General features: G+C 41.2%; 1 protein-coding gene across 2 annotated transcripts; it reads right to left on the bottom strand.

The window, feature by feature from the left end:
• Positions 1 to 28,101: 28,101 nt before the first annotated feature.
• On the bottom strand, positions 28,102 to 129,854 carry BMP7 (bone morphogenetic protein 7). Of its 2 annotated transcripts, none has more exons than XM_083357434.1 (7): positions 128,759 to 129,854; positions 52,846 to 53,038; positions 40,196 to 40,344; positions 37,362 to 37,574; positions 35,238 to 35,314; positions 32,861 to 32,971; positions 28,102 to 30,501 (listed from the first exon to the last, which is right to left on the bottom strand). In XM_083357434.1, exons 1-7 carry the CDS (start codon positions 129,183 to 129,185, stop codon positions 30,352 to 30,354), a joined length of 1,320 nt encoding a protein of 439 aa, XP_083213560.1. In that variant the 5' UTR covers positions 129,186 to 129,854; the 3' UTR covers positions 28,102 to 30,351. The 2 variants fall into 2 exon arrangements, with proteins under 2 accessions (XP_083213560.1, XP_083213561.1); XM_083357435.1 differs by having other exon boundaries at positions 37,377 to 37,574.
• Positions 129,855 to 144,179: the final 14,325 nt, after the last annotated feature.

Raw genomic sequence — 144,179 nt, 5'->3', positions numbered from 1 at the left:
GAAGCAGGGAGAAAGAAACCCCAACTGGCCAAGTGTCTCTTATAAAATAACCGAGTCACATGTTAAAGAGCTTGCTCTATTATGTCAGCCGGCATGAAAGATTCCAAATTTTGACATGTGTGTTTACAGGCAAGGGATGAATCTGTCGATTTGACTGCTGATCCATGGACAGAATGCCATTTCCCAGAGCGGTTCTGCTTCACAGCACTTCCATTTCCAAAACAGCTCTGCTCCATCAATGTAAAAAAAATAAAAATGAGGCACCAAGAAGGTCTGCTGAAGACAATTTGTTGCCTGAAGAGAAGGTTAAAAGAGAGGGGGAGGGAGGGATAGGACACCACTTATCTCCTGTTTACAACAGTCCTTTCAGCAGTTCCAAGAAGGCTCCACACGCATCTGCATTATTTAGGTGACCCAGAGAGCACAGATAATCCTCCAAGTGGCCTCAACGATTCTCAGAAAGAGTTCTGACAACCAGATGACTGCAAGGAATATAACTCCTTCCATCCTCCACCATTCAGTCAGAAATGGAGAAGCTTCTTGGATGAGAAGTACAAAGTTTTCAAGGAAAAACAAAGTCCAGCTGCCTTTTGAAAAAGCACCTTTGAGACAACCATGACCCGGATGACTGAGAATCTCCATAGACAAGGTTAAAATGATACTCTCTCTTTTTTTTTTAATTCCATTTATATCCCGCCCTTCTCCGAAGGCTCAGGGCGGCTTACAAGCTTAGCAGTAGCCTTCATTCTATGTATATGCCTGCTCATTAGGGCTTTCGCCCCCCCCCCCAAAGCGGCATTATTACAAAGTCAGCTTAATTGCCCCCAACAATCTGGGTCCTCATTTTGCCTACCTCGGAAGGATGGAAGGCTGAGTCAACCTTGAGCCTGGTGGGACTCGAACCTGCACTAATTGCAGGCAGCTGGTGTTACTTAAGGAGGCATTAGCCCACTGCTCCACCAAGGCTGGGGCAGTCCTGGAATCTTGTTCCAAGTGAAAATGGAAGTATTTATCACTAGCCTTGATGAAAGCAAACTAGGTGAGGGCAGTCTGTGCAGATTTCACAACCCTACCTCACCTTCTCATTATATTGGAATTTCGTCCATCTTAGGACATGCCACTTGAGGTGGCCTTCTTATTCTACTGACAAAGTCAATCCTGAGTATAAAGCCTAGCTAAAGAACAGCTAGACCTTCCTATGGGATTGAAATTTTCAGTCAATACCTTAGATATAAAACATCTTTCTTTTAAGGACTTTTCAGAAGATGGAGTGGGGAGTTACTGGCTCCCTCTTGGAGTTACAAACCAAAAGAGAAAAGAAAAAGAAAGGGATAACCCAAGTTGCTTGCATTCACTCAGACTTACACATCATATTGACAGTACCGATGGCTGTAACTGGGGTAACATAAAGTTAAATGAATTTCTTTTCATCTTATGGGCTTTGAAGATGGTAGTAGGAATCTTGACAATTGAAATTCTGCCATCTGTGGGCTGAATCCCTGCCCTTCCTAACTCCTTTGAGTAGCTTCAGAAGATAGTAAATGCTTCTTTGAAGGATAAAGTGGTACCTGATACCTTGAAAGTAGTGGTGTAACCTTTCTTGAAGAAGCCATTTCTTGTCTCCCCAATGTTAGATAACTCCTTCACGGTCTCTAACTTTCCATTTTTAGGGGAAATGTTAGAAAAAGTGGGAGAACATCAGCTGCAAAGGATTCTGGATGAAGTGAACTATCTGGATCCCTTTCGGCAAGGATTGAGATCCAAGTACGTAACAGGAAAGCATTGGTCATTCTTGTGGATGACCTTTAATGGGTCCTGGTTGCTGAGAGAGCAACTTTCCTTGATCTGTTACATTTCTCAGCTACTTCTGATACTATCAATAAAATATCCCCCTAATTCATAGGTCCTCAATCTTTTGGGCACTAGGGACTGATTCCATGGAGAAAGGCTTTTCCACAGACTAGAGAGTGCATGGTTTCGTATGCTGCTTGCATCCTGCAAATGGGGCTTTGCTTGTTTGTGCAAATTGGTTGCTGGCATGCTATGGCCCGGTACCAGTCCATGGACCGGGGGTTGGGGACCCCTGTCCTAGATCACCTACTAGGGTTGTGGGCACTGTTTTGAATGGTTCCAGTCCTTTGAGTGTGGGAAGTTTGGTTGTTAGTGGTGGAAATATGTAGTTAGTGATGGAGGATATGTAATTGACAGTGGAGGTTATGGAAACTTTTCATGTAATTTACTGAATTCCCTGAATGGACAGACAGGGAGGAAACTAACCACCAGACAGTGGGAACATGAGAGAGTGATTAGATGAGGAGACCCAAACTTATTGGTAACCTCACACTGCAATGAAGAAGGACAGGCATCCAATTTACAGCTACTACAATTGTTGGCAGAGCAGGGACACAAATAGCCAGAAAAATGATTGAAGCCTGGGAAACATACCACTTTTCAGTCAATAGGAGTGCTGATTTACTGCCAGATTATCAAGTACGAAGGAACTGAGGGTGCAAGGAAACAACACTCAACAACTTCATAGCCAGCCATCAACCCCCTAATTAACAACTAAAAGCTACACACAACCAGGCACCACATAAATACAGTGCATAGAACGGTTCAGTGCACATATTCTGGAGAGAAAGAGAAGTTCCCTGAGGATGGGCTCTAACACAAGCCCAAAAGCTTGAAAGAATAAAACCTTTGGTTCTGGAGACCAACTCAGATTGAATCCTGAAACATTATTCTGGGATACGTATATTTTCCTTGACTCTCGATATATTGTTAAGCTTATGGCCTCTTTCATATACAGTATGGTGCCTTAGGTCTTAGTGTTTTACTGAGTACAATATATATCTACATGAAGCTACTGTTATCTGTTGGTTTGGCTGAGGTACTAACTATATGCTGATGATACACAGCTATACATCTATATTTGAGGTTGAAGTGGAGACCCTATGGAGGTCCTTATGTAATGTCCATAAGCTGTAAATTTTAGATAGGAGTTCCAGCAAGATAGAATGGCTATACATGGGTGACTTTTCCCAGGTGTGGATAGGATAGTAATATCCTTAAGGAAACAGATCCACAATTAAGTGTTTTTATGGATTCACCATGCCAGCTAGTTGCAGGTATTTGGCCACTTCCTCATTTGAGGACTGGATTGTTTCTCTATGCTTTATGTGGGCTGCCCTTGAAGACTACCTAAAAATGGATACTTGTATAAAACACTGTGTAGAATTCAGCATCCCGTCCACTGACTGGTGAGAACCAGTACAGTAATAAAATACATACTGTACATTATGAATGCTGCACCAACTTCCAGTGCATTTCTATGAAAAGAATTTAAGCTATAAAGGGTTTAAGATGCCTTCAGGATTATCTCCCCCGAGTTGAGTCTAATCATTGTTCATTCTATTCACAAGATGATGCTCCAGCTATCTGGAGTTTGGGAAGTAAGTTGGGGATAGGGGGGCATGGAAGAATTGCTTTTTCATTGCTTCCACAATCTTTCACCCCATCCCCAAGATCCAACTGCCCTTCACTTTAGTCATCTTCTATAAAGGTGTTAAAACATGGCTGTTCTGACAAGCCTTTGGAGATTAGTATTTAGGCTTTACCTTGGTAGGATCATTTGACAATCTTAATATTGAATTGCTTTCAATAGAAAGGGTGATATGATTTTTATGGATTTGTTGTTTTATTATGTAGCTTTCTGAATTGCCTAGAGCAGGCATGTCAAACTCGCAACGTCACGTGACATCGCACGACGTATCACGACTTTTCCCCCATTGCCGGCAATGGGGTGGGCACGGTTTTGCCATGATGCATCTGGCCCATGTGCTGGCAGTTTGACATGCCTGGCTTAGAGATATACAAGTGTGGTAGTATCCAAATGATGGGAAATCTCACACCCAAGGTTTCGATCAGAATACAGTATATGAATTAGCAGCACTTGCATGAAGGACCATCTATAGCATCTTCCTGGACCAACAATGATCCCTGGATCATAGACTGAGAACAGATGGAGCACAACCAATTCAGGGGGATGATGATGACATTTGTGTGACTGCCAAGTTTTTTTTAAAAAAATCAATTGAATATTTAATTCAATGTGCAATAACTTAGAAAAAATAATTAAGAATTCATATAATTAAAATGTTATGATGCTCCAATTTCTTCACTTACACAAGGGTTTCACTGCTAGCTAGAAAATCATTTTCAGATGAAAGAACGGTGGAATTCCTCCAAAATCTAAACAGAAACACTTCAGAACAATCAAACATACCCTTCATAGTCAATCTGCTAGATTTTAATACATTTTGAAATAATTCCATCCATACTTAATCCAATCATTTATTTGTTCTACTATAATCTCTAATTTCTCTTTTTGTTTTGGGTTACTTTATGTTGGATAGGATCATATTCAGCAGCAAGGAAGCATTTGGTTAACTAGAACAGAGGTCCCCAACCTTTTGGGCACCAGGGACCGGTGCCATGGAGAAAGGTTTTTCCGCGGACTGGAGGGGGTGTGGTTTTGAAGACCGCCTGCATCCTGAGGATGGAGCTTTGCTTGTTTGTGCGGCCCACTTGCTGACATGCTGCGGGCTAGTGCTGGTCCACAGACTGGGGATTGGGGGACCCCTGAGCTAGAAGACCCTAGAAAGTTATCTAGGCCATGATAACATATAAATTTATAGCACTGCCGTTGATCCATTTAGTCTGAAAGGCAGATTTCAATTTACAATGTCCTTCCAAACCAAGATTAGGCTAGTATTTCTAATTAACTAATGTGCATGGCTTGAACATTAACCTCCGTGTGAATGCAAAACATCCGAGACAGATGGCTCTCAACATTACACCAGATGTCTTGCAGACTGGTGCAAGGAAGGACAGACTGATGACAGCAGTGTGGTATCAGGCTGCAACCTTCACGCAATCAATCAGAACAGAGCTGGAAGGGACCTTGGAAGTCTTCTAGTCCACCCTTCTTAAACGTGATGATTAATTAAGATCCTGTCTTTTTTCTAAGATGTAAATAGCATTCACATTCACAACTGGCAAAGGATAAAAAAATAGTCTTCTTCAAATCAAGTTGAACTCTAGTGACTAATCAGAATCAGAATAGAGCTGGAAGGGACCTTGGAGGTCTTCTAGTCCAGCCTCCTGCTCAAGCAGGAGACCCTACACCACAGGTTTGCAACCCGCGGCTCCAGAGCCGCATGTGGCTCTTTCAGCCATCTACTGCGGCTCCCAGTCCTCTGCCATGTGCAGTCCAAAAAAAAAAAGTGGGACTAAAAAAGTTCAACCAATCAATTCAAATATGCAGGGTAGGTCCATATCTCGCCTTGGCTCCACTCTTCAGTCAAATCTTGTTCTGCGCATTTGCGCACGTACGCGCATGTGCACACATTTTTTGTGGCTCCCAGTTTTTCCTTTTGTGAGGGAACCAGTTCCGAGTGGCTCTTTCACTGTTTCAGGTTGCTGACCCCTGCCCTATACCATTTTAGACAAGTGACTGTCCAGTCTCTTCTTAAAAACCTCCAGTAATGAAGCACCCACAACTTCTGATGGTAAGCAGTTCCACTGCTTAATTGTCCTCACTGTTAGGAAATTTCTCCTTAATTCCAGGTTGCTTCTCTCCTTGATTAGTTTCCATCCGTTGCTTCTTGTCCTGCCCTCTGGTGCTTTGGAAAATAAGTTGACCCCCTCTTCTTTGTGGAACTGCTTGAGGAATATACAGTATGGGGTGTTGCAGTGCATATAGAAAAAGCACAGGACTTTCAGAACAACACTACAACTCTGCTTTTGTCAGCGTGACTCTCCTTGCCCTCCCCTGCAGACATCACTACAAACCATCCAAAATTCATTTTCCTAAATTGAAGACACAATTTAGAATTATTTTTGCCTAAGACGTTGTTCCTGCAAAGAAGCTTTTATCAGCCTGCTGCCTTTCAGGTGGCCTGAGACCGTAATTATTTTATACAGACAGTCCTCAACTTACAACCGTTCATTTAGTGAACGTTCAAAGTTACAACAGCACTGGAAAAAGTGACTTATGACCATTTTTCACACTTATGACCATTGCAGCATTCCCATGGTCTTGTGATTTACATTTCAATGCTTGACAATTGACTCACATTTATGACGGTTGCAGTGTCCCGGGGTCATGTGATCACTCTTTTATGACCTTCTGACAAGCAAACTCAATGGGGAAACCAGATTCATTTAACAACCATGTTACTAATTTAAGAGCTGCAGGGATTCACTTAACAAATGTGGCAAGAAAAGTCATAAAATGGGGCAAAACTCACTTAACAGATTTCTCACTTAGCAACATAAATTTTGGGCTCAGTTGTGGTTATAAATTGAGGACTACCTGTGCAATGTTTTATATATCACTTACCTTGGGCTCAAGGCAGATTACAACCTTAACTTGTTAAGAATTCTCAAAATTGAAGACACAACCCATTTGGACTTCCAAATGGTGACACTGCTTCAAAACATCTATTTCATTCATTCATTCATTCATTCATTCATTCATCCATCCATCCATCCATTCATCCATTCTATGTGGCAGACCATCTCAAACATGTGACTGTGGATAGCAAACAATGATAAAATCAAGTAAAACCAATTTACAAACACAATTCAAAAGAAAATTAAATATACACAGCAGCTGAGGAAATTATAATCTGTAGATGTTCTGATAGACATGCTACTATCATTAAACAACATAAAATAATAGGGTTAGAAGGGACCTCAGAGGTCTTCTAGTGCCCTCTGCTCCAGCAGGAGACCGTGTATCGTGTCAAACAAATGAAATGTCCAGTCTCTTCTTAAAAGCCTCCAGTGATGGAGCACCCACAACGTCTGAAGGCAAGCTATTCCATTAGTTGATTGCTCTCACCATTATGAAATTTCTCCTTAGTTCTAGGTTGCTTCTCTCCTTGGTTAGTTTCCATCCATTGTTTCTTGCCTTGCCTTTTGGTGCTTTGGAAAATAGTTTGATAGGAAATTGTATCATTGGAAACTTGGTTTGGCTTTTATTGTTGTTCTCAGTTGGTTTTATGTGGAAACTTTGTGCCTTAGTTTTGCTCTCTTAGCGCTTATGCTTGCCAACCCAGCACTAAAAATAATGAGGATAATTAATAGTATTACAATTTTCACATCTGGTTAATTTTGTACCCAGAACAAGGAAAGGGCAAAGTGGTGTTCTGCAACAAGACAAAGGCACAGTGGGACGTCTATTAGCAAACAATCTATTCAGTAATCCTGCCCTAGGATAACACCGGCTTTATAACCCTCATCCAGATCATCACCAAGCACATCATTTGTAAATGTGGGATCCAGATGGGAAAAATAACAAGGACCACATCAAAGTTTCTCAAAAAGCATGAGCTGAAGATTTGGAAGCACATGAGGAAATGTGTGGTAAAGAGGTAGGTGAAAGTTAGTGTCCTTGTCTTTTTGAGGGAATGCTCAAAGAAAAGACTTCAAGGTTAGCTTTTATAGGCATCAGTCCAAGTACACTTAATTTGGTTTATTCCTTCATCCCCAGTGGGGCTGATAAGAAGTTGCCCGAATGTTCTGTGCATAAATTACATCCAGATCCCAAGGGCAACATTTCAATTTTAAAAGTAGACTTAGGATATGGATGTTATTTCAAACTGCAAGTGTAAGTACTCTAGCTTTCTAAGCTTCTTTTCATTGCTTGGATTTCTGCAGGACAAGGAAAGCCAAATTGTCAATATCAATATAAGATAATGAGATAACATGATTCCAGGGTGGAGCTAGCAGTTTATGTGAAACTGATGCAATTTGTGGAACTGATATTCCTGGACCACCCTGTTTGCTCACTGTACCAGGGCATCCAAGGTGTGTATGTGTGTGTGTGTAGAAAAAAGTCAAAATGATGATCCAGACTGTGCAATTAAATCCCCACCAGTTTTGTGCATGAATCAATGCCAGATGCATATAAAAGAGACTGGACTTCAACTGGCTAACTGAATTAATTAATTAAATGTGGAAGATTCTCTTGTTTATAGTAGTTTTAAATGTTATCAGCAGAAATACACAACTTTAATATTATATGTTCTGATAACACAGTGCCTGCAACCAAAACCAATCGTCCTCCCCTCCAAGAAATCAGAACAACAAATATGTTAAACAATGTTGTTTGCGGTTTCCACCCACAGATCCTCATTTGTTAAAACAGTAAAGAAATGTTAGGTTTATTCTGAAGTACATTCCTCCTCCTCCTCCTCTACATAGGACCTGGATATCTGAGAGACTACTTGCCTCCAAGTATGTCTGCCCACCCAGTATGTTCTAGCAGAGCGGGGGCACTCCAGATCCTTTAAGCCTTGTCATCTTGTGGAACATAGGAAGCATGCCTTCTCTGACACAGCCTCTACTCTCTAGAATAGCATCCCTCGAGAAATAAGGACAGTGGCCTCTCTCCTAGAGTTCCATAAAGCTTTCAAAACCTGGCATTCCTGGAAAATTTGAGATTGATGTTATTATTTGTCGATGTTTTGTTTTGTGGATGTTGTTCTCTATTAGATCATTTTAGTCTGGGCTGTCCAACTGATGTAATGTTTTAATGTTTAATTGGTTTTTTTTTCTAGTTTTGTATACTGTCCAGTGTTCATAGGACAGGAAGGAAGGAAGGAAGGAAGGAAGGAAGGAAGGAAGGAAGGAAGGAAGGAAGGAAGGAAGGAAGGAAGGAAGGAAGGAAGGAAGGCATAGGTGAGGAATAGATGTACAAATATCCTTTTATTGCTCCAACTATACAGTATGTAGCATCTTTGGCTTCATGAGTGTCCACAAGGAGGAGAAATGGAAGAGAAGTGATGTCACATTTGTGACAGATGTGACTGATACAAATTAAATAATTCATTTCAACATTAAATAATTCATTTCAATTAAATAATTCATTCATATGATATCATCAGAACTGATACTGAGCACCCATGCTTGACTTTGTTTATTTCCAAGAATATTCAAAGTATCTCAGAATGTTCAGATCAGACCGTTCCAGAGGAAAGTGAAACGTACAGATAATTGCAGGACAGGTTTCAGCAGTATTACAGAAGAAATTGATACAAAAGGTGAAATAGACAATGTGTAATTGATGGAAACGGGAAAAGCTTGGATAGCAATCATAGAGATATGAATTAAGGCCTGGGAAGCATGTCTTACTCCCACTATAAAATGCTAGAGGCTTGCATAATACACTCCCAGGACATGGATCATCTGAATGATTTTGTGAAGGACTTCATATCATCCCAGGGTTTACTACATCAGAGGGACTGACATACACAGTGTTTTATAAGCTGTGTGTGTTTAGTGTTTTAAGCCAGAAAACTAAAGCCCTGCTTTCTTCTAACTAAAGCAGGAACCAGCAGAACTAATTTTCGCTGGCAACTGAAGCCCAGCTCTATTTGCATCTGGCCTTCAAAGTGGGAAAACTTTAAAATCAAATCATGCACCATGGAACTAAGGAGAGGCTAAATACTTCTCTTGAGCAGCTTTTCTAAAAGCTAAAGTAGATGGAAGATAAGCTCCTTTGCCTCAGGCCACTATTGTAATACAGTATAGAAAAAGTTTACAAGAAATAAAACATTTCTAGACATTTTCCTATGGACAAAGGCAAAGAATCTCAGATGATAAACTCAACCTTCTGACTCTATCAGGATAGGTTTTGGCTTGTCATAACTTGACATAGGTCAGGGGATCTCCAACAGATCTAGGAGGAGATATTACAGATTATGGGATCCTGTTCATAGCACATTTTTATTTGTGACTTGGTTGTTAGGAAGATTGTATTTTACTCATGTCTTGGAGTTTGGATTCATCACAGTTTCAGAGAGCAGAGTGTTTTAGTCCTATCTGGAGATGCTGGGATTGATCTCCAGATCTTCCACTTTTAAGGAAGAGATGAGCATCCTTTTTAAAAAAACAACAACAAACTTCTGTCATCCTGTCCAAATCAAGCCTGCATATTTCTAGTTTTGGTTTTCTTGATGTTGATGGTTTTACTCACAGAATCTTGGGAAATGCAGCTTTGTGAAGAGATTAAGAATTCGAGCAGTGATTTCTGGTGTTTGGGAAGTGCCCTATTCAAACATTTTTCAGGTAAATAAAAAGTACAAATAAATAAGGATAATGGATTAACATCATTTTCCCCAGAAGACAGAAATGTTAGAAAGAAGAGAATTGTCTATAATGATGGTTACCGACAATCCAAGTCAAGATGATTGTAAGTAAGAACCTTGAATTTCTCCAGCCCCTGAAGACCACATCTCCCATCATTTCTGTCTGCTGACCAGTTCAGGCACCAATTATGGAAAATATCTGCACAGAGCCAAAATACCCCAAGTAGTTACTATCATGTCTTAATTACTTTCAGTATGTTTTGTGCATCCACAGAGACATGGCTTTGGACACAGAAAAACAGATGTATTTTTCAGACTCTTCAATAACTAAACAACTGGATATAACAGCTGTTTTATCTCTTCCTTGCATTTTCCCTCACTGGAGATCCTTTAATTCAGTTACTTCAGCCCTGTCTTTAGATGAAGCCTTTATGTTTATTTCGTTGGTATGCTCCCTACTTATTACCAACCAGGCAGTAGTATTTTTTTAATCCTATATCTTCCAATTTCTCTGTTGTGGGTACTATAAAATTTACTGGAAAACCCTTGTTCTTGTTCTTTCATCTCAGAGAAGAAATCCACAACAGCTGCAAATTTCATGTTTGTAAAAGATAAGGCAAAGCTTGCAGGTCATCAGTTGTCAGAAGATTGCACAAGAGAGAGAACGGTGCCATAAAATTAAGCAAAGTAGAGTCCATGTTGGATTAATGAACATTAGACTGCCATATTAAATCATATCCAGAGACCACATGTCATCTCTAAACTATAAGGAACACTCTCAAGTTTTCAAAAGCCAACACAAAGACATACAGAAAAGCAACAATGTGAAATGGAGAAGCTGATATGATCCCCAGTTTGCCTGTATCAAAAGTCTTGGTGCTCTGTTGACCTCCTTAATTGCTGTAGAAGCAAGCTCTGTGCCTCCCACTCCTCCACCAGATATTAGGGAAGAAGAAGAGAAACCATAGCAATGTAATATGCCCTTCTCTAGCTCACACTTTTGCAAATCTGTCTAGCAGTAGAACATAAAATATTGCATGATAAATAGTACACCATCAGTTCTGTTCTGGTATACTGTGAACATCATCTGATGCATGTTGTTGAATCAGTTAAGCATATACATTGCTACACTATTCAGTGAATATTTTGTATGAACATGTGTATGCAAACAACAGTATCTGAAAGATTTTAAATCTATTAGAGGAATGCCTGATTGTTCAACTAAATGTGTCCTCATCTAACCATCCTTTTCCATGACCATCTTTCCTTTTCTTGATCCTGCTACTCCTTTATAAATTTTAGTTTTTTCGTTTTGTGACTTCTCACAATGATCTGATTGTATATCTCTTGCTATCAAGCACAGAAAATCAAGAGTCCAGGCAGTTCAAATGAATATAGGTTTATTGTATTCTAATGTTCTCTACAAGAATCTGAACTACTAACTGTCAAAGCAAAATGGTGGTAGATAAGAGTCAATGGAATTCAAGGTGGGCTGGACTTAGATCTCTTGTGGGAACAAAGGAAATTGAGACTTATGATGTGTTTGACCGCTCCTTCAGGTTCAGTCTGGTTATCTCCTACACTTGCTTTGTTTCTAACCTTTCACAACCTTTTGGGTCATTTTTCAATAGCTTGGCAAAAAGAAACATGATGAATCAAGGGTGATGGGTTTATAGATGGCCTTTTTTACCTGAGTTGGATAGCTAGGGGAAAAGGTATCTGGAAAGACTGAGCAGTTATTTTTTAAAAAAATACATTTTCTTTTAAAGTGCTCAGTGCTCGTCTGATTAGCAGCTCCTCAGTATAGTAGTCCTCGTCCTGCCTTGTTCTGATAAACCACCTCACTTAATGACCGTTTCAAGCTATGAGAGTGATGAAAAGAAAGCTAAAGGAAGGCCATAAAAAACAGCCATAGTTTCAATTAATGACCAAGTTGCCATCCCAATTGTAACCAAATGAAGACAACCTGTTTTAAAAAAAATCAAGTTGGCAACTGCAAGCAAAGTTTCAAAGCCACACCCTTTTTATATGCCTCAGTCAGGTGACACACATCAAAATGGAGAAGAGTTTTAACTGAATGATTGCAACAATTATCTTAATGCTTTTTTAAAACTTCTTCCTGCTGCACCTTTATGACCAGCTTTCACTTTGAAGCAGAAGCTGTAACTTGGCCCTTCAAGAAAGCAAAGTGCTAAGCTAGGCAAGAACTTCAGCAAGAAAGAACAGATGCAGCCAAACAGTGATTGTACCCAGATACATGAAAATCATGTGTTACCAAGCATGGCCCTCAAGCTGCTACAAGACTTCAGCTGCAGGGACTGATGCTGTGTGCTTTTCATTTCCAGGGGCTGCTCCATTTAAACATTTTCATATAATTACAGTTAAATTGACAGTCCCAGTGTGCAGGCATATTATATAGTTTTTGGGATGTTTCTCGTGCAGCTAGCAATTTTGGAAATGACAGTAATTCATACCGTCTATCTTAATGGCATCATGGCTTTAAAAAATGAAACTAGCTCATTCATTCATTTGGCTGTGCCTAAATATAGCTCTTCAGTTCTTAAAATTACACTCCTATCACCATATTTGATCTCTCTCTCTTCTTCCCTCCACCTTCTATATAAGAAGATGGTCAGCTAAATGCATTAATAAGATCCAAGGATCAGTTTCATGGCAAATTTCAGGAAAGGAACTTATTATTTGTTCCTCCATAGAGAGAAATCATCTGTCATAAGGTCAAATGGGACAGTGAGTAGTTATTTTCTCAGCATTATCAATCACTTTTCAGAGAAGCCTCAAACAAATAGGGACAACAGGAGAAATGGGAGGAAGCAATTTTGATTCGAAAATGATGATACAATTATTATTTATCTGGTTCCCATCAAGTTCAGGTCTTTTCTATGTCTCTTTTTTCAATAAACAAAAGTGACAGTTGTATAGTTTCCAAAGAGGACCACTGGGCTGTTCCTGGACACTTCAGATTTTCATCTTCATCCATGGAGGCCCTCTTGTTCAGCAATATTATAGAGTTTTATTCTGGATCAATTTTGTTTTAGTGGTGAATAAAACACTAGATTCTTTGGAGGGTGCATTTCAGAAGCATGTTGCAGGTACGCAAAAGTCTACAAGAAGCGTGACAGGCTTACAAACAGGATCAGAAATTATGTAACTGAAAAAGCACAGGTTCAATGTCCTGTGTGAATGCAGCTACAGTTTAGCTGTCTGAGAACAACTGGGAATTGAGAAAGCCCTGAAAAATCACAGTCTTAGCTGGTCTGCTCAGCTAAGAATATTACAAAGTGCTGGCTAAAGAACTTCAAGAACTCAATTATTCTCTTCAAGGTAAAGGTAAAGGTTCCCCCGCACATGCGTGCTAGTCGTTTCTGACTCTAGGGGCCGGTGCTCCTCTCCATTTCAAAGCCGAAGAGCCAGCGCTTGTCCGAGGACATCTCCTTGGTCATGTGGCCGGCATGACTAGATGCCAAAGGCAAACAGAACACTGTTACCTTCCCACCGTAGTGGTCCCTATTTTTCTACTTGCATTTTTACGTGCTTTCGAACTGCTAGGTTGGCAGAAGCTGGGATGAGTAACAGGTGCTCACTCTGTTACGCAGCACTCGGGATTCAACCCGCCAAACTGCTGACCATCTGATCGACAAGCTCAATGTCCTAACCCATTGAGCCACCTATCTATCTATCTATCTATCTATCTATCTATCTATCTATCTATCTATCTATCTATCTATCTATCTATCTATCTATCTATCTATCTTACAAATAGTCCTCGGCTTATGACCACAATTGAGCCCAAAATATATGTTGGTAAGCAAGAAATTTGTTAAGCGAGTTTTGCCCCATTTTACTACTTTTCTTGCCACATTTGTTAAGCGAATCACTGCAATTGTACCATGGTTGTTAAGTGAATCTGGCTTCTCCATTGTCTTTGCTTGTCAGAAGGTCACAAAAGGGGATCACATGACCCCAGGACCCTGGGACACTGCAATCATGATAAATAAGAACTAGTTGTCAAGCATCCGATTGTTAATCACATGACCATGGGGATGCTACAACGGTGTGAAGTGTGAAAAATGGTGTCACTCCAACTTCGAACGGTTCCTAGACAAACTATTGTTATGTTGAGGACTACTGTACTCTCCACCATTTAGTCTATTCACCAAGGACTAAATGTGTGTGGCTAGAGAAGCCAACGCATCAAAACAAATGATGCTGTTCAAAAGTAGACTGGACTGGCTGGGAACTACAGAGGAAAAAAAATCCTCCAATGCATAGCAGCTGGGCTGCTGTTCAGGGTGCTACTGACTCCTCCATGCTAAGCCTCCCTCTGGCTTTCCTTCTGGTCATGTGGCCCAGAATTGAGCCTAAACAACCCATTTGTATACATAGACATATCTAGACACAAACTAGGGGACAGCAAAGCAATGCAACACATATGAATCCATCTTGATTAGTCCCTGGGGAGAAAGTGCACAGAGGCACAAAGATGCAACACATTACCTCATGACACAGCTGGTAAGCAGATGGCAATAATTGCAGAAGCCAGGTTCTCTGTGATTTCCTTTCCTTTCCCGTCCAGCGGTATGTAGAAATAAATTATGTAAAGAGGTATTAAATCTTGGTATGTAACTCTTTGCTCCATGATAAGCCTTTTCTCTCCTCCCTCCTGGTCAGACTTGGGATAGAATATATACAGTGCCATGTTCTTCCCAATACAGAGGTACAAATACAAGGGTTGAGAAAGATGCATCACACATTGTTATGCAGAAGAAAACACACACTTCCTATGGTCCTTGCTGGCAAAGAGATTGGAAAGAATTTCAGGAATTATAAGCAGCTTATTTCAGCTTTCCTTAAAATATGTTGAATTAACTCAGCTTGTTTGCAGTTCCCAAGAATTGACACTGACAGAATGGAGGAAAGGCTAACTAAAAATGTGTGGTCTAATTTTGTGTGTGTGGGGGGGGAAATAAATCAAGGTTAGTGGAACTTCTTTCATAATAGCATAGGTTTTTATTGGAACCTCCATTAGCATGAAGGGACGCGGTGGCTCAGTGGGTTAGGACGCTGAGCTTGTCGATCAGAAGGTCGGCAGTTTGGCGGGTCGAATCCCGAGTGCCGCGTAACAGAGTGAGCACCTGTTACTCGTCCCAGCTTCTGCCAACCTAGCAGTTCGAAAGCACATAAAAATGCAATTAGAAAAATAGGGACCACTACGGTGGGAAGATAACAGCGTTCTGTGCGCCTTTGGTGTCTAGTCATGCCAGCCACATGACCATGGAGTTGTCCTCGGACAAGCGCTGTCTCTTCAGCTTTGAAACGGAGATGAGCACTGGCCCCTAGAGTTGGAAACAACTAGCATGCATGTGCGGGGGAACCTTTACCTTTACCATTAGCATGAAGGAGTTTTTATCTAAGTTAATTGTGATACCTAGTGAATGGGAGTAATGTACATAATATAGTATTGCATATTAATCCAGATTGAAATCCCCCTTCAGCCTAGAAGTTCATCCACTTCCTACATGTCAGAAGAATTTGTTCTGATGATAAAGTTCTGATGATAAAATAGGATAAACTGCCATTGATCAGTCCTGACATCTTTAGAGAAAGATGCTTGTCATTTTTCTGCCTAAAATGGCACAATCTTAGAAATTGTGTTAGAACAGTTGAGTTAGCTTTTCTGTTCAAGAGTTTAATGACAGAAAAGTTACATGCATGTGTGTGTTAATCTCACAGGGATGTCTACCACATCCCAAGAAGTGCATATTTCCAATTGCCAATCAGGGTTGATGGGGGGGGAGTTAATACTGTGTGTTTTTGTCATTCCTAGAAAGCCTGTAAAAACTAAGCGTGGGTGAGATTTTCATCTAACCAGTGCTTTTTTTGTAAAATAAAAAGGTGCCGGAACTCACACATGTCATACAACCCGCCTTGCCTACCCTACAAGGTTCCTTCCAAAAAAGGTGCCGGAACTCCGTTCTGAGCGTACTATGAGAAAAAAAGCCCTGCATCTAACATATTGTTTTTATACTGTCAGATCAATGCATCAGCTCATGTAAGGTGGTTATAGCTATATGTCTTAGCATCATCCTGAAGGACTGAAGAGAGGCCCTACTGCAACACCCTCATCTATTTGCAGTCATGATTTGGTAAGATTTGAATTTTGTGGTCTAGTGTTTCCACAGGACATTCCACATGTTTTGGCAGCCTCCATCTCTCCATCTCCCAGCATCCCGGGAGGATATTATCAGTGGTTTGGTGGTTTCGCCAAAGAAAGCTGAAGGTTTCATTCCCCAGTTTCTTGGCTAAGTGGTCAAACCACGACATTTTCAGAAAGCAGCATGGCTTACAAGCATTCTGTTAACCACAGTGGTGTTTTCTATTTTTCACAATGTGCAAATATATGAAATTTGCATCTAGACATGGGGCTTTCTACCATAAATTAGAAGCAGGTTTCTTTGAAAAATCCCTTCTGTGTCCTTTCATCTAATTGACTGAGTATCAAAATTCAAACAGGCAACGTATGATGCAGTTTTACTAGCTATGCCTTCCTTCTTCAGTTGCCTTGATTGGTGCTGTCCCAAATAGGATTTGGAAGAAAAGAAGTTTCCTTAAAGTTCTTTTGCCTGGCCAATTCGGCACCGCTTTCTTTTCAGTCTTTCATGGGCCATCAAAGAAAGCATGTTTACATTTTGCTGCACTTATTAGCTGTGTACTACACTCCACCCCCCCAAAGAAGGTACAAATTTCAGTGGGCAGAGCAGTTATACAAACAGGACAGGGTTATGACTTGCTGTTTTGTGTAGTAATTTCTGGAGTTCTTTTAATTATATGAACTGCATTTTAAGGCTTAGAAAAAAGTGGCCCTAGTTTGGGGCAATTTTCAGGAATCTCCTGAGGAACCACAGAGACCCCAGGACACTAGACTGACTATTACTATAACAGAGATCAAGGTTTGAAATCATATTAATTATTATGATTTTTCTACAATTAGGATCCAGAAGCATGATGGTTATCAGCCTATAGCTGCCCTCAGCTGGTACAAATAGTCCTTGACTTACAAGCAGTCATTCAACATTATCACTTGTTACTTGTACGTTATGCACAAGAGACAAATTCCTTGTGTGCCCAATCACACTTGGTCAATAAAGAATATTCTATTCTATTCTATTCTATTCTATTCTATTCTATTCTATTCTATTCTATTCTATTCTATTCTATTCTATTCTATTCTATTCTATTCTATTCTATTCTATTCTATTCTATTCTATTCTATTCTCAGACCTACCATGGGGCTACTTATGATCCAGATTCAAAGTTCCAATGGTTGGTCCCCACCAGTCATGTGACCAAACTTCAGGCACTCAGCAACAAGGCTGCTTTTACAGCTGCTTCCAGCATTCGGTGCCCACATTTTACAGCATGCTGACTTCCAGTTTTCAGCAAAACCATGCCCATAGCAAACAATTGCTTCAGCTCTGACATTTGCTAAATGACCAATGAAAAAAAAAGGTTGTAAAATTGGGTCTGGCACATGAATGGACTAATTTACAACTGTCGCAACTTTATGAATGTGATGGGTAGGCTCCATTATGGTCATCATTGGAAGATTTCCTGTATTCCCTGTATTTGAAGCAGAACGCATGAGTATAACACACTCTCTCTCTCTCTCTCTCTCTCTCTCTCTCTCTCTCTCTCTCTCTCTCTCTCTCTCTCTCTCTCTCTCTCTCTCTCTCTCTCTCCCTCCCTCCCTCCCTCCCTCCCTCCCTCTCCCTCTCAATGAACCCAGTGAAGTATGTATATAGGACTACAGGTTATATGATCCACTGAATTCATTCTGAATTGAGCCTAATCCTAGCCACAGGCAATTTAAACCTCCAAAAGAAATGTTTGATTGCTAAGTGCATGGTCCAAGGGAACCCACTCACTTCTTCTACAACCATTTTCCTCCTCTTCCAAAATGGAGATATAAACCTGAGAAAATAAAGGTCTCTGATGGCAGTGCTGACAAAAAGCTACCTACACCTTCTTAAACCAGATGCCTTGACAATATTTATGCTTAGAAGTTCTGTATATACACACATGTGTTACCTTGCCTGCTTTACAAGTGACTTCTTGACAGTAATGTGAAATGAAAGTAAAGACAGGATTTTCTCTGTGTGTGTTTCAACGAAGCATTCTGTCACCTGCAATTTTATATTTTAGTTCACTTTTTGTTGTTCTAAAAACATTGTGCAAATTGTTATTGAGTAATAATAAAGTATTCATTCCTTTCCCAGAAAATGAGCTGCCTGAGTTGAGAAACTGGATTACAAAATATACTCATGGTTCGTATTTTAACAGAAAGCTTCAATATTCTGTAAATGTGGATGTTAACTAAAACATGGCATTGGTCAGGCTGATCAGGCCTTGGAAGCATTAATGTGCAAAGGGCCAAATTAAGGCCAACTGATGCCTTAAGCAAAACCCAACAATGTTGTCCCTTGCCAGAAGAAAAACTCTCACACTATGAGATGGAAATAAATGTGATATCTGATAATACCTTTATAAAATTTAGTTGCTCATCATGGAAAAGAAAACTTTTTTTAACTATGCAGATTTAACAGATTGAACATTGTTTTAACAACGCAGATTTAACAATCCAAGTCAAACACGGCAGCTAAGAACAATAAAAAAAAATTTGCCTAAAGTTGAGCACTTTAACATGGCAGTGAAAGAGTTAAAGGCATGATAGCCAGGGGGGGGGGGGAAATCTCCCACTTCTTTTGGTATTCTGATTATGTTTATTTGGCTTAAAGGTTAATCCAGAAGTGGTGGGCAGGGACACCTGTCATGTTTATGGTTGTTTTTTTATATACAATTTGAGTAAGAACATCTGCAGAGCAGGAGTCTCCATATGTGCAAAGCTTGCAAAAACAAGGTACGACTGCCACCTTGCTTGTTTTAATCTTCCTTCCCACGGTAGCCCTCATCAGAGCCAACTTTATCACCCCACCCATTCCAGTGGGGCACCCCCTTAGAATGCCTTACAAATGTAGAATAACAGAATAACAGAGTTGGAAGTTACCTTGGAAGTCTTCTAGTTCAACCCCCTGGTCAGGCAGGAAATCTTATACCATTTCAGACAAATGATTTGTCTAATCTCTTCTTAAAAACGTCCAGTCATGAAGCACCCACAACTTCTGAAGGCAAGCTGTTCCACTGATTAATTATTTCTGTTAGGACATTTCTCCTTAGTTCTAGGTTGGTTCTCTCCTTAGTTTCCATCCTTTGCTGCTTGTCCTACCTTTAGGTGCTTTTGAAAACAGGTTGACCCCTTCTTCTTTGTGGCAGCCCCTTAGATATTGAGACACTGCTGTTCTAATGGATCTTCATATGGGGGGCCTTCCAAGAGCAACTGGCATATTGGACAAGGATTAATGTTGGTCTGATAGCCCCTTGTTCCCATAATATATTTCTCCAAGGCAAATTGGTGTCAATGGGAAGGAAAGAATAGAGAGTAAACAATCTTTTCAATTTACCTTCTGAAAAACACAGCATCAAATTTATGGTTTTGCTGATAGATTATAGAAAGAAGAGAGTCATCATGACGTATCTTTAGAGGGAGAGGGAGAGATTGATGTATAAATATAACTGCGGTACAGAAGATCAGAAACCACTTGTTAAAATCTTTTCTATTTTTTCTGCTCCTTTCTTTTGCACCTTTATTTCTTTTTTTCCTTTTTCACTCTATTTTCATTTGTATTAGTCTTATACTTGTTTTTAAAAGTTTCCATAACGTTACATGAAAAAAAAACCCAGCACCAGACATTGGTGGGGTGTTTGGAGAAGGTTTCATATCTCCAGTTTTATTTTCTGAAGGTTCTGATTTTAGAGGAGAGACATCTGTTGTCTCTTAAACTCACTCCTGCAAATATCTCACCAGTGGCTACAGAACTGCAACTTTCAACATTTCAGCTCCAAATGGAAATGTTTAACTGCTGAAGAAAGTGACAGACATTGGATACCATCCTTCTCGATTCAGCATAGTTCCTGCCCTCATCAAGGGAAATTGGGTCTTAATATTTTATTATATATCTATATATTGGATTGGTAAGGGACGCAGTGGCTCAGTGGGTTAGGATGCTGAGCTTGTTGATCAGAAGGTTGGCAGTTTGGCGGGTCGAATCCCGAGTGCCGCGTAACAGAGTGAGCGCCTGTTACTCGTCTCAGCTTCTGCCAACCTAGCAGTTCGAAAGCACGTAAAAATGCAAGTAGAAAAATAGGGACCACTACGGTGGGAAGGTAACAGCGTTCCATGCGCCTTTGGCGTCTAGTCATGCCAGCCACATGGCCACAGAGACGTCATCGGACAAGTGCTGGCTCTTCAGCTTTGAAACAGAGATGACCACCAGCCCCTAGAGTTGGAAACGACTAGCACGCATGTGCGGGGGAACCTTTACCTTTACCTATATCGGATTGGGGTCAGGCTTGGGAAATCAATGAGGTTTCACTGTTCATGTGTTCTCATTTATTCTAGGGTTTTATTCTAGGGTCCCTAATTTTGTTTGCAGAATCAACTGTAGATAGCTCTCAACTTACAGCCATTCATTTAGTGACCGTTTGAACTCACAACAGCACTGAAAAAGTGACTTATGACCGTTTTTCACATTTACAACCATTGCAACATCCCTGCGGTCATGTGATCCAAATTAGGATGCTTGGCAACTGGCATGTACACATGATGGTTGCAGTGTCCTGGGATCATGTGATCCCCTTTTGAGACCTTCTGAAAAGCAAAGTCCATGGGCAAGCCAGATTCACTTAACAATCATATTACTAACTTAGCAACTTCACAAGTGTGGCAAGTAAGGTCTAAAATGGAGCAAAACTCACTTTTTTAAAAAAAATTCCATTTATATCCCGCCCTTCTCCGAAGACTCAGGGCGGCTTACAAACTTAGCAGTAGCCTTCATTCTATGTATATGCCTGCTTATTAGGGCTTTTTCACACACACCCAAGCGGCATTATTACAAAGTCAGCTTAATTGCCCCCAACAATCTGGGTCCTCATTTGACCTACCTCGGAAGGATGGAAGGCTGAGTCAACCTTGAGCCTGGTGGGATGCGAACCTGCACTAATTGCAGGCAGCTGGTGTTACTTAAGGAGGCATTAGCCCACTGCTCCACCAAGGCTCTTAACCACTTCCTTGCATAGCAGTGGAAAATTTGGGCTCAATTGTGGCTGTAAGGTGAGGACTGCCTGTATCCATATAGGACTGGATCCAGGCTTGGAATAGGTTCGGTGAAATCATTGAGGCTACATTATTCACGTGTTCTCATTTATTACAGCAATTTTGGATAACTCATCATTATCTTGTAATTAAGAAAAACCAGGAGTTGGCTGGAAAGGATATAGAGGCTCTACATATTGTATCACCTTCCAATTCTTTTTGAAAGCAAAAAGAATTTAAACAAATTCAGTAGCGAATTTATTCTGCCTTGCCAATGTCTTAATTTGTTCACCTAAATAAAAGTAATAATAATAAAAATAATACTGCTGATCCCAATGGAGTTATTTTCCAAATTAAATGGTTTTTAAGATTAAGGTTAACTGTTAAATAAAATTCCCAAATACTGCTGGGGGGTGCTGGGAGAGACATGGTTTCAGTTGCAAGAGGTCCCTGAGACAACATAGCTGCACTTTGACCTTTAGTAACTCATTCCAGATTTGGAATCTTTCCACATTCACATAGTTTATGTTAAGTCATCCAAGGAACTTGACACATCAATAGCACAATTACATTGGAGAAAATCCACTGAGATTGACTCTCTTTGCTGGGTCAAAGTTTGTATCGAAACCAGAAACAGTTCAGGTTGGAGATGTTAGAGTAGACAAAAGTTCCCTAAAATATGGTATATTTCAGGGATCAGGGTGATAGCAGATTAAGTTTCTTTTCCTCACCAGGTTTTTGCAGCTCAAACTTTGACACTTTGTGATTTGGCCATTATAAATCACTGACATGGACACATATACATACACCTTCGTTATCTCATTCCTAAGTCTGTATCATTTCTATGCCAGGCCAAAGCTTGAGAGAAATGGCTTTTTCTGATGCTGACATTTTAATACTGAAAATATACCTGCATAATTTTGGTGATTCTCACTTATTTATTCCATATTAAAAGTTCTCTCTGCAAAAAAACAAAAAAAACAAAAACAAAACAAAAAGGAGGGATAGGGCTATAGTGGAGTAAATAGGGAAAATTAATTCTTCATCCCTTGGATAATCTTCTTGGTCAATAAATGAGCCTCCATGCTCTGAGCCAAAATGCAGGAGCAAAATTGTGATCTGGGAAACTTTTCTTACTCTTTTTAACAAGTTTTAAAAAGATGAGCTATGTTTATGAGGAGATTAAGGCAACCAATCAAAAAGAAACTCACTGGTGCCACCAAAATGGACTTACAAAAATAAATAACCACATAATAAGAGTGAGAAAGGATTTTGGGGGTCTTGTAATCCAATCCGCTGCTCAAGCAGGAGATCCTATACCAGGGGTAGGCAACCTTGGCTCTTTTATGACTCGTGGACTTCAACTCCCAGAATTCCTGAGCCAGCCTGGCTGGCTCAGGAATTCTGGGAGTTGAAGTCCACGAGTCATAAAAGAGCCACAGTTGCCTACCCCTGCCCTATACCATTTCAGACAAATGGTTTTTAAATTTCTTCTTAAAAACATTGTGTTGGAGCACTCACAACTTTTGGAGGCAAGTCATTCCACTGATTAATTATTAGAACAATTTAACTGACAGCAAACAGCACTCCTTACTAGCACTGAGGATGTTACCTACTTTGTGTAATGAAACGTCTGGAAGAAAACAAGCAAGCTCAGAGAATACCAAGGACCCCTCTGTTCTCACTATCAGGAAATTCCTCCTTAGTTCTAGGTAGCTTCTCTCCATGATTAGTTTCCATCCATTGCTTCTTGTCCTGCCCTCTGGTGCTTTGGAAAAAGATATTCTCAATCATCACAATTTGGGACATGCAGAGTTTCAGCCTGATCAAAGGTAAGTCTTCTTAATCCCTTGTATCTTTATAAGATGTGCTTGTTCCTCTGCGATACAGGACACTCTTTTGAACCTGGAACCCACCAGATGTGCTTTGCATCTAAACCACAGATGCCTGAAGTTGAAGCCAAGCACATCTCACTTAGGGAACAATTGATGTAGCTGAAATCAGGAGCAGCAGTGGTAGCTTAAGACAATAGGAGCAGAGGAAAGGAAAAGGCAATCATTTTAACCCCAGGAGCCCAGGATGTATACTATCCTGTTTCTTTTTTCTTTTGTAGAGGCATCTTAACAACTGCTGTGCAAAACTATTTCTAGTATGATGAACAACTAGTCAGCTGATAATCGGCTGTATTCCATGTAGGCAGGCAAATAGCAATGGCACATGCGTGCTAGTCATTTCCGACTCTAGGGGCCGGTGCTCATCTCCGTTTCAAAGCTGAAGAGACAGCGCTTGTCTGAGGACGTCTCCGTGGTCATGTGGCCGGCATGACTAGATGCCAAAGGCTCACAGAACGCTGTTACCTTCCCACCATAGTGATCCCTATTTTTCTACTTGCATTTTTATGTGCTTTCGAACTGCTAGGTTGGCAGAAGCTGGGATGAGTAACAGGCGCTCACTCTGTTACGTGGCACTCGGGATTCGACCCGCCAAACTGCCGATCTTCTGATCGACAAGCTCAGCGTCCTAACCCACTGAGCCACCACGTCCCTAGCAATGGCTACTAATGGTTATTTTTTCCAATATATCTCCACCCTGCTCCTCCAGAACAATATGTTTGATGCTGACAACATCTGCAAAACTGCATTATATCCACCTAATTTGCAAAAAAAAGCACCAACGTCTTAGCTAAGGGTTCTTTAGTTTCTAACTACTGCCCACCCCCACCCCCACCCCCTCCCCCGCCTCTTCTTGTGCTTCCGATTTTACTGGGATGACTAAATTTCTAAGCTATGTCAGCAGTAAACAGAATTAATTTACCTCCTGCTTCTTCGAAACAGCTGCTGACAGCTGTGCTATAATCAACTGGGCATCTTTGCTGGGCTTCCAGAAATGAGTTCACTTCTCTCCCCCCTCCCCACTCTTGTAGCTCTCTCTATATCCCAATAATTTAGATTTATGCCGTTGCAGTGAATGTTGACAAGTAACCAAGACACAGAAACTGAGCAACTTGGAAGAGCTGTGTTATGTAGTCAAAAAGCATAGACTGAGGTGCTATCAATACATGAATGATACCTAGATCTCTGGAAAAGGCTCTTAAGCTGGGAAAGGTAGAAGGAAAAAGAGTATAGCAACCAACAAGGTGAACGGACTCAGTTACTGGCAATGAATGCATTGTTGGGAGACCCGAAAGACAGATCATCGTAGAGAAAATCTGTATGGTTGCCAGAAGTAAAAAAAAAACAACAGCATATCAATTTTTAAAAAATCTTTACCTCTCCTTTTCATCTAATACAGATTGAATCAGTTAATGTTCTGGACAGGGTGATAGGCTGAATGAGGGCCAATAAACTGAAACTCAAACCAGACAAGATATTGATACTACTGTATTACTGGTTGATGCATTTCTGTCCTGGAGGGATCCACGCTTACCCTAACGCACAGGTGTCAAACTCGCCACGTCACATGATGTGTCGTGACTCTTTTTGCATTGCTGACAATGGGATGGGCGCAGCTTCTGTATGATGAAACTGGCCCACGGGGCCGGCAGTTTGACACCACTGCCCTAAAGGAACAGGTTTGCAAGTTGAGAGATGCTCCCACATCCATCACTGTCATTAAGCCCAGGTGTGACCTGGGTTGCACAGAGTATTTTTTTATCAGTTTCAGTTGATTTACCAACTGCGACCTTATCTGGATAGATAGCCTTGGAATAGTTATTCATGGTCTGGTAATTTTCCAGTTAGATTATTGCAATGTGCTGTATATTGGGTTGTCTTTGAAAATGCTCCAGGAACTTCAGTTAGTTCAAAACAGAGTAGCTAGACTGTTCACTGCAACTGGATGATGTGAACATTTCACCATTTATACTGGCTGTCGGTCCATTTCCAGACTCAGTTCACAGTGTTAGTTTTGACTTTTAAAGCTCTAATTGGCTTAGGACTAAGTTACTTGAAGAAATACCTTTTCCAATACTGGACTTGTGTTAGTTTTAACCTTTAAAGTTCTAAACCAGGAGTGGGCAATCACTTTTCCCAAGACGCCTGATGAGAAACTAAGACTGTTGAGGAGAGCTGACCCAATAGGGCTGTGAAGGTGTGTAGGCATGCAGTCACCTTCAAAATAAACATGTGGGCTAGACCGGGACAGCCAAAGGGCCAGATGTCATCCGCAGGCCGTAAAATGCCCAGATCTGTCCTAAACAGCTTAGGACCAAATGACTTGAAGGAGCACCTTCTTCCATACTGTATGTGCCTAACTGGACTTTAAATTTGTCTAATGAAGGCCTCCTCCAGGTCCCTTCACCAAAGGAGGTGAGATGTACCTCTACAAGGGGAAGACCTTTTTGTGTAGTGATAGCACCTCATTTGTGGAATTCCCTCCTCAGAGTGGCTTGTGATTCACATTAGCATCATTTTGTTGCAGGATCAAGTTCTATTTGCCCTGGCTTCTTAACTGATTTTTATTTGTATTTTAATTCATATTATTTTAGCTTTTGAATAATTGTCTTTCAGTTGCCTAGTTTTCAAGTTTTTATTTGGTGTTTTATTGTACATATTTTTATTCTGAAAATGTATCTTTTAATGTATTTATTATAAACCATCCAGAAAGCTTTGGCTATTGGGCAATTTAAACATTTTCCTCCATAAAATAAATAAACCCAGCTTTAGGGGAAATTTTTCTGTCCTTCTTTGTATCTGATTCTTTCCTCCCTCTCATCGTTATTTACAATTTTGTATCTTTCTTGTTGTGGACTGTGTTTATTGATTTGTCTTGTCATAAGCCATCTGGAAAACCTGGGAGTCAAAGTGAAACAGATGTATTTTTCAAATAAATACAGAGCTTAATTCTGGATAAAACTGGGTCCCAAAACCTTTCAACCTTTCTAGAGCATCCACATGCAAATATATTCAAAGGAAAAATCTCCTTATGTTACACGGAGCTTATACTGAGGTACAAAAATGAGGAATTGTAGCCTTCATTCATTTGTGCCTCTTTGAATTGGATTGCATTGTCCCGACAATGAAAACCATTGAACTCAAAGGAACATTTACAGGATGGGGCTGCGAAGAAGAAAAGGAAGCACAATAATCACACAAAAACATCACAAGAGAGACTTCATTTTAAAACCACATAAAATGGCAATGATTTATTTGATTAATTTTTACAAACAACCATCTAAAAACAACTGCTGTAAGGAAATAAAAAGTCCCCAAACATTTATTTGTTTTCACCAGCAGCTGTTAATAAATATTTTATTAAATAAAGAAACAACAATGTTTTCAAATGAGAGACGATTTTTTTTTTGTCGGTTGCTTGGTTGGTTTTGTTTTTCTCAAATGTAACTGAGAAAAGAAATACAGAGGCTGAAATAAATAATATTTTTTTGGCTTTTGTGAAAACTATTTACAAAAACATGTACAAAGAATGGAACTTAAACAGAAATTAACCCCCCAAAAAAGGCCATTTATTTATAAAGGTTGGGAAGGGAAACGACCCTAGGAATATTATTCCCCTAATACACATAAAGAGGCTGAACTCATTTGTGAAGGTTTTCTTCCAGAATATTTACCAACATAATCTGGAAAAGAAGGCACTACAGATCACCCATATATTATATTCATACTCATTCATAAGGCATGAGTGTCATCTTTATATACCAGGACTACAATGCTCAGAATTCACATGATGGACAGGAATCCTGCTTTTGTTGTCCCAACACAGCCTGAAAAGGCTCAGGAAGACCATATTTTCCTTTTACCTAGTATAGCATTAAATAGAGTTCCCTGAACGAGGTTCACCAAACCCTAGAAAGACATATGAACCTGGTGTAAGCATCTATATAAAAATATGCTAGGATTATGACTTCCTGGCTTCATCAACAGGTGAAAGGGCAGTTAAAATAAATTCACTGGGAGAAAAGGTAAGAATCACCTCTAATTTGAGGGATGCTTGAAAATCATTCTGGTCGCTTTACTATCCTGTTGGGCTCTATCTCCACAATCTACCTATATGAAACAAGCTGGCTGACCAGTAAGAAAGTCCACTTGTGGCCTTTTCCATGTAACAGCCACCCAGTCTAAAACATTCCCAAGCATGATTTCACAGACAGCAAGGCAATGTGGTTTGTTCCTAACATCCTATATATATGATCATGTAGAAGTTATCTTCCATCGTTCAGAGTCTTTGGTAGACCCATCCTCCTCTATTTTAAAAACCACCAATTCATCATGTGGTAACAAATCCTAGAAATCTTACTTAGGCACTGTGTGATAAAATGCTTTCTGTGTACTATTGCAGCAAATTAACTTCATTAGGCAGCCTTATTAGCAGTAAGAAGGGAAGAAATATCTCTCTAATATTCAGGAAGACCAGAAACAAAAATACAGCTAGTCCTCAACTTATGACTGCTCACTCAGCAACCATTGGAAGTTATGACAGATTCCAAAAAAGCTATGCCAGCTGGAGAATTCTGGGAGTTGAAGTCCACACATCTTCAAGTTGCCAAGACTGAGGATCACTGGTATAAGGCATGCACAGGTTGCACTGGTTTCTATTCTTTGGGCAGTGTATAATGAGGTAAAATTTAAGGTTGATAAATTACCACCATAATTTTATGAGAGATATATAAGATTTTAAAACCAAGTAAAGACCCAGAAAATGTGGACACCAAGATCTTAACTACCCTATTGGTTGGATGCTTGCAAAAGATCTTACTAGATATAATTCATCCTTCCCAGTTGGGGCTTATCAAAAAATTTTCAGGCATCAAATAATTTGCATATATTAAGTAGCGTACTGCACATAGCCGAGGATAAAATGGATTCTGCTGCCTTAATATCTTTAGATCAGACATGTCAAACTCGTGACGTCACGTGATGTTGCGAGACGTATCAGGACTGTTTTGCCATTGCTGGCAAAGGGCTGGGCGCAGCTTCTGGACGATGCATCCGGCCCATGGGCCAGAAGTTTGACACCCCTGCTTTAGATGCAGAAAAAGCCTTTGAATTTTGTTTAAAGCAAGTGATGATTAGATATGGCTTTCCATGGGACTTTGTTGAGTGATTGAGAGTTATTATCTGCAACCTTGCAGTTATAACAAATTGAATGGCTTCAATCACTTTTCAGCCGCAACATCCTTTTTGGGCTACCACCCAGTGTTCATGAAGCCTTAGCTGACGGCATATATTACACTTGCTGCTTGAAATTCAATACTTTTTTTTAGCTCAGCTCCTTTAGCCTGACTATCTTGGTATCTTCTCCTATGAAATTTTCCTGAACGGTCAAAATTCTTTTTGAGACAACATACAACCCAACTGCAAATCATATCGCCGTACCTGGACAACTTCAAGCTAATTGGAAGAGCAGTAACATTCTCAGGTTTTGGAAACAATTCTGCTTGATGACAGAACCTGGATTGTTTACCTTGCTATCAAGTTATTGATTAATGTTTGTTCTACATAACAGACCCAATCTCTATCCTTGTACTTTTCTCCCAACGGCTCTCTCCAGTGAATAATTTCGTGTGCACAATCTATGCAGAAATAGGTAACACATGGATCTACAGATGTTGAATTCCAGCTTCTGAGCCACAATGACTAATAATGAAACATGAGACTTACAATTCAGTAGCATCTGGAAGTCACAAACTGCTTACCACTGTTCAACAGAGTAGCAATTCCATGTCATTTAGCATTGTGGAAATATTGACAAGCTGTCCACCTCTTCATCCAGATTAGTCTGGCCAATCTGGTTTAGGAATGTAGCCTTTTAATTCAACAGTTATTATTGCATTAGCTTTTTACACTTTTCTGCTCCCTTCCAATTTCAGATTAGAGGAAGATTTAAATTAGCATTGCCAAAACAGAAAAGGGAGAAGGCACTTTTCAGAAACAAAAGATCTCTATGTTGGCTGAATGCATTGTTCCTGCACATTAAGAAATTCACTCTTCTGAATATTTAGACTTTTTCTCTTGCCCATCAAATTGGATTAAAGCATAGGAAAAGAAGAAATCTTGTCAGAAAAAAAGTGATTAAAAAATTATTAGAGTAAATCTGCATTATTTGCTACTCTGACTTGGGAAACAGATTGGCAAATTTTATTGTCAGTATTCTAGTTAATGTTATTTATTGTCAGCCCTGTTTTCTCAAATAGTGGAAGCTTAATTGTGCAGTTCCATGAATTACATTAAATACAGCCAACTGCAACTCAAATCTGTATGCCGTTTATCTTGCTGTCTCTGTGCTTGTATGGAACACTATGCATGGCCATACAAGGATATTATGTACAGCCCTGATTCTTGGATTTGTAATACTGTCTGCTCGCTTTGAAAGGGAAACAGGAGATCCAGCTGCAGAAATTACAGTATATACATAATGCTCAGTGACTGGAATCACTGCAAAGGTTTATAGCTGCCTTGGCAGGGAATATCTCAAACATGTAAGGCCATGGATTTTTTGTTTTTAAAAAAGTCAGAATTCACATCTTCCTAGTAGTATGGTCAAGATAGCCAGTGGATTCACTTAAATTCATTCGTATGTTTTAATTCATATGGTGCATTTCTTTAGGAAGAAGTTCTATAAACCTGCACGTAGCGCTCATGGACATATTCCACATTCATATACACCTCAAATAGCTTTCTTATTTAAAAAAAAAAGAAAGAAAAGTAAGGAAGAAAAGAGGTCTGTTTTCTTGACAAGGCACTTGCAATGGGAAAAAAAAATCTGTTCCTAAACTTCATCCTTATCTTCATCATAAGAACAAGATGCTTTCATGCAATCTAAAGCCAACTTTACTCAAAGCAGCACTTGCCTCTCAAAAAATCATTCCTGAACCTTTGGCCCGTTTAGAAATGTTCTTCCTATGATAGTTTTCTCTTTTTCCCCCCTCTTTTTTTTTAAACTCTCTATTTTATAAAAACAAATCAGTCTGCACATTTTGAAATAGCTGATATAGCTTTCCTCACTAGGCTGTTAATGGCAGCCACAGGCTCGTACCACCATGTTTCTGTATTTCTTCAAAATGACATTGGAGCTGTCATCGAAGTAGAGAACGGAAATGGCGTTGAGTTGTGTTGGGGCACAGCAAGGTTTCGGCACGGTATCCGGGTTTATAAAGTGAACCTGGAGGCAAATAAGTTATGAGACATCAGGATGCTTACAAGAATTGAAGCTGAATATTAACTACAAATACAACACAACAGCATCAGTTGGGCTACCAGAGAGACTGAAGGAATCCAAGAAACCATTTGATGGCAGGAAAGACTCTGAAAATGATTCACTCCTTGCTGCCATCTAGTGATCATTGGAATTTTTCAGACTGGAATATGGCTCGCAAGAAATGGACTATGGCAGAGGTGCCCAACCTTTTGGGCACCAGGGACCGGTTCTGTGGAGAGAGGTTTTTCCACGGACCGGAGGGTGCGTGGTTTTGTGTGCTACCCACATCTTGTGGATGGGGCTTTGCTTGTTTGTGCAGCCCGGTTGCTGGCATGCCACGGACCGGTACTGGTCCACAGACCGGGGCTTGGGGACCCTGGATTATGGTTCTTTTCCCCTCCATATCTGCTTCCTGTTTCTGCCACAGTGAGATTACAACCAATGCCACTTATACCAATTTCTTGAAAGACCTGCTTTTCTACAAGTTTGGTGATCACTGTGCAAGAATTAAACAAGGCATTTTTGAACTATGAATTGAACAAGCTCTGTGGTTACTAGACATTGAAAGGAACAGGGCTTGCAAACAAAGTTACCACCAAGTTCTATCAGAAGTAGAGCCAGGAGATATGACACCTTGACTTCTGTACTGAGAAGACTATAATTCCTAGGTTTAGAAGAAACAGGTCTTACAGAAGATCAACAAGAGTTGTTACATGAGGAAGTCATGAAAGGGCAGTGAGCAAGAATAAAGTCTGGGTAAATAAAAGGATAAACAGCCTTGGTGGAGTAGTGGGCTAATGCCTCCTTAAGTAACACCAGCTGCCTGCAATTAGTGCAGGTTCGAGTCCCACCAGGCTCAAGGTTGACTCAGCCTTCCATCCTTCCGAGGTAGGTAAAATGAGGACCCAGATTGTTGGGGGCAATTAAGCTGACTTTGTAATAATGCCGCTTGGGGTGTGTGTGAAAGCCCTAACAAGCAGGCATATACATAGAATGAAGGCTACTGCTAAGCTTGTAAGCCGCCCTGAGTCTTCGGAGAAGGGCGGGATATAAATGGAATTTTTAAAAAAATAAAAAAATAAAATAAAGGGTGAATTATTTGCAATACTATGTGTGTGTGTGTGTGTGTGTGTGTGTGTGTGTGTGTGTGTGTGTGTGTGCTGTGGGTATGTGGTGCATGCATACAACTCATTTTCCCCCCCCACACACACACTATCATTAATGCAGCTCTTACAGCCACAGAAAGCACTTTTCTCAGTGGATTTGACTGTTATTTAGATATTCTTCCTATCCTCGGGAACTGGTGATATGAAGAAATTATTTGAATGAATACAATAATATTTCTCTTCCCCTTTTTCCTCCTCCTCTCTCCTCCTCTTTTTTTGGATTTCTCAAATATCTGAATTATTTTCTTAGTAGTTTTCAAATTCTCATTCTTGGTGAAAATATAGTTTAAAAGGTAAAAGTGCAGTTAATTCACTTTTATTCACTTCCATTTTTATACTGATTTATAAATACACACAGACACAGGTCAATTGGTTAAATGCCATACTCTTGCACCCTGTCAATGCTTCCTCCCATTATGCAACTAGAACATCCAGTTTTGACACCTATTATTACCAACACTTGATTTCCTCTGATTGCATGGCAACTTTGGGTGTTGCCCAAAGAAAACAGGTTACCACCATCAAAGTAGCTGAACTAGCTATTCCTGAACTGTCAGTGTAGCTGCAAGTTCTTTACTCATAGTGTCAATTAATAATTAGATCTAGTTTATAATCTTGGAGTAACCCAATATCCTCTCCCACGTATGGAATTTCAGCTCCTGATAATCTGTGATGATGGAAAATATCGCTCAAAATGTTCTTATGTGAGGTTTTTTTGAGGAAACATGAGAAGTATATTGCTATGAAAAAATGTGTCTACTGGATATGTTTGCTTAGCATGATTATAAACTGTGGTCTTACATGTTAACAGGATGGGGGGGGGGAAAGAGAGGACAGAAACTTCCAAAGTATCTAAAAATGGTAAATTGTGGATACATGATTTAAACTTGATGATGTTACCTAGTTTGGTAATGAAAGGTCTGCAAGCAAACATTAAGCTCAGAGACCACCAAGGACTCCAGAGAGTTCACCAAATACCATCTACCCTGGTATCAGACAAATTACCAGATTGAAGATACAAGAAATGTAGTGTGCAATTAATGATTATTTTACTTTCCTGAAATCCATGTAGTTCAACTCTCTTGTCATTTTTTTTAAATGGAATGACACTGATCAGGCTATAGAACTGTTGCAAAAGACTTTTAAGAGAAACTTACCAGTGTCTGTACAATAGCATGATTTGTTGCATTCATGTAAGAGTTCAATGGAAAAGCACATTCTCCTTCGCAGTAATAAGCAGCATAACCTTCTGGAGCAATGATCCAGTCCTGGGTAGGTGAGCAGAGATATGGAGAGAACTTAATAAAGCATCTGTATACATTTATAAACGTAAAGGTTCCCCCGCACATGCGTGCTAGTCGTTTCCGACTCTAGGGGCCAGTGCTCATCTCCGTTTCAAAGCCAAAGAGCCAGCGCTTGTCCGAGGACATCTCCGTGGTCATGTGGCTGGTATGACTAGATGCCAAAGGCGCACAAAACGCTGTTACCTTCCCACCGTAGTGGTCCCTATTTTTCTACTTGCATTTTTACGTGCTTTCAAACTGCTAGGTTGGCAGAAGCTGGGATGAGTAACAGGCGCTCACTCTGCTACGCGGCACTTGGGATTTGACCCGCCAAACTGCTGACCTTCTGATCGACAAGCTCAGCGTCCTAACCCACTGAGCCACCGTGTCCCTGTATACATATAGGACATTCACTAAAATGGGGGTTTAAAACTGAATTGGTTAGATATTGTTTTTACTTTAATTTCTTTCTGTAGATATTTTTCCCCTTATGTTTCTTTTTTAAAAGTTGCAATAAAAGAATGATGACAAAAAGGATGGGGGTTAGGAGAGGTTTACTTTAGCACAAAACAGTTTAGGGATTATCAAGGCCTAAATTAATGTCTCTGGTCTGTGCTATCATCTAAAGATCAAAGAGAGAGTTAACAAAGTTTAACCTTCATTTCCTGCCACAGGCACATTAATTTATCCCTAGACCCAGTTCATGTGTATCAACTCCAATGAGGTTGCTGTGGATTTTTTTTTTCATTTCCCCTAAAGCAGTGTTTCTCAGTTGCTGTAACTTTAATTGCTTCCCCTAATGCTGAACAGGGAATTACTTATATATATGTTTTCTGAGGTTTTCGCGGGTGTTTGTATGTAGATCTTTGGTCATTCGGGTTTTTTCCCACGTAGAATTGCAGGTATCAGGGCAACGTTTCAACGAAATCTCATCCGTCATCCTCAGGCTGGTGACTTCAGCTTCATTGTGTGTGATAGTGTGTGATAGTCTTCTGGGAGAAGTGTGTGAAGAACGAAGCTGAATGACCAAAGATCTACATATATGTGTGTGTGTGTGTTTGTGTGTATGTGTGTGTATAAATTGGATTTGTACTCACTCCTTATAGTAGTTAAGGTACCAGGCTGGAAACTGGGAGACTGTGAGTTCTAGTTCCCTCTTAGGCATGAGAGCCAGCTGGTTGTCTGTGAGCCAATCCTTCTCTCTCAGCCTTACCCATTAAAGATGGCTTTAAAAATACTGATTCTTTTGGTTTATATAGAAATTAAATATTTTGACGGGCATGGTTCAGGAAGAGAGCCTTCTCTGCCATCACCCCTACCCTTGGGAATACTCTCAACCCCCCCCCCCCAGGAGCAAGGCATTTCAAAAGAATTTGAAGACTGGGCTCTGCTGACTCGCCTGGGGCTCCCAGAGGAACACGCAACTTTGGTGTTCTTCAAAGACACCAACTGAGAATCTCCGCAGACACACAACTTTGGTGTTGAACAGTGCCTTGAAGGCCCTTCCTCTGCCTTTCTAACTTTAATTATTTTACTCGTGTTTAAACTGCCTCCTTTTGGAATATAACACGCATGGTTTTTAATGTTTTCATTGTACACCGCTCACAGTGGCTCTGCGAGTGAGATGGGTGATCTTCAAATTTGATATAGAATATCAATATAGAATAGATCTGAATATTCTATAGCAGAGGTGTCAAACTCAATTTCATTGAGGGCCACATCAGCATTGCGGTTGCCCTCAGGGGGCCGGGTGGGTATGGCCAGGGTGGGCGTGGCCTACTGGGTTGGCATGGCTAGAGTGCTTATGGCCTACTGGGTGGGCGTGGCCAGCTCTACATCGTTCGCCTCAAGGGTGCCTATGGGGGCCTGGGCAGAAGTGGGAGAGATCTGAGGGTCTCTGGCAGAAGGAGGGTCTCTGGGCCAGGGCCAAGGCAGTGGGGGCCATTCCCTGATTGTTTCCAGGATGGCTTCGTGGGCCACATGAAACCACTTTGCGGGCCGGATCCGGCCCCCGGGCCTTGTGTTTGACATGTCTGTTCTATAGGCAAAGAACACCTGCTCTTGAATTATTTGCAAGTAACCTGGAGATCTCCATGATCTTACCTGCTGAAACAGGGTTTTTTTTTTTTTGCTTTTTTTACAAGCGGACATAATAAGAAAATGAGGTCACAGTATTCACATTACCCACTTGAGAATAAGTAGACTAAAGCGCACCGTGGATCTCTAATTCCAAGTATAAAAGTAGAATTACCTGCCAGCCAAGATCTCTGAAACTGACATAGAGTTCATGTTTCTTGCAAGCTTGCCTTTGGTCACTGCTGCTGTTTTCTGAGTTGGAGAGCATTGGACAGAAAAAGAAGGGAAAGCAAAGTGAGACCAACTGTCTCACAGCAACCAGTCTGGCAATTATATTAATAAGGCACAGGCTAGCTGAGGTGATGTAGTTACATTCATACATGACGTTTTAAAAAATATTATTTTTTTTCTAAAATAATGACAATATCTATAAACAGTGCAATAAAATTCCATGCTATCCTATAAGGGTATATGTATCTCTCAGCCTAACCCACCTCCCAGGATTGTTGTTTATAGGGAAAACAGAAGGAGGAAGGAGTATTAGGTATGTTCACCATCTTGAGTTGTTTACAAAAATAATAAAGGTGGGATATATAAAGAATACAGACTCTTTACACTGCAGCATAAGTGCAAATCCTAAATCCAATAACCTCTTTCTTCCTTTCCTCCCTCCCAAAGCACAAAATGGTGGCCAATCATGAAGCAGCCATGCACTAAAAGCCAAAACTGGTATGGCTCCTCTCCGGAAGTAAGACTGGGTACATATTCCATAGATTTTCCCCATAATACAGAGATTGTCTACATTATGATTGCAACTACTGTGTGACAATAAAAATTCAGTCCGTTGGTGTATTCTTCCAAGTGTCATGCCTGAGGAGCCCAACAGTATGTACTGCTTAGCATGGATTGTTACTCCACCTAGGAGAGTAGCTTTCAGATGAAATGTTGGGAGTAAGATACCTTTTTCTTTTCTAGTAAAACACTCAAAGCAACATCTCTATTTTGTCCTGAAGTCAGATTTGGAATGATCAAAATGGCCGTTCTGAGCTAAGAATGGACTACATACTCCAATTGTGCTCTGCAATCCATTAAGTTTTTAATTTTAATTTAATTTAATTTATTGAGATTTTTATACCGCCCTTCTCCCAAGGGGACTCAGGGCGGTTCACAGGGCATAAATATAAATAACAATACAAACATTAAAAAACAATTAAATCAATGCCCAAGTTAAAACCAATAATAAAACAAGCCTATATAAAAAACCCATGTACCCCCATCAGGCCAGACCCGCTAGTTCAAATAAATGGGTCTTCAACCCGCGACGGAAGGATCGGAGGTCTGATGCCATCCGGAGCTCTACCGGCAGTTGGTTCCATAACGCCGGAGCACCCACAGAGAAGGCCCTCCCCCTGGGGGCCACCAGTCGACTGGGAAACTCCCAAGACAACTCTCGCGGCCGCATTCTGTACCAGTTGGAGCCTCCGAGTAGTCTTCAAGGGAAGTCCCATGTAGAGAGCGTTACAGTAGTCTAGGCGAGAGGTCACGAGCGCATGAGTGACCGTACATAAGGCCTTCCGGTCCAGATAGGGTCGCAACTGGCGCACCAGGCGAACCTGGGCGAAAGCCCCCCTAGTCACGGCCACTATGTGATCCTCCAGAGTGAGTCGTGAATCTAGGAGGACTACCAAGTTGTGAGCCCTATCCACAGGGGGTAAAAGCTCACCCCCCATAGAAAGAGGTGGAACATCCCAAGTGTCCCGGGAAGCCGGAATGTACAGCCACTCAGTCTTGTCAGGGTTGAGTTGAAGTCTGTTCCTCCCCATCCAGACCCGAACCGCCTCCAGGCAACGGGACATCACAGCGAGGGCATCACTGGGGTGGTTTGGGGTCGAAATAAAAAGTTGGGTATCATCAGCATATTGATGATACCCAACTCCAAAACCACGAATGATCTCACCCAGCGGTTTCATATAGATGTTGAACAGGAGAGGCGAGAGGACCGACCCCTGAGGAACTCCACAAGTGAGAGTCCTAGGGGTCGACCTCTGCCCCCCTGCCAACACCGACTGCGAGCGTCCCAGGAGATAGGAGGAGAACCACTGGAAAACCAGTTGGTTGCAGAGAAGCATTCTTGAAGACTTCTCAACCACTAAGCATCTTGACAGCAGAGAAAGCAAGGCTCAGATTTCTTTTCTTCTCAACTCAGATGCAAAACAATTAAGGAAGGAGAGAAAACCACCGGAAAGAGCTTCATTTTCTTAACTTAATCCCCAATGTTAATTTTATAGAAATCACACACCTAATGTTTGCGTACCTCCAAGATTCGACACTCGAAAAGCTTCTTGATTTTTAGGTGCCTTTGAACGGTTTTGATTCCGCTGTTTACCTCCTGTAGAACGGATACTTCGAAAGTGTACTTCGGTAGCTTTGAAAAAGGCCACTGTAAATGGCTGCTTGTTTTGTGGGCCATGCCTTCCAATAAGACCAGCAAACTTTGGATTGATGCTTTGTCCTAAGTGGAAAGAGAAAGAAGAGGAAAGAGGCAAATGAGTTTTGTGGATTAATGTTGCATATTTTCCAGTTATGCCAGCAATAATGGAAGCCTCCAAGGTGCAGGAAGATAGTCCATGCATGATGGCACAGTGGTTAGAATACAATACTACAAGCTAACTCTACACACAGCCAGGATGGGGCTCAAGTCCTTCCATCCTTCCAAGGTTGGTAAAATGAGGACCCAGTAAAATGAGGACCCAGATTGTTCGGGGGCAATATGCTGACACTGTAAACCGCTGAGAGTCTGCTTTAACGCACTATGCAGGATTATGTAAGTGTACGTGCTATTGCTATTAAACATGTAAATTAATACAAGACATTTCATACGAGAAATGGCTCAATTTTTTTTTTAAAAAAAACATTTGCTATTTTGAAATTTGTCATTCCTGAAGGAATTACCTCTATTGAAAGCTATGTTATTCCAGATCAACTTCAATATTAATTTCTCCTATTCTTTGGTTTGGAACTGGGCCGCATGAGTGGTGGACTAGCACACATGCATGCATGCCAGCTCATCACTTGTGTGAGTGTAGCTGCATGCACACACGCGCACTGGCCTGCCTCTCAGGCAGCCCGTTTCCAAATAGGCCACGGCCCGGTTGTGAGCTGTTGGTTGGGGATCCCTGTTTTAAATAAATAAAAAAAGCTCTCATTCCTAACTACAGTAACTCCCTATCTTGGGTTCTAATCTCATTATAGTGAAAGTTCCTTCACTATCACTCTGATGGGTTTTCATGAAGACTTTAAAGAAGAATATAGCTGTATTAATTCTAAAGCAATACCCTTCATTCAGATGAAATGATGCAAATATGTTTTAGACACTATGGCTCTAAGTTTACATTCACTGAACATTTCCTTAGCTCTGGAGGCCAATAAATTGAAAGGGATTTACTGCCAAGCATGTATGTCTAGAGTCAAGCTGCAAAAGAGTTTTCTTCAACTTGCCACTATAATAAGACAAACAGGATATGAACTAGTATTTAAGAAATCAAGTTAACTTTACAAAGTCAGCTGTTGCTGCAATATGTCAGGAAGGAAAGCATTCACAGACTTAGAAGATAACAGAATGCCCGAGGCTAATGAATTACTTTAGCCTTTTTAACATTGCTTCACTTCAGCCAAACTTTCTAAGAGTAAAAAAACCCCCTCTAAAATTCCCTCCTTCTTTTATCTTTTATCTTTTATCTTTCTTTCTTTCTTTCTTTCTTTCTTTCTTTCTCTTTCTTTCTTTCTTTCTTTCTTTCTTTCTTTCTTTCTTTCTTTCTTTCTTTCTTTCTTTCTTTCCTTCCTTCCTTCCTTTCTTTCTTTCTTCTACCTTTGTTGGATTTAACTATCAAAGAATAGAAACTATCATCTATATACTACTAAAACTTTCATGTCTATAACCTAACCTGGGTGAAACAGTGCATCATAGGGCAATAATTTTTGAACCAATTTACCTCAATTGGGCTAACTTAAGAATGTGTCCAAAATCCAGGACACGTGACTCCCATGGAATTGAAATTTGGAAAAATTATGGTAGCTTCAGTGCTGAGGTATTGCCATCCAGAGGTTCAATAGACCAGTTCCATCCTAGCTTTCTGGAGCCTGTGTAGATCAGGGGTGTCAAACTGCCGGCCCATGGGCCAGATGTGTCATGCCAAAATTGCGCCTACCCCATTGCCGGCAAAGGGAAAAAAGTCATGATATGTCATGACACGTCACATGATGTCGTGACTTTTGACACCCATGGTGTAGATCAATCCCACCAATGGCTGTCAGAAGTCATTCTCACTCTCACTGATTTTTCTGCCCTTGGTCATTCTGTTTCTCGGTTTAAGTAAGGAAATATCTCTGAAATGATAACCAAATAGGTTACGGGTTGTAACCTGAGAACCTTAAGGGTTCTCAGTCTTGGCACCTTTAAGACTTGTGGACTTCGACTCCCAGAATTCCTCAGCCGAGTTGAAGTCCACAAGTCTTCAAGTTGCCAAGGTTGAGGACCTCTGGTCTACTTGCTATTGAATATGAGCTTATGTTTCAGTTAGAACTTCAAAATGTCTTCAAAACCATCCCACCTAGACTCAAATTTCCATGGGGTAAATGAAATGGTCATAAGACTAAAGCCAATGCCCACATATACTTTTCTTACATTAACAAATTTAGCTTGTTCTTCTTAGTCTTCATTCAGTAAGGAGGAAGATGTCTGATTCTGGTAGTTTCTTTGTATTGCCAGAGGCAAAAACAAAACAAGAAAGTACTTGATCTAAAGGCAAAATGACTTCCAGGTGCACATAATAAACTGTGCCAATAAAAGCCAATGGAAAGCCTAAACTAGCACTTGAAAAGCTTTTTGGGAGAGGTGAAGGAGAATAACCTGAAGCTAAATCAGTGAAGAAGAAAATAACCAATCAAGGAGCTTGTCTTCCTTTTTATGAATGCTAATCCAGATATTGGTTGGACAGAGGATACCTTTGAATAAAGGACCACCTTCCCTACCAAGGGGACACATGAAAGTGACACCATCTCTAAATACAACTGGTCATTATCCCAAGCACAAATTGTAAAAGATTTGCTAAAATGTTATTTTCTGATACTCACCATCTATACTCTCCACTGATAGCTGCAGGCCAAGATTATGCTGTGGGTTTACCACCCAAAGATTACTAGTTGCTGTAATATCAAATACCAGCCAACCTTCTTCTTCAGCCCAAATTATACGCGTATCAAGTAAGAACAAATCTGAATCCCTAGACACAAAATAAAAGGAACATGGGAGAGAAGATCTTTCAAAATTGCTAGAATTAAAATTAAGATTGTGTGTGTGTGTGTGTGTGTGTGTGTGTGTGTGTGTGTGTGTGAGAGAGAGAGAGAGAGAGAGAGAGAGAGAGAGAGAGAGAGAGAGAGAGAGAGAGAGAGAGAGAGAGAGAGAGAGAGAGAGAGAGTCATGATAGCTCAGTGGTTAAAGACACTAAACTTGTCAGCTGAAGAGCTGACAGTCCAAGTTTGAGACTTGAGCACCATGCAACAGGTGAGCTCTTGTTCCTTGCTCCAGCTCCTGCCCACCTAGCAGTTCGAAAGCATGCAAATGCAGGTAGATTAACAGGTACCACTTTGGTGGGATAGTAACAGCTTCCTCTGCACCTTTGGTATATAGCTATGCTGGCCACATGACCACGGAAATAGACTCTCTCGGTTAAGACACGAAGATGAGCACTGTGTCCAAGAGTTGAACACGACAGGGAAACCTGTACATACAGTCACACATACATACATACATACCCATATTTTAAACAGCAAACATGTTTAGATCACAATATGTGGTGCCGTGTAAAGAATTTTGCTTAAAAATACCATTTTCAATGAACTGGAGCCATAATGCAGGAAATACAATTAACAATTTGTCTAAATGTAACGCTAAGAACAATTTATTGATTCTAGTTAGTATGAGTTCCTCCCCTCCAATATTTTCAGTTTTTATTTTGGCTGTTGAACAAATATTTTATACATTTATAGAATAAGCACAAGTAGTCCTTGTTTAGTTTTATTCTACTAAATATGTTCAAAGTTCTGAAAGCCAGGTTGGAATAATGATTAAAAGCACAAATCTAGAAACCGGGAGATTGTGAGTGCTAGTCCTGCCTTAGGCCCAACACTAGTCCAGATAGTTACCAGGAATCGAGGGAAAGCACCACCCAAAAATAAAAAAGAAAGCTCTACCAATCTAGGGCAGTGGCAATTCTTTTTCAATTCAACGTTTTCCAGAAAATCATTTCATGTCCTGCGAGGACTTGAAAAATAGAGAGTGAATTATAGGCAGGCATCCAACCTGCAAAGCAATCCACAACCTGTTGGCTGGAATGTTCTTTGCAATTCCCAGAAGACCTGCTGAAAGTGCCTCTAAAATCTGGCAAATTCCCACCAAGTATTTGTAGCATACTTTTCTGCTCTTTTTAGATTGGAACAAGGATAAATATTATCAATTAAGCCTTAACTATGATTGTATTTTTTTAAAAAAAAAACCCAAGTCCCAAAGAAAAGAAATGGAACATCTCAGCCTCGTCCACTGCAGTCCTTAGTACCCCAAAACTAAAAGTAAATAACAAATACCTTCTAGAATTCTAGAATTCCACGTAGAAGCTGCTAAAGCTATTATTTCACCATAAACTCCGGTGACCATCTTCTATAACAGAAGAAGCCTCCAGTAGTTTTGAGATGCAGTTCTCCTTAAGGCAGTTATATACGATGAAAGTTTCACTAAAACCTCGTACAGGTAATCCTTGACTTACAACCACTCGAAGCGACAACCGCATGAAAAAGTGACTTATGACCAGTCCTCACACTTATGACCACTGCATCATACCGACAGTCACGTGACCAATTTCTTGTCACTTGTCAACTGGCATGCCTCTTTGCCAGTTGCAGCAATCCGGGGTTGTGTGATCATCCCTTGCAACCTTCCCAGCTGACTTCCAGCAAGCAAAGTCAGTGCGGGAAGCCAGATTTGTTTCACTATCACACAAGTCACTTAACAGCAGTGATTTGTTTACAACTGTGGTAAAAAGCTTGTAAAATTGGGCATGATTCACTTAACAGCCTTGCTAGCAACAGAACGTCTGGTCCCAACTGTGGTCCTAAGGTGAGGTCTACTCGTAGACTGCATCACATGTGGTACATGGACAATGCTTTAGTCTACCCTACCATTTTGACACAACTGAGGAAGCTGGAGCCGAATTAGGTGTTCCAGCAGCAAACTCGTGTTCTCCATGTGAAAACAGAAAAACTTCTCTTCTCTTCTATGGAGACATTCTCTACTGCATGAAGAAGGAGTCTGAGGGAGATCAGCCTCAATGTCATCCAACTTTCCTTTCCTAGAATCTGGGGAATATTGACTAAGATTCTCAAGCCATTATGAGTAGAACTTTCTTTGGGTTTGCCTGTGTTTCAGATGGATGGATGGATGGATGGATGGATGGATGGATGGATGGATGGACCGACAGATATTAGATCTCCCATGTCATTCTTTGTTCATTGAAGCCATTGGCCAATAGTGTGGAGAAACCCACAAATCCTAAAATAAATACTGGATTATACTTCAATTGTTTTGAATGAGGATATCATCCCATCAATCCTCTCTCACTATATGGATGGTATTATATAGCATGCCATATTATGTTATGTCATATCATATCATACTTCTATCTCCTTGTCCATGCTCATTTTTCAACTTGTGTGACCCACATGCTATTCTAAATAGTGTCCTTAATTCCCACCCCAGCCACTGTACATTCCTGATACAATCCATTTATAGTTAATATAAGCCACTTGGAAGTTGCAACTGTTTGTGCAAACTTGATAATTGGATACGCCAACATGCCAGCTTCATTTACAAGCCCGTTTTGCTGACTTGCATGTGTCATCTTGCCAAGCATACTGTGAACACTTTTGCATAGATATTTGCATAACTAATTACTTTGTGTGGGTTCCAACTGAAGCAAAGATAAGCCCATCTGTGTGGTTATGAAAATCTTAGGGTGCTCTATAAATTCTTGAACTACTACTTCTACTATCAATGATAGTACAGGGTTTTATAGATAAAAGAAGCACCAAGCCACAAAGCATACTCATTTTTTAAAAAAGCAGAGGTATGGAATTTAACATTCAACAAAGGACTAGAGCAACTTCAAGAGTAAGCACAAAGATCAAGCAAGAAAATCATGAGGTCTGAGACAGAAGCAATATCTATTTTATTTCTTTGTAATCTGGACAGTTATTTATGCAAGTTCAAGCAACTTTTGGACCATCTACAACAAATCTAGTCTCACATGTGGGACTGCCTGGGACACAACATGACGGTAAGCACTTTCTCTTGCAAGTTTTCAACAACAGGAATATATTAAGTGAATTCAGCTGTGATCAACAGTTTTGCTCATTTGAAATTAAGTCTGGTTGAAGTGTTACTAAATTCAATTGGATTTTCCTAAACTGGCTGCTAAGCTTTCTTGTTTCAGCCTTTTAAATGAAAACTAATGAGGCAATTATTATCAAGGTTTTCTAGGTGGCACACCAAAACTGAACCATCTGGTAGAACAGAGGTATTTATATTTTTTTTTTGTGCTGGTAAGTTCTGAAAGCCACTTTATGAGCATTTTCAGAAATTACCAGGCATTGTAGATTGGATTTATCAGAAGGCAAACAAATGAGAACATTCCCAATCACCTGCTTTCGTTTTCTTGCAGGCTCCTTACCACTTCTGCTGACCTTGTCCTATATGTTTCCACAGCATAGGATATGAAGGGTCAAGAAGCACTCTTGAGACTATAGTCTTTAAAAATGGGCTAAAGAGTTGGGCTTGGCTTTACCGCATGGTACTTTTACATGTGATTTTTAATTAAAAGTAATTCAGCTAAGCATGGAATCTGCCAAACACCAAGCACAGACACTCTGACATACCGGAAGTTCAAAATGCAGGAATAAAGTTTTCATCTCATCAATTCCGTCATAGTTTCATGCTGGCTCATCAGAAACACATCTTAATATTTAGGTTTCTAGCAGTGGTGGGATTCAAATATGTGAATAACTGGTTCTTTGTGTGGATGCCGCTTCTGGAAGTCCATTCTGGGCCTGGGCAACAAAAAATTAGCTACCGGTTCTGCCGAAGTGATGCGAACCAGCTGAATCTCACCACTGTTTCTAAGTGTAATAGAAAGTCCCTAGGACTCTTTAGGAATTGGCAGAATATTGGGAAATGTATGGAAGAGATACACAATAATGCCCTACTGAGTATTGCTTTTAAAAAATGCACAATAAATTATGAAAATATAGAATCAGAGGGTGGAACCTTATGTCTACCATAATGAGGTTATTTAGACCTGAATTAAGGACCTATTCTGACAACATCTTCCTGCTTTAACAAATTAACCCAACAACATCAGGCATTTTCAACACCAATTCATCTTCCAACAGCTTCTTAGATTACGAAGAAAAAGAAATAATTGTAGTGTCTTCCTTATTCCGTACTGGTATCACAATGCATCACTCAATTTGGCAGGAAAGTAGCCACTTGATGAGAAAGCTAAAAGAAAGATACTGCTAGAGTAGTTTCACTTGCTGTGCTAGCTGCTAAAGCACACCTGACCTTAATCTTGGGGGAATAATTATTTCAACTTAATTTGACTTCTGGACAGGTTGTAATAATATAAACACATGCAATGATAGTCTGATGGCCTCTTTAAAACAAATAAAGGCCAATTACAGCTGTGTTGCAAGGCAATATATTTAAAAAAATATATATAAGAGCTATTCTGGATCAGACTAACAATCAGACAAGCTTTCCATACCCTGTGAAGCCTCCAGATACCAAGGCATTAATTCCCAAACTTTTCAACTAGTCTAATTATTGTTGATTTCTGCAGGCTGGATGATTACTCTAAATATTTTATAATATCTAAAGCCCACTGTCTTCTACGAATGACAGGAGGTAGAGCTTAGGGGAATTTGGACTGAAAATGACGATTTGATTTTTTAAAAAAAAAAAACCCTCTGTCTGGTGGGCTGTAATCTCTAAAATCAGCTAAAAAAATTTCTGAATAGGATCAGGTCCTCTGCTTCAAAACCCCAGGAAAATGGAATCAATAAATTTAAGAGGGAAAGTATAGACACAAGCATCAGGTTTTTTAAAATTAATTTCAGTGCCATCTTTTTGACTCCCTGCATTGTTGTGAGTATGGTACTCTGTGTAGAGCAGGGGTGTCAAACTCATGACGTATCATGACTTTTCCCCCCATTGCCGGAGCTGGGGTGGGCACGGTTTCAGCATGACACATCCGGCCCATGGGCCGGCAGTTTGGTACCCCTGGTGTAGAGGTTACTAGCACCATGCACTAGTTGGGCCTGAGTAAAAGAGATTTATTTTAGAACTGAGAAATAGGTCTCCTGTTCTACTTAATTCAGGTTCCAGCTGACCGAGGGAGCATCTCTAGGGCTACCATAGATGGGCAAAAAATTCTGGACAGTCACAAGATGGCAGCAGACAGAGATGCTTTTGTGTGCTTCTGGTGCATGTCATATATGTAGTTCAGACCAAGAACAGGAGATGATAATTTAGGTACCTGCTTTCATACCCGGGCAGCTTAGGAATTAGAGCTGTCTTGTCTACTCTTGTTTTCCCGAAAATAAGACCTATCCCAAAAATAATCCCTAACTTGATTTTAACATGTGCTCCTAATATAAGCCCTAGGTAAAGGTAAAGGTAAAGGTAAAGGTTCCCCCGCACATGCGTGCTAGTCATTTCCAACTCTAGGGGCCGGTGCTCATCTCCGTTTCAAAGCCGAAGAGCCAGCGCTTGTCTGAGGACGTCTCCGTGGTCATGTGGCCGGCATGACTATACGCCAAAGGCGCACGGAACGCTGTTACCTTCCCACTGTAGTGGTCCCTATTTTTCTACTTGCATTTTTACGTGCTTTCGAATTGCTAGTTTGGCAGAAGCTGGGACGAGTAACATGCGCCCACTCTGCTACGCGGCACTCGGGATTCAACCTGCCAAACTGCCGATCTTCTGATTGACAAGCTCAGCGTCCTAACTCACTGCGTCCCTATCTAAGCCCTATCTAAGCCCTAATTAAGACCCTGTTCACCCTCTTCACTTATGTTCAGGGAAACACAATATTTATCTGTCTACCCATCTTTAGAACTGCTCATCTCCCTCACAACTCTGGACGATCAGGGCAGAGATGCCAAGCTGACCTTTTGTTATGTTTTGTGACATTTATCCTGCTATAACACTATAACAGCCAGCCACTAGAGGGTTGTTTTTTTTTAAGGAGCTGGGAAAATGTTCCAACTCCTCAGATGAAAGATCTTTCTCTAGCTATTGAAGCACGAGATCATCTAATGTAATGTGATGTAGTGTAATGTAATCAATTTCATCAGAAAATCTGATAAAGGTGAAAATATTTAACAATTTAAAAAGTACTTTTCCTAATACACTTCTTACCTTCAGAGAACTTTTTTTTGCATCTGACAGTTACTTCTTCTATATTTTCAAAAGAATCCTACCGTACTGTAGAGAAGTTACGTACTCTGTATAATGCATACCCGGGTAAACTGGATGACAAGGACTAACTCTTTAATTGCAATCTTGATTTAACAAAAAGCATATCTTAAGATCGTAAAAACATAATCTTGTGGGGCTTGTGGACAAATCTGAAATGATGAAAGAAACATTCTTATAAATGGCTGCAACTGTTTCAGTGCTTTATAATAATTTTACGGTATGTATGGGGCTCAGCAGGGACGCGGTGGCTCAGTGGGTTAGGACGCTGAGCTTGTCGATCAGAAGGTCGGCAGTTTGGCGGGTCGAATCCCGAGTGCCGCGTAACAGAGTGAGCGCCTGTTACTCGTCCCAGCTTCTGCCAACCTAGCAGTTCGAAAGCACATAAAAATGCAAGTAGAAAAATAGGGACCGCTCCGGTGGGAAGGTAACAGCGTTCCGTGTGCCTTTGGCGTCTAGTCATGCCGGCCACATGACCACGGAGACGTCCTCGGACAAGCGCTGGCTCTTCGGCTTTGAAACGGAGATGAGCACCGGCCCCTAGAGTCGGAAACGACTAGCACGCATGTGCGGGGGAACCTTTACCTTTACCTTATGGGGCTCAGCAAATTCCTGGAAATGAATTGCACTTCAGGCTGGCAATCTGCTTTACGATGTGCCATCGTTTCACTCTCCTTTTAAATTAAAATCATATTTTAGAAAAATCAAATAGCATAGGGGGCATAGGGAGCCCCAAGGTCTATAAGCACCATGAGGGGGGAACAAACCCAGGTACAGCTTACTAGAAAGAAAGCCTTCGTTGTAGTACATTAGCCAGGTACTTTTCAAGAAAATGTGGCAACTATTTCTGATCAGGGTATCCCCTACTAAAAGTGTAATTAGCTAGAGTTTTTCTGAAGATTTACGATTTTGAGAATATTTTACAATGCAAATGGAACAAAAGTGCCATGTAGATTCTTAAAATAAATACACATACTACCCAGGACGTGGTGGCTCAGTGGGTTAGGACGCTGAGTTTGTCGATCAGAAGATGGGCAGTTTGGCGGGTTGAATCCCGAGTGCCGCGTAACATAGTGAGCGCCTGTTACTTGTCCCAGCTTCTGCCAACCTAGCAGTTCAAAAGCACGTAAAAATGCAAGTAGAAAAATAGGGACCACTACGGTGGGAAGGTAACAGCATTCCGTGCGCCTTTGGCGTCTAGTCATACCGGCCACATGACCACAGAGACATCCTCAGACAAGCGCTTGCTCTTCGGCTTTGAAACGGAGATGAGCACCGGCCCCTAGAGTCGGAAATGACTAGCACGCATGTGCGGGGAAACTTTTACCTTTACCTTTACTACCCAGGAACCTCATGTCTACCCTTCAATGTAGACCAGGCTAAGAAACAGACACCACAAGAAATATTAGAATTTTATTTTATTATAGCAACAGGATCTTGAAAGTCTGGCAGCCTTCTCCTTCCCCCCCCCACCTTTTATATAAAGACTATCAAGATTTTCTTTCTCACGCTTCCTTGTTTTCCTGAGCTAAGCTTACATTTTATTAATGGTTGCTGCAAATCTTCTCCAAGATCATCTATGTGCTTCTCTACACCCCCAGATTTAAGAGCAACAGTAATTAGCGATAAAGGTAAAAAAACCCAAATTCTACCCAATCTCATCTGGCCTCTTCATAAATTACCTGTGGGTGTAAAATAACAAGAAAGGTCTCTTCATTAATTCTGCTGCCAGACAGAGCAGTTGGTGTCCTACTAATTGACCAAGGTCCTAGGACACTCTCCCGTACTCCTCGGGTGGCCCTTTGAAAATTGGGACATCAAACTCTCCCCTTCCTTTTGACAGTCAATGTAGAAACAGAGAAAGCTTTGTAGCTTCTCTGCCAGTTTGTTAGATCTCATTGCTACTCAGCCAGGCTCTAAAAAAGAGGAGGGGGTCAACTTATTTTCCAAAGCACCAGCGGGCAGGACAAGAAACAATGGATGGAAAGTAATCAAAGAGAGAAGCAACCTAGAACTAAGGAGAAACTTCCTAACAGTGAGGATAATTAATCAGTGGAACAGCTTTGCCTTCAGAAGCTGTGGGTGCTTCATCACTGGAGGTTTTTAAGAAGAGACTGGATGGTCACTTGTCTGAAATGGTATAGGGTGTTCTGCATGAGCAGGGGGTTGGACTAGAACAGGGCTTTTCAACCAGTGGTACGGGTACCACCTGTGGTACATTGGCACCTGGCAGGTGGTACGCCACCATCCTAGAAAAGTGGTAGCAGGGGAGGGGACTGAGCTGAACCGGTGGTAGCACTGCACAAGCCTGAGCGAGAGATGGCTGGAGCTACAGGACTGTCAGGGCTCAGCGGAAGCACCAGGATCAGCGCTTCTTTGGGGCTGACAGGGCTCAGTGAAAGCACCAGGATCAACACCAGGCTCCAGCTGGAGTTCGGCGCTGATCCTGGTGCTTCTGCTGAGCCCAGAAGAAGCACCGATCAGCTGGAATGTTGCAGCATCTCCAGGGTCTTGTGATTTCCATTCAGATGCTTGGCAACTGATTCATATTTATGACAGTCACAGTGTCCCAGGGTCATGTGAAGTGACCAAAACCTGCTGCAACCATCCAGAAGATGGGGGGAATAAAAACAAACACCCCCCCCCCACCCCACAACCACTGACAATCCTCAACAGAAATGCTCACAATGAAGACCTCGGACAGGAGGAAGAGTGCTGCCGGGCAGGCAGGCGTCTTGCTCGGCTGTGGCTTGGGGGGCAATTTTTTCAGTGCCATTGTAACTTCGAACAGTACACTAAGCAAACTGTTGTAAGTCGAGGACTACCTGTACTTCATCACTTTTTTCCTCTTTTTTTTGGTCAAGTTTTTGACACCTTGCTAGGAGACTGGTGGTACTCAGATGTTGCTATATCCTAAAAGTGGTACAGTGGGTGAAAAGGTTGAAAAGCCCTGGACTAGAAGACCTCCAAGGTCCCTTCCAGCTCTATTCTGATTGATTGAACACTGAAATTCATTTGGGAGCTTTCAAATTAAGGAGCACTAACAGGAAGCATGGATGACAAAGCACTACACTCAGCCTTAAATGTTGAGAGCTGCTGTGGGATTTCCATGGTTTCCCTTGATTTGATTTGCTTGGTTCAATCATCTTCTATTACTCACAAATCTATTCCATGAAAGTTTACTTTGGGGGGAAATGGGGCAAACAGATACTTCTTGAAAATTACTGCTTGGGTTATAACCTTATGTGGGGAAAAAGCCACCCCTCCCCGTCTTCTCCTTTCAGTTCCCTGGCTGAAATGAAGGCATGGCATGGCTCAGTGCAGGCTGTGAGTCAGCTGGGAAGCTGTACAGTGCATCTGTTTTCCTGCAGTTATTTGGAATCCTGTGTACGCAGCAGGCCTGGAGGGAAACCCCCTCAGGAAGAGAAATCAAAGGGAATCATCTTTCCCACACTTATTTGGAACTTTTCTGTCCTGGTATCTCATAATATACTGAGCAGCAATAATGGATTAGCAGTCTTGTAAGAAGAGCATCCATTTTATGGAAGTCATTCCAAACTAAATAATTTGTTTGCTTCGTGTCCTATTTTTAACACAAAGATTAGACTTGGTTTGTTATTTATTCAGGAGAGATAAAACAAAGTAAAATTACAAAGGCATGCCAATTAATAAATTGAATATCTATCTATCTATCTATCTATCTATCTATCTATCTATCTATCTATCTACCTACCTACCTACCTACCTACCTACCATGGTGGCACAGTAGATAGAATGCAGTATTACAGACTAATTCTGCCAACTGCCAGCAGTTCAATTCTCACCTGGTGAAGATTGACTCAGCCTTCCATCGTCAGTAAAATGAGGATCTAGATTGTTGGGGATGATAGGCTGACTCTGTAAACTGCTTAGAGAGGGTTGTAAAGCACTACGGAGTGGTATATAAGTCTAAGTGCTATTGCTATCTATTTACTGATTGATAGAAGAAAGCATATGTCTTGTTCAGGAGTAAACAGTAGCAAGGCTTGAGCAGCGTACTCTACTCTGACCCCAAAGGATTTCTGTTTGGAAGAAGATTAGAAGCTCCTGAGATACATTCACTATGACCCCTAAATGGAACAGGTGACTCCTATTTATTTAGAGGAGATCCTTCATCTTTGTTTCCTGAGATAGAGATCTCTTGTTGGGATAAAATCACTAGGATGATGGGCAGCAAAAGAGGTGGTAATAGCTAGGCAAAGGAATGCTCTGTGTTGTTACCTAGTTTGGTAATGAAACATCTGAAAGAAAACCACCAATGAGGGCAAATATACATGTCCCAGGATAATGTTGCATGATCTAATCTGAGTCAGTCACAGGGACCAGAAATTTAGTCTTCTGTGCTTTCGGATTTGTGCTGGAGCCAGATGAGGATGGGCTCCAGCACAAGTCCAAAAGCTTGGAAGATTAAGCCTCTGGTTCCAGTGACCAACCCCAATTGGAGCCTGCAAAACCACCAAGCTCAGAGAGTACCAAGGATTTCAAAAGAATGCTCTCTTGAGAAAAAGATTGGCATGTGAATAAAGGCTTACTCATCAGTGGGAACGCTACAAAAGCTTCTCTTCTGATCGTCAGTTGAGCATCCTAGTTGCTTATACACTGATGTTGACCTTTGGCCTAGCTTTAGAGTCTGCTTATGGCTGGACCCCTTTTCTGAACTCCTGAATGAACTTTAGATTGCAAAACTTGACGTGGTTACAGAACAGAAACAACAAATAGCTAAAGTTTCCATCCATATTTTACATGCCACCAGTCACATCATTATTAAAAAGTCTTACAGGCATTGCAACACTTCAACTAACAAAATCATAGAATCAGAGGGGACTTCAGCCAGTCTAGAGAAAAGAAGGACTAGGGGTGACATGATAGCAGTATTCCAGTATTTGAGGGGCTGCTACAAAGAAGAGGGGGGGTCAACTTATTTTCCAAAGCACCAGAAGGCAAGACATGAAACAATGGGTGGAAATTAATCAAGGAGAGAAGCAACCTGAAATTAAGGAGAAACTTTCTAACAGTGAGAACAATTAACCAGTGGAACAGATTTCCACAATGGAATCTGGGTGCTTTATCAATGGAGGTTCTTAAGAAAAGACTGGACAGCCACCTATATGAAATGATATAGGGTGCTCTTGCTAGAGCAAGGGGTTGGACTAGAAGACCTCCAAGTCCCTTCCAGCTCTCTTCTGACTGACTCCTCAGTGACAGATCCTCTGCTTAAGCAGTGTGACAGGAAGTCTACTACCTATCTCAGGGGTAGGCAAACTTGGTTCTTTTATGACTCGTGGACTTCAACTCCCAGAATTCCTGAGTCAGCATGGCTCAGCTTGGAACCTCTCTCTTTCCCTTCAGCATGGCTGGCTCAGGAATTCTGGGAGTTGAAGTCCACAAGTCACAAAAGAGCCAAGGTTGCCTACCCCTGACCTATCTGGATAACTATTTCACTATCCAATAGCTATTGCTCCGTTGCTCTTTTCTAACTTTCAATTGGAATTTGCTCTCCTATTATTTAAATCTGTCTTTGGAGTCCCAGTGTGAAGTCTGCCATATTAAGCCATTCTCAAGCAGTGTGAAGGCTTTCAACATGATTCAGATAGGAGGAGATCCTGCAACTCTGACCATTCGAAGGACTGAAAATAAAACCATTTTGAAAGTTTAGCAAAATGAGTCCTGTTTGGCCAGCCATGGAGGAACTCAGTGCAGTTGAGCAACAGAGCCACCAAGCAATCTTCTAGTCCTCGTGGAACTGTCCTAATCTTACTACCTGTTTCATAAGCAAGTTCTACATTAATTAAACCAACTGCTCTTCAAAGGCTTACACCTCAATTCTTGATTATTACATCAAAGCTAAATACATTAAGTGCACAAGTATAGTTGCATTTTAAGGGGGATAATTAAGCTGAACAGAAACAGCCTCTGGAGGTCAAGTGCTAAAAACAGAGTTTCCATATCATCTCAACAAAATAAGTTTTAGAAGATCACTTCACACATTCAGCCCTGAGTCTTTAGAGGAGGAGATACTAAATAACAAGCAAGCATCACACGTGTACACACACACACACACACACATATCATGTTACAGGCACTACAGAATTACATTTCATTCTTAACAGTCTCTTAGGTTTCCGGCGAACAACTCAAATGGGGTTTTTTAGTCACTCACCTTCCTGGATGTTCTTGGAGAACCTGGTAGACACTGATTTGGAATGTTTCATTATCAAAACGTTCTCTAATGTAGTCCTTGTAAATTCGAAACTCAGCTGCAGTTACTGCTTCACCCTCGGGGATCCTAGAGAGGTCAAATCGGAACTCACGACGATGGCTGCGCTGATGATAGAACTCCTTGTCATGTTCCACTGCAAAAAGAAAAAAGGAAATGATTGGCTCAAATAATTCTTTAGTGACCCGTAAAATATCCAATGGCAGAATTAACATGTATGCATTAGATCAGGGGTCTGCAACCTTGACAACTTTAAGACTTGTGGACTTCAGTTCCTAGAATTCCTCAGCCAGCTATGCTGGCTGAGGAATTCTAGGAGTTGAAGTCCACAAGTCTTAAAAGTTGTCAAGGTTGAAGACCCCTGAATTAGATGTTATGCATATTCTCTTCTCTGGTAGAGAAGAGAATGTATCCAAGGGATGGGAGGATATTATTACTGCAACTTATTTTAAACCTTTGCAGAGTTAAGTGTCTGCTGTGTTATTCAAACTAGATGGACGTGCCAGATGCTGGGAAGGATCTGTGCACTCTTCCTTCCTGAGCAACCCAGCCAATCCAGTCTGAATTTCACAATCACAAACCCAGACTACCTAAAAATTACACAGTATATAATATGAAGTACAATATTAGAGGATGATAAAACAGATATACATTACTGATCATCTCTGGATCTCCTCTAGACTTTAGAGTATTGTTAAGTCCCATATAGTGAACTGGCAGAAGTGGGTTTATTGGTCCATCTTAGAAAGCTGTTAGTATCCTCTGTCACTGAAGTTTCTGGGAGGGCATATAGGGCAGGGGCCCCCAACCCCAAGTCCATGGACCAGCACTGGTCCGCAGCATGCCAGAAACTGGTCCATGCAAACAAGCAAAGCCCCATCCGCAGGATGCAGGCAGTACATGAAACCATACCCCCTCTGGTCCGTGGGAAATCTCTCTTCATGGAGCCACTCCCTGGTGCCCAAAAGGTTGGAGACCTCCGATATAGGGTATACTAGGCTTTCTAACTAGATTTTTTTTCTTTCAACCACCAGACAGAATGCAAAGGAATTCTGGAAATTTTTTTATCAACATTGGGAGAGCACTAAAATGGGGCAGAATCACCACAGATGATGGTACCTAACTAGATGTGGCTGATCTCAACAAAACTAACTAGGGTCAAGCCCTGATTAGTACTTGGAGAGGAGGACATGAGAAATTGCAAGATTAGAGTGGGAATTGCAAAAAAAACCCATACAAATGGAGGGGAGGGAACATGTCACTTCACTCTTTTTGCCAAGAAATATTTCTTCAGAGAACTCATGCTTAAACAATGGAATTTGCTTCTAGAAGATATATAGACCATGGCCATTAGCACAGATGGCTTTAAAATGTGGTATCACTCCATAAACACTCTTATGTTATTCTCCATAAATTTGTCTCTCAACAGTTGTCTGATGACAGATGAGTCATAAGTATTGAAAAAAGTAATAGAAACAATAACTAAAGAATTTCAATAATTGCTGTGATTCAAAAAAAAAACAACCTTTCTATAAGAACAGTATTCAAACTCTCTTGCATGTTCTTCTCCTTCTTGTCCATCTCTTTTGAGCAAGCCAGGTTGTTTCTATCTGTCCTTTATTTTTACAATCACTGGATTGGTTATCATAGTTTATTTTTCTGACCGGGTGAGAACTAACTTTCCTATTAGCTACTAATCACAAGAGCTATGCATTACCTCTAATTATCACTTTCCTCAATCTGAACTCAACTTCTGATGACTTCATGGATATCTCCATAAAGTTTTCTTAGCAACAGTTAGGAAATAGTTACCCTCTGCCTTCTTCTGGGATTACTCAAGATAGTTTTTGTATTCCCAGGATGTTTTCTATCCAGGTCTAATCAGGCCTGATCCTGCTAATATTTTTAGCTCAGACAATATCAACCAGGTGCTGCCACCTACTGAGACAATGGAGACAGTATATGGCTCTCCATATAGTTGGTGAGGAGATACTTGAGTTAATTTCCCTTGTGAATTCCACATCAATATTTGTTACTATGGTTGGTGGCACCCATAGTAACCCATAGGTATGGATGGAAAGATATGGATTTGGATTTGGCATTTTTTATCCACTAATCGGGTTCTTCCCAAAGACTTGGGATAGATAGGCCGATGTTGTGGTTTGATAGTGTTAAAGATATAAACTGCAGAATATAAGCTGTTCCAAGTAAAGTTTGCAATTGACTGGTGGTGATTTTTTTAGAATACAGTAGAATAGAGCTGGAAGGGGACCTTGGAGATCTTCTAGACCAGCCCCCTGCTCAAGCAGGACAAGTAACTGTCTAGTCTCTTCTTAAAAACCTCCAGTGATGGAGTGCCCACAATTTCTGAAGGTGATTTCTGGTTAATTGTCCATTTTGTCAGTGCTGATGGTATTCAAGTAGTGCTCCACGTGTTTTGAGGATTGCACCCAAGGCACCTATGACTATTGGTACTATCTTTGCTTTCTTTTGCCCCCATTGTTCTACTTCTATTTGCCGGTCCTTGTATTTTGTATTTTTCCAGTTCTTTCTCAATGATGATGATGATTAGCAGAATATAAACAACTGCAATACAATGAAAAAATACAGTAGTGGTTATACAGTGAGAAAAGAATCTACAAACATTCCCATCATTAACAGGCAGACCACTCTTAAAAACCAAGATACTTGACTACACTGGCCTTTAAACTAATCCACCAGACTTGCATAAAAGCACTCCGAGGCACAGAAGCTACTCCACATTCAGGAATGCATTTACCAACAATCTCTATGCTTACAGTAGACATAAAGACGGATCTCAGTCCCATCAGTAGGAGGCTGAACAGCCCTATCATCAAGAAAAGATTGAAATAAGTTTTAAACTGTTAGCTTCATCTACCATACTAGTAATTCCAGGTTACTTGTAAGTAAGAATCACTTAGCGATTTAGGCAAACCTGTGTTTTTCCTAACCTCTTTTTTACAGAAATCACTGATGAGGAACAAACGAGTTAATCAAGTATGGTTGGCTAGACAGTGTACCGATGTAAGGAAAGTATAAAACCAGACATATTTAACAGACATATTTCAATCAGCAATGGGACTACAGCTAACTCTATGAATGGTGTGACTCATATAACATTGTCCATTGCTTCCCATGATCTTATATTGCTTGAATCAGAACTGAATAGTGGTAAACCTGAAGGTCATATTGATTTTAATATTTTTGTTTCATTTGAAGTTCTCTGTGGTTCTTTACTTCCTACTTTACACAAAGGATAGTTATCTTAAAAAATGCATTTTATGACCACTGAACTCTCTCTTCAAAAACGTAATCCATTTATCAACGTTAAATAGGATACATAGGATGTAGTCCATGACAATTCATTGCAGTTGCCAATCTGTAATGGTTTTTTATTGTTCTGTGTCAATCTTGCCCAACTTGGTGCCCTCCAACATTTTGGAAAATATCACCCTAGTTAGTATAAAAATTGCAGGAGATGGTAGATTTGGACTTCAATGCATTTACATGGTAAAAGGTAAAGGTAAAGGTTCCCCCGCACATGCATGCTAGTCGTTTCCGACTCTAGGGGCCGGTGCTCATCTCCGTTTCAAAGCCGAAGAGCCAGCGCTTGTCCGAGGACGTCTCCGTGGTCATGTGGCCGGCATGACTAGACGCCAAAGGCGCACGGAACGCTGTTACCTTCCCACCGCAGTGGTCCCTATTTTTCTACTTGCATTTTTACGTGCTTTCGAACTGCTAGGTTGGCAGAAGCTGGGACCAGTAACAGGCGCTCACTCTGCTACACGGCACTCGGGATTCGACCCGCCAAACTGCCGACCTTCCGATCGACAAGCTCAGCGTCCTAACCCACTGAGCCACCGCGTCCCTTATTTACATGGTACTTGTTTGTAAAAAACCCAAAACCCTGCTATTTACCAACAACCTTCCTTAAATACAGTACATATAAATTCCTCTGCACTGCAATAACTGATTATGCTTTCCACAATAATCATCTTTATCCCTTCTGTATGTTCCAGATTTAAATACAATTATTATCAATTAGTTTTATTATCTATTAAACTTGACTGCTATGGAGTTATTCCTACTCCCAATGCTTAACAACAAAATACAATCCAATACAATCTGTTTTTTACAATATTCTACCCAAGCGCTTAACTGCAGAAAGAGATTCTCAATGTTTAACTAACTTGCCAATCAGAATGTCACAGGTCACTTTCAGATCTACCACTTAATGATCTGACCCATAACCTTCTCAGGTATTGATATCACACTGTTTGGTCCGTAGTTACCTGAGTTCTCCGTTTAGAAGGTAGAGACAAAAATCACCTAAAACTTTCTTCATTCATTAGGATTTCTTAAAGATAATTGGGAAAGTCTGTTTCTGGGTCCTATTCGAAGTGTTGACTATATAAATTAAAGGTATGGGGTCCAGGTTACCTATAGAACTATCTTTGTTCTATTACATCAGTCCATCCTACAAGGCTAGGTAGGCAACATACGTTGTGGATCTCATCAGCATCAGAATTCCAACTGGTGGCGTCCAGGAAGACAGCATTCTCGCCCCAGAGATAAGATGGACCCCCCCACACACACACACACTCTACTGGCCTTTCAGAAAAATGTGAAATCATGATATTATACTATATATTATAGTATACTATATTTTATATACTATAGCTGTAGCCTTGCTTGGGGTGCACAGATGGATATGCAAGGTCAGTATCCTGAAAGCCCTCTCCTGGCCTTTTAATTAATTTCTAACATTAAATTTTAATCATCCTTGCCTCTTTTCAAATTTTATATAGTGTTTTATTTGTACACCACCAAGAGTCTCTCTGAGAGGGAGATGGGCAGATTCAAAATTTGATAAATAAAATAAAAGTTTCAGACAAACTTAGCAAGTCCTTTCAATATCTTAGAATAAAATCCTGGTGTTCTGAATCCAGGTCACCATGATGTATTCTGCAAGGATGTCAACCTTAAGCTTGAAAGTTGCTTTTTCCTATTTGCCAGGGAAACGACATGTGCATGTTTTGGAGAAAATGTGAGTTTTAATGGGATTAAAGTAGTTCTTTCTTTTCTTAATGTTCTAGCTTTTTTCCATTTCCATTTAATAACTGGCATATTGTTGCTTTTCTTTTCATTTATTTAGAAAAGGACTTTTTGGTTAAGTTTTATCATTGGTCACCAACCTCAGTCTCTTTAAGAGTTAATCCTCCTGGTATTTGTACAATCCAGAAATTTGAATTCCTTTTGTACGCTTCCTCTACTGACCCATTTTTACACCATATTTTTGTAACTATTTTAATGGCTCCTTTTTAAAGAACTCCTACCCACCTGGCCTTCTTTCCCCATTATTTTCTCTTGCCATGGAATTCTTACTATTCTTTTCAGTTTATTAAAAGTGGTTTCTCGAAACCCAAAACATGAATTTGATTACACTCAGCTTGTTTCCCATCATACTAAGAATTCCAACAGGATCACTTTCTCCCCAGCTTTCCCTTTGTCCATTAAATCATCTTTCCCGGAAACTTTGACCAACTGTTCCTATTCTCACTATTTTTTTAAAAAACAACCCCAGCAAAAACAGCATTCAATTCACAAGCACCTCCATATTGCAGCAAAGTAAGATGGTCAATATGTGGTTTCTTGTACACAAGACACACACGTTGAGTCAAATCTCATCCTGAGCTTTTCAAAGCAATCCATTTTATATAGTATAGCTGCCTGTTAGTCATTTGTTCTGGAGGGTATATCCAGATGTTCTTTGTCTGAGTTGTATTTGATCACATTTTTCCAAACTCACCACAATGTTTTGTCACTGAGATGATACAGCTTTTTTCCCATGCCAGCATCCAGGCACTATGACCATGTTTGGAATGTAGTTACATGTCTTAGGCACCAAGTGGATCTTGTCTGTGCATTATCCCACTCTCACATGCTTGTCTGTGTAATTTCCTAACTACATTATGTTCTAATTGTACTGTTTGAAGTACATCAGGAAAAAGCATCAAAACTTACAAGAGAAAAGATACTATTAGATTGATTATCGAAGAGAACTGATTGATTGAATTTATATACTCCCATCTCATTTGCATGTGACCCTGACCAAAATTCAAATTCAAATTAACAATCACAAAATTTAACCATTAATACCGAGAGGGGAGAGTATAATTTAAACTTATACACAGTTAACATTCTTCCAAGATCATAATTCTATTCTAAAATTACTCATATACCTTAAATCTCCTCTGCTCTCTTCATCATTTGGAAAATTCTAGGTTTTAAACTAAAGATCTGGATATTATGCCACCCAACTAGGTGCCACAATTAGAAATATTATTTCCTGTATCATAATAGCCCTTGTACTTCATGCTTATGCTTTGATTTCACACATTTTAGTTCTTTGTTGATTTGTTTTAATTCATTAAAGTCTATAGCCATTAAAATGGAAGAGCTCAAATAACAATAATTTTACTTGTAAAAAGGCTAGGATCAAGAAAAGCCAAATGGTCACAAAGTAAGCAGAGAAAACACCAGCAAATTACCGATTCCAGCAATGACATGTGTCCTTGGAATTCAAAACACAAACAGTGGCATTTGTTTTATGAAATTTAGCTAACACCTAATGTCTTGAGGAATCAAGAAAATAATAAAGTTGTCAACTTCTGCCCTTTCCTCAAGCTGAGCATACTTCAGAGTAGAATTCTGACACCTTTTATTTTATCAAATGTGTTGAACCCCTTAACTCAACTGACTGCAACTCACAATAAAACCAGAGAATATCTATTTTTTTGAAAGCTATGATCCAGTATCACCACAACTGCAGCAACATACATGGACAATTCCCAGTCTGTTCAATAAAGTCTAGTTGCCCATTCCCACCACTCTTATACAATAATAATAATAATAATAAAGTGGAAAGGGAACATGATTAGTTGTCTGTATGGAAAAGGTATAATAAATGAAAGAATGGAATTTCATTTATTCCTACAAATGATTATTAGACTAGCTGTCTTCTTGTTCAAGCAAGGTGAGCAAGGTTATACATTGTCCTAAAAGAATCCTGATGTAATTCACTAAGGATATGTTCACAGGTTTGTTTGTTTTTCAGAATATCTGCCCTCAGAGTAGAATTTACATTACTGTCCAAGTGGTAGTTTCAGTTTAGTTAATGAGGCCACAGCAGGTGGCAGCAACTGGTCAATTGTTTCTGTCTGGATTGAGAAGCTAAGCAGGATCTCTGACTACTTGGTCCTGGATGGGTGACGTGAAATACAAAGGCTGGGTGACGTGAAATACAAAGGCTGTTGACTAGAACCTGAATTAAAAATCCTGAAAAAGTTAGTTGCAAACTATTTCTTTATTGTTGCCAAGAAAACGGCACAGCGTCAAATTGAACCTGAAGGACATGACTTTTACAAAGATGCAGTGTGACGCACATGACACCAACACAGCTTTAAATAAGCCAATCATTTTTTGAAATGATATTCTGCCTGAATATGATGGTGCAAATAGCATTAGGAGGAAAGATAGTTTAGACTTGAGAAAATATTTTCAATAACATTTCTGTTCCTCCCTTCCTCAACTGAAGACTTACTGTTCCAAGAAAGTCCATGATCCAGCCCTGACTGCAACACTCAGAGGTATCTATGGGAAATCTCTATCAACCTTGCCAGCTTTCTCATCTGCTAAGGCCGCAGTCCCTCTTTATGGGCTGGGCTGGAAGAATTCATTATTAAACCCTTTGAAGATTAAATGAGCTGTGTATTATGCAAAAGCATATTCAAAGTGAAATGGCCTAACAAGGAAAAATAAATGAATGTCCCAGAACTAAATCGACATGGAATCTGCCTTATATCAGGTCAGGCTGTTGGTCTGCGAAGCTGAGTGTTGTCTAATCTGATTGGGGGAGACATTCTGGGGACTTAATAGAGATTTCAGCCCTATCCTTGTACCTGAATTGAACTCCAAGACATTCCCTTTGCAAAGAATTACTCTACCATTGAATTGTGCTCTTAACAAATTAAATTGGACTGAAGAGCCAACCAAGTTGCTTATGGATCAACCACATGGAAAAAGGAGAGAAGAAAAGAGTTCTAGAATCTAAAATATCTAATGCTTCACTAACTCTTTCAAATTAGATAATTACTATGCATGCCATAGTTCTGAACCTCTCTCTGTTTTCCAATACCTCTCCCTCTGGGAATAGCCAAGAATCCACAAAGATTGGCTTAGCTTGCTAACTTTTGAAAGAGAAACGGAACTGGTTCAGAATACTTTGGAAGCAGGGATATTGCTTGGGGCCAATTAGCAGGAACTTGCTATTAACAACAGTTTCACCACCTACTGTATTATGCCACCATTCAAATGCTGGATGTGACCAATAAAATTCTACAGGACTCAAGATCAGGCATTTTGAAAGAAAGCAACTTCTTTGTGAGTTTCTAAGATCTTCAAGGGAGGCCCTTCTCTTTAACTCATTCATTCGTCTGGCAAAAATACAAAAAGGCAGCTTTCTAAGCAACTGGCACTTAATCGCAACAATTGTCCTCTTGTTTGCGGATTTCCTATCTTGGCTTGTGTTCTAGCCCTACTTGTTACTACCTTGAGTCTCAACTGCAAATTATACATCTGCTTTTGACTCCCTTGGACTTGGTCTGCTTTCCACTGTGGTCTGGATCCTGATCCACTTCACCTAACAGCCAGCTTCTCATACTCACCCTAAAAGAAGCTGCTTTCCTGAAATATATAGTAAGCCTGAGTGAAGTTTGTGATGAGTTTTAGTTTCCTAATATTAACCCAAAGAAATACATTTTTTTAGGCTGGTCTTAGAATGATAGACCGAGGGCTGCGCATAAAGAAAAAAAGCACAAGACCAGATCAAATTAATTTAAAAGTGAAGGAGGGGAGCAAATTTAAATTAAGTAAATAATATAATCTTTTAGAAGTTAACATACAAACATGCTTACAGGTAATTTCCAATTTATAGCCATTTCGTTAGTAACTGTTCAGAGTTACAATAGCACTCAAACAGAGCTTATAATCAGTCACTGCATTTATAACTCTTGCAGCTTCCTCAATCACGGGACCAAAAATTGGGGCACTTGGCAACCGGCATGTATTTACAATAGTTGCAGCATCCCAGGGTCGTGTGATTGCTATTTGCAACCTTCAGAGCCAAAGTCTGACAAGCAAAGTCGATGAGGGAAGCTGGACTTGCCTCATGACCATGTGATTCACTTAACATCTGCAGTGATTTGTTTAACAGCCATGGGGAAAAGATCATAAAGTTGGCTGCAACCAACTTCACAACCACCTTGCTTAACCATAAAAATTCTGATCCCAATTAAGTTGAGGGCTACCTGTGTCCCTATGCCCTTGTGCCAACTAATTCCTGGGTTTAAAATAAATCTAAAAATTAAATACTCCCATAATCATATTGGATGGTAAGAGAGACAGAGATAATAATAATAATAATAATAATAATAATAATAATAATAATAATAATAATAATAATAATAATAACAACAACAACAACAACAACAACAACAAATTTGGAAGGGACCTTGGAGGTCTTCTAGTCCAACCTCCTGCTCAAGCAGGAAACCCTATACCATTTCAGACAAATGGCTGTCCAGTCTCTTCTTAAAAACTTCCAGTACCGGAGCATTCACAGCTTCTAGAGGGAGGTTGTTTTACTGATCAATTGTTTTAACAGTCAGGAAATTTCTCCTTAGTTCTAGCTTGCTTCTCTCTTTGGTTAGTTTCCATCCATTGCTTCTTGTCTCACCTTCAGGTGCTTTGGAGAATAGCTTGACTCCCTCTTCTTTGTGGCAGCTCCTGAGATATTGGAACACTGCTATCATGTCAACCCTAGTCCTTCTCTTCATTAAACTTACTAGACATAGCAACCGTTCCTTATGCTTTAGCCTCCAGTCGCCTAATCATCTTTGTTACTCTTATCTGTACTCTTTCTAGAGTCTCAACATCTTTTTTACATCGTGGTGACCAAAACTAGATGTAGTGTTTCAAGTGTGGCCTTACCAAGGCACTGTAAAGTGGTATTAACCAGTGGTGGGATTAAAATACCTGAACAACCGGTTCTCTTATTGGATGCATACACGGGCCTCTGAGGCCTAGAATGAACTTCCAGAAATGACATCCATGCACTTCCGGTAGGCCGTTCTAGACCTGGGAGGCCTCCTCCAGGCCTCCCAAGCCTAGAATGGACTTCCGGAAGTGGCATCCATGCACTTCTGGTGGGCCATTCTACAGTAGGTCTGGGAGGCCTCCTCCAGGCCTCCCAGGCCTAGAACGGACTTCCGGAAGCAGCATGCATTCAGCTGGTTCTGTCAGACCGGTGTGCACCGGCTGAATCCCACTGGTATTAACACTTCATGTGATCTTGATTCTGTCCCTCTGTTAATGAAGCCTAGCATTGTGTTGGCTTTTTTGGTAGCTGCAGCACACTGTTGGCTCATATTTAAGTGATTGTCCACTAGGACTCCGAGATTCTTCTCACAGTTACTACTATTGAGCAAGGTACCACTTATACTGTACCTGTGCATTTGGTAACAGCAGTGTTGTGGAAATTACTAGTAGGTAGTCAAATCTGTGGGAATACAAAGGTTTCTCTGGACCCCCAAGTCAGTTATGGCGAACCTTTTAGAGACCGAGTGCCCAAACCGCAACCCAAAACCCACTTATTTATTGCAAAGTGCCAGGGCTGCATCAGTATTGGCCCGCATGGGAGGGGTATGGCCCACTGGGTGGGCATGCCTGGGGTGGATGTGGCTACAGTAGTCACAGCAGACTGGGCGTGGCTGGGGTGGGCGTGTCCACCTCAATGTTACTTGGAGGGACACCTGTGGGGGCCAGGCAGGATTGGGGGAGATCCAGGGGGTCTCTGGCAGGTTGGGCCTGTTCCCTTCACACACCTGATGCACTTTGGCCCCGCCTCAGGCTGCCACTGCCAGCAACTTGCGCAGGTCCATTAGGCCGCCCCCTTAACCAGAGCGGCAGCTCCGCTCAGCAAGCCAAAGGCCACCCTGAGCGGGGAAAGCCAGATCCCCATCGGCACCATGGTGAAGTAGCCGAAGGACCACTCGGGACGACAGGCTATTTAACTAAAGGTTTATTTAGGGCAAAAGCAACACAGAATAACTCGTCCGGCTTTTATAGCCGGCAGCTGTCAGTGAGGGCCAATCAGGAACGTTCGTTTTGGCGCCGCATCTATTCGGACCAATCCGCGCCGTCTGTTCTTGACAGTTCTTGCTTCCGCATGGCTTGGTGTTTTGACAGCCGCGAGCTGTCAGTGGCTGCGCTTGCGCTGTGCTGGGAACTTTGACAGCTGTCAAAGTTCCCGCGTGTTCTCCTGTCAGATTTGTTTTCCCTCATCGTATAACCGGAATAACTTGTTAACTTACATATATTAATACTGTTTACAGATATAATACACCCCTTACCCCTCCCCTGGAGTGTTCCCTCCCCCTTGGTCGTTGGAACCTGCCCACTGGTAGTCTTTTAAGTATGGGGGGGCTCTTCTGTTCCTGTTGGAGCGTCTTGGAAGTGGGGCGATGTCTGGTTCAGGTGGCAGTACGTTTTCTTGCCCTTCTTCCTCTTGGTTTGGTATCGGCAGTATTTCTGCGGGGGCTTGCAGCTCGTGTTGGGGTTCAGGGTTGTGTGGTGGTTGTCTTGGTCTGAGTTGATCGATGTGGCGGCGTAGATTGCCATGAGTTTGGGTGGATATTAGGTAAGAAATGGGCCCTGTTTGTTTTAGCACTGTCCCTTGGACCCATTTGTTTTTGTCTGTGTATGACCGTGCCCATATCATTTGCCCAGGGTTGAGGGTGCGGTTTGGCTGGGGGTGATCTTTTTCTTCTGGGTATGTGTCAGGATGTAGTCTGTCGAGCCGTGTTATTAGTCTCCTCCCCCATCTTAGTTCCACGGGAGATTTGCCCGTTGTTGTACATGGGGTTGCGTGTTGTGACATTAAGAACTGGCTGAGTCGCCGCTGCCAATTCCCCTTGGCGAATTTTTTTAAAGCTTCTTTTGTGGAACGCACCATAATTTCAGCCATCCCGTTCGTCGAAGGGTGGAACGGTGCAGACGTGACCAGCCTAATACAATTCTTCATAGCGAACATCTGAAATTCACGAGAGGTGAATTGAGGTCCATTGTCTGAAACCATGGTGTCTGGGAGGCCATGTGTGGCGAATATTTTCCTTAGGGCCTGTATAGTGGCTCCTGACGTTGTTTTTCTAAGGGGAGTGACTTCTAACCATTTAGAATAGCTGTCCACTACAATTAGGAAACTCTGTCCCTGGATAGGTCCTGCGAAATCTAAATGTATGCGTGACCATGGGTTTTTTGTAGTTTCCCATTTGTGAATTGGTGCTTGGGGAGGCTCGCTTCGTGTTGCTTGACAGGTGTAGCACCCTCCTACATATTTTTCAATCTCCTTATCTATGCCAGGCCACCAGACATAACTTCTTGCCATAGCTTTCATCTTGACAATGCCAGGATGTCCTTCGTGTAAGATGTCTAATGTTTGATTTATGTTCCTATTTGGTATTATGACTCGATTTCCCCATAGAAGGCATCCCCTATGTGAAGATATTTCATTTCTCCTGTTATAGTATGGCTGGAATTGTGGGTGTGGGTTTTGTGCTGGCCAACCTGTTGTTGCCCACCTAAGAATTCTGCTGAGTATTTTGTCTTTAGTAGAATTGTTAGCTAAAATCTTTGCAGAGAGGGGGCAGTCTGGAAGTTGAGAGATTGCTAGAATCAGTCCAGCTGGGTCTGGGTCTGGGTCCTTGCTTTGAATTGGCAGTCTGCTGAGGCAGTCTGCGTGTCCTAATTCCTTCCCTGGTTTATGTATTAATTGATAAGAATAGGCAGATAAGAAGGTGGACCACCGTAGTATTCTCGGTGAGAGAATCTGTGGTGTTGCTTTATTCCACGTGAATGTTCCTAGTAGGGGTTTGTGATCTGTGAATATGGTAAAGGGTCTCCCATAGAGGTAGTCATGGAATTTTTTAACCCCTGCGACTATTGCTAGGGCTTCTCTGTCTATTTGTGCGTAATTCCTTTCTGCTTTTGACAGAGTGCGTGAATAAAAGGCTATGGGTCTTTGGGTGCCGTCCTTGTATAAATGACTTAACACTGCCCCAATGCCATAGGGAGATGCATCGCAAGCGATGCATATTGGTGTGTCTTCTCGGAAAAGGGTGATCGTTGAACTGTTACAAATAATCTTTTTTAATGATTGAAAGCTATTTTCATGTGTTTTGGTCCAGGACCAGGCAGTTCCCTTGTCCAGGAATCTATGCAGAGGCTCTGCTATGGTGGCTTTGTGGGGAAGGAACGCGTGATAAAAGTTTAATAATCCTAAAAAGGCTTGGAGTTCTTGTTTATTCTTTGGGCTTGGTGCTGTTTGAATAGCCCTTAGTTTTTCTGTGGTGGGGTGGATGCCTTGGCCGTCTATTTTGTACCCTAGGAATTCCGTGGAGGTGACTCCGATGGAGCACTTTTCCCGTTTAAGTTTGAGACCGGCTTCTCTGAGCCGGCTCAGCACAGCTGACAGTCTGTCAGCTAAGTTTGCTTCGTTTTCTCCGGCGATGAGAACATCATCGAAGTAGGGGCAGACCCCGGGTATTCCCTTCAGGGTTTTCTCCATGATACCCTGGAAGATACCCGGGGCTGCCAATATGCCAAATTGGAGCCTTTTTACTTTAAAGGCACCGCGGTGGGTGACAATTGTCTGGGCTTCCGCGGTGTCATTAGTGACAGGCAGTTGCAAATACGCCTGCGTCAGATCGAGTTTTGCAAAAATGGCGCCGGAGCGGATGGAAGCAAATACGTCCCTTACCACTGGCACCGGGTAAGCATGGGGGCTGAGAGCTAGGTTGAGGGTCGCCTTATAGTCCGCACATAATCTTATTTCACCGTTAGGTTTAACTGGGGTGACTATTGGGGTCTCCCAGCTTCCCCCTTCCGTTGGTTCTAGCACCCCAAGTCCTACGAGGCGTTCTAGTTCATTTTCTATTTTTTCTTTAAGGGCAAAAGGTACTCTCCTAGCTCTTATCTTTATGGGTTGGATTGCTGGGTTTAATTGTAAAGAGATGGGGGGACCGGTGTATTTCCCTAACGTGCCATCGAAGACGTCTGCATACTTGTGGCAAACGGCTTCGAGGCTAGAGGCTTGGACTGTATTTACCCCAGTAATGGCGATCCCTAGAGGCCCGAACCAGTTCAGCCCTATCAGGTTGGTGCGGTTCCCTGGCATCACTAGAACTTCTAGGGGTCCCTTGAATTTTTTGTACTCCACAGCCCCCCTAGCCCTTCCTTCTAGAGGAATAGGGGTTTTTTGGAAATCTGCTAGGTGGACCTGGGTTTGCCTCAGAGGAATTTTCCCCTTGCTTAGTTGGCAGATCTCCTGATACGTTTTGAATGAAATTAAGGAGACTGCTGACCCGGAATCCACCTCCATGGGGCAGGGGACTCCCTGAATTTTTACCCTGATCCTCACCTTTGAGCTTAGGCCGTGTACCTTATCAATGGTTTCTACTAGGGCCCCTAGCGTTTTTTCTATGTTGGGCCGGTTAGCTGGCCTACCTGGGGAATTGGCCTCCAGATCATTCACATTGTCGCGGCCCTGGCTTCGGCACACCGGTTTGATGTGGCCGGTCTTTCCACAATTGTGGCACTTAGCATTCCTGAACCGGCAGCTCCCTCGGGCATGATTTCCCCCGCAGCTGGCGCAGGCGGCCCGTTGCTCGTAACGTGGTGGTGGTGGAGGGGGGTTCCTGGTTCTTCTGCGATCCGACGTGTCGCTTCTTCTCTGTTGTCTGCGTTCCATCCTGCGCTGAAGGGCTTCCCCGTCAGTGAAGTCCACCGATTCGTCGCTGTCACTGAGAGTTGCGCTCTCTTGGTATACGGTCGCTGGGCTCTCTGAGGTCGTGGTAGTCGATTTCTTCTTGTGGTTATACTCGTAGGCCATAATTTCTCGGGTCAATTCTGCCAGGCTCATGTCGGGTTTAGACGTCAGTTTCTTCTGTAGTCGCTCGTCCCTCAACCCGATCACCACCTGGTCTTTGATGCGGTCTTCCAGGTCGGGGAAGCAGCAGTTCCGCGCAGCGTGCCTGACCCCGGCGATGAAATCGTTTGCAGGTTCATCTGGCCGCTGTTTCTTCTGGGCGAATTGTACCCGCCAGTACAGTTCCGAACGGGCTGGCATATAATGCTTGTTCAGCTGGTCCACCAGGTCCGCGTAGGAGACTTCAGTGATGGGTACCGGGGTAAACAGCCCGACGGCAGCGTCGTATACTGGGGGTCCGCTAATGTATAGGAGAGCGGCGGCTTTTGCTCTGTCGTCGGTGATTTTGCTGACGAGGAGAAATCCCTCAACTTGCCCCAGGTGTGATTGCCATCTCTCGGGATGGCGGGTATCGAATTCCCTCACGCGCCCGAAGTTTGCCATGTCGTCCGGTCCTAGGTCTCGCTCCGTTGGAAGTTAAAACTTCCAGTGACAGCTCTGGCCGGGAACTCTCTTCCTCGGCTGTGACTTCAGCTCAGGAGCGATCTCATCCTCGTCGCCAGTGAAGTAGCCGAAGGACCACTCGGGACGACAGGCTATTTAACTAAAGGTTTATTTAGAGCAAAAGCAACACAGAATAACTCGTCCAGCTTTTATAGCCGGCAGCTGTCAGTGAGGGCCAATCAGGAACGTTCGTTTTGGCGCCACGTCTATTCGGACCAATCCGCGCCGTCTGTTCTTGACAGTTCTTGCTTCCGCATGGCTTGGTGTTTTGACAGCCGCGAGCTGTCAGTGGCTGCGCTTGCGCTGTGCTGGGAACTTTGACAGCTGTCAAAGTTCCCGCGTGTTCTCCTGTCAGATTTGTTTTCCCTCATCGTATAACCGGAATATCTTGTTAACTTACATATATTAATACTGTTTACAGATATAATACACATGGCCCCCCGGTCCCAGCTAGGATTGTGTACCTCCCCCCCATCTCTGCTAGGCCTGGGTGGCCTTTGGCTTGCTGGGCATCGGCGTGCTCTACCACCTCTAGTTGAGCTTTCTAGCCAGCTGCAAAGCCAACTGCTTTTCCTCCTTTGTGCTAGATGGGGCCTAATGGACCTGCATGAGCTGCTGGCGGCGATGCATGTGCCCCAGAGAGGGCTCTGAGTGCCGCCCCTGGCACGCGTGCCATAGGTTCGCCAACACTGCCTTAAGTCATAGTTTTTGACATCTGGCTTAAAGGTTGACATCACAGCAATCCAGCATGATAAAGTTTGCATGGTGATTAATGTACACATCCTCAGAATTCTCTCATTTCCCCCAGAAGAATCTGCCATAAAACCTTACTTCTTGAGAACAAAATCAAGCTTTGTTAAGATGCAAAATATTGTGCAACCCTAGAATGAATATATATATATTCATTCTAGGGTTGCACAATATTTTGCATCTTAACAAAGCTGACACCATACAGACTGCGGTGATCAGCTGAGTTATCCGCTTTTTGTTAGCTACTAAAAGTAATCATTACAACATTGGAAAAATAATCTATACCTTACCTTAGATCAATTGGCATTCAAAAGTGTAGCTGATAGTCTTAATTCTGAGAGCTTATAGAAATGAATTTTTCATTAGCCTGTAAGGTTGGGCTTGGACATACGTAGGTACTATTGATTACAAGCTCTATGATTAAGTAGTAACTTGAGATCTAAGTCTTCCCAATGTTAGTGCAACACTCTGCCACCCTAGTTTATTCATTCTTCTTCCTCCTAAATCTCCTGAACCTAATATCCCAGCATACATGGTTCAGTATTTGGAGCCAACTCTAACAAAATGAGTCAATGGTGTGCTAGCTAGTATGAACCACTAACTTCACACTAATGCTACCATTGATATCCTCTCTCCACAAATTTATTAATTAAAATGAAAGTAGGATACAATTAAATGTTTCCAAAATTATTTTACTGAAACAAAGGTTTGCTGTAATGATGGGCCAACCCCATAGTCCTTTGAAACTGTTTGTTCCTATGGAGACTCACTACACAATACAGTTGGATTTTATTTAAATGGGGGTGAGGCATGCATGGAATGCTTACATGGCCACCACCATATCTATTTTGGTCTCAGACTTGAAAGCTAAGAAGAGAGAAGAGAGATCCTGATTGCTGTTGAGTGCTTTCATAAATCTCCCAATAATTAATCACCCATTTGTGGCTACACTGTGTACTTAACTCACTCTGTGTGTTTGCTTGGCTTAAGCTTGTATCTGTTGATCTCATTTACACTTCCTGTGCTACCCAATTAACAATTAACTCTGGGAAGTTACACATACATTATCAACAAATCCCCACTTGACCTTCTTGTTTGATTACTTAAAACAAAAAACAGCCACATGGGTTTACACCGATTTCTGAGAATGTGGTCACAGTTTGCATCTTCTCTAGTCAAAACCCCATCTTTTTTATTAACAGGAAGTATCAAGAGGAAGTAATCACACACACTTTCTTGCAAAATTTCAGTGATCGTGACCAAGCTCAAAATTATGACCAGGATTAGCATGGAAATTGCTACTGGAGAGTATTATCACAAGGAATTTTCTTAATTAAGTTGCAAATATACAATGGAGGATAATTGCATGGAGAAATTCCAACAAAAATGTGACACATACAAATAAGCTCCTGATCCTCCGATGTCTTTTGTAACATCTGCCAATTTTACTGTGATTTTGCGAAAGGAAGGAAGGAAGGAAGGAAGGGAGGGAGGGAGGGAGGGAGGGAGGGAGGGAGGGAGGGAGAGAGAGAGAGAGAGAGAGAGAGAGAAAGAAAGAAAGAAAGAAAGAAAGAAAGAAAGAAAGAAAGAAAGAAAGAAAGAAAGAAAGAAAGAAAGAAAGAAAACCACGAATTTATCAGACCCAAATGCTATCTTGTTATATTCCAGTGACAGCCAGACAGATTTAACAATAATAGCATCAAACCACTATTCTGGAAATCTATGTTCAAGCCCCTGTTTTGAAATAGTCAATTGCCATGACACTGAGAACTGAAAACATTACAGAGGGCACCACTGAGGCACCAGGTGGGATTCGTTCTTCTGAAATCAGACCATTTTAGGCTTAGCACTAACTTGAAACAGTACATAATCTGCATCTTTATTTCTTACAGTTACTGATATTATTCTATTACTTTCTATAATATTATAAACTGACATGGATATAACATCTGGGGAGGGGTAATACATATATTTAATCACACCAACAATATCTTTTGGCCTCTGACTTCAAGATTCAAAGCCTATGGAGATAGTCCTCTATTTATGACCACCAGTGAGCCCAAAATTTCTGTTGCTAAGGGAGCCATTTGTTAAGTGAGTTTTGCCCCATTTTACAACCTTCCTTGCCACATGTGTTAAGCGATTCACTACAGTTTTTAAGTTAGTAACCTGGTTGTTAAGTGAATCTGGATTCCCCGTCGACATTTTTTTGGCAGAAAGTTGCAAAAGGTGATCGCAAAGACCCTGGGAAACTCTGTGTCATAAATATGAGTCAGTTGCCAAGCATCTGAATTTTGATCATATGACCAGGGGATGCTGCAATGGTCATAAGTGTGAAAAACATAAGTCACTTTTTCAGTGCGTTGCAACTTTGAATGGTCACTAAACGAACTGTTGTAAGACAAGGACTACTTGTATAAGGCTTTATTTCAACATTAAGAGTTGGATCCCAATAATCTACAGATTAACATTTCTCCACTAACATTTGCACCAGCGCTCAATTAATTGCATTAGTATGACTTTCAAACTATTTAATAAGATATAGTAAATGTTCATCGTGACCTAACCAGTCTGACTGCACCTTCATACTGTAAGATTTTTGTCACTTCTCATGCCAATAATGCAATAATGAAATAACAACAATAAAAGATTCCTGTTTAGCATGAGCAGTCATGTGATACATGGGAATGATGCAGAAATAGGATTCCCATGCCAGTTGTTTACTGAACCGAGTCACTGCAAGTTTAATATTTGGAATATAACCACTACAGTCATTGGAATACTATCTTTGTTAGAATTTAGACAATGTTATTTTACTTTATGTTTTTAATGTACTTATTTAAACTTAAAGCAGTGGACGTTTTATTGTAGATATTTAATTTTAGAAATATCTAGTAATAGGTGTGTGGAATTGCTATTGTGATGCATTATGTTTTATTTAGAGTAGGGGTCTTCAAACTTGGCCCTTTTATGACTTGTGGACTTTAACTCCCAGAATTCCTGAGCTGGCTGGCTGAGGAATTCTGGGAGTTGAAGTCCACAAGTCATAAAAGGGCCAAGTTTGAAGACCCCCTGATTTAGAGTAAGTGAATATAATATTACATAGTATTGTTATTATTTGATAGTTTGATATGTACATCTTTTATATATTATTTTTTTTATCCCATTTATATCCCGCCCTTCTCCGAAGACTCAGGGCGGCTTACAATCTAAGAAGCACAAATCAATGTGCTTAGCAATAGCCTTCATTCTACGTATATGCCTGCTTATTAGTGCTTTCGCCCCCCCCCCAAGCAGCATTATTACAAAGTCAGCTTATTGCCCCCAACAATCTGGGTCATTTTACCTACCTCGGAAGGATGGAAGGCTGAGTCAACCTTGAGCCTGGTGGGACTCGAACCTGCACTAATTGCAGGCAGCTGGTGTTACTTAAGGAGGCATTAGCCCACCCTTCCATAGGGACGCGGTGGCTCAGTGGGTTAAGACGTTGAGCTTGTCGGTCAGAAGGTCGGCAGTTTGGCAGCTCGAATCCCGAGTGCCACGTAACAGTGCCTGTTACTCGTCTCAGCTTCTGCCAACCTAGCAGTTTGAAAGCACGTAAAAATGCAAGTAGAAAAATAGGGACCACTACGGTGGGAAGGTAACAGCGTTCCATGCATCTTTGGCACCTAGTCATGCTGGCCACATGACCACGGAGACGTCCTTGGACAAGCGCTGGCTCTTCGGCTTTGAAATGGAGATGAGCACCGGCCCCTAGAGTCGGAAACAACTAGCACGCATGTTACCGTTACCTTTTTATTGTTAGAACTTTCAGAAGGACAACAGAGCTGAGGAAGCCCATTGTGAAGGAGATGAGACATTGAGGTCATCAGCTGATAGAGGATAAAACAGTTGGGGCTTCTCTAGGTTGCAATTTCCTTGTAAGGACAGCCTTTGGGCGCTATACTGTGAGATAGAATTCTTGATAGGATTGAGGTGGGGGCTTTGTCTAGAACAGGGAGGGCCAATTTGGATCTGATGGGATTAGGAAAAAGAGATGAACTATGTTTAACTATTGTCATTTCCAAAGGACAGGGGGAAAAAAGGGATGCAGCTTCCCTTTTGTTTGCTAGGTTTATTTTCCCCATTACACCCCTTTTCTCCTGGACAATATTTCACACAAATACACACCCACCCACACACAGGCAGGTGTGATTTGCATTGTCTTGCACTAAGCACCATGTCTTTGTAGACTTGCTCTGCTGTCAGCTTTTTTAAAAAGGCATTTATTTAGTCATTCGCTAACTCTATGGTTTGATACCCTTGCAAAGAATTCCTGCCTTTAATAAATTCACATGTGCAGTAATGTTAATGAAGGCCTTTTTTGGGGGGAGGGGGGGAGTGGATGTCATAATTAAATTTCCAGTTTCATTTACAGCCTTCTGTCTTCCCTGTATACCATGGGGTTATTGCAGAAGATATTATGATACCATAAAATTGGACATGAAGTGATATCTTCAGCCAATTATTTTTTTAAAAAAAATGGCATTGACCAGTGGTTGTTTTCAGGGACAAAACAGGTATCTTAATAGCAATAACACTTAGACTTATATACTGCTTCACAGTACTTTACAGCCTTCTCCAAGGTTTACAGAGTCAGCATAAGGCCCCCAACAATCTGGGTCCTTGGATGGATGGAAGGCTGAGTCAACCTTGAGCCGGTGAAAACTGAACTGCTGGCAGTCGGCAGAATTAGCCTGCAATACTGCATTCTAACCACTACACCACCATGCCTCTTAATTCTTGTCGTTCAAATTTTCTCCCAATAAGTAAAGGTAAAGGTTCCCCCGCACATGCGTGCTAGTCGTTTCCGACTCTAGGGGCCGGTGCTCATCTCCGTTTCAAAGCCGAAGAGCCAGCGCTTGTCCAAGGACGTCTCCGTGGTCACGTGGCCGGCATGATGAGACGCCAAAGGCGCACGGAACGCTGTTACCTTCCCACCGTAGTGGTCCCTATTTTTCTACTTGCATTTTTACGTGCTTTTGAACTGCTAGGTTGGCAGAACCTGGGACGAGTAACAGGCGCTCACTCTGTTACGCGGCACTCGGGATTCAACCCGCCAAACTGCTGACCTTCTGATCGACAAGCTCAGTGTCCTAACCCACTGAGCCACCGCATCCCTTTTCTCCCAATACTCCAGCATAAAAAGAATCCTGTATATTTCATTCCTGTTTATTCTACCATTTAGCACCAAACAGAAAGCCTTACTGACAGCTCCTAGTCAGGTGGACTACATAATACCTCTAGGATTTAGTGGCAATATATCACTAAGAACTATCTTCAGCTTCAACAGGAAAGTGATGTCACCCACACAACAAAAATCTGTGAGATTTGGAATAGCAATGCCAAGATCTTGGGAGATGCCACAATCTTGTGAGATTTTGGCACCTGCATTAGAAACTATATAATATTCTAACAGATTTCAGGTTGGAAAGTATGTGCTAAATTTAAATGGCTTGGATAAATATTCCCTCCTTCCTGTTTTCTTGCATTTCAAAAATGGCCTGGATCTGACAGCCAGGTGGTTTCATTTAAAGATGAGCCTGTCCAGACATCATGGTTTGCATGTTCTGCTCCGCAGCCTGACAACCTTAACTTAGTAATATAAAACTTGCCTGTAGGCCAAAGACCCCAGGGTAATTTTCTAAACAGCTGCCTCCCACCTGATTGTTCTCAATCCATGATTCTTTGTTGGAGGTGACTTGATTTATGGAAACTGTATTCTACATATGATGCTTCTGATCTAGCTAAAGATTGAGCTAGATTTCACTCAATGCAAGGTAGTTTCCCATAATGTCCAGATTCTGAAATTCCCTTTCATCAATAAATGGTATTCCTGGTGTGTGTGTGTGTGTGTGTGTGTGTGTGTGTGTGTGTTTAAAACCCAACTACATTCATTCTAGTTAGCAGTTGAGTAGTTTTCACTGTATGTTCTACTATTAAAGATTATAATAAGGTTAATAAGATTAAAAAGAATAAGATTAGTGTACACACTCTCACTAAAGATCTGAGTGCTATTTTACAGGGTACTAAGGATTCTTTAATATGGTTTCACTGTGTTTTGACAAATGTATTTTCATGTTTAGCTCCTCAAGAAATCTTTGGTTGGTATGTCAGGTTGTAAATATTCCTAACAGTGGCTCTCTTTCCATTCCTATGGAAAAGTGGGTCCTGATAGCTTTGCCTTGAGGATGAAAAAGCATACATGAAAGACACACCATCAGGAATGCATATTTAAATATCTGTGACCGATCTCCTCCCCAGAAAAGGCCATGGGGGATTTGCAGAAGATTTTAATCTCCTTGAGTGAGGGGGGGGGGGGGAGAGAGAGAGAGAGAGAGAGAGAGAGAGAGAGAGAGAGAGAGAGAGAGAGAGAGAGACCATGTATTTTTCAATGCTGTTGTAACTTTGAATGGTCACTAAATGGACTGTTGTAAGTCTGTATCACTAGACAAGTACTGAAGCCCAACACTCTGTCCGAGGCTAAGTTTGTGAGTCTCTCTTTTCCCTGATGCTTTTTCCCAAAGTGTAATGCCCACAAAGACTAGGCCCCCGTGTTATGCAAATCACAATAAGAGCGAGAAGAGACAAACCAAGAGACAAGAACTTTTCATTGAGTTTTCTCTCTAGGATTAGACTCAAGACAAGAGTCAATTGGATAGGCAGTTGGGAGAGGGAAGATGAGATAAGATTATAGTAACCAAAATCCTAACAAAATCCCCTAGATTCGTCACTGACTGCAACTTCAGATATCTTTTAAACAATTTGATGCAGAAAAGAATCACCATCATCATCATCATCTCTGTGGGCGCGCCAGACCTGTGGAACCGCTTGCTGGTTGAGCTCCGGATGGCCCCCGACCTTCGCTCCTTCCGGCGCGATCTAAAAACCTGTTTATTTGAGCAATCTGACCTGGTCTGATGGGTTTGGGGTTGGGTTTTAATATGGTTTTTAACTATTGTGTATATCGGGCATAAATTATTTAATTGTTTTTTAACTTTTGTATTTTGTTTTTATATTTATTGCCCTGTACACCGCCCTGAGTCCTTCGGGAGAAGGGGGGTATAAAAATATAATAAATAAATAAATAAAAATAAATAAATCATCATTTTAGTCATTGTCTATTTATTGCAGGATGAAGGCCTCTTTCGCATGTTTCCAACCAATATGGTCCTGAGCTTTCTTTTGCCAACTGGACCTGCAATATTTGCTGATGTTGTTGATCCATCTTGTTTTAGGTCTCTTTCATGGACGCTTTTTCTCCAGTGGGATCCATTCTATGATAGCCTTGGTCCACCTGCCATCAGTCCTTCTTGCTATGTGACCAGCCTGTTTCCATTTCAATTCTTTTAGTCTCTTGATGATATTCTATACTTTCGTTTGTTCTCTAATCCATGTGCAGGTCTTTCTGTCTTGTCTTGTAATGCTGAGCATGTATCTTGCCATGGCTCTTTACGCCACTCATATTTTTTGTATCGATTGTGAGGTTAGTGTCCATGTTTCACTGGCATATGTTAAGAGAAGGTAGCACACACTGATCGAAAACTTTTCTCCTCAGGTATAGGGGGAGGTTGTTCTTGAAAAATATGCTTAGCTTGCCAAATGCCTGCCAAGCACATTTAACACACCGTTCAATTTCCTTTATTGTATCACCTTCCATTGAGATCTGTTGGCCAAGGTATATGTTGTGGTCTACTACGTCTAGTTCTTCTCCAGATGCAAAAAAAATGTTGTTTGGTGAAATTTTTAAGCATAATAAGGCTCTTTTTCAGGTTTACTTTTAAGCCAAATAGTTCTCCTGCTTTGTGCAGCTTTTGTATGTGTCTTTGTAGCTCTTCTGGGCCTTGTGATAGGAGAACAACATCGTCTGCAAATCTTAAGTTATATAAAAAGGCACCGTTGATTTTTTTATTCCATCTTTTGCCCAGTCTACTTTGCTAAATACTTCTTCAAGGTAGGCTGAGAAAAGGATAGGTGATATTGTACTGCCTTGTTTTACACCTCATTCTATGTTGAATACAACAGTTAATTTCTAAATTCTCCCCAGACTAATAACTTTGCAAAGTGAATTCTCTGTGATCACAACTTGGATAAGCTGGCATGTATTTTTAGCTCAGTTATGTCCTTGATATATGTTCTGTGGATCTGCTGCAAGAAAATTAAAATGGGCAACATAACACTGTTATGCAACTTTGCTTTTCTTTATCCCAGCTCTCTTGAGTAAAAGAATTAATGTACATGACCACAGAGCTGAATCAGCATTTGTATCTTTTTAGTTTTATTTTATTTTTCTAATGCTATAAATAAGGGGTTCTGGAAGGAGAGCACAGCGAATGCTCCACACTGTGCAACCAACACGAAGATGTTTCTTTAATACTGTTAAAACAGAATTTGCCTGACACTGTCAAAATTTATAGGCCTCAACTCCCTTGCCTGATTAGATTATTTTGGAACATGCTGAAAGGAAAGCAAATTGATTTTTTTAAAGAAAGAAAAAGCCTTTGCACTAGGAAAACAACATACAGTACAGCTTTCCTGGTTTCCAGTAAATTAATCTGACTATTGGTTCACTGCTTGCAGGCCACGTGGCTCTTTTGGAAACACTGACCTCTTTGAACAGTATCACACACATGCCAATAGCACCTTTTCCTATTGGAACTGCAAAGGTACAGATAGTCCTCGACCTACAACAATTCATTTAGTGACCATTTGAAGTTACAACCACATTGAAAAAAGTGACTGATGAGCAATTTTCACACTTATGACTCACTGCATCATCATGTAGTCACATGATCAAAATTTGGATGCTTGGCAAGTGACTCGTATTTATGACCGTTGTAGTGTCCCAGGGTCATGTGATCACTTTCTGCAACCTTCCAACAAGCAAATATCAATGGGGAAGCCAGGTTCACTTAACAACCCTGTTACTACTAACTTAACGATTCCAGTGATTCACTAAACAACTGTGGCAAGGAAGGTCATAAAATGGGGCAAAACTCACTTAACAACTGTCCTGCTTAAGAATGGAAATGTTGGGCTTAATTGTGGTTGCAAGTTAAAGACTTCCTGTACACTCACTTTCAAAATAAAATCATGCTACTTTTAAGCCAAGCAATATTCCTCTAGGGACAATTAGATTTGAAGCTGCTAGTTGCTGACTCATGGAATTCTCTTTTGTGTGGCATTCAGGTTTTGCATTAGCAGAAAGCAATTCTGCTTCCACAAGTATCTGATTTATTCACCCATCTCCCTTGCTCACTGCACCTTCCCTAATATTCTAGCTTCAAAGGAAATTGGGTCTCCTGCTTTTGCAAATAGGGACGTGTTCTGCCTTATGCTGGTAGCAATAGCAATAGCGCTTAAACTTATATACTGCTTTATAGTGCTTTATAGCCTCCTCCATGGGGTCAGCATATTGCCCCACCCCAGCAATCTGGATCCTCATTTTACCGACCTTGGACGGATGTAAGGCTGAGTCAACCTTAAACCCCATCAGGATCGAACTGCTGGCGGTCGGCAGAATTAGCCTGCAATACTGCATTCTAACCACTGTGCCATCCCAGTAGTTGTAAAAAGTTACCTTTCTTATGAAAAATCACATTCAGTCTGAAATAATACATATAGCAACAGAGAAACCAGAGCATCTAAGGTTTCTAAACATTTCTGTTTGAAAGCACACAGTAGCATCCTTTGCACTTTTTATAGGACTAAAATCATCAGTGCAGAAATGGAAAGAGTGTCGCAAAATTACTGTCATTTCTGCCTGGATGTTTTGATGTACATGACAGCATCCTATATAACACGAGCATAAAGCAACTGAAGCTTTCAATTGTCATTTACAGAAAAGGCTAATGTGTCATTTTAAAAAAATACAGCCAATCCTAATGAAAGAAGTGGGAAGGAAGGAAGCCATTGTGTACATGTCAATCAAAAACAGCAGAAAGTAGCCTGCAAAAATAATTGTGTGTAACCTGGATATTGGCTTATTAAAGATGTTTTTAAAAATGAATGTATCTGGATTCTGTTGTCCCTAAAAACTAATGACATATTAAAATACTTTACGATTTCTATACGATTTCTTACCAGCAATGTCGTAAGATTGGAAGTACTATTGCTTTCTTTTGCCTCCAAAAGTTAAACATCTTATACAGTTGAGTGGCAAACAAAATATAAAGCTGGATGGGAAGCTTGGCCAGCTGATACTCTGCATTTACATACAAATTTTCTCATGTACGTAAATATGTATTTATGCACGTGTGTGTAGGTCTGTGCATGTAGTATGTGTGTGCATACATAAACGTGCACATACAATAAATTTTTAATATATATGTGCTCTCACTTAACAACATTGAGTAAATTTTAAATATATCACAATAATATATCTAAAAGATTTGCAAAATTAATTTGTACAAGAAAACACTATCAAATCCTGACTTAGGAAAGAGGTTGAATGTCTAAAATTGCTTCATATTTAATTTTTGAGGGAAAAATGTTGTTTTCTTAAAGAAAGATTAAAGAACAAGGACGGAGATCATCTTATGTAGGACTATGAATACCCAATGATAGCCATATTAGACAGTTGGTAAATAAGGATTACCTGTATAATAATAGAACATAGAATAAAAGAGAAGGACCTTGAAGGTCTTCTATCTAGTCAACCCCCCTGGTTTGAGCAGGAGACTCTATACCATTTCAGACAAATGGCTGTCCAGTCTCTTTTTGAAAGCCTCCAGTGATGGAACACCCACAATTTTTGAAGGTGAGCTGTTTCATTGGTTGATTGCTCTCGCCATTAGGAAATTTCTCCTTAGTTCTAGGTTGCTTCTCTCCTTGGTTAGTTTCCACCCATTGTTTCTTGTCTTGCCTTTTGGTGCTTTGGAAAATAGTATGATCACCACGTCTTTGTAAGAGCCCCTCAAATATTGGAACAATACTGTTTTGCCACCCCTTATCCTTCTTTTCAGTAGACTAGACATACCCAATAGTAGATTAAACAGATAAACAAGCAAACTATCATAATAGAAGGGTCTAAAAGTTAAAGGTAAAGGTTCCCCCGCACATGCGTGCTAGTTGTTTCCAACTCTAGGGGGCGGTGCTCATCTCTGTTTCAAAGCCGAAGAGCCAGTGCTTGTCCAAGGATGCCTCCGTGGTCATGTGGCCGGCATGACTAGATGCCAAAGGCACACAGAACGCTGTTACCTTCCCACCGTAGTGTTCCCTATTTTTCTACTTGCATTTTTACGTGCTTTCGAACTGCTAGGTTGGCAGAAGCTGGGACGAGTAACAAGCGCTCACTCTGTCACTCGGGATTCGACCCGCCAAACTGCTGACCTTCTGATCGACAAGCTCAGCGTCCTAACCCACTGAGCCACCGCGTCCCTATGGAAGGGTCTACTCCCCCACAAAAAAAAAATCCCCCTTGAGAAAAAAATGTAAGAAAACTGATCCAATTAAATAATTGTATCTGTCTGTACCTCTATTCTTTCATACACACACACACACACACACACACACACACACAAATAAGAAATGAAACTAGTTTATAGTGCAGTCAAACAAATGTAAATTCAATAATATTGCCTTTTATCAAATGAGATTTAAAATGCATTCTTGAGATATATTTCCAAGACCTCTCCACCCCCCTCGTGCACTCACACACACAAATACACACACACACAGGGCCTCCATAGGAGCACCAATGTTTATTCCAGCCTTCTTCAATATAGGGGTTTCCAGATGTAGCACAACAGCTCCATCATGTCCAGGCATCATACATCTGTTAGCTAAGAAGCACATCTGGAAAGGCTAAGTAGGAAAAGTTCATCTAAAGCATTAAGATGACTAACCTCAGCTTCAGAAATCTCAAAAAACTAGTGCTTGAACGAAAGGATTTTGTCCTCAAATTTTGATTACGATGGAACAAACTATCCACCAGGTTTGAGGCAAACTCTCTTCCTCTACAATGTAGGAGGGGGATTCTATTTTTTTTAATTTATCCAAGGTTTTAGTAATTTAATGTTTTAATATCTGCAATTTCACTTTTTACTTCTTGTGCTGCATTTTCTTCTTTCCAGAGAGAAGGAAGTGGGCAGTTAAAAATAAATTGAATGAATGAATGAATGAATGAATGTTATGGCAAACCAAATGATAGAGGCTAACACAGAGCAGTGAGTTTTTAGCATTCTTCCCACCCAACACAGACTTTTCACTAATAAAGTAAAATAAGACAGATTTTATAGCAATGGGGCATATTACATCTGCAACCCAAATGGAAAGAAGAAACGCCTCTCCATGCTGAATATAAAGGGGGGGGGGAAGAGAGAGATTTTCCATCTGCTCACATATAAGCATTAGCTATTGCTTTGTCAACAAATCCTCTTAATACAAACCATTTCTTATCATATACAGATGTTTCAGGGACCCCCCAAATACCGTAGAACTAGATTAAACACTTTAACATCAGCATATTTGCTGTGAACAAAAGTACCATTGTGTAGGAACCCAACAAGAAAGAACGAAAGAAAAGGTGGATCCAATCATCTCTTCAACTCTTCTTCTCAGATGGCATCAAGACCCAGAAAATTAATCTGTGCAAGCCTGAAATAGCCATCCCTACATTTCCTCCCAGAAAAGGATAGTGTACATTCTGCAGGACATGTCTTTTCAAGCCCATGTCAAAACAAATTGTACTGCGCTGCCCAATACTGAAGAACTGCCTTGCAGCTTCTTAGAAAGCATTTTAAACTATTTATATAAAATACTAGTACACTAGGTCATACTAACTACTAAAATTAGTAAGCATAATATACTATTTCACAGAACCTCCAAGAAGTCTTACAATTACGCAGGGAAAAGCGATGCAAAATGAAATTTAGAATGTTGTAAACCGTGAAGAGGGTTCTCCAGGAAGAAGAAAGCAAACACACTGGTCATCAGATTCAAGGACAAATGACACAAAGCCAAAAGAAATTGCAGTATGACAGAGGATAGCTCTGCAAAGGGCCAATTTCCAATTTTGGACAGTCCTGAGAGATTGATTTCAGTGAAAACTCTCAACACCATAATTTGAGCTTTCTTTCCTAATTCACCTTGAGCCAACTTACCCACTAGAACAATTCTTAGTGAGCTGGGAATAGAACTATGAGAAGAAGAAATGGGATTGGAAAACAACTGGAAACAGGCAGATCCGTTATATTGCTACAATCAATCCTTTGTAAGCCCCAGGCAGTATATGCATGTCTTTCTGGTTGATAGAACCAACAATATTTTGAGCACCTTCAGAGCACTCACGGAAGCTGGAGATTGTGACAATGGCTTAGATCAGTGGTGTCAAACTCGCAACGTCATATGACGTGTTGCGACGTATCGCAACTTTTTTGCCATTGCCAGCAATGGGTTGGGCGCAGTTTCGCTATGATGCATCCGGCCCGGGGGCCAGCAGTTTGACACCCCTGCTTAGATTAAACACTGGTCCCAGGTCCATGGCATATGGGTCCTAACATTAGTCTGCTGAATGCTGATATATTAATCTTCACATAGAAGTGCATTTCATAAGAAACAGACCAAGGATAGTTTTCACAAAAGTTCACAAGATGTTTCTGCCTGCTCTTAGGGTATGGAAACAAACTTCTCTTCTCCATATGATTCTCCTACCGAGGTGGGTTATATTTTCTTTATTTTGGGAAAGAAATATTCCATAAAACTCCTTAACTTTTCAATTCTCTTCCAGATCATGCCCAACCCTACTGTTTGGGGTTGGTCGAGCAGTTTTTTCATAATTTATTCTTTCAAAGTAGAAGCTGTAATCCCAGTCAGAACATTATAAACCACTTGGACCATCCTCCAGATCAGGCTGATTAGCACAATCCAAAGGAGAGACAGAACAGAGTTCCTGGAAGAGCTCGTTCTCAGAATGGTATGTTTTGCATATATTTATTCTCTCCCAACTGCCAAGAAAGAATGTAATAATGAGTTCAAACATAAAAAAGATGGCTAGAGATTAAAATCCCTGGATCAGAATAGGCTGCAATTATGGTAGGTTGCAATTATGAGGCAGAAATACCATCTTTACACAGAAAAGAGGTAGGGAATATGTGGTCCTCTAGAACTTGTTGAATTACGACTACCAATATTCTTCAGCAATGGCCATGTTCCCGGAGGATATCAGGAGAACCCTGGCTTCAAAGCCCTAGCATAGCTTAACTTGCTTTATTCTGCACTTATTATGTCTTAATTGAAGTATCCTATCCAATACTGACTTAGTGACAAAACAACATGCCAAGAAGATATTGATAAATGGGTCCAGAACGTATGGGTTGTAAACGGGTTGTAGGTGATTAGAAGAATACAGTTGGTTGGTTTGTTAATTCGATGCCACAGCTGGTCAGAAAAGAAAAAACTTAAATATGCTCTAGAAATACAGAAGTTGGTTAATAGAAAGTTATTTTAATTCTAACTGTGGCCACAGCAACATTATAAGAAGGAGTTTTGCTCCACAAAAATCAGCCAGAGAGTACTAGGCTGAAGGACAGTTGACAGCTACCCACATAGGAAAAATTTAAGCACTGAATTAATGTGTATGTTGTAACCACAGTCCTATTATGTGAGGAAAAAGGTCTGTCTGACGTAAATGGTCTCAGATTGTAGGGTTTGGTGTATAAAATATATGCTGGTTTTCTGTGCATTGTCATTGCTGCTTTCTGAAGACATCTGAAGACACCCTTTTCCTTTGGTAACATTATTTCCTGTGTGCCCATATTTAGCCAAGTCTGTAGAGCACCGTTTCATGAAATACTTTTTCTGTGTGTAGTGTATGTCGTGATGAGATTCCAAACTTATCTGGCCGCACTTGTAGTTGTACTATGTACCACTTAATATAGGTTAAAAAACATGATAGGTTTAGGTTTAGGTTCTATTTAATTTGTATACCGCCCTTCTCCCTAGGGACTCAGGGCGGTTCACAGGGCATATATAAATAACAATACAAAAGTTAAAAAAGATTAAACCAATGCCCAGTTAAAAAACAATAGTACAATACTAAGAACAACAATTTAAAAACCCATATTCCCCCATCAGGCCAGACCAGCTAATTCAAATAAGTGGGTCTTCAGGCCGCGACGGAAGGTTCGGAGGTCTGATGACATCCGGAGCTCCACCGGCAGTTGATTCCATAATGCCGGAGCGCCCACAGAGAAGGCCCTCCCCCTGGGGGCCACCAGTCGGCATTCCCTGACCGGAGGCACCCTGAGGAGGCCCTCTCTGTGGGAACGCACAGGGCGGAGGGGAGTTGACGCCGGCAGCAGGTGGTCCCTGAGGTAACCCGGACCCATGCCATGTAAGGACTTAAAGATCATAACCAAGACCTTGAACCTCACCCGGAAGACAACTGGTAGCCAATGCAGCTCGCGGAGCAAAGGTGTAACATGGGAGTACCGGGAAACTCCCAAGACAACTCTCGCGGCCGCATTCTGTACCAGTTGGAGCCTCCGAGTGGTCTTCAAGGGAAGCCCCATGTAGAGAGCATTACAGTAGTCAAGGCGAGAGGTCACGAGCGCATGAGTGACCGTACACAGGGCATCCCGGTCCAGATAGGGCCGCAACTGGCACACCAGGCGAACCTGGGCGAAAGCCCCCCTAGTCACGGCCACTATATGATCTTCCAGGGTAAGCCGTGAATCTAGGAGGACTCCCAAGTTGCGAGCCCTATCCACGGGGGGTAAGAGCTCACCCCCCATAGAAAGAGATGGAACATTTTGAATGTCCCGGGATGCCGGAATGTACAGCCACTCAGTCTTGTCAGGGTTGAGTTAATTTAATTTAATTTAATTTAATAATATTTATATACCGCCCTTCTCCCTGAGGACTCAGGGCGGTTCACAGGGCAGAATAAAATACTACATACAAACGTTAAAACAAGATTAAATAATTGCCCATATTAAAACAGTTGGAATAAAATTCTAAAACAACAATTTAAAATTAAAACAAAAAATTAAAAAACCCCACCAATCCCCATCAGGCTAGGCCGGCTTGTACAAACAGAAACGTCTTGAGGTCGCGGCGAAAGGAGCGAAGATCGGGCGCCATCCGGAGCTCTACCGGTAGCTGGTTCCACAGCTCCGGAGCGCCCACAGAGAAGGATCTCCCCCTGGGGGCCACCAATCGACATTCCCTGATCGGTGGCACCCTGAGGAGGCCCTCTCTGTGGGAACGCACAGGGCGCAGGGAGCTTGATGCCGGCAGCAGATGTTCCCTAAGGTACTCCGGCCCCATGCCATGAAGGGCTTTAAACACTGTTACCAGTACCTTGAACCTCACCCGGAAGACAACTGGCAACCAATGCAGCTCACGGAGCAGCGGTGTAACGTGGGAGTATCGGGAGACTCCCAACACAACTCTCGAGTTGAAGTCTGTTCCTCCCCATCCAGACCCGAACCGCCTCCAGGCAACGGGACATCACAGCGAGGGCATCACTGGGGTGGTTTGGGGTCGAAAAGAAAAGTTGGGTATCATCGGCATATTGATGATACCCAACTCCAAAACCACGAATGATCTCACCCAGCGGTTTCATGTAGATGTTGAACAGGAGAGGCGAGAGAACCGACCCCTGAGGCACTCCACAAACAAGAGACCTAGGGGCCGATCTCTGCCCCCCTGCCAACACCGACTGCAAGCATCCCAGGAGATAGGAGGAGAACCACTGAAAAACTGTGCCTCCCACTCCCAATCCCCTGAGACGCCGCAGCAAGATACCATGGTCGATGGTATCAAAAGCCGCCGAGAGGTCTAATAGGACTAGGACAGAGGAATATCCCCTGTCCCGAGCTCTCCAGAGATCATTCACCAGAGCGACCAATGCCGTCTCCGTGCTGTACCCGGGCCTGAAACCCGATTGGTAGGGGTCCAGATAATCCGCTTCATCCAGGACCAGAGGGAGCTGATGCGCCACCACACTCTCGACAACCTTCGCAAGAAAGCGAAGGTTGGAGACTGGACGAAAGTTGTTCAATACAGCTGGGTCCAAGGCAGGCTTCTAGAGGAGAGGTCTCACCACCGCCTCCTTCAAGATGGTGGGGAAATAACCCTCACTCAAGGAAGCAGATATAACCGCCTGGAACCAGCCTCGTGTCCTCTCCCTAGCTGCATAAACCAGCCAGGAAGGGCACGGGTCCAACAAACATGTGGAGGAGCTCAGCCTCCCCATAATCCTGTCCACTTCATCAGGGGTCACAGAATCAAACTCTTCCCAGGTAACATTGACAAGACCGCCCGTGTCCTGATTGCCTGACTCTGCCCAGTTGGAGTCCAAACCGGTCCGAATCCGAGCGATTTTATCCGACAAATGTTGACTAAATTCCCCGGCACGACCCTGCAAGGGATCCTCCCTCACCTCCTGATTAAGAAGTGAGCGAGTCACCCTAAACAGGGCGGCCGGGCGATTATCTGCGAACGCGATGAGGGTGGAGAAGTAATTACACCTCGCCACCCTCATCGCTGCGAGATAAGACCTAATGTAGGTTCTTAACCGCAACTGGTCGGGTTCGGATCAGCTAGACCTCCAACGGCTCTCTAGGCCCCGTTTCCGACGCTTCATCTCCCAGAGCTCCGCGGAGAACCATGGAGCTCGCTGGGATCTGCGCCGGGTCAGGGGCCGCAAGGGTACAACCCGGTCAAGTGCCTCAGTGGCTGCCCTTTCCCAGGCTTCCACTGTAGTTATATAAGTGAATTAGAAATATATCTATACAGAAGGTACTCCTCGACTTACAACACTTGGCTTACTGATACTGAACATTCAAAATTACAGCAGCACTGAAAATAATGACTTGTGACCATTTTTCACCCTTATGACCATTGTAGCATTCCCGCGGTCATGTGATTTTCATTTGGATGTTTGGCCACTGAATCAGGGTCCTGTGATCCCCTTTTGCCACCTTCGGACAAGCAAAGTCAATGGGGACAGTCAGATTCACTTAACTGTGTTACTAATTTAACAACTGCAATGATTCACTTAATGTGGCAAGAAAAGTCGTAAAGTGGGGCAAAACCCATGCAACAAACTTCACACTTAGCAACATAAATTTTGGGCTCAATTGTGGTTGTAAGTTGAGGACTACCTATACTTAAATAATATTCGCATTAGATAAGTATATTTAGAACTGCAACTGTATACTATTATAATACTCATCTTAAAGTACTTTCTATGAACTTTCTTTGACGATGTATGACTTTCTGTCATTATTATGTTTGTGTTTTGTTCCTTTTTTATTATGTTTTAAACAATAAATAAATTTAAAACTGTAGGTACCGATACCATTTAATAGTCCTATAGTTCTCCGTGTTTATTTATTTGTGAAGTTTATTTGTGACACCCATCTTACCACGGGGTAACAGGGTTGTGATGTGCACTGAAAGAGTTTTGTTCATCTATATTGTTTCTAGCTGTCATTACTGTCATTCATGGGCAGTCATACATTTTTAGATTATAACAATGTCTTTCTCTCTGATACAAATGCCACAGACCATTTGTTCTCTGTCAGTTTTACCACAATGCTTTGGAGAATAGAAGAAAACAATCAAGAAACTACTTTGGCCTATTCCCAGAATTGATCTGACTCCTTACGCCTGGCAATTAAATCAGTTATTGCTCTCCCTTGAAGCAGAGACTGTGATATAAAATGATGTAGTTTAAAGGGCCCGTCTTGTCCATCAGGTCCTACACCACCATACACCAAAATGAAAATTAAACCCTTCCCAACAGTTGGCTACCCATCCTCTGCTTGAACACATCCGTAAAGAAGTATGTTAGAGTTCCATGAGCACAAAGAGAAAGATGTTGGAGGACAAAATTGTTTATGCATCAGCAGCAGCTTAATGTCTAAGCTAGCTTTCTGACAGAAGAAAGATGGAAGACGTTGTACTGGAAACATCATTATGGACACACCTCCAAGGGAAAATCCATAACTTCTTTTTGAGTACAGGGTCCCTAAATGAAGTACCTCAGAACTGCAGCTGGAGATATGAACTAGCAGCAGCAAAGGAAAGAAGCATCATTAGGCAAAATAAAGAAGAGAACTTTTCTAAGCAACATGAGGTAAGAGTAGCTAAGGAAGCAAGGAGATGAGGATATAATTAGGTCAAACTGATTAATATATTAAATACTGTATTAAACCTTATCTTGGTTCACATATCCTAGCCAGAATTTTCGTGGTTTACAATCTATGATTGGGGTTTAGTCAATATGTGATTCCAACCATTGTAAGGTAAAGGTAAAGGTAAAGGTAATAATACTATAGCCATAAAAGGTAAAGGTAAAGGTTCCCCCACACATGCGTGCTAGTCGTTTCCAACTCTAGGGGCCAGTGCTCATCTCCGTTTCAAAGCCGAAGAGCCAGCGCTTGTCTGAGGACGTCTCCGTGGTCATGTGGCCAGCATGACTAGACGCCAAAGGCGCACGGAACGCTGTTACCTTCCCACCGTAGTGGTCCCTATTTTTCTACTTGCATTTTTACGTGCTTTCGAACTGCTAGGTTGGCAGAAGCTGGGACGAGTAACAGGCGCTCACTCTGTTACGCGGCACTTGGGATTCGACCCGCCAAACTGCTGACCTTCTGATCGACAAGCTCAGTGTCCTAACCCACTGAGCCACCACATCCAACCGTTGTACCAGATTCAATAAATCTTGGTTTAACAATTCCTGATTTAGAACACGGATTCAGCCCTCCCAAATAAAGCATCTTCCTTGAGATGCCTAATGTAACAAGAATGCAGTGCATTGTGGGTTTTTTAATGCTTCTTTCATACTCAGATGTTTGCTTTCAACATTATATACATGTAATTTATTTCTTACAACTTTCCCCCCTCCTTTAGCCATTCTTCTGCTCTTAGTTATTGGTTGTACATTAGAAAGTTAAAGTTATAAGTGTAATAGATTCACAGGTAGGTATTTGAAGAAAAAAGAGCAGTCTGGAAAAGCCAACTGGATTCCAGACTGGTACAGCTGGTTTAAGGTATTTCAGAAGTAAATGAAATCAAACGAGAATTTATAATCCTTCCTGAGGTCTGGATTCCATCAAACTAAACTTATTAGGCATTAAGGTGCAGGTGCAGCTACATAAAGGATTGCTCTGTTTTCTTTAATACCATAAGATCCACATCTTGAGTTCAGAATAAAAGTCCTTCAAAGGCACAGGCATAAAGTATGGGTACATCCATCAACCAGCAACACTTAAAAGCAGGAGATTAGGTGACAGACACTTCTAATGGGTTAATGCTATCAGTGGAATGTGCTCCTTTCTAAATTGATGTTGACTTGGAAAAGCAAGGCTCCTTATAGTACAAAAAGATTTCCCCTGTCAAAGTCTAAATCTCCAGACACCTGCTCTAGTTCATTTGTGCAGTTCTGTTTCTTAGGTCCAACGTGGTGCTTCCTGGCTAATATAACCACTGAATGTGCCAGCTGGGATGAAACAAACTGTATTCCACCTGCAAAAGGCAGCAGTCTAGGGAAAACAACATCAGAGGTTGGGCTGAATTTTTAAAATCCCATTGGGGTTTTTAAATAGCTGTAAATGTTTTTGTAGAACTTGTGCCACAATGTCTTAGATCAGGAAACTACATGGGATGTGGGGAGCTCCATGGCTCAAAAGTAACCATGCTGGGAGATTAAACTCTATGAATTTAATTGGGGAGAATATGTGATTAACTCTTTCTTTTAAGCCACTTTTTAAAAGTGAAAGTTACCCGCTTCCGAAGAACAGGAGAAAGAAACTCACTTAAAATTGGGAGAAAAAAGACATAGCACAAATACTTGTGTGTTGTATGCGCGCACACACAAAAACAACCAATTGAATTAAGATCCTTCAGTTACTGTAATTTGGTATACACACCCTCGCACAAATAGTCAACAGACTAATCACAGGTCTCTCTCATTGCTTGTAATTTGATTCATCCCAATCCAAAGTTATTTGGGAGACGTGCAATCAGGACTCAAGACTCCAATTAAAACGGAAAAATAACAAAGAAGTGAAGTGAATGTAATACTAAACCACAGCTCCTTACCATAACAATCCTGGAAAAAGGGGGTACTGTACTGACTTTATGAAAATCATAGTGTTAAAAAAAATGAAAGTTCTGACATTCAATGCCATTTTCCGTCTCTATTCTGTACGTCAGTTAGAAAGATAACTATACTGAGGCTTTTCTCAATGGACCCTAGGCGATGTTCTCAATGCTTGTTTGTTATTTAGAAATGGTAGAAAACCATTTTGTTTGTTTGTTTCGCCACCCACCTCAAACAAATGCTTCTGGGCGGTGAACAATCACAAAATAAGTCAATCAATCAGAATAAAGTTGGAAGGGACCTTGGAGGTCATCTAGTCCAACCCCCTGCTCAGGCAGGAAACCCTATACCATTTCAGACAAGTGACTGTCCAGTCTCTTCTTAAAAACCTCCAGTGATGAAACACCTACAACTTCTGATGGCAAACTGTTCCACTGGTTAATTGTCCTCACTGTTAGGAAGCTTCTCCTCAGTTCCAGGTTGCTTCTCTCCTTGATTAGTTTCCACCATTGTTTCTTGTCCTGCCTTTAGGTGCTTTGGTAAATACTTTGACCCTCTCTTCTTTGTGGAACCTCTCAAATAACAGAATACTGCTATCATCATAAATTAATTAAAACCAATTACAAACATATTATATATCAGTTAAGAACAATTCTAACTGTAAATTTTGGTCTTAGTGGGCCTTGTACTGGCCAATAAAGTGAATTGCAAATTGGTACAATCTAAAGTTAAATTATTTTTATCTCACTTCTCTATTTAATATATTTCAAGCACCTAACAATTAACAATATAGTCAGTGTTTAAAACCACATTTTTAAAAATCCAGTTCCATTTAAAACATCAGTCAATGTCAGTTACAAAAATCAGCTAGGCAAAGCTAGGCAAAGCAGGGGTTTAAAAAAACACCAACTTTTTATACCCAGAATCTTAAAAAAAGGGGGGGGGGATTAAGAACTTCAGTAGGTAAGGAATTTCACACAAAAAAAAGTTAACACCAAAATGGCATTAAATCTTGTCCCTGGGATAAGCCCTTGAAGTATAAACACCTATATGCTTTTTTAATCTATCACTCATCCTCAGCATACAGGATAATAATACTGTTGCCTTAACCAGAATGCTTAGTTAAACTGCTGCCATTAGCCACAGCCTATATTCTGGTTAGTTTTGGAGTAAAATTAAATGATAGCGCAAGCCAATATGTAAATAAAGGGGGATGATTAAGGCCAGAGCGAGGAAGATGGTTATCTGCTGGGAAGATGAAATACATGGAATATGATCACATAATATCTACAAGTAGTCCTTTGAAATTATGATATTGAAAAAAGTAGCAATAGCACTAGCACTTAGGACTTATATACCACTTCGCAGTGCTTTACAGCCCTCTCTAAGTGGTTTACAGAGTCAGCCTAATTGTCCCCAACAATCTGGGTCCTCATTTTATCGACCTCGGAAGGACGGAAGGCTGAATCAACCTTGAGCCAGTCAGAATCGAATTGCCAAACTGCTGGCAGCTGGCAGTCAGCAGAAGTAGCCTGCAGCACTGCATTCTAACTACTGTGCTACCACGGCTCTTAACTTTTGACCAAGCCTCACTCTTATGACCATCAGAGCACCCCCATGGTCATGTGATCAAGATTTGTCCTGTGCGCCCCCACAGGGAGGGCCTTCTCAGAGTGCTGCCGGTTAATGAATGCCGGCGGGTTATTCCCAGGGGAAGGGCGTTCTCTGTGGGTGCGCCTGCCCTATGGAACCAACTACCCACAGAACTTAGGACTGCCCCCGACCTTCGCTCATTTCGCCGGGACCTGAAAACTTGGCTCTTTGATCTGTTTGGTCCAGACTGTGAGGTTCTTAATTTAACCGGGTTTTAGATTTACTCTTGGGACTTGAATTTAATTTGATTGTTTTAATTGTTTTTAATTTTTTGTATTCATGGTTTTAACTGCCCTGTAAACCGCCCTGAGTCCTACGGGAATAGGGCGGTATACAAATCCAATCAAATAAATAAATAAAATAAATAAATTTGGATGCTTGGCCATTGGCATGTATTTAGGACAGCTGCAATGTCCCAAGGCCTTGGGAGCAGTATTTGCGACCTTCCCAGCTAGCCTCTGATAGGCAAAGTCAATGGGGGAATCTGGACTTGCTTAACAACTATGTGGTTCACTTAGCAACTTCAGCATTTCATTTAACAACCATGGCCAAAAAAAAAGCTCATATGATGAGAAGATGGGTATAGATAGATGGGAAGGGGAAAACTGAATTGCCTCAGTCCTTCCGTTTCCCCATCTCATTCCTCAAAGATATCAAAAAAGGGACAAAAGCAGAGATGAAAGACAGAACACATTTCCCTAACTTGAGCACCTTCTAGATATATGGACTTCAGTTCCCAGAAATCTCAGCAAAAGCCTGGTGAAGTTCACATACCTGGAGAGCATCCAGATCGCCAGAGATTAACTGTCCCTCATGCACCTACACACATTCTGTTTAGATTATTAACCCAACAAGTTGAGATTCAGTTAAGGAAACCAATTAAGTTTTCAACCCATAGTTTGCACGTGGATATCACTCTACCTTTGGTCAAAATAGTGGCTAAATTGGGTATATATCAGCACAGCATTTGCAAACCAAAGTTTACAGTACACCTCTGCATTCTGACTGATGTATTTCATAGCTGGCATCATTTGCATGAATATGCCGTGAGATGCACGATACCATTGTGGCTTCTACTCAACGCCTATGGAACAAATGCAAACTGAGTTCTCATTAAAGCATAAAACAAAACAAATTCATCCCAAGCTACTACACACCTTTGGGAAACAAGCAGGAGTTGGGAGGACGAATATTTTCAAGACTTAGACTATCTTGATCTGTACGAGCTTGGAATATGGATTCCCTGAGGCTCCATTTAGCATCATGTTCCTTTTAAAACATCTTGATCCAGCAATGCAGGGTGTTGGCTTTACTGGAAGGTGAAAGCAGGTCTTAATACTTCTTGCCAGAATATTTATTAAAAATATGTTACAATAAATGGAAAGCAAATAGATCATTTCTTACAAATAACAAATCGAGTGAATACATATTTATAGCTAGGTGGCTTTTCTCTGTTTTGGCAAAGGATGCTCTTTGCCAAATTCAGATTAGCAAAACTCACCGGTTCCAACGTCTTTTGTTAAGGCATGTTCAAAAGATTCGTGAAGAAGTTAGTAGCAGTTTACTGCCTCCTCTGCTTTGGCACACTTCCACACAGGGATCATAGCGATAGAATTATCCTGCTGGCTTGCACCCTGTCTAGAAATATAAAACCTGTTTCTTTTCTGAATAGACCAGACTTAGTAGCACTCTGTGGCTGAGTTCACACAATATAAACATTATGCATTAGCAGGGTGTGCAAACCCAGCCATTGTGGTTTATAACAACAGTGGGTTTATGGCATAATCCAGGGGTGGCCAACTGACAAGGCCTAGATTCTCTGTCAAAATATCCCAACAAAACTACCTCCGGCCATGTTAGGAATTTCAAAGGAAGTGTGCTGAAATCAAACATACCTCCTAAGCAGCAAATCAGATAAATATCTATATATACAGTCAGATAAGGGTGGGTTTCACTCGGGCATTTGGGGGGCACTCTTGTGTTTGAAAGGGCTTTCATATATGATTTGGAGTAGCTGTGTACACAAAGTAAATTGACTATATTGCCTCGGTGCGCATGCATGTGTGTGCTTTAAGATGCCTATGTCTAGTCTGGATATTTTTTTAAAGCCATCCTAGAGTACAACAGGTAAGAAGTGAGGGCTTATTTTATCTGTGAGAATTAAATAAAAAGAAGTGTTACTCAAAATGTTTCTTTAAAAAAACTTCAAAACACAGAAAGGCTAATAAAATAGCACATTAAAAAGGCAATAATACATACTTATCAAAGCAAAGAGATAAAACCATCTATTCTTTCATCAGCTACTTACTGAAATAAGTTAAGTAAGCATTGGACCGATAGCAAAGGTGCATTTTCTCTAGTTATCAACTTATACAGTTCCTGGTAATTGTTCTGTTACGATGGCCAAAAGGGGTGCATTGTAGGTCAAAAAAGGTGTGTGGCAGAAGTGCAGAGAGGTTTGGGGAGGGCCTGCAGGGCTGCGCAGGAGACACAGTGAAGCTTAGTGAGAGATGCATGAGTGGACGGCACAGCAAAAACACAGAGGCTGGAGGACACTTAACAAAACAATTCGCAACCTGCCCTGCTGATTCCCCTATGACTTTCTGGAGAAGCCAACAAGGAAAGTCATGTTATCGTGGTATGCTGCAACCAATTGTAAGTGTGAACTGGTTGCTAAGCATCCAGATCACGATCATCTAACCATGAAGGTGCTGGAGTCAGAACTCCAAAGACATGTTATAAACACCATTTGTTCAGCTTCATAATAACTTTGAACAATTGCTGAATGAATGATTGTAAGTTGAGAACACTTACTGCAGAAAGAAGCCAAAATTATTGGATTCTTACTGTAGGAAAAAGACCAATTTCTCCAGCTTCTAAATATGATTCCAAGAGGGCTTCAACACACAAGAAGAGCAATAATAGAATCAAAGAGGAAAACTATTTAAAAGAGGGGAGGGGAAAAACAGAAAACCTTCCTGTCAATAACTGAACAATAAGAGCCAGATGTCTTCCTTTCACTGCAGAAAATGGATATTTCACACTAAGTCAAACATATTTTGTTATAAGTGCAGGAGAATATCCTAGCATAGCACATACCAGAGTTGTCTCACCGGGAAGGAAGATTTGTAGAATATTGGCTAATGAGTAGAATGGCTTTCTGCAGAACACATCTGCCAAACAACATCTGACAAGGAGACTGGAAGATCACATAGCAGCTCTTACCAGAGCAGCATTAGAGGTGGAGGCAGATGAAGTAGCTGTGCTCCTAGGGGAGTGTGCCAAATTCCCGCTGGAACAGCAACAGACTGAGAGCCATAATATGGAATAATGCATTATATGCATGGATCCTCATGAATAAATTATAACAAAATCTCCATGGAGAGGAAAAGCTGAAATTAGATCAATAATTAGGACCCTCAAATCCTGCAGCTTCATTTAGGGCAGACATGTCAAACTCGTGACGTCATGTGATGTCACGGAACATATCGGGACTGTTTTGCCATTGCCGGCAATGGGGTGGGCGCGGCTTCCATGTGACACGTCCAGCCCGCAGGCTGGCAGTTTGATACCCCTGAATAGGGATTCTCTTGTTTAGCAATCATTTGCAATTACAACAGTGTTGAAAAAGTAACTCTATGACCATTCCTCGCAATTACAACCATCGTGGGTCTGGAAAGGAAAGCTGTAAAACAGGGGTCCCCAACCCCTGGTCTGTGGACCAGTACCAGGCCGTGGCATGCCAGCAACCAGGCCGTCCAAACAAGCAAAGCCCCATCCACGAGCTGCAGGCAGCACACAAAACCAGGCACCCTCCAGTCCGTGGAAAAACCTCTCTCCACAGAACTGGTCCCTGGTGCCCAAAAGGTTGGGGACCTCTGCTGTAAAAGATCATAAGCACAGTCATGGTTTCAGATAACAATTGCTTTGCTGAACATCCAACTGTGGTTGCTAAACAAGGACTGCCTGTAGCTTTGTGGATAACTAATTGGGAATATTATTTTTCCAGTAGTACTTTCTATTTGATTCTATGAGTAGGACAAAATAAAGGTAGTGAAAACTGTGTACATGGGAAAAAAATGGTATTGACATATTCTAAATTATATGGGATATGCTTTGGCAGAGGCCCAAGAGATGCACTCCCTCAAAGCAAGTAATGCTGCCATATCTTCCAATAATTCATTCAAAGATAATGTCTACCAGCCTAACTAGCACTTGTAAAATCTGGAAGACACTTCCTACCTAATGTTGAGAACATCACAAGAGGCTTCTACACATGCAGAATGGATACATTATGCCACAAACGGATTGCAGAATGAATTGTGGCTGCTCTGAAATGGCACCCACTTCAGGGATGGAGCCATAAGGCCTAGGGATGCCAAGTGACAGAGCGGCCTGCTCTCTTTTCCCAATGCAATCTCCATTCTGGAAGGTCCTAAGGTGATGACTACCTGTATTCCACTCAGATCTCCTCAGTAAGCTAGTATCCCAGTCAGATCCTCTCATGGTGGTGGTCGTGTGAAGTGCAGGGAATCAGAAGACAAAGCAGTTCAAATAAATACAGGTTTACTGCAAGTTAACACTTGCTACAAGAATCTGAACTACTAATAGTTAAAGCAAATTGGCAGGAGATAAGGCTCAATGGAATTCAAGGCGGGTTGGACTTAGATCTCTTGTGGGCACAAACAGACTCAAGACTGATGGTGCACTTGACACCTCCCTTGGGCTCAGCTTGGTCATCTCCTACAGCAGGGGTCTTCAAACCTGGCCCTTTTATGACTTGTAGACTTCAACTCCCAGAATTCCTCAGCCAGGCACGCTGGCTGAGGAATTCTGGGAGTTGAAGTCCACAAGCCATAAAGGGGCCAAGTTTGAAGGCCCCTGTCCTACAAGTTGTTTCTCTGCAAACAATCACACTAACTTGTTCAAGGGTTGCTGTTTTAGGGAAATAAAGCCTTCACCCACTTTCTTCAGGAAGGGCACTGAATCTTATCAGCCCTTTACCATTTGCCAAACAGGTATAGGGAGCATAGAAAGGAATAAGAAGCAAAAAGGACTTCTGTGGCTGAGGGTGGACTTGACTTTGGATCTTCCTTGTTCTGCTTTTGATCCTTGGGGTATCATGCCATCATATAAAGAGCTACAGACAGATTTATCCTCCTTCCGAAACACAATTGAGCACCTAAAGCTAATTTCAAAAGCTTTCTGCAGGACATTAGGATATAGGTGTCTCTTTAGTTTAGGTTTAGGTTAGTTTAGATTTCGGGTTAGGGTAGTTTTTGGCCCTACCCATTGCTTTCATTAATCTTGCCTCCAGGTAGTCTACACTAAGTTATTCATGATCAAATACAGACTTCTTAGAAAGAAATTTCCAGGCCTGATCTAAAATGATTCAAGTGGATAGTTGGGTAACTAACATACTCCTAGTGAGTATGATTAGAATAACAAGCTAAGTAAGATACTGTAACTTCCCCATGATGTCAAGTGATGTGAAAAAGGATCTTTAGGAAAACAAAATTATTAACCTCTTTTACCAAGAGGAAAAAACATGAAATTGTAGGTGCTCATGTTTAGCTTTAATCATGCCTGTTCTCTTTTCTAGAAGAGTCAGACCAAACACTACGAGTCAGTATACCGCTTTTTGGTTAAAAGCATAACATGACATAAACAAACAGTTTCTTCTCTCCTGAGAAGGCTTTCAAAGTACAGGCTGCCTTAGGTTTCATAAAGACACCAAATGGGTTTAAATCTCCTGTTTTATTGGAACAGGTGTAGCCACTAACAGCTCTGCCAGGATCTTCCTAAGCCAGCAAAGTGAGGGCTGTTTTGGGTCAATGGATTTAAAAGTCTCTTGAGAGCAAAGCAGTGAAAGAATGCAGAAAGTGCTTGGCAAGGAAAAAGCCCGTTAAGTAATGAGTTTTGTCACTCAAGGCTTCTAGAAAATTGCCTTCAAATATTCCCAAAACTCTTTAGGGAAAGGGGAGGGGGGAAACAGGGGACAGAAGACCCAGGAAGCTATCCAATCAGTATTATATTTGCACTGTGTATTCTAAACATCTGTATCTTTTTGAGCAGTTTTTTTAAAAGGGGAGTTCTTTTGCTATTATTGTCTAGATGAATTCCATCTGACGGTGAGTTAAAGAGTATGCTTTTCTCCCCCTAAAATACAAAAAGTGGTGCAAATTCTCCAAGTTGGAAAGTGAGCTGATTCCCCTCGACTGGGGAAACTTACAAAAGATCACAACGTAATCTCTTCCATGCCTTCGAAAAGAGCATGTTCTAAGGTGAAAACCACAAGGACACAACTAAAATGACCAGGGCCACCTTCTATGACAGATGATCTGATGTAGTGAAGTCAATGCATCTGAGAAAAACTGAAGAACTGAAGTGCCTGAGGGAAGTGAATGAATTCCATTATTTTTTTTTCAAAGTGCAGTTTCTAAAATTCAGATCTATTTAGCTTGGGAAATTAAGCTAACTTTTTCCAATGAAACCTGCTCGTGGTTTTATTGTTCTAGGAAACTCGTTTAAACATTTTAAGCACTATCTACACCAGACATGTCAAACACAAGGCCCGGGGGCCGGATCCGGCCCGCGAAGTGGTTTCATGTGGCCCGCGAAGCCATCCTGGAAAAAGTGAGGGAATGGCCCCCACTGCCTTGGTCCTGGCCCAGAGACCCTCCTTCTGCCAGAGACCCTCAGATCTGTCCCACTCCTGCCCAGGCACCCATAGGCACCCTTGATGTGAACGATGTAGAGCTGGCCATGCCCACCCAGTAGGCCATATGCACTCTAGCCACGCCCACCCAGTAGACCACACCCACCCAGGCCACACCCACCCGGCCCCTTGAGGGCAACCGCAATGCTGATGCGGCCCTCAATGAAATTGAGTTTGACACCCCTGATCTACACTTTTCCCTCTTGGCATCCCTTGGCTTAATGAGAAAACAACCCTAAAATAAATAGCTTGATACAATTATACAGGTGCTTGTTAAATTATTTTAGTTCTCCTTGCGTCTAACTTAGGGATAGGCAACCTCGGCTCTTTTATGACTCATGGACTTCAACTCCCAGAATTCCTGAGTCAGCTATGCTGACTCAGGAATTCTGGGAGTTGAAGTCCATGAGTCATAAAAGAGCCGAGGTTGCCTACCCCTGGTCTAACTGCTAAGTGTTTTCCTTTTGGTCTCAGTGCACTTTTGCCCAGCTGTCTATCCAGTGGTACACTTCTAAACTTGTGGCTGAATCTGAGGAAAACCCATAAGAAGAGAATCCTGAAATAACTAGCCTCCTTTATTTTTCTTTTTTAATGTCTATTTTTATCTTGAAATACTAGGAAGGTGTCTTATATGTTTAATATAATGTTAAGAGTTAAAAGAATGTTAACGGTGTATGAGGTTAACACGGTGACAGGAATACACGCGGGAGCTTTTGACAGCTGTCAAAAGCTGCCGCCAGCAAAAGCGCATGCGCAGCCAGCTGACAGATCCCCGCTGTCAAACAAGTTCTCCACCACGCATGCGCCACCGCCACGAGGACGCGAAGCTGTCAAATACACACCGCAGCTGATTGGCTCAGCAGTCCCGGCGGGAGAAGAACAAACAGCGGATTGGCGCAGCCGGCCGGCGGCTGGCTATAAAAGAGCTGAAGCTGAGCACCTACTTGTCTGGTACCTCAATAAACCTGTTAGACCAAGCCAGCTGTCTCCGAGTGGTCTTTGAGCCACTTCAGAAGGGGTCTGGGATTTTCTTAACCTGTGATAGTGTCCAGTCTCTTTTTTTAGCCCAGTCTGAAGCAATGACTAATTACTAGATTCCAAAAGTAAATTTACTCCATAATGCATCAATGTTTTGTGAATGGAGCATCCTTCAGTACGTGCAGATTTAGTACATTTTGCTTTTAAGGCAATCTCCCTCAGTGTAGCACTTTCCAGATTTCTTAGAGCTGCATTTCTTGGAACTCCCAGCCATTATAGCCAAAGCAGGGATATCTGCAAGATGGGGGTTATAGAAGGCTCCGTCAGATTTGCAGATGACACTAAACTGGCAGGAATAGCCAACACCCCAGAAGACAAGCTCAGAATTAAAAAAAAAAAAGATCTTGACAAACTTGAACAATGGGCCCTATCCAACAAAATGAGTTTTAATGTGGAGAAAAGCAAAGTTTTACATTTAGGCAGGAAAAATCAAAGATATAAGTACAGATTAGGTGAGACCTGGCTCAAAAACAGTAACTGTGAGAGGGACCTTGGAATCCTAGTGGCAATCACTTGGCTATGAGCCAGCAATGTGTAGCAGCGGCCAAAAAAGCTAATACAATCCTGAGTTGTACGTACAGAGGCATAGAATCAAGATCACACAAAGTATTAGTACCACTTTATAAAACCCTAGTAAGACCACACCTGGAATATTGCAACCATTTTTGGTCACCATACTACAAAAAAGATGTTGAGACCTTGGTAGTGACTGCAGAAGGACGATTTGCCCAAGGGGAAAATCACAGCAGGATACACAGCCAGAGTGAGAGGAAGAAAATTGTATGTTACATATGAATCACAGGCTGGAACACGTATGTTTTATCTCCCTATTTCACCACCTTCAACCAGGAATGTGCCTTCAGCCCTTCCTACCTCATGTGATTGCTGTGAGAGAAACTGAAGGTGAGAATGCTACTCATGCTGCCTTGAGAGTCTAGAAGAAAGATGATATCTAAATCCTTCCTTTTTATTACCCTGAATTCCCTTAATTTGGGGTAGAGTCAGGGCAACTGGATGCAGCTGAATGTTTGCAGGTTGGATGCCCTTCCTGATGCCATGTGGAGTTTGCAGCAGATATTTTTATTTGTGACCTAGAAGAGAAACATCTGCCACTATCTAGGATTGAACTCTCAACTTTCCAAGTCTTTATCATTAGGCCACCACACCGCTCAAAAATAAGATCTAAATCTGGCAAATAAAGTAGAAATCAGAACAAAAGGAAGAAAGAGAAACAGTGGTCATCTCTGATTAGGAACAGTCTCATTTTCAATCTTTCCAATTGTTAGCTAGGAAGCAGTGCAGATTAAGTTTTCTCCTTGAGGGAAAAAAAAGAGTATGAAGGAAAAAAGAAAAAAAAATACATAAGAAGCTAGCTCAGGCATTAGTTCACTTTTTTTTTCTCCCCAACATTTTTCCAAGGAAAACCACATCTTACTAATAATATGTGTAAGCTACTCTGGAAGCCAAAATAAATGTGGAGAACCACAGAAAAACTACTCCCAACTACTTGTATGTTTTCTCTAGGATCTAGTTGGCCAATTTGCAAAAAAAAAAGTTGGACTAGGCCTTGATCTGTAAGATTCTTAAGATTAGAGCTAGGGATCAATGACTATGACAGGTGGACAAAATTATAAGTAATTCAGTGAACAAAATATTCATGCTAATTGGTTTATAGTTTTACATTTAACCAGCTGTCGGCATCCAACCATCATGAAAACAACTTAATAGAGGTGAATACAATTTAAAACTATAATTACATGTCCACATTTTTGAAGACATCAGGAAAAATAACTCATTCTCTACTAGTCACACCACAACAGGGGTACTTTAAGAAGGATGTGAGCAGATTGGAATTGGGAAGAATCTAAGCTGGTCGGTGGAATAGAAAAGAGAGATTCTTTGAAGAACTATTGAAGAAACTGAACACGTTAAGCCTGGTGAAAGCCGAATGGGACAGGAGATGCTTCAAAAATCTGAAGAAAGTCACATTAAGAGACAAATTAAATGAGAGGAAAAGGATTTTGGGGTTGAGAAACTGCTTGAGGATAAGATGAATCTCCTGCAGTGGCCTAACTCAACGGATGGGATATTTTCCATAGAAGATGACTAAAGAGTTATCTGTCAGAAATAGATCTGGCAGGAGAATGAGATTAGATTATCTAGAAACTAGCCTCATCTGTACAATGTCATCAGCCCTGCATAAAATAAAACTTTCTTTTAAGGCTGTTTTTACATACAGTACATTAATTTGTTGTTGTTAGTTGCAAAGTCGTGTCCAACCTATCGCGACCCCATGGACAACATTCCTCCAGGCCTTCCAGTCCTTTGTCATCTGCTGGAGTCCCTTTAAGCTCACGCCTACTGCTTCATTGACTCCATCCAGCCACCTCATTCTCTGTCGTCCCCTTCTTCTCTTGCCCTCAACCTTTCCCAGCATTAGGCTCTTCTCCAGTGAGTCCTTCCTTCTCATTAGGTGGCCAAAGTATTTGAGTTTCAACTTCAGGATCTGGCCTTTTAAAGAGCAGTCAGGGTTGATCTCCTCTAGGACTGACCGGTTTGATCGCCTTGCAGTCCAAGGGACTCGCAGGAGTCTTCTCCAGCACCAGAGTTCAAAGGCCTCAATTCTTTGAGCTCAGCCTTTCTTTCAGTCCAACTTTCACAGCCATACATTGCAAATGGGGAGACCATAGCCTTGACTATACGCACTTTTGTTGGCAGGGTGATGTCTCTGCTTTTTAGTGTGCTGTCTAGATTTGCCATGGCTACAGTATATTAATAAGACACCATTTAAAAAATCTTTTCTCCAGAGAATCTTAGAAATTTTATTCTACAGCTACTGAAGACTTGCAACAAATAATGTGCTTATTGGGAAGGGATTGGATAAAGAATGGAAATCTGAGGTTGATGGTGGTGAGGTGGAAGAAATGGATGCCTCTGGCCTACAGATAGTCCTCGACTTACGACCACAATTAAGCCCAAAACAAATGTGAAACATTTGTTGAGTTTTGCCCCATTTTATGACTTTTCTTGCCACTGTTGTTAAGTGAATCATTATATTTGTTAAGTTAGTAACATGGTTGGAAGTGAATCTAGATTCCCCATTGACTTAGCTTTCGGAAAGTTACAAAAGGTGATCACGTGAACCCGGGACACTGCAATTGTCATAAATATGGACCAGCTGCCAAGCATCTGAATTTTGATCATGTGACCATGGGGATGCTGCACTTTTTCTGTGCCATTGTAACCTTGAACGGTCACTAAATGAATCGTTGTTAACTGTTGTATAAGACCATATCTATCCAAAGCCATTATAAATGGGATTGATTCCTTTCTGCGAAAAAGTAAAAATAAACAGGGGGGAAAAAATCCTCATTAGCCTTCACTGTTGTACTTTTAATAAGGATAAGAATACCTTCAGATTTTAAGAGTAAATTGTTGTAGGAAAATATAATCTTTCTTTCAGATAAATACAATGGATAAAACTGCTTTATGACAGCAGATAGCAATAGCAAAAATTGAGAACCATTTAGCATCTCTCAACATCTCAATTTTCAGTTGAAATCATTAAAATGACTTTTCAAGGTATTTTCAGTAATTTTTCTTCCTCTCACACGTAGCTGTTTCATCTTTTCATAACTCCAGTGCCATTGGCAAAATGTCTATGGAGCTTCTTCCAGGTCATGGTTGTTCAAAAGATGCTTTTTCAAAAGGCAACTGGACAACTGAAGAAGCTTCTTGGATGAGAAGGGAAACGTCTTCAAGGAAAACGTTTGCCTTTTGAAAAAGCACCTTTCAGAGTGCCCTTAGCAGTTAGTCTTGGTTAATAACATTGGGAGAATAACCAGGTTGGAATCTTCATTTCAGTGTATTCTTTCTGCTTATGTTGGAAGCTGGGAAGAGGAAAATCTAGAGGAAGAAACTCATGGCTTATCCAACATTCAAGGACTTACTATTAAAAATGCCACCCCTGTTGTTTTCAGATATTTCCATGGCTGTACATATGTTTCTTAGCAGTTCAGAATATACAGGAAGAAGTTTTGCATGCATTGCATTAAGATGTTCTTTGAATTAATTTATGTTTAATATGCGCACTCCTATAAACACAGAGGGGAAAAATCAGACTGGAATTTTTAAAGCCACCAAAGAAGCTGCTATATTATTCACTAAAAACTCACTTCAGATGTTATATTGTTTGCATGAACGAGTCACTAGCACAAACTCTTCCAGTAAGATCTTTTCCTGTTATAACTGAGACTGCAAATTCAAGGATTTCCAGTCAGGAGAAAGTTGCACTGGTATAACCAATTATTTATAACTGGTTGGAATGGCATAAAATTTGTTTTTCCAAGATTATCAATGTCAATAATTTGGCATTAAGGCTGCAATTGTAATTTGGGAGAAATGCTACACATGTTAATAGCACCTTCTTGGTGTGATAATGCAAAAAGGATTACCACTGATCATTAGAAGGCCATAATGGAAAAAAGCTGAACTAGATATTTTGTCCTTTATGGATTAATGGTTTGGTTTTATTCTTCCTGTTCTCTTTCCTCTCTCCCTCCACATTGTTTCTCTTCCATATCATTTTTAATGAATGTATAATGAATGTTTTATATTTGCTTTAATTTTTTTTAAAATTTTAATTCCATTTATATCCCGCCCTTCTCCGAAGACTCAGGGCGGCTTGTTAGCTGACTTTGAAATGATGATACAGGAAGTAACATGAAATATATTATATTTGAAAAATGCAGTTAAACATTATATTATATCTTAAACGAGAATAAGAACAATACATGAAAAAAGATGAGACTAATAGTGAGAGAGAGGCATTGTGTAATGTTTTCATAAAATGATGGTGATGACCTATAAAGCCCTAAATGGCTTGGGTCCGGGATATCTAAGGGAACACCTGCTGCCAGCATCAAGTTCCCTTCGTCCTGTGCACTCCCACAGGGAGGGCCTTCTCAGGGTGCCGCCGGTAAAAGATTGCCGGCGGATAACACCCAGGGGGAGGGCCTTCTCTGTGGGTGCGCCTTGCCCTCTGGAACCAGCTGCCCGCGGAGCTTAGGACTGCCCCCAAAGTTCGTTCATTTCGCCGGGACCTGAAGACCTGGCTCTTCGAGCTTTCCGGCCCAGGCTGAGAGTTTTAATCGGGGTTTTTATATTTTTTCAGGGATTTGATTTAATCTTTTTAAATTGTTTTTAACTTTTGTATCGATTTTTGTTTTAAATACCCTGTAAACCGCCCTGAGTCCTTTGGGAAAGGGTGGTATATAAATCCAATAAAATAAAATAAATGAAATAAATAAAATGGACTAGTTACTTGTTTAAAACTGGATAGGGATGGAGTGATAAATGTTCTGTGGACATGCCTTTATGCCAGCCAAAGGCATGCATGTAAAAACAAAATCCACTCCAGATGGATAATATTATGAAAAAGCTGTGCCCATCCTGTTTGTCAGGGAACACTATAATAATTTCAGAAAGAACTGGACAGGATGCTACGATATGTAAAATTAAATATCTTAAAACTCCTGGAAAGGAATAGAGGTTAAAGCATAAATTACATATTGTACCTATTAGGGCTGACCTTCTAAATGTACTGGCTTCATAGAAAATCTCACTAAAATCAAGTAAATCCAGGGATTAGCCTGCATGTTTCCGTGCCTTTCGGTAAAATTTGGAAAATATGGGAGTTGTCATTGTTTCCATTGGTTTACTTCATTTAATGAACTCAGTCAGTAATTCTGGTTAATTATTAAGCAAAAATAAGTCTATTTTAATAAATCTTTTCTGCAGGGGGGAAAAAGCTGACCTTTCTATATCAATATTGTGTCCTAACTTTACTTGGTGCTCCCAGTGTTAGGTACCAAATCTAATGAGCTCAGCCAAGAGATTCCCCCCAAATATCATTTTAGCATTGGCAACTCTACACAGCAAAACCATTGACATAAAATGACGGTTGGCCATGTCTTGTCTCTTCCATGGGAACAAATTAACATTGGCATTCCAAACACAGGAACGTCAAGAAACTGGAAACACAGTTCAGATTTGGCCGGCACTTTGAAATACTGTACCATGTGCTACTGATGTCAATTAATGAAAAGCAGAGATTTTGCTGAAGGGGTCTGGTTTTGAAACACATTAACACACATTCAGCATGTTTGCACAGGAACTAGATTATAAACATCTTGGTTCCTAAACAATAGAGCAAGTACGCTGAGATTTGCAGTCTCAAAACTGAGTACATCCAGATCTGAATTACATGTTCGGGGAGTGTAGGGATTATAGAACCACAAAATGTAGATTTTTTTTTTAATGGAACTGAATGTCTCTCCTTCAAAAACAGTTTAAAAAAAACCAGCAACACCAAAATTGTTTATAGAATGCTGGGGTATTAAGAAAGAAAAAAAACATTCCTAGCTGTTTACCTAGTGCACAAATTTTCTGCACACAGAGAAATTTTCATACAGAGAAGACTTTAGGCAAGAATAAAATTCAGATTTTCCACCCCCCAGAAAAAAATAGCACTGAAGTATTACAGCACTTAAATCCCTAACTTAACCTTTGAGATTTAAAGTCAAAAACATATCAGGCAGGAGGGTCTGTTAGCATTTTGGATGGCAGCTGCTAAACCACTGCTTCTCAAGTTTGGCAACCTTAAGATGTGTGGACTTCAACTCCCAGAATTCCTCAGCCAGTACGTTGGCGATAGATGGGCAAATATTCTGCTCTGATATATGACAAGTTTCCAGACTCTTTCATAAATATTCAGTTATTTACTTTCTTCCACCACAGTGTAATATAATAGCTGTTGTTCATCTTGTTGCAAAATTCAGCTGTGTCTGAAGATTGTGTTGCTCTCTGAAATGCCTTCAGGTTATTTCCAACGTATGCACCAGAAAAACAAAAGATTAAAATGATGCTATGGGATGGAAATTTGTACTACCTTTCATTATAGTGTTCTGTGTGATATGAATCCATATCTGTATCACCTCTATAGCGACATCCACATTTATCTAAAAACTATCAGAGCTTCCATGCACATATATATATATTTTGGCAGAATTTTTCGGAAGTGGCTTGCCCTCTCCTTCTTCTCAGGGCTGAGAGAGAATGACTAGCTGAAAGTCACCAGCAGCCTTTACACTCAAGGCAGGACGTGAACTCACAGCCTCCTTGTTTTGAGTCCAGCTTCTTCCACCACTAGACCTTTGCCTAAAGATGTAAGAAAGGGCATTTATTCTACTCTACCTCAAGGAGAAAAATCTAAGCCAGCTGGAAAAGCCTTACCCTTGTAATTCCACATGGCTATCTGAGTATCACTTTCATAAATGCCTTTCTTAGTATTAGTACCATTTAAAAGGAAATCAGTTTTATTGCAGAATATCCTATATCACTTTTCAACAGACAAAAATAATGGAAAGTATAGATGATTGTGAGCAGGTATATCATACAGGTGAGTCTGTAACAGAGGAAGAGAATTGAGACATTAGATTGGGCACTCCAGATCCCTCCCTTTAAATACTGCAATCCAGCAGGACCTACATTGCACACCTTCTCAATAGCTGGGACCTTTGGACTATCCTCCATTATGAGATCTAGAAGGCTCCTGGTCTTCCAGAAAGCCATGAAGGTTCGGGGTACAGAGAGGCTGGAGTCCAGGAAAGGACTACAAGGATGTGTGGGGATATATTGTGTTTGGAGTGCCAGGAAGATTTTGGTGGCTTCTGGTGTTTTTTTAAAATTGTTTGTACTACTATTATTAGTGCTTTTGAGTCACCCAGGGTTATGTTACATAAGCTAGGTGGCTATCCAAATCTTATAAATAAATAACTGGCCTCTACTGTGCAAACTCTTGAATTCATTGATTCACCTTATTTTTATCAGTCAATCACATCAGCTGCTTTGGGCTTTTCTTGTATTAGAAAGGCTGAGTTGTGTAAAAACTAAAGATGTTATCATTTTAACCACAAATTAACAGTTTCTGTACAAATATTAGCATTTCCTTGCTGCGATTCAAGGAGGGAAGCCATAAGAGCTCTAACAACATATTTTATTTTGATTAATTAAAACCAAAGATTCTTGCAATTTGATATATTGATTCTAGCAGTGGGATCTAACCCCCCTTTTTCCTTAATAATACATATAGACAGCTGCACCACTCACCCACTGCCCTTTTTAAATCTAATCCCCACATTCTTCCTGACAATAACATGACAGGATCCACACATCTCTGCATTAGCTTTAACCCCAATGACACTGCCAGAATGTATTAAACTAAAGCATAACATGTCCCGTTTAAAAAGAAATCTGTCAACAGATCTTGACTCAGCTTTGATAGTAATAAACTTTGGGAGAAAAAAAAATCTTTCAAACCATTTTTGCCTCTGTCTGCCATTCCTTTCTCAAACATGTTCCAAACTGAGTAATTTTTTTATTAAGAAAAGAGAAGAAGGATAATCGTTGAATAAGCTACAATTGCATGAAACACAATGCAGCATGGCTGCGAATCTTGCAATAAAAACTCTATCCAAACTCATGGGAAATAGCTTCACCACATCCTTGAAATCCATTCCAGCTGGTGACTGAGTCCATTATTAGCTGTCAATCACCAATATGTTGGCAATACATGAACACCTAGCAGCAGGTTTCAAGAATGGGGCCTTACCTTAGTACTTTGAAATCACAACTGTGAGGAAAATCATTCTGGAAAATTTGTTAACAGAGTGAGCGCCTGTTACTCGTCCCAGCTTCTGCCAACCTAGCAGTTCGAAAGCACATAAAAATGCAAGTAGAAAAATAGGGACCACTACGGTGGAAAGGTAACAGTGTTCCGTGCGCCTTTGGCGTCTAGTCATGCCGGCCACATGACCACGGAGACATCCTCGGACAAGCGCTGGCTCTTCGGCTTTGAAACGGAGATGAGCACTGGCCCCTAGAGTTGAAAACAACTAGCACGCATGTGCGGGGGAACCTTTACCTTTACCTTTAATGGTCTCCTCCAGAAACCAAGATGCCATATGCAGTTCCCTCTCCAAGTAGACTGAGCTGAGAAACAGTAACTAGCTCACCCAATGATCTTCTGTAGCTAAGATCAAACTCGAATCTGAGCCTTCCAACTCCTAGTCAAACACTTTAAATAATTACAGCAGATCATCCAGGACAATCAAGCACATTCACCTTTTGAGGAAATACTGAAAAATTAATTTTGGCAAAATTATCCATACAAAATCAAGCCTACTATGGTTTTTATGTACAAACCAAAATAAATTAGCCTGTAATTCTGTAGTGTTTCACTTGAAAGTAAGCCCCACTGAATTCTTTGGGCTTCACATTAGTATAGAATTGTCAGAATCATAGTTCAACTCTCTTTTGAGCAGAATCATTCTTATTATATTCAAATTCATTAGTTGGTGTCAAAGAATGTAATCTATTCCAATAATTGTGGTTTCATTTTGGGTAAGTCTTGTGTGCCAGTGCATGGGTTACAGATTACAGTATGCATTCATTCAGCATTCTCTGGCTCTAATTATTGTTATGTCATGATGGAAAAGAGTTAAAGAAAGCTTGGCGAATGTTCTTTCAAATTCTGCATTAACTTGCATTACTCAGCCTGGATCCTTCTGGTAAGTATAATGTCTATTCAAATTACAGCTATTCATTTGAGGAGAAGGCAAATACAGAAGCACTTTCAGGTAAAAGATGAATGAGAGGGATAAACGTGCAGGGACTTAAGGAAAAACCACTTCAAAGCAGATTACTATTGATTAGATCAATCCATGTCAAGTCAACTTTTTTCAGGGACAATGGGTTTGAGCCATGTGCAGGCCACCCTAAATGTAGACTAAACTCACTTATTTACTTCCTTTGAGACAATATGCAAGATTCTTCCAGTGCGGTTAATCCACTTATCTTGGCTCACCTTTGGGCTTAATAAAATATTTCTATTAGGCCTTTCAAATCTTTTCTCATCCCATTCTAACTAAGGTCATCTTCACTCTGAAGTGGAGTCTTGTTAAAAGAAAATCTGTTTGTTGTTTTTATTTTGTTCTTCATTCCCTTCCATGAGCTGCTATCAAGACCATTTTTAAAAATGATTTACTCTGCTTTTGAAAGCTATTTACACCTCATTAACATGTCACAAATAGTAATTTTACTTCAAATATGACTAAATGAAGACATTTCCACAGAGGTCATATCCCATAATTGAATAAAAGAAACCAATTACCAATATAAGAGAATCCAGCTTCCTCCATTGATTTTGCTTGTCAGGAGCTGGCTGGGAAAATCACAAATGGAGACCACTTGACCCAAGGGTGCTGTAACTATCATAAATCTATGTCAGTTGCCAAACACTTGAATTTTGATTTCTTGGCCATAGGGATGCTGTGGATGCTTATGCCAAGGACCCTTCAGACAAATAATCTATATAAAGAAGAGCATAATGTCCTTTACTTAGGGAATCTATTAAACCTTATTGTGTAAACCAGAGGTGGGAAACTATGACCCCTTTATCACTTGTGGGTTTCAACTCCCAGAATTTTCCTGAGCCAGCCATGTAAGCCAGCCACCCGGTGTAAGCCAAGTCTGTGCAATGGTTTCATTGATATATCAATCTTTCCTTAGTCATGATAAAGATACGTCCATTGAAATCAATAAAACTACCTTAAGCCCACTGATTTAAAGGCTCTATGTTGAGCATTATTAAACATAGATGCAAGCCAATCTTCTACCTAAAACAAGGGTCTTCAAACTTTGTCCTTTAATGACTTGTGGATTTCAACACCCAAAATTCCTGGCTGATGAATTCTGGGAGTTGAAGTCCACAAGTCATGAAAGGTCCAAGTTTGAAGACCCCTGAACTAAGGCAACCTTTTTCTACTCAACAAACTGCTCTTTTAAGTTTTAGGTAATTTGGCTACCTACTCCCAAGGATGTGCATACCAGCTGTGGTTTGATAGTAATATGTTTTCAAAATCAACCAATAATAAAAATAGCAACGTTTTCTGCCACACCTTGTTAATTTTGCATGAAGCAGCAATCATCTCCACCAAAGGTAATTATTTATTGCTTCCCTTCTCTAGATAACACAGGGAAGCCATTTATTTTATCAGTTTTTAAAATGTGAGACTATCAGGACTGATGCACGCTGCAATGTTTCTGAAGCAAAATTTCAAAAGAAAACCCTGCAAAAGTCTTTCAAACCTATTAATACAGTGATTTCCACAGATGAAGACATTCACATCAGAAAATGAGAAGATAAATGTCATTTTATAATAGAGTGAGCTAAGACTGCCATGCGAGAGTGGGGGGAAAAGAATTTAGACAGAAAAAAAGAAGCATTTCTGTTAAAAACACAGGAGGACATTGTTACATATTTTCAGCGCTTTCCTTTGTGTTAAAGATGTGGAAAAGAATTCCTGCAAAAAGACATTAGACGGAGAAAAGGTCTACACAGGATGCCTCATCTCAAACATGTGAAAGGTTTGGGAATCAGAATGTTTTTGACGTAAGTGTGTATAGAACTTTACTCATTCTTTCCCTTGAAATGTTCAACCAATTACAGTGAGGGCAAAAGGTAAGGTGTCCCATTTTTAGCCCAGAACATTCAAAACATATATTCTCTGAAATGTTAAGATTATTAATTTATTTTTTTGGATAAGCTAACACCAGATGCGAATTTAACTCTATTGCCACCTAAGTACATAAGCTAAAAATAAAAGTAATATACAGTACATCAAGTAATGTCTGTATATCCCATTATTATCACACGAAATAAAGGCAATATAGATCACCAAAGCTAATATAAGATCAGTCTAACATGATCTTGTTTGGCATACACTGGAAAGCATTTTGCTGTTGCCTTTTGAAATCGGTGTACTTCAACCATCCTGAAGTATGGTTCCTTGCATCAACCATCTGACAGATTATTGATTAAGGCATGAGTTAATCTGGCTATATCTATCTTCTCCAATATGATCCAAACATTATCTTCATAACTCTTTCCAACTCTCAAAATTCTTCTTCACCAGAAGTTCTAAAGCAAAAAAAAAAGAATGGTAGACAATCTAATGTGTTTTTTACTTAGCTTCTTCTTTAATTACTTTGCCTATCATGGTTTTACTACCTGTTGCAGAGCAGAGTTATATGACCCAACTCCAGTCTTATAGGAATCATAATTCTAGGGAATACTAGCTACCTACTCCTAAGCCAGGATTGAGAAACTGATGATTTCTAGATTGTAGTTAAAATCCAAATACCATCAGCTCTAAATGGAAATTACCAAGGGACTGAGAGTCACTTTTCAGAGTGAGATGGGAGGCATATAAATTAAACAAAGAAATGCTGCAATCACAGGAACACTGGAGAACCACACACTGTGTTCTCCTCTGTCCTAAATAGAAGCATTTTTATGATTTCTACATTCTGATACAAAGCAAAAGTACCTATTGGCTTATTCTTATTAATATCATGCATTTAATATCATGCATTCTGTTAGAAGGATAACATAATTTTTTACTCTCATTTAAATCTCTAGAGGGTTATAAATCCCAGGGTATAAGGAACTGATTCAATGTCCAGGCTTTCAAAACAAGCAAAGCAGCTTAAAAGGATTGGGGGGGAGGTGTAGAGGGGGGGGAATGTTTATCCTGAGGTATGGACCACATCATGTGATCCTTGGCCTTTTCAGGGCGAAGATTTAATCTGCTTTGTTTCAAGTGGGAAATGCGCAAAGATCAAATAAGTTCAAATGCAGGTCAAATATCCTTCAGAAATTCTTTTGATTTATACAAGCAGGAAAATACCGTTTAAGAAGGGTGATTATGAAAGGGTTACTACAAACACAGCTGTATACATACTCATATATCTGAAGCGTTCTAAAGTGTGTGGGGTGGGGGGAGAGGAGGATTTGAGGGGGAGAGAAACTTTGCGACATCTATATTAACCTTTGGCTGTATACCAAGGAAGGCCTGCAGTGAGATGGAATGTAAGGCAGCTTTTCCAAATTTTAACACAAGCCAGGTTACAGCTGCAAATGCTTGTCCCCTTACATTCCCTTTACAAAGTAATCCCCCAAAGAGGGAGCCCACCCCCCTCTTTCTCCTACACAGTTGTAGAAGGAAAACTCTAATACCCTACAGTGCTAAAAAGCTTGTTATTAAATGGGGCAAAGAGATGGGTTTTCTGATGCCAAACACTTGTCAGGGGAAAAAGAGGGGGGTGGAGAGGCTGCCAGATGGTATGAAGTAAACTGAAACTCCAAGGGTTTCTTAAGCATCTTCATTTACATGAACCAAAAGCCACTTTTCTATACTCTTTCCAAGAATGACTAATTTTCCCATTCCCACCTCCCTCACTTACTTACTTAGTCAAGCATTTAACCACAATTTTAAACCTGTCAATGAAGCAACTGGAGCTGACAGCATTTTTCACCCAGGCTGGGTCTGAAAGGAAACCGTATCTGAAACCTGCAGATATTTTCTGCAGCTTTGCTCCAAGCAGGTAGGAAAGCACTGCAGGCAGCTGTTTGTGGAAACCTTGTTAAATTTAACAGTTCCAAAAGGACTGTGGAATGAGGGGGAGAGAAGGGGAAGAGAAATGACTCCCCACATCAACCTTCTTTCAATCCAAACAAAAGTAGATTTGCTCAAACCAAACCAAACAAAACAAAAATTAGCAAACCTTTTCAAAGGGCAGAGACCAGTCATAAATCTGCCAGAGTGATATCTTATTGCAACTAGATCACTAAAATCACCTCTGTGAGTTTATATTATTCTTTTATTGTTAATGAAATTTAATGAGTCATAATTCTTGGATCTGTTGCATAAGGTCTCCAGCTGATACAGAAAAATCTGCTTTCTTTCATCAACATTATCATCATCATCATCATCATCATCATCATCATCATCATCATCATCATCATCATCCCGGATCATTCCATTGCAGTGTGAAGGTGTCTTCACTTGAAGGTTATAGACTACAATTTACCACAAAGGGCCCAGTGTGTGCTGGTAGCTGAGATGATTTGCAATCTGCCAGTGTAGGGCTGAAAGAGGATGATTGGCCCAAAGTTACTCAGTTACCTGTTCCAGACCTAAGGGATCTTGTTCTTTCCACTCCTAGTCCTAATCCAACAACTTAACCACTCTACTCACTGGCTCTCAACAATTGCTTCTTTATCCCAGAGTTATGTTTTATGGAATAGCTTCCCAACACAATTTGCACAGCTCCACTCCTGTTGATCTTTTGAAAGGCATCTTTATGGGATGCTGCAGCATTATTAGGTCTCCTCTGTCATCACAGACGATTTTGCTCAGAATAGAATAGAATAGAATAGAATAGAATAGAATAGAATAGAATAGAATAGAATAGAACAGAACCTTGGAGGTCTTCTAGTCCAGCCCCCTGCTCAAGTAGGAGAACCTATAGCATTTCAGACAAGTGACTAGTCTCTTCTTAAAAAAACTCCAACAATTTCTTCTCATCAACTGCTTTTCACTTCAGCTGTACAATTTCAGGGTCTCTCTGTTTCCTCTGAGAAGCAATCCTTTTCCCCTTCCTTCAGTTGTTATGCATTCTTTCTAGTGGGCAAGTTCAAGCTGGTTGCCATGAGCCATGGCAAAACAATAATTACCAGTGGTAACAGCCATCATACTTACAAGCTACAACTTCCCACCATCTGCTTCAAATGATAGAACTTGTAGTCCAGGAGTTTTGGTTTCAGTCTGACTCTTAATTCGGTAGTGGACACTTCTGCTATGAGGCTTTTGGGGAGAACTTGCTGCCACAGAGTGTTTTATAATGCGCAGCTGCCTTTTCCAAGGCAACAGTAGTAATAATAATAAATTTATATGCCGTCCAATTCCCAGCAACTCTGGGCAGTTAAGATGATGCCCTCCAGACTGTCTTGATGTGGCAACTTCTGGACTTCCCAGCTATCACGGACAAAGAGGAAGGTATCTGGAATTTGCAACTGGTGCAAAATGTAGCCATTTGGCTATTAATTGATACAAAATATAAGGATGACACAATATCCCTATTGAAAGATCTGCTATTGTTGCCAATTGTTCTCTGAGGACAATTTAAATTATTGATCTGGCCTTTATCTCTCAAAACAGATTAGAACCCGACTCCCAAAGGGACCCATTTTCTACTATGAATTGCCTATATGTTAACATTGCAGGAGAGGCCCCACTGAAAAGGTTGTTGCTGTCAAGTGCCAGTTTAGGATGGAGGCCCCCTTTTGCATTGGTTTCAGGTTGTAGAACGCACATATTTCAGAGTTTATCTATTTATTTACAGTTTTCATAGCTGAGCCTAATTGGAAGACTCCACCTAGGTTATAATGCCAAACAATACAGGAATTGAAAACACCTCTGGTGATCAACTAGGCTTAAAAACTCAATGGAACAGAGTTGCTTGGAAATGCTTTTCAAAATATGTTAGGCAGATTCAGCAGACCCATGGGGAGCAGAGTGTTCCAAAATGTGATGGGCACAATGTCAAAGTCACTACATTTCACTCTGCCTATACAGATGCAATTTGTCACCAACAGGTTTAGTTTAGTTTAGTTTAGTTTATTAATATTTCTATACCGCCCTTCTTCCGAAGGACTCAGGGCGGTGAACAGGGCAAGAATAAAAATGCAAAATTACAAATATTAAAAAAGATTAAATAGTTGCCCACTAAAAAACAATCAATACAATACAATTAAAAAAAACCCAATAAAACAGCAATAAAAAACCCCACCAATCCCCCATCAGGCCAGGCCGGCTTGTTCGAATAAAAATGTTTTTAGATCGCGGCGAAAGGAACGAAGATCGGGCGCCATCCGGAGCTCAACCGGTAACTGATTCCATAGTTCCGGGGCGCCCACAGAGAAGGATCTCCCCCTGGGGGCCACCAGTCGGCATTCTCTGATCGGTGGCACCCTGAGGAGGCCCTCTCTGTGGGAACGCACAGGGCGCAGGGAGGTGCCTAACTGTGAATTGATTTTATCACTAAAAAAGTGAAACCACTTTCACGCCTTCCTCAGATGTTAACGAGCTTTATGGGCAAATTTGTAGCTTTCTTGGGTTGATATAAAAGCAGTTTACCCCTGCCTTCCTCTCGGATCTGTACTTTTATGGCTCCCTATCTTAGAATTTAAAGGGACGCAGTGGCTCAGTGGGTTAGGACGCTGAGCTTTTCGATCAGATGGTCGGCAGTTTGGTGGGTCGAATCCCGAGTGCCACGTAACAGAGTGAGCTCCTGTTACTCGTCCCAGCTTCTGCCAACCTAGCAGTTCAAAAGCACGTAAAAATGCAAGTAGAAAAATAGGGACCACTATAGTGGGAAGGTAACAGCGTTCCGTGCGCCTTTGGTGTCTAGTCATGCCGGCCACATGACCACGGAGACATCCTCAGAGAAGCGCTGGCTCTTCGGCTTTGAAATGGAGATGAGCACCGGCCCCTAGAGTCGGAAACGACTAGCACGCGTGTGCGGGGGAACCTTTACCTATCTTAGAATTTAAATTTAAATATTTTGCGTTATTTTTTAGAAGAATTCTGCCAGACATTTTGAATGCTGCTTCTGAGCCACAGGATGGGGTTATGGCTTCAATTATTGTTACTGTAATTGTTATGGTACCGCTTTTGCTTTCTAGTTCAGCATTCTTCCCTTTAGGAAAAGGGTTTCTCCAGAAGGCTTCTACAAAGAGACTGTTCTTCCATGAGAAACAAGGATTCACACTGCAGCTCCCATCATCCCAACTGAGCATGGACACCAGCTTGAGAAAGGCTTATACTGAAGAATGAATTAGAAACACATTTGCTTGGGGAAATGTGAGGGAGGGGGAGAAAGAAGGCTGGATTCTCAAGAATAACCACTTTCATTCTAACCAGTTTCCCCAAACTACTGAATTCATTGCTAGCCCCCATTTATTCCAGAAAGTATATATAGTCTGGGTGTGTCCTGAATGCAAGAAGAAACACCTTGTTTTCTTCCACCTCTTCCCCAGCTATTTACATATTATGTATGGAGGGGGCGGGTGATATGAGTCTCTACTTTCATGGAAAGGTTTTGTTTCCTTGCAGCAGCTCTGGGAAAGCCAACAATCTGAAGAATTGCTCGGGGCCTGTTTTGAGATAAAGGAAGCAAACCATGGTTGCTAGGAAACTGCCAAGCACTTGCTTACTGTTCTTATGGAATTTCAAAGCAATGGGATCGGTCCAGGTGATGTTTTCTTCCTTACTACCCTACTTTGCCAATTTACAAGATGCACTGCCAATGTGATGAGACTGGGAAACTTGTAACTCTGCCTACCTGGAGAACTATTTTTCCTTTCTCATCCATGCCCTTTGCTGGATCTTAGCCTAACAGTGCAGACTACACCAAATCTACAGAAGTCTAAAACTACTTTTATTAAGGTGGTCTACAATAACAGAATCTTGCAAGTCTGATTATGCTTTACCTCCTCCCTTTCTTTGTATTCATGTGAATTGGGTGTCTGTCTGAGATGTTTATGCATGCCTTCTTCTCGATTTGGACTCGACCTCTGTTTTGATCTGCTTATCCACAAATATATGCAGGAAATATGGGTACTTTAAAAAAGCTAAGGGAATATTGTATATATAGATTTACCATCAAGGTAAATTTACTCTTTACATATTAGGGCTTCTCAGGTCTGGAGAACTATTAAGTTTCTCACTTTTGAACTAGTGACTCAGACTAGGTCTGGGGACATCCAGTTTGAGAACCTTCAATTCTCCAGATGCAAACTCATTCTGAAGATATAACGGACGGGGAGAAATATGGAAAGCATGAAAAAAAAATAAGCAAGTTGGGAGTGTTTCTCTATGATAGGATTTCCATTGGTAGGACAGCATACATGCAGGTGTGCATGTATTCCCTTCACGTAATTCCCTTCTGAGCAAACCAATGTGTAATGGTGTGTGGAAAGATTTTGGGAACCATGGTGAAGAGAGGCAGGCTGGGGAACAGACAGGTAAAAGACAGCATAGCCCACAGCTGAACAATGGGTAGGGCAAGAGGCACACAAGGGATTCTCCCTAGTTTATCAGGCTATAAAGAAAATGGTGGGAGCAATATGCTTTCGGATTTGTGAGATTCTGTTAATGTAGTAATTTTACAATACCGTAGAGTTTTCTGTCTGATCTACCCTGGTAAGGCTGACACAATGTTATAGAAAGAGTACAAAAGGAGTAAGACATTAGTAGACCAAAGAAATTAATGGCATAAGAAAAGAAACTATAGCTAAATCTAATATTCACACTTCTATACACCAATTCATATACTGCCTTTTGTACTTCTCAATTCTCATTTTTAAGGATCTTGTCAACTCAATCCAGCTTTAATCATTTTGGCTTTACTTCTTCTTTCATTCCATTTACGGTATACACAGTACGTGTGTATAAGCCCATCCAGAGATAACTGACCCTTAAATCTTTAACCAAAATACCATGAAAAATGTGCCAACTGTGGATAAGCTGACCTTTGAAAATGTTCATATATTTTATTTATTTTTATTTATTATTTTTATTTTATTTATTTTTATTTTATTACATTTATATACCGCCCTTTCCCGAAGGACTCAGGGCGGTTTACAGGGTGATTAAAAACAAAAATACAAAAGTTAAAAACAGTTAAAAAAATTATATTCGTCCATGAACAAATAAAACCCCAGTTAAAATTAACATTAAAATTAAAATTCTCAGCCTGGGCCAGAGAGCTCGAAGAGCCAGGTCTTCAGGTCCCGGCGGAACGAACGGAGGTCGGGGGCAGTCCTAAGCTCCACTGGCAGCTGGTTCCAAAGGGCAGGCGCACCCACTGAGAAGGTCCTATCCCTTGGTGTCGTCCGCCGGCAATCTCTTACCGGTGGCACCCTGAGAAGACCCTCCCTGTGGGAGCGCACTGGACGAAGGGAGCTTGATGCCGGCAGCAGGTGTTCCCTCAGATATCCCGGACCCAAGCCATTTAGGGCTTTATAGGTCATCACCAGCACCTTGAATCTCACCCGGAGGGCAACCGGGAGCCAATGCAGCTCGCGGAGTAGAGGTGTTACATGGGAGTATCGGGAGACCCCCATCACAACTCGCGCGGCCGCATTCTGCACCAGCTGAAGCCTCCGAATGGTCCTCAAGGGCAGCCCCATGTAGAGAGCGTTGCAGTAGTCTAAACAGGAGGTCACAAGCGCATGAGTGACTGTGCGTAGGGCATCTCGGTCCAGATAGGGTCGCAACTGGCGCATCAGGCGAACCTGGGCAAAAGCCCCCCTGGTCACGGCTCCTATATGGTCTTCAAAATTGAGTCGTGAATCCAGGAGGACGCCCAAGTTGCGAGCCCTATCAACGGGGGGGGTAACACCTCACCCCCCATCGTTAGAGATGGAATAGTCTGGTTAGCCCGAGATGCCGATATGCACAGCCACCCAGTCTTGGCGGGATTGAGACGAAGCCTGTTTCTCCCCATCCAGACCTGGACTGCCTCCAGGCAATGGGACATCACGGCGAGGGCATCGCTGGGTTGGTTCAGGGTGGAAAGAAAAAGTTGGGTATCATCAGCATACTGATGATACCCCACCCCGAAACCACGAATGATCTCGCCCAGCGGCTTCATATAGATGTTGAACAGGAGGGGCGAGAGAACCGACCCCTGAGGAACTCCACAAACGAGAGGCCTCGGGGCGGATCTCTGCCCTCCCGTCAACACCGACTGCGAACAGCCCAGGAGATAGGAGGAGAACCACCGTAAAACGGTGCCTCCCACTCCCAACCCCCTGAGACGCCGCAGTAGGATACCATGGTCGCAGTAGGAACCTGGAATGTAAGATCCATGAATCAAGGAAAACTGGACGTGGTCAAACAAGAGATGACAAGACTGAACATTGACATCTTAGGTATCAGTGAACTAAAATGGACAGGAATGGGTGAATTTAATTCAGATGACCATCAGGTATACTATTGTGGGCAGGAATCCTTCAGAAGAAATGGAGTAGCCTTCATAGTCAATAAAAGAGTAGGAAAAGCAATACTGGGATACAATCCTCAAAATGACAGAATGATCTCAGTTCGAATCCAAGGCAAACCATTCAATATCACAGTAGTCCAGGTCTATGCCCCAACCACCAGTGCTGAAGAGGATGAAATTGACCAGTTCTATGAAGCACTACAGCACCTTATAGAACTAACACCAAAAAATGATGTTCTTATCATCATGGGGGATTGGAATGCTAAAGTAGGAAGCCAAAAGATAACTGGAATAACAGGCAAGTTTGGCCTTGGAGTGCAAAATGAAGCAGGGCACAGGCTGATAGAATTCTGTCAAGAGAATACGATGGTCATAGCAAACACTCTTTTTCAACAACCCAAGAGACGGCTCTACACATGGACATCACCAGATGGTCAACACAGAAATCAGATTGACTATATGCTCTGCAGCCAAAGATGGAGAAGCTCCATACAGTCAGTAAAAACAAGACCAGGAGCTGACTGTGGCTCAGACCATGAGCTTCTCCTTGCAAAGTTTAGGCTTAAACTGAAGAAAGTAGGGAAAAGCACTAGGCCACTCAGGTATGAATTAAATCATATCCCTGTTGAATATACAGTAGAGGTGACAAATAGATTTAAGGAATTAGATCTGATAGACAGAGTGCCTGAAGAACTATGGACAGAGGTTCGCGACATTGTACAACAGGTAGCAACCAAAACCATCCCAAAGAAAAAGAAATGCAAGAAAGCAAAATGGCTGTCTGAGGAAGCTTTGCAAATAGCTGAGGAAAGGAGGGAAGTGAAAGGCAAGGGAGAAAAAGAAAGATACACCCAATTGAATGCAGAATTCCAGAGAATAGCTAGAAGAGATAAGAATGCCTTCTTAAATGAACAGTGCAAAGAAATAGAAGAAAACAATAGAATAGGGAGGACCAGAGATCTTTTCAAGAAAATTGGAGAAATGAAGGGAACGTTTAATGCAAAAATGGGCATGATAAAGGACCAAAATGGCAGGGACCTAACAGAGGCAGAAGAGATTAAGAAGAGGTGGCAAAATTACACAGAAGAACTATACAAGAATGAGCTTAACGTCCCTGATAATCACAATGAGGTGGTCACTGACCTCGAGCCAGACATCCTAGAATGTGAAGTGAAGTGGGCCTTAGAAAAGCTGAGCAACAACAAAGCTAGTGGAAGTGACAGTATTCCAGCTGAGCTATTCAAAATCTTAAAAGACAATGCAGTAAAAGTGCTACATTCAATTTGCCAGCAAATTTGGAAAACTCAACAATGGCCACAGGATTGGAAAAGATCAGTTTACATTACAATTCCAAAGAAAGGCAGTGCCAAAGAATGTTCAAACTATCGCACCATTGCACTCATTTCTCATGCTAGTAAAGTCATGCTTAAAATCCTACAAGCTAGACTTCAGCAGTATGTGGATCGAGAACTACCAGAAGTACAGGCAGGATTTCGAAGAGGCAGAGGAACTAGAGATCAAATTGCCAACATACGCTGGATCATGGAGAAAGCTAGGGAGTTCCAGAAAAACATCTACTTCTGCTTCATTGACTATGCTAAAGCCTTTGATTGTGTGGATCATAACAAACTGTGGCAAGTTCTTAAAGAGATGGGAGTACCAGACCATCTTATTTGTCTCTTGAGAAACCTATATGCGGGTCAAGAAGCAACAGTGAGAACTGGACACGGAACCACTGATTGGTTCAAAATTGGGAAAGGAGTCCGGCAAGGATGTATACTGTCGCCCTGCCTATTTAACTTATATGCAGAGCACATCATGAGAAAGGCAGGGCTAGATGAATCAAAAGTTGGAATTAAGATTGCCGGAAGAAATATCAACAACCTGAGATACGCAGATGATACCACTCTAATGGCAGAAAGTGAAGAAGAACTAAAGAGCCTCTTGTTGCGGGTGAAGAAGGAGAGTGCAAAACTTGGGTTGAAACTTAACATTAAGAAAACCAAGATCATGGCATCCGGCCCTCTCAATTCCTGGCAAATAGATGGGGAAGAAATGGAGGTAGTGACAGATTTTATTTTCCTGGGCTCCAAGATCACTGCAGATGGGGACTGTAGCCAAGAAATTAAAAGACGCTTGCTCCTCGGGAGGAAAGCCATGGCAAATCTAGACAGCACACTAAAAAGCAGAGACATCACCCTGTCAACAAAAGTGCGTATAGTCAAGGCTATGGTCTTCCCAGTTGCAATGTATGGCAGTGAAAGTTGGACCATAAGAAAGGCTGAGCGCCAAAGAATTGAGGCCTTTGAACTATGGTGCTGGAGAAGACTCCTGCGAGTCCCTTGGACTGCGAGGCAATCAAACCGGTCAGTCCTAGAGGAGATCAACCCTGACTGCTCTTTAGAAGGCCAGATCCTGAAGCTAAAACTCAAGTACTTTGGCCACCTAATGAGAAGGAAGGACTCACTGGAGAAGAGCCTAATGCTGGGAAAGATCGAGGGCAATAGAAGAAGGGGATGACAGAGAATGAGGTGGCTGGATGGAGTCACTGAAGCAGTAGGCGTGAGCTTGAATGGACTCCAGAAGATGGTAGAGGACAGGAAGGCCTGGAGGAATGTTGTCCATAGGGTCGCGATGGGTCGGACACGACTTCGCAGCTAACAACAACAATCTCATTCCCAATCCTCAGTTTAAATCTGGAGAACAAAAGCAGTGTAGGTAATCCTTGGATTACAACAGATCATTTAGTGACTTTTCAAAGTTACAATGGCACAGAAAAAAAGTAACTTATCACCATTTTTCACACTTTACGACCATTGCAACATCTCATGGTCACATGTCCAAAATTTTGATGTTTGGCAACTGGTTCATATTTATGAGGGTTGCAGAGTCCCAGAGTCATGTGCTCCCCTTTTGCAACCCTCTCACAAGCAAAATCAATGGGGAAGCCAGATTCACTTCACAGCCCTGTTACTAACTTAACAACTACAGTCATTCACCTAATAACTGTGGCAAGGAAGGTCATAAAATGGGGCAAAATTCATTGAACAAATGTCTCACTTAGCACAGAATTTTTTTGGCTCAGTTGTGGTCGTAAATCAAGGACAACCTGTACTATATCAAAAATGGGCTGTTGACCAGTCATCAAATACTCATAGCTGCCTCAATAAGCTAGCCTCTGCAATTCACTTGTCTTCCAGAAATGGTGCTTGGACACTGCAATCTAGCTTGGCAGAATACCCCTAAATACAGTTCACACTCTTCTACTGACAGTGAAACTTGGCTCACCGCCCCAAAAGCCTGTCTCAAATGTCAAAATGTTCTAAGTGGAAAATGGATGGTATATGCTGAGAATTTTAATTCTGTAAAAAGACAGAACCACCATCAATCAGATCTTGATATGTTCACAAAATTAATCTCTGGATTCCTGGGAAGTAAATAGGATAATAGATAACACATACAGACAGAAGGTTTAGTGGTATATATACAGATATAGATATAGATATAGATATAGATATATAGATATAGATATAGATATTTGTTTTCTGAGGTTTTCGCGGGTGCCTGTATGTGGATCCTTGGTTTTTCGGGTTATAGATATAGATATAGATATAGATGATATAGATATATAGATATAGATATATAGATATAGATATATTCTTGAAATATCATTGGTTATAAGGAAATAGTTTTTTTAAAGACAACTTATGGAAGGAAGAATTTTTCCAACCTAAGTACATGTAGTTATTGACTTACAACTATTAGTTTAGCAAATTGTTCAAAGTTACAACAGCCCTGAAAAAAGTTACATTCAGTCAGTCTTATAACTTATATAAGCAGCCAGCTTGCTTAGCAACAAAACCCTGATGCCAGTTCTAGAGGACTGCTTATAACCTCCATATATCTTACAGCACATTACAGAATTACAGAATTACTTAACCATAGCAAGAGAAAAAATAATCGCCACTTATTCCTCCTTTATCTTTTGATGCTTTTTTACAACTTACAAAGCCACTCTGTCTTTTCTATAAAGGATTATTTGTTCCTAATACAAAATCTTTTAAATCTTCACCAATCCCGCAAAGCTCATCCGCTTTGCACCTTCTTGAAAACTCATTCTTTAGCTCTTAGTAGCCGAGGAATAGAAAAGTGAAAAAACGATCTAATTTAAAACACAGAGAGAGAGACAGACAGACAGACAGATAGACAGAGATAGAGAAGTTACATTGAGTTATTTCAAATATAGAGTTGCTTTATTTCAACCTATTAACTACCTGCAACCTTTTTAGTGCTATAACGCTTCCTCACTGCGATACGTTTTCAGTTTTGTGTTATGACACTTCCTTGCTGCCATAGTTCAACGTATTTGTAACCAGACCCTACCTGGGAAACACAATGCTCACAAGGGTATCTTTTTTCTCAACCATGGCACAGTTTAAGACAGAGGCTGCAATTTTGAAAGATTGCTATAGAAAGCTTTCAATTAAAAGAGGGGGGGGGAGATCTCTCTGACAATAGATCTTCTAATTTTCTCTGTCAATAGAAATCTGTATGCTCCAAAACAGGTGCTGGGCTTGACTATATAATATAGCCTAGTGAGCAATGAGTCTAATTCATTAAACAGTCTATAAACAAAATGGCCTTTGTCCTACAGAGATGAAAGACCTGAAGCTATAATGGGATGAAAGTGTACACAAGGATGAAGAAAGCTATTAGAAATCTATGTCCTTTCTTAAACTTGTCCTGGCATGCATTCTTCACTGGGGAACAAACCCAGGCAGAGAAAACTCACTTCTTTCCACCTGCCTATGTGAAAACTACTGAATCTTTCCTATCAGCTTACTAATGAAAAGCCACACTAACAGAGAAAATACCACTATGATAGAATCATTATTTGCAGAATAGCATATTTCCTGCTACACTGTAGCCCAATTAGTGGCATAACCAAATGTTTTCCATGCATTGAGATGGGCAAGTTTAGATGATTCCCCAGAAATGCAAGTGTTTCTCAAGCTTGGCCAAACTGGCTGGGGAATTCTGGGAGTTGAAGTCCACACATGTTCAAATTGCCAAGGTTGAGAAATGCTGCAAGCAATGTCTTTCATCTCACTTTCTTCTAGAGCTGGGTTCACACCATACATTTAATTTAGTTAAATGCCCAGGATATATATTAACATAACACTATAAACTTGAATAATTTTAGGTTTTACTTAAAAGGTGTGGGGGAGCTTCACCTGCTGTGTGAAGCTCATGTTAGGTTATTTTTGGTTCAGTGGAGTGTGTGATACTAAAAATGCATTAACTGAGCACTAGATTATTTCACACATTTAGTTCACACCAAGAGACTGAGGTACAAGGATTTTCTTCCCCATCCAAATTCACATAGGCTAAACTAGACAATGAAAAGTTCAGACAACAAAAAAAATACCAGATGATTGCAATGTTTCTCAACCTTGTCAGCTTGAAGATATATGGAATTCAACTCCCATGCTGGCTGGAAAATTCTGACAGTGAAGTCCACAAATCTAAAGGTTATCAAGGTTGAGAAATATTGGTTGATTGTATACAAGTGTCATGTAAGAACAGGACTCCAACTTGTAGAAATATATCCTGCACAGAGATGCAATATAACGTACTATGAACTATGCATTGATTTATACAGAATCAAAGAAAATTCAGTGATAAATAAGGATAATTACAATCTCTCTATTTGGTGTTTCAATGGAAAAGTTTCCAAAGTTTTTCTGGTGTTTTGTTGTTGTTTTTTTTGAAATACAACTTTGGGAAAATTGCTTAAACTTTCAGGCAGGCTAAGTTCACATATCATCTTAAATCATAATGTGCTTGGTTTGGCTTTACTGCTCAAACACACATTCTTAAAGCAACTTTCCCTGGCCCACTATTGATCAGATATGTTGGCCTTCACCTCCTAGAATTTCCATCCACGTTGATTAAAAAGGCTTTAACACTTTTCTGTCCCCCTAGCTACAATTCATTTGATTGTCCATGAAATATTTTCAAAAAATATCATATGTTAGTCACTTTTCTGAACTGGGTAGACATTTGGAGGAGAATCAGAAACCAAGCCCTAGGCCACTGCACCTCATGTCACAATAAGGAAGGGTGTGTCCCTCTTTATGACTTAGGCCAAGCTGGGTGCTTGGAGAAGGGAGAATGGTTTAAAGTTCTCTCTGTTCTGAACTTTTATAAAGATTTGGTGTGGATTCAGAGACATCCAATCTGTAACATGCGGTGGTTTCACAGACAACATGTGATCTCGGCTAAAAACAGATACACAGAAACTCGTACCTATAATTATACATTTTAAATAGAACTTTGCCCTAGAGAGTATTCTACTCAAATCCAGCTGGTTTATTCAACCCCATTAACAAGAAAAGAGAAACCCCCATCTATAATAATTCTCCATTTTAAAAAAAAACCAGCCAAACTGAAAAATGACAAATTTCATTTAATTTGTTTAAAGCCATTGCCATGTGCTCAGGCTTTGCTCATTACAAAGCCATAGCAAACAAGGAATTAACAGGAAATCTTTCTTCATCATTAAGTTCCCAATCCACAACCTGTTTTGCTTTTTTTTCCCCCACCAAAGCAAACCTTTTCCTCATCTGAATAAGTGTCTCATACGTAATGAGTTTGTGGACTACAAACCAGATTGAAAAGAATTTCATTGAATAAAGCTAAGCAAGCTAGCTCTTTAAAACAGCTCTGAGCTTCCTTCTTCCCACTAAGACCTTTTCATTTGTAGATGCTTCTGCAGCAATTACCAATGCTCTTCAAAGTGGTCCAAAATCTTCAATGTGAACTACAAGCTATGACCAAATCCTTGAGGTCTCAGACCCAAGACTGAACTCGAACATCATTGCAAATGCCACAGAGAGGAAAGGGTTAACTTATTTTCCAAAGCACCAGAGAGCAAGACAAGAAACAATGGATGGAAGCTAATCAAGGAGAGAAGCAACCTGGAATTAAGGAGAAACTTCCTAACAGTGAGGACAATTAACCAGTGGAACAGCTTGCCATGAGAAATTGTGGTGCTCCATTACTGGATGTTTTTAAGAAAAGAAAAGACAGCCACCAGTCTGAAACGGTCTAGGGTCTTCTGCTTGACCAGTGGGCTGGACTAGAAAAGCTCCAAGATCCCTTCCAGCTCTATTCTGATTGATTGAGAGAACTAGAAGTGCATATGTGATAAGATTTAAGATAACAATAATCAACTGTTATCTTATGCAAATTATCTCTGAGCAATTTCCAGAGTGTAATCATAAAAGTGTAATTAATTCATTTATGATGCACAGCAGCTCATGATAGCAAATAAAACTGAGAACTCTTTAGACTAATTCTCCAAACATCTTGATAAGCAGTTGGTATCTTTTAGCAAACTTTTGTTCACACTTAACCAATGTGAGGCTATTTTCACAACCCTGCACTGGACATTTAATCAGTGGCTTCAATGAGGGTATGGTATCATCAAATTACTCCACAACAAAGATTGCATGATACGTTCATATATTTTTAAGTAGAAGAAAACTAAAAAAAATGTTTCTAGTTTATACTGAGGAATAAATCTAGTGTGGGGGGGGGGCATATTCAAGATTACATTATCTAACCCAGACATGCCAAACTCGCGACGTCACATGATGTTGTGCGACATATCGGAGCTTTTTCCCCCCATTGCCGGCAATGGGGTGGGCACGGTTTCCTTGTGATGCGTCCGGCCCGCGGGGCGGCAGTTTGACACCCCTGATCTAACCGAACCATACACATAAGGAGATTAAAATGTAGAAAATTTCACCAGTCCATTGGATGACACTAGGATCAAACAAAGTGTTTGTCCGGCTATGTTATTGCAAGTGTAGAACATAATGGGTTAAGTTACCACAGATTAATTAATCTCACTAGTTAAAGTCTTGCAAATTGTCATCAGTCCCAGTCCTCTGTTTTCATACACTAAAGGCAGTGCCACTCATTCCCAAATTAATGTGTGCGGTGTTGCAACTTTAGATTCAGGCAGGTGCACTTTACAAGGTCCTTTAAGGCCAGCTAATTGCAAGATTTCAAGGGGTAGCTTGAAAAAAAAATATGCAATAGGCTTAAAGAACACTTAAAGTTGGTTACCCATTAATGCAACGGGTCTCATATCTAGAGGGGAAAGTTGCTGAAATCCAACAAGTCGACCCCTTTTTTCCATTGTTCAAGGTATATGGCTGGATTAAATACAACTTAGTAAGAATTCACATTGATCTACAAAGGATTTTGGAGATGATAGCTCCCTTGTTTGATCCTAACCACCACCAGGCTTGAGAATATTCACCCTTTTGTTCTTATGGTGTCTCTCCACATGTGGGTTTAAGATCATAAATTTTAGCTCTACCTTCCTTTCTAAATGCCAAGTTGGACAAGGGTCCCAATCCACAGATTTGGCCTTCACAACATCAGGAAGCATCCACTGAAGACACCATGCCAAGTACCTAGGGACATGTGGTTGATGTGGGAATCAGAAATGTCCCAGAGACAAAACTACTTTATAATGGTGAGAAAATCCAAGCATTTGAAAAATACCAAACAAAATTCTGTTTACTTAACAAAGGATACAAAGAAGCTATAAGAAAACAGGGTGTTTTTTTTAACCTGTGAATAATCAAGTAAAAGTCTGGAAGGAAGACAAACAAGAATACCTGACTGATTCATGCCAGCCATAAAGAAAAAGAAAGTTGCTGGAAGGCTAGGTTCAGGTTTAAGCAGGCCCTTAATGACCCAATTACTGTGGGTCATTTTTTGTTTCCCACAATACCTCAGATCAGCATGGGGCATGGAAGAAGATGGCTGCCTCTGCCAGATAGTCAGGGACCTGCACCTGAAAATCTAGGACAAGCATCCTCAGTGCCCAAAGATCTCCAGCAGGTCATCAGCCTTGGGGCTCCTAGGACCAGATGCTGGTCCCACCTCCATTAGGTTCTTACTGGCTTCCCAAGAGCCACCTTCTACCTCAACCACCTTCTACCAAGCGCTACCAACCACTTTCCACCATCAGCCAGAGACTCACCCATGTTCACGAAGCTCATGACCATGTCTGCCTCGGTGAGGAAACTGCTGTCCTGCAGACTGGCCAGGGGTGGCCCTTGAGTACTGAAGATGGGCTTGTAAGGGTAGGAGAAACCTTCGCCGCCTTCACTGGGGCCCTCTTCCTCCACCGACATAGCATTGTAGAGGTCCAGCATGAACATGGGAGCCGAGTTGTCCTTGCCGTGCAAGTGGGGCCTCGGCCGGTGAGGCAAGCCCAGGATGGACAGGATCTCCCGCTGCATCTCCCGGCGCTCCTGGCTCCGGAGCCTCCTGTGGATGAAACTCGAGTGCACCTCGTTCTCCAGGGTGAAGTCCGCCAGGGCGCATCGCAGCTCCAGAGCCCAGAGGAGGATCCAGACGATCCTGAAGGCAGCCGCCAGCTGCTTCAACCACTCCGCCGCGTGCATCTCCGTCACGGGTGGCGGGGGCGGCGGTGGTGCTGGTGGTTGTGGGTGCAGATCTAGGAAGCCAAGGGGCTGAGCGGCGGCAGCCGGACGAAAGAGCTGACCATTAAAAAAAAAATAAGGGGGGCAGCTGAGCGGAGCGCCCCGCGGAGGGATCACTCGGCTCGGGAGCTGCCCTGGCAAGCCGACCTCGAAGCGCACATGATAGCCCGGGCAGTCGCTGCGGGGAAAGCGACTCAGTTGGCAAAATCCATACACGGGGGAAAGGGGGGGGGCGGAAAAAAAGAAAAGAAAAGAAAGGAGATCGAGCGATCCCCCCCCCACCCCTACCCACCCACCTCGCCGCTTCTTGCGGGGACCGCGCTCCTTTCTCGCCCGCCCGGCTGCTCGCTCGCTCCCCTCCGTGCGCGCCTCGCCCGCAAAGTCCCGGGGCTTTTGAACTGCAGCTTTCGCCAAGCAACAGGCGGCGGCGGCAGCTCGGGCGCTCCAGTGGGCGGAGCTCGCCGCCGCCTTCTCACTGCCTCCCCAAAATGTCTCGGAAGGAAAGCCGCAGGAGAGGGAAAGTCTCTCTCTCTCTCTCTTTCCACGCCGGGCTCGGAGGCTTTCGAAGCGAGCCCCTCGGTTCCCCCACCCCCCCCCGTCTCCGAGTCCCTCAGCCTCAGCCCCGACTGGCTTGGAGATAAGGAGCGTGGGGAGCGCCGCACACGCACACTCGTGGCGGGAGGGGGGGGCGTGGAGGGCCTGGCCCGTCTGGCACTTGTTTTGTATAGGCGCGCAGCCCGTTCCTGGGCGTTTCCCAAGCCCACTTTGCGTAGTTTGCTGCCCCAGGTAAGCGCGCGGGCGGGCGGGCGTCGTGGGCGGCAGGATTTGGGGTGGGTGGCGGAGCGTTGAACGAGCGGCCCGTTTTCCACGAGGGGTTGTTTTCATTCTCCAGAGCAGGAAAGGTGATGTTTTGAATGGCGAGAACTTGGATGTTGTGTTGAATAGGATCTAAACGTATCGGGATGCCATTCTTCTTTTATTTCTTCAGTTTCGGATCCGCTAACCTGTTGTTCTTGTTGTTGTTCTTGTTGTTGTTTTTGCAAAGTGCGTTCTTTTAAAAGTTGCCCTTCTTTTCTCTCTCTCTCTCTCTCTCTCTCTCTCTCTCTCTCTCTCTCTCTCTCTCTCTCTCCTTCATTTCTTCTTCATTCCTTTTCTTTCTAGTTATGTCTTTCTGGTTATAAGCTTCAAATATTGTATTGCCAGGTGAGAATGAATTCAAATTTTGGTGAAAAGTTATGACGTCAACTTTATAGTTAAAATGTATATTGAGCTATTAAACTCAGAGGCTTTTATAATTTAAAGGTGTGTGGTGATATGAGTTTGTTGTTGTTTCTCTCCCCCCCCCTCTTTACATTTTATAATTTTGCTTCATTGGGTGCCAGGTTTAGCAGCTATTTGCCAAATAAGATTTAAGTGACAAGTTCATTTTATTAAAAAAAATATGGCTTATCACCTAGTAATATAATTCTTAGCAGTTAATTGAAGTGGGGAATTCATTTCATCTCATCAATGTATATGCGTGTCCTTCACTTGCAGTTGTGACTCTGGGCTTCTAATGTTGAATTAAAAAGAAGTCAGCAAACAACACCCCCCCAAAATAATAATAATAATAATTTAAAAATAACAAGACAATCCACAATCATACTGCTCCCCTTTTTCAGAATAAACTCATCAATCCCACTGCCCATTCCAATGCCCAGGGGAAAAGAGCCTTGGAAAAGACCAGAAGGGTCAAACCATCTGCATTTCAGGAATATTTGCTCCTCCATATGACCAGTCTTGCAACAGAGAAGGCACATTTGGGTCCCATCAGATGGCATTGTTTGATAGAGTAGCCCCAAAGAGAGCCAGTTTGATCTAGGGCAGGGGTGGGGAACCTTGGCTCTTTTTTGACTTGTGGACTTCAACTCCCTGGTCTAGAGGGATAAGGCGTCAGGCTAGAAAGCAGGAGATGATGTGAGTTCAAGTCCGGTTTTAGCCATGAAACCCAGCTAGGTGACTTGAGGCCAGTCATTCTCAGCCCCACCCACTTCACAGGATTGTTGTTGTGGGGAAAACAGGAGGAGGTAGGTGTTGGATATGTTCACCTCTTTGAGTTATTTGTAAAAATCATAAAAGCAGGATACATTTTTTTAAAAAAAGCATTCCCATCCATATAATTGGTTTTTCAGCTCTACAAATAACCCAGCTCTCTGCCACATAGTGCTTTATGGAGTGTCAAGCAATTGTAACTTCTAGGTAGTCTTCAACTGCAGCCCCATGTAGAGTGTATTGCAGTAGTCCAGATGGGAAATGACCAAGGCACGAATGACTGGAGCAGAACTTCCTAATCTAGGAAAGAGCAATAAGCACACAAAATGGATTTGTGCAAAGCCCCTCTTGGCTGCATTTCCCATCTGCTGTTTAAGAGTCCAAGAGGATCCCCAAATTCTGTACCAGTTCATTTGAGAGAATGGCACCCAATCCAGAACTAACAATGAATGGTTCCCAGACCAGGAATATAGTCGGGGAGGAGAGGGATGTTCCTAAATACACAGCCGTTTGGTTTCTTCTCCATCCAGAACCTCCAGATACTGGAAAAGAGCCTTAACATCGTCATCTGGTCGACCAGGGGTTGGGATATATAACTTTGAATCATCTATACATTTAGCCCATGCCAATAGATTACTTTCCCAGTTATTGAGTAGGAATGGAAGAGAATGAGGCATGCTGTAGAGCAGAAGCTTAAGTCTAGATCTCTTCCCTCTGAACATCAACAGGAACTGACCTTGGATGAAGGAGGAGAAGCACTGCAACACTAGTCCCCGTCCTCTCAACACCTAAACTGGTCCTGAAAGATATGACCAATGATATTGAAGACCAAGATATCAAAAAAGCTATAATGGAAGCCTTCATCCCAGTCCCACTTAAGATCATCTACATGTGTGATCAGTGCCATCTTAGAATCTGTGAAGATTCTCAGTCAGACAGGTCATGGTAGTCCCAAGAGGCAACTGGACTGTCTTTGTTTTTCCTTGAAGACATTTTGCTTTTCATCCGAGAAGCTTCTTCAGTTCAGCACTGAACATAAACAAAGAAAGTCTAGTTGCCTCTTGAAAAAACACCTTGGGACCGCCATCTTAGTACTATATCCTAAGCTGATTGAAAGCATCTTCTCTCTCAACTTTCCCTTAAAAAAGAGAAAAGAAAGTTCTCTTTTTCAGTTTGGATGAAACCTAATCCAGCATTATTGATAGTTTCTACAGGAAGGGACTATAGAAAGTAAGGAAGATGACTTTGATGGAAATATCCAAGAACTGTTGCTTACCCAAAAGAGACTGATGATGTTTTTAATCCCTGAGAATTTAATAGTTGGAAGCCCCTCCGCCAGACACCACCCTGATTCTCTGTGGAATAAGAAGTGAGAAGAGCTATAACATAATTAGACTTGCAAAATTCTGTTGTTATACTCAGTCTCAATAAAGGTAGTTCTAATCGTCCTATGGAGTTGGTTTTCTGGGCTGGTCTAACTAATGGAGCTAACTTTAATCTTGCATTTATCTTAAATAAGAGGCATAAGATCTCATCTTTCTCTGTAGAAATGACTCCCAATTCTCAGGGCACCCCACTGTCCGCTGAGCACCTCACTGCAGTGTGGTTGCAACACCTATAACAGATAAGTAACTAACTTGCAAAACGCCGTGATGCGGCTACCACAACAGTTGGAAGAGAATTAACCTCAGTGAACAGTAGCATAGCAGCCAACCACACAGCCAGCATAGGAGTTTATCAGAGAAATTCAGAGGAGACCAGGACCAATTCCTGACTTTCATGACTCAGTACAGCTGTTTATGGTGTTAGCCAGCAGAATTTCTCCCAGATTACACTAATCACACTAAAGTGACTTTTGTGCTCAGTGTGCTGAAAGAAGAGGTAGCCAAATGGGCCACACCTATTATTGAGGGCAATCACCCACAGGCTGGACAATTATCAAAACGTTATGCAAAGATTTAGACATTTCTTTCAACATGGCACAAAACGAGTGACCGCCAACCATAAAATCTGCAATATTAGGCCAGGTCAGTGTGGAGTACAGGTGAATATAACAGTTTTTAAATTATTTCCATATATGTGGAACAGAATGATTTGGCTCTAACTGACCAGTTTATAGAAGGGCTTGCTGAGAGATGAACTGGTGAGTCAAGGCACCCCAGATAATTTTGGAAGAGCTGTTATAATTGATGGCTGACTGGAAGAGTCGATGCAGGGGAGAACTGGCAAGGTTTTACATTGTCCCTTCTATCCTTTCTCAATGACCTCTTGGAGATCCAGTGTAATCCATGGAACTGGGTATGTGTAGTTTAATGAAGAGAAGGGTGAGGGGTGACCTGATAGCAGTGTTCCAATATCTCAGGGGCTGCCACAAAGAAGAGGGAGCCAAGCTATTCTCCAAAGCACCTGAAAGCAGGACAAGAAGCAACGGATGGAAACTAGTCAAGGAGAGAAGCAACCTAGAACTAAGGAGAAACTTCCTGACAGTTAGAACAACTAACCAGTGGAACAACTTGCCTCCAGAAGTGGTGAATGCTCTAACACTGGAAGTTTTTAAGAAGAGACTGGACAGGCATTTGTCTGAAATGGTATAGGATTTCCTACCTGAGCAGGGGGTTGAACTAGATGACCTCCAAGGTCCCTTCCATCTTCTTCTTCTTCTTCTTCTTCTTCTTCTTCTTCTTCTTCTTCTTCTTCTTCTTCTTCTTATTATTATTATTATTATTATTATTATTATTATTAAACGGGGCTTATGCTTTTATTGTGATGGTCTCAGATGCTGCGCAGCTACAGATCTACAGGTCATACAGCTAGCAGATAAAAAGCAATACTCCACTTGCTTCAAGGACACAGTGTCAGGAAACTTCATAGGCCTCTCCCAAGAGTTCCCAAAGACAATTGGAACTCTTGGGAAAAAATTAAGGAGAGCTCAGATGGCCAACAGCAGGCAAGCACATTTTAATTGTTCCTACTGTATTATTCTTTCTTTAGTTTCAGGTCAGAAAGTTCAACTTTCTGTTCTTGTAGACATAGGGACAACCACTAATTGTATAGATTGGTCCGGTCTAAAAAGTTAAATTTATGCCCCCAGACAACAGATGTGTTGTGGTGTACTAATCCATTGTAGTTGACGATACAAGATCCCATTTTATGTATGTAACTGCTTCCTTGCAAGGACCCGTTGTCCTGGGAATCAAGTTATATACTCCAGACATGGTCTGGACACAAGTATTTCTCTTTGTCATCCCCAAAATGTCAACACATATTGCTCTTTCTCTCCTCCAACTCAGTCCAGCACAGTGACTCTTCTACCTTGCTAGACAAATAGTCAAACTTTGCTGTTGTATTTGTGGAGGAGGCAATGCATTTGCCTCCCCGTCAAACACATACGTGTTTGTACTATTGAATTGAAACCTGAGTCCTGGATTCCCATGAGTAGTCAACTTAGCCATCCTGATGACAATTTCAAAAAGGGGTTTATTCACTCTTCCAAATCTCCAGCATCTGCACTGGCAATATTCATCTCTTAGACTGATGGTTCAATTCCTATTGTTCATGATTATAGGCTTCTCAGTCAGGTCACCATTAAGGATTGCTACCGATTGTCTCTTATTTCAAATCTATTGAACCATCTGCAAAGGCACTCATTGTTACTAAGTTGGATTTAAGAAGTACTTACAATGTGATCAGGTTGGAAGGAGTTAGTCCTTTTAATATACATTTACTATATTTTTTGAATCAGCTTTGTATCCACTTAATTCTTGTGCCATCCAACTCATCCTTAACCAGCTTGCTACTAAGAATGTACTGTATTGAGAGACTTTGCTTTACTGAAGTTAATGTATTTTAATTAAAATATATGTCTTTTTCATTCCCATGATCTACTAATTTATTTATTGAATTTATATAGCCTCTCATCTCATAAAACATGAGTTTGGGTAGCATACAACAATAGAATAACAACAAATATAAAAACAGGAAATGTAAAAATGTAAAATCCAAATTAAAAACAAATATGCCAACCCTAGGCAAAGAGAAAATAAGAATAGGCCATTTGAACATATCTTCGGTTCCCTGGCAGCCCCAGGCCTGATTATTTAGCCAATCTTAAGGGACTTCTAGGATATCATAAGGGATGGGGCAAATCTAATTGTGGGGAGAACAATGTTCCATAAGGCAAGTGCCACAGCACAAAAGGCACGTTTCCTGGGACCCACCAGATGTAGATCCCTAGTTGATATACCCACAGCATGCCTTCTCTGCTAGATCTAATGTACCAGGTTGATATAACTGGGGAAAAGTAGTCCCTCAGATAGTGTGGTCTCAAGTCATGAAAGGCTTTCAATGTCAAAATCAATATTTTGAATTGGACCTGGAATATACTGGCAGCCAATGTTGTTCATGGCGTAGAGGTGTAACATGCATGGTTATAACTGTCTATGTAGCAGACATATAATTGTTTGGTTTTGGTACAGCAACTAAACCAGACTGGTACAGACTCCAATGGATAGTTAGGACTGCAGAAAAAAAACAACTGCAACCAGCCTACCTGCCATAGAAGACCTGTGTATTGCAATCCTCAGAAGGGGGGGTTGAAAAAAAATATCTATAGACACCTCACATCCTAGACAGAAACTGACCCCTTGGGACACTGCTATAGGGCACTGCATGCCAAAACAACTAGACACAGGGACAGGGACAGGTATTTCCCTTGTGCCATCACTCTACTGAACGCTTAATTCTCACAGTACGGTCCTGTGTCTAAGTATATTTACCCATGTTGTATGGCTATAGTAGAAGGGACGCGGTGGCTCAGTGGGTTAGGATGCTGAGCTTGTCGATCAGAAGGTCAGCAGTTTGGCGGGTCGAATCCCGAGTGCTGTGTAACAGAGTGAGCGCCTTTTACACGTCCCGGCTTCTGCCAACCTAGCAGTTCGAAAGCACGTAAAAATGCAAGTAGAAGAATAGGGACCACTACGGTGGGAAGGTAACAGCGTTCCGTGCGCCTTTGGCGTCTAGTCATGCTGGCCACATGACCACGGAGACGTCCTCGGACAAGCGCTGGCTCTTCAGCTTTGAAACAGAGATGAGCACTGGCCCCTAGAGTTGGAAACGACTAGCAAGCATGTGCGGGGGAACCTTTACCTTTACCTTTTATGGCTATAGTATTATTACTATCCTTCTCAACTTCTCTACTACCTGCTCTTATTGGTATCATTATTATGATTATTATTGCTCTGTTATTTTGAAGGTACACTAAGAGCTTGTGCACCAGAAACAAATTTCTTGGGTGTCTAATCACACTATGGCCAAATAAAGCTGTTCCATTCCATTCCTGCTCATGCCATTGCACTCTGTACCAGCTGAAGCTTCTGGATACCCTTCAAGGGCGACATTGCAATAGTTAAAATGTACAACACATTGCAATAGTCCAATCTGGAGGTTACTAAGGTTTGAGAGACTATAAGCAGGGCCTGCCAATCCAGGAAAGCAAGATGAAGCTGTGCAAAGGCCATTCTAGCCACAATTGGCACCTGCTTCTTGAGTAGGAGTCGTGAGTCTCCCAGGTTGCACATAGGGTCTGTCTGGGGCAGTGCAACCCCACCCAGGAGCAAAGATGCTATAGTCCTAAATCCAGCAGGCCTCCAAACCCACAGCCACTCAGTCTTTCCAGGGCTCAGATGTAGCCTGTTGTTCCCCATCCAGTCCCTCCCACTCTTCAGACACTGAGATAAGATGTTCATGGTATTGCTTAATTCGCAGAGATACATAATTGGATATAAGCATGGCGACAGATGAGTTCACCCAGTGGCCACGTGTAAATGTTAAAAAGGAGAGGAGAAAGCTAGGACCCCTGTTGTGCTGAGCACAGAATGCAATCAACTGTTTTAAAATGACTTATTCTCAGTGCTTTTTTTGTAAAAGAAAAAGGTGCCGGAACTCACACATGTCATACTTGCCTACCCTACAAGGTTCCATCCAAAAAAGGTGCTGGAACTCCGTTCTGAGCGTTCTATGACAAAAAAAGCCCTGCTTATTCTAAACAAATGTTTGTTGACTTCAGTTCATTAATGGTTGTTTTGAAGGTGCCTGGATGTACCTATGTTTCACCAAAATTCTACAGAATTTTGAAGAAACTGAATTTAGATAACTGGTCTGCTTCCCCCTTTTTATACACTTTATATACTTCACTCCTTCTCCAGGATTTTTCATGAGTAAATACATACTCATGTAAATGAACTGTGATCACATCAGGAAGAAGTTCCCTTAGTACGGTGTAGTTTATCTGGTCATCCAGAATGTGCTCTGTCAGTCTCGTGCTTCAATCTTAATTCTTCATATTTTATTTTAATGCTGTGGGCAGCTTATGCTTCAATGTTATCTCTGTATTGTATTGTGTTGTGTTGCGTTGCGTTGCATTGCATTGCATTGCATTGCATTGCATTGCTCTGAGCATTAAACAAAAAAATAAAACATAATACATGTACCAATTAAAACAGTCAAGTTGAGACCACTGTAAAAACAGCTTGCCAATATATTCTACACATATCTGTTGAGTTCATTAATATCCCAGCCAGGTTTTCAACAGCCTTCCAGCTATCCTTCTTCCACCCAAATGGGAGCCACTGCAGCTGAAAAAAGCAGCAATGTTACACGAAGATACTGCAGTGTGCCCAATGTGCACCGGCTATCACATTCTGGGCCAGCCCAATCAGACTATTTATAGTTCAGTCTCCTAATATCCTTATCCTAGTTGTGTTTATGCAGAATTATTTCCTATATAGTCAATTTCTTTTCTTTTCCTTGACATAATAGGTACTTGAATTAGCTCTTTGAAGTAATTGGACATAATAAACCTTTTTCCAGAAAGCTTATATGTAATGCTTAGGAAACACTGCTTAGGAAACTATTTAGCAAACAGAATTATCGGCCTTTGATAATACATTCCTTAAACTGGAATTCCAAGATTTAGAAACAGGACATAGGTAGTAGAAGACATGTCAAATTTATCTAATATAATAATCATAAAATTGGATTACTGGAAACACGAGCAGACCTATGTATTTCAACCCATTTTGTTTCAGACATTCATTTCTGATTGCGTTGTCCAATAATCTCGTCAAAACAGGGAATTTAAAATTGGTATCAATATCTTTTTTTTCATGTTCATGTCAGGGTAGGCATGCAAACTAAACATGTTTTACAAAAGTCACCAGTTATTTGCACAATATTGATAAATGCTGACTTGTTTAGTAACATATTTCTAGTCATCAAGGCTGCTGAAAAATAATCTTTTATCAAAGCAGAATTGGTCCATGGTTTCTAGTACTTCTCAGAGTTTTTCTAAGGACATAGTTTTCCATGAATGTTAACCTTTGTGGGAACCCATTCTTTGGTTCATGATCAAACACTGCATATTTAGTTTTATAATTGCCTTTAAGAAATATTGCAACTAGCTGAGTAATAATCAAAACACTCCCTTTATTCTTTTGTAAGCTTAACAATTTAAATAGCTAGAAATGACTAGACAGCCTATGCAATGAGGCAGAAAAATATGCTAAGATTGGATCCAACCTTGAAATGGCTCATTCCAACCTTATACGTTCTGACTTCACCAAAGATGTTTTCACATCAAAAGGGGCTCTTCTGAATTTATGGAAGTGTCCTGACCTCAAATCAACTCATTCTGACTGTAAAACTGTGAGTCTGTAAGTCTTCCAATGAAGTTAGAATGACTCATTAAAAAGCTGAGGCTCAAAGATGCTTCAAGTATGGAACAATTTCACCTCAAAACATTTGCATGTAGGTAGTTCTCAACTTACAACTGATCACTTAGTAACTGTTCAGAGTTACAACAGACCCACAAAAAGCTACTTATGACCCAGTTTTGAAGTTCCAATATCATCCCTTACACATATGACTGCAATTTATGATGATTTTGCCAGATGGGCTTGCTTAACGACTGCAGCATTATCTTTATGACCATTACATTTGTTTAATAACCTCTGCAGAAAAGATTGTAGAAATAGATCCCTCTTTACGATTTCATGAATTGTCAGGCTCAATTGATTTATTATTAAATTTATTGGTTGCCCATCTTCAATCAGAATAGAGCTGGAAGGGACCTTGGAGGTCTTCTAGTCCAGCCCCCTGCTCAAGCAGGAGATCCTATACCCTTCCAGATACGTTGCTGTCCAGTCTTTTCTTGAAAACCTCCAATGATGAAGCACTCACAACTTTTGGAGGCAAGGTGTTCCACTGGTCAATTGTTCTCACTGTTAGGAAGTTTCTCCTTGGTTCCAGGTTGCTTTTCTCCTTGATTAGTTTCCATCCATTGTTTCTTGTCTTGCCTTCTGGTGCTTTGGAAAATAAGTTGACCCCCTCTTTTTTGTGGCAGCTATTCAAATACTGGAATACTGTTCTCATGTCACCCCTAGTCCTTCTTTTCTCTAGACTGGCCATATCCATTCATGCAACTGTTCTTCAAATGGTTTTTTTTTGTCTTCAGGCCCTTAATCATCTTAGTTGCTCTTCTTTGTACTTTTTCCAAAGTCTCAACAACTTTTTTGTAATGTGCTGACCAAAACTGGATGCAGTATTCCAGGTGTGGTTTTACTAAGGCTTTATAAAGCGGTACTAATACTTTACGTGATTTTGATTCTATGCCTCAGTTTATACAACCAAGGATTGTATTAGCTTTTTTGGCTGCTGCCACACACTGCTGGCTCATGTTTAAGTGATTGTCCACGACACCAAGGTCCCTCTCACAGTTAATGTTTTTGAGCCAGGTTTTGCCTAATCTGTACTTATACCTTTGGTTTTTCCCTACTTAAGCTTTTTCCTTTCCTTGCTTTACTCTGGGTGGCCAACAATTACAGTTGTATCAGGCACAAAGAATCAGGACCATACATTAAATTGCAATTAAGATTTACTGCTGAAGCCTATACAGAGAATCTAATCTACTAAGGTTCAGTGCTAAATTGGTGCCAGATCAGGTCAACAGAATTCAATAGGGGTTGGACTTAAAACCATTAGTGGGAATGTAGCAACTAGACTGGTGACTCCTTTAACTCTGCCCTCCCCACCCACCCCCCACTCTGACTGCTCTTTTCTTACAGTAAGACAACAACTACATGTACCTCTATCTGACTCCTTGAAGACCAATCCCTAAGACTTCAGAAAGCTACTATTAATTGAAGCAGACAGTTTTGGAGTAAATGGATCTGATATGTACTATTTCTTATATTCTTTCTTCTGCCAATGAATATGAAAATACTGAAAATAAACACCAGGCGACATGAGTCAACTAAAATAATGTTAAATATATTGTGCCACATATCCTGAAGCATTTATGATTATTGACTTGCGACACTGCAACCAACGTATTCATAGCCCAGCTCCCAGCTTTCTGACTAACATGCCTGATAAAAGTTCAGCAGTAGTTTGTCTTTCCTCATCTGAGTGCAGAACCGAAAGAGCTTTATATTCTGATTTTTTGTGGTCACCTAAAAGGCACCTTTGAGAGCAGGAATGTGATTATGGCTGAGGGTGGGGCATGGAGTAAAATATGTCAAATGGTAGCCACCGCTCTGTGATCAAAATATTGGCCTTTGTTTACATGAATTATTTATTTATTTATTTATTTTATTTAATTGATATACCGTCCTTCTCCCGAAGGACTCAGGGCGGTGAACAGGGCAATAAATACCAAAATACAAAAATTAAAAACAGATTAAACCATAGTGCCCAAATACAATAAATAGATTACTTAAAAACAATAATTAAAACCCCAAAACCCATCAGACCAGGCCGGCTTGTTCAAACAAATAGGTTTTTAGATCACGTCGGAAGGAGCGAAGGTCGGGAGCCATCCGGAGCTCAACCGGTAAACGGTTCCAAAGGTCAGGCGCACCCACAGAGAACGCCCTCCCCCTGGGGGCCACCAGTTGGCATTCTCTGACCGGTGGCACCCTGAGGAGGCCCTCTCTGTGGGAGCGCACTGGGCGGAGGGAAGTTGATGCCGGCCGCAGGTGCTCCCTTAGGTACTCCTACATGACACAAGTGAAAAAAGGGGTAGAGCTTGAGTGTCAAAGTCATAGCTACTGTTTGATTTTTTTTTTTTGATAGATACCCTTTATCAACTGTCTAGGAAGTTACTACGTAACTATGGATCTCATACACTATTTGCATGATAATGCAACCCATGTAGTGACACAGCCATTTATAAAGAGAGACAATAAAATATGATTGATTGATCACCTTACTCACCCATTTGATTCCTCCTGTTGGCAGGAGAATCATAGGGTTAGGTTGGAAGACCTTGCAGGGCTTTTAATGCGACCCCAGCCCAATGCAGGGATCTTCATACTATCCCAGACAAATGGGTATCTAATCTTTTCCTGAAAATGTTTGTTGATGGAGCACATACAACTTCAGAGAACAGCCTGTTCCATTGTGTAATAGCTCTCCCAGACAAGAAATTCTTCCTTATTACAAGTTTGGATGTTTCTCTGTAAAACTCCCATCCATCGGTTCTTGTTTTAACCTTCCCAGGCGATAAATCCACACCATCTTCTGTGTAGCATGGAAGACTGCTGTTATGTCTCCCTTCTCTTTTTTAACCTAAACATACCCAGATCTGCTTCTCAAGAGATTTAGCCTTCAAGTCCCTTATCATCTTTTCACTGTTCTTCACACTCGTTCCAGGTTTTCAGGGTTCCCTTTGTATTGTGGCAACCAAAACTGGACACAGACTTCCAGATGTGATCCAACCCATGCAACACAGAGTGGTGCTATCACTTCTCATGATTTTGACACATATCTGTATTGAACCAAAGTGCATTGGACCTTTTGGCAGCCATAGCACGTTGTTGGCTTACGCTTAATTTGTGGTCTACCAAGACACCCAAATCCTTCTTTGTGAGTATTACTGCCAAGCCAGGTAGTACCAAACCTGCACCTGCGCATCTGTTCACATTGAACAACATTTTACTGTTCAGAATACCGGCTAAACAAATCATGAATGTGGCTTACCTATTCGAAAGTAAACCATCTGATATTCTCAAAAGTTTTTAACTGGATTTCCCCTCAGCTGCAGCTAGATCAGTTTTATCCAGACAATCTAAAAATATTGACTTCCCGGTTTAGCATGATTTGGGGAATTCTGCTGTGTTTTCCTGAGAAGTCAAAATTGGAAGCCATTTTCTTCTTGGATTCCAATTTTCACTTAGGTTTCTGGTTTGTAGGTCACACCCAACAAACTGCAAAGAACTAGTGTTCCCATTGCCAGCTGGGGCAGGTAAAGACAATTGAGCTAGTACACAATAAACTAGAATTATTCAGAATTCTATATTAACATAGCAAACAGACATCATTAAGTACTATGAAGGAAACAGAAATGCATACACTTTGCCTACTAAAGTTCCAACATTAGAATTAGAACTTAGAATTAGAATAATAGTCTAACCCCACCTGCCCAGGCAGGAGACCCTACACCAGGGGTATGCAACCTTGGCTCTTTTATGACTCGTGGACTTCAGCTCCCAGAATTCCTGAGTCACCTCAGGAATTCTGGGAGTTGAAGTCCACGAGTCATAAAAGAGCCCAGGTTGCATACCCCTGCCCTACCCCATTTCTGACGGATGGCAGTCTAGTCTCTTATTGAAAGCTTCAAGTGATGAAACTCCCACAACATCTAAAGGCAAACTATTCCATTGGTTGATAGTTCTCACTGTCAGAACATTTCTTGTTATTTCTAGGTTGAATCTCTTCTTGATCAGTTCCTATCCATTATTCCTTGTCTGGCCTTCAAGTGCTTTGGAAAATAGGTTGATCCCCATGTCTTTGTAGGGGCCCCTCAAATATTGAAACACTGCTATCATGTGTTCCTTGGTCCTTCTGTTCACTAGACTAGCCATGCCCAGTTTCTGTAACTGTTTTTCATATGTTTTAGCCTCCAGTCCCTTAATCACCTTTGTTGCTCTTCTCTGCACTTTTTCTAGGGTCTCAACATCTTTTTTATAGTGTGGAGACCAAAATTGGTTGCAGTATTCTAGGTGCGGTCTTAGGCCCCAGTGTCTCAAATTAACCCTGAAAAAGAATCCTGATTACATTTTGGAAAGCCACTGCCAATTTGCTTGTTAGTAGGCAAATTTGCACCATTCCATATGTCTATGGGGATTCTCAATCATCCAGTTCATGGTTGTCCCAAAGGTGCTTTTTCCAAAAGGCAACTGGACTTTCTTTTTTCTTTTTTGGTGGTGTGTGTGTGTCTGAACTGAAGAAGCTTCTTTGAAGAGAAGCAAAATGTTTTCAAAGAAAAAAAAGCCCACAAAAGTCCAGTTGCTTTTTGGAAAAAATATCTTTGGGCACCAAGCCATAATACGATTTATCTTGTGTGAACCTGCCCTTGCTACTATATAAACTGTGTTTTATGAAAGCACATGGTATGTGACCCTAACCAAAATTCATGGTCTATACCTTAGTGTGATAATATGAACTTGCCCATTTTAAGGCAACCTCTATGTTCTTATTTCATGCATAGCTTTCAAGGACAGAAAAGAACATGGAACAAACAATGACTATGTGATGAAATATACCAAAAGGGAACCCTTCATAGAGATAGAAGAGCCATTGTGTCTAATCCTCTGTTCAGGGCAGGAATCCAGATTAAAGCATCTTAATACAGATGGTTGTTTAGCCTCCACTTATATAGTGCTAGTCATTTTCTGACTCTAGGGGCCGGTGTTCATCTCCGTTTCAAAGCCGAAGAGCCAGCGCTTGTCTGAGGACGTCTCCGTGGTCATGTGGCCGGCATGACTAGATGCCAAAGGCGCACGGAACGCTGTTACCTTCCCACTGTAGTGGTCCCTATTTTTCTACTTGCATTTCTACGTGCTTTCGAACTGCTAGGTTGGCAGAAGC

This window comes from Vipera ursinii, assembly GCF_947247035.1.
Source record: "Vipera ursinii genome assembly, chromosome: 3".
Classification (NCBI taxonomy): Eukaryota; Metazoa; Chordata; class Lepidosauria; order Squamata; family Viperidae; genus Vipera; species Vipera ursinii.
The sequence above is the reverse complement of the archived record's forward strand: the minus strand, read 5'-3'. Positions and strand labels throughout refer to the sequence as shown.

What these genes read in the sequence shown, in the direction of transcription:
- BMP7 (XM_083357434.1), bottom strand. Translation starts at nt 129,185, where the DNA reads ATGCACGCGGCGGAGTGGTTGAAGCAGCTGGCGGCTGCCTTCAGGATC. An exon ending in ATCAGTGGAGAGTATAGATG is followed by an intron (nt 37,575 to 40,195) that starts GTGAGTATCAGA and finishes CTTTCCACTTAG; the next exon opens with GACAAAGCATCAATCCAAAG. An exon ending in TGGAGGTACGCAAACATTAG is followed by an intron (nt 35,315 to 37,361) that starts GTGTGTGATTTC and finishes TCTCCAACTCAG; the next exon opens with AAAACAGCAGCAGTGACCAA.